We start from the raw sequence: 144,179 nt of genomic DNA on the forward strand, positions 1-144,179 counted from the left end.
TTTAACTTCTCTGTCAAATCTGATTGATATCCTTGTTGAGTAGAGTAATCTTGGTTGTAGGTTTTTCCCTTTCATCACTTTAAATTTGTTCTTCCAGTCCCTTCTGGCTTGCAGAGCTTCTGCTGAAAGATCAGCTGTTAACCTTATGGCGATTCCCTTGTATGTTATTTGTTGTTTTCACTTGCAAATTTTAATATTTTTCTTTGTATTTATTTTTTGATAGTTTGATTAATATGTGTCTTGGCATGTTTCTGCTTGGATTTATCCTGTATGGGTCTCTGTGTGCTTCCTGGATTTGATTGACTATTTCCTTCCCCATATTAGGGAAGTTTTCAACTATAATCTCTTCAAATATTTTCTCAGTTTCTTTCTTTTTCTCTTCTTCTTCTGGGACCCCTATATTTCAAATATTGGTGCATTTAATGTTGTCCCAGATGTCTCTCAGACTTTCCTCAATTATTTTCATTATTTTTTCTTTATTCTGCTCTGCAGCAGTTATTTCCACTCTTTTGTCTTCCAGGTCACTTATCCTTTCTTCTGCCTCAGTTATTCTGCTATTGATTCCTTCTGGAGTATTTTTAATTTCATTTATTGTGTTGCTCATCATTGTTTGTTTGCTGTTCAGTTCTTCTAGGTCCTTGTTAAACCTTTCTTGTGTTTTCTCCATTCTATTTTCGAGATTTTGGATCATCTTTACTATTATTACTGTTGAATTCTTTTTCATGTAGACTGCTTAATTCCTCTTCTTTTGTTTGATCTGGTGGGTTTTTCCTTTGCTCCTTCATCTGCTGCATATTTCTCTGTTTTCTCATTTTGTCTAACTTTCTGTGTTTGGGGTGTCCTTTTTGCTGTCTGCAAGTTTGTATTTCCCGTTATTTTTGGTGTCAGCCTCCAGTGTATGAGGTTGGTTTAGTGTGTTGTGTAGGCTTCCTGGTGGAGGATACTTGTGCCTGTGTTCTGGTGGATGAGGCTGGGTCTTGTCTTTCTGGTGGGCAGCACTGCATCCAGCGGTGTGTTTTCAGGTGTCTGTGAACTCATTATGATCTTAGTCAGCCTCTCTTCTAATGTGTGGTGTTGTGTTCCTGTCCTGCTATTTGGCATGGGGTGTCCAGCTCTGAAGCTTGCTGGCCTTTGCTTGTAGCTGGGTCTTAGTGTTGAGACGACAATCTCTGGGAGAGATCTTTCCGTTTGATTTTACATGGGCCTGGTTTGTTTCTTGTGGTCCATAGTCATAGACTTGGACCCCCACCTCACAGGCTCAGGCCTGACATCCAGCCAGAGCACCAGTACTCTGCCAGCCACATGGTTCAGAAGAAAAGGAAGAGACAAAAATAAGCAAAAAGAAATACAAAGACAAAAATGAAAACAAAAAAAAACGTGCAGACTGAACCCTAGGACAAATGGTAAAAGCAAACCTATACAGACATAATCACAAAAAGAAGCATACACATACACACTGACAAAAAGAGAAAAGAGAAAAAAAACGAACAACAAAACAATATATAAATATATATAAAGGAAGAGAGCAACCAAACCAATAAACAAATCCACCAATGATAATAAACACTAAATACTAAACTAAGATAAACATAAAACCAGAGTCAAATTAGACGCAGAAAGCACACACCAAGTCTGCAGTTGCTCTCAAAGTCCACCGCTTCAATTTTGGGAACATTTGTTGTCTATTCATGTATTCTTCAGTTGCAGCCTTTATCAAGTTGATTGTGGGGATTTTACCTCCTGCTCCTGAGGCTGCACGGAGAAATTTCCCTTTTTCTTCTTTGTTCGCACATCTCCTGGGGTTCAGCTTTGGTTTTGGCCCTGCCTCTGAGTGTAGGCTACCCTCAGGAGCCTGTTCCCTTCCCAGAGAGGAGGGGGTTAAAGCAGCGGCTGATTCAGGCTCTTTTGCTCACTCAGTCTGGGGGTAGGTAGGCGTATGGTAGTCATAATTGGAATGTGAGGTGAGCCTGAGGCGGCATCTTGCAACAGCCTGAGGCATGCTGTGTGTTGTCCCAGGGTACTTGTCCCTGAATCACGGGACCCTGGCAGTGGCTTGCTTCACAGACTCCTGGGGGTGTCAATAGTGACCTGTCATTGCACACAGGATTCTTGCTGGCAGTGGCAGCATTGTTCACTGTTCATGCCCATCTCTGGGGTCCAAGGTGATAGCCATGGCTCATGCCTTTCTCTGGAGCTCACTTAGGCAGTGCTCTGCCTTCTGTGGGCCCACAAGTAAGGCATCCCCTCTCTTTGTGCCCCCCAAAATAAAGGTGTCTTGCCTCTCTGGAAGGTCCAGATATTTTCCTGGACTCCCTCCCAGCTAGCCGTGACACACTAGCCCCCTTCAGGCTGTGTTCCCACAGCCCACACCAGTCCTCTTCCTGGGGTCTGACCTCTGAAGCCCAAGCCTCAGCTCTCAGCCCCCACCATCCCGTTGGGGGAGCAGAAAGCCTCTCAGGCTGGTGAGTGCTGGTCAGCACTGATCCTTTGTTTGGAATCTCACTGATTTGCCCTCTGCACTCTCGTTGCTATGCTCTCCTACATGGCTCTGAAGCCTCCCCCTTACCCACGCCCCGTCTTGACCAGTGAAGGGGTTTCCTAGTATGTGGAAACATTTCCTCCTTCACAGCTCCCTCCCAGAGGTGCAGGTCCTGTCCCTATTCTTTTGCCCCTGTTTTTTTTCTTTTTTCTTTTGTTCTACCCAGGTACGTGGGGAGTTTCTCACCTTTTGGGAAGTCTGAAGTCTTCTACCAGCATTCAGTAGGTGTTCTGTAGGAGTTGTTCCACATGTAGATGTATTTTTGATGTATTTATGGGGAGGAAGGTGATCTCCACGCCTTACTCCTCCACCATCTTGAAAGTCTCTACAAATAGACTTTTGAGGACCTAAATTTCTTCCTGCATTGCTTAGGCCATTATTCTCAATGATACTGTTGTTAGCCTGGGTCAGCTGGTGGTAGTGTTATCTTAGATGACAAAGTATATATATGACCAATTACTGTTGCTAATCAGAGCCCCACAGACAGTGGGATGCTCACACTGATGCATGAAGTCATCGACCATATCTGAAAATATTTCTATGGCAGTTTCACAGAGACAACAACCTAGTCACCTGGTGATGCCTCGTGGTATAGTGAAACATGCATCAGGTTTGAGATCAGTCAGAGCTAGGTTACAATCCTGGCTCTACCAAAAAATAGCTGTGTGACATAGAGTCTCAGTGTGCTAATCATTAAAAATTACCTATTTAATATGGGTCATATGTATACAGATTAAATGAAATAATATAGTTAACTTAATAGTTAACATTCATTGAGTGTGCACAATGTGCCAGGAATTGTTTTAAGTAATTTATGGATGCTCTTTTTAAATCTTTGCTATAATCCTATAACATAGTATTATTAGTTGAATTGTGTCTCCCCTTCCAAACTTCATATGTTGAAGTCCCAACCCCCAGTATAGCAGATGTAATTTCTTAAGATAAGGTCATTAGGGTGGACCCTAATCTGATGTGACTAGTGTCCTTATAAACAGGGAAATTTGGATACAGAGATGTGTGTAACGGGAAGATGATGTGAAAAGACATAGAAAGAAATCACCCATTTACAAACTAAGGAGAGAGACCTGGAATAGATAATTCCTTCACAGCCTACAGAGGGAACCAACCCTGCTAACATCTTGATTTTGGACTCCCAGCCTCCAGAATTGTTAGACAATAAATTTATGTTATTTAAGCCAACAGTTGTGGCACTTTGTTATGTCAGCCATAACAAACTACTATACATAGGTACTACTGTTAGACTCATTTTACAGAGGAAGAAACAGAGGCACAGAGAGATTAAGTAACTTACTCACGTCATAGAGCCAGGAGTGGAACTCAGGCAGTCTAACGCCAAAGTTTACCCTCTTAACTACTATTTTATACTGCCTTCCATGCACAAGTACATTTCAAATACCAGTTTCATATTTGACACATAACAGGTACTCAACACATGTCCTTGGCCTTCCAATTTAGAAATATAACTATTGCTAAGTTATATGCTATAGGACAGAGGTAGGTGGCCAGTTTGATCAGTAGACTATGAGTCTCTTGCACACAATGAGCAAATCTTAATTCACTGTGGAGTCTCCAGAGTCTATGAAATAAGATGTATCACATATTAAGCGCTCAATAATTATTTGCTCTTCTTGTTCTTATCAAGAGAACGTAACTAACAAATTGAGACTACCACTATTACATTGGTGATATGTATGCTAAATGACCAAGTCCTCATTGTTTTAGAGATGACTAATTCAATAAGAGTTCGTTGGAGGATTCAAGAGAAGTTGTTTTGAAAAAAGAAAGAAAAAATTGGCTGCAAACTAAACAAATCTCCCCTAATTAAATGCAAAATGTTGCTAGAAGAGAACCCCAAGTAGAAGCTCTGAAAAAACACTTTTATATAAAGTAGAACAATAACTGAAGTCTGCAGAAACAATCAGTGTTCTATAAGGTTTAGATCCTCTACAGTGAGCATGCAACTCCTCAGAAACCCACATGTCCAATATCTTACTTGGCATTGCCACAAAGCACCTCAAACTCAACACATCCAAAACTAAATTCATTCTCTTCCCTCCCTAAACATGGTTCTTTTACATTGTTCCTCATTGAATGACTTCACTATCCAGTTGCTCAAGTTAGAATTCTAAGAATCATCTTGGACATTTCCCTCTCCCTCACCTCCAATATTAAATCCCTTACCAAATTCTGTTGATAGGACCTCCTAAGTTTCTCTAAATCAGTATGAGTCTCTGCATCTTCACTGCCTTTACCTAAGGTATAATCTAAGCTATGATCTAAATTATAATAATTTATTGCTGAACTCCTGCACCTCCTAACTTGTTTCCCTTAATTTACCACAGCCCCCTCCAATCTGATCTCCACACTACAGCCAAAGACACATTTCAAAATACATATCTGATTATGTTGCTCCTCTGCTAAAAATATTTAGTGGCTCTTTGGAGAAAAACAAAACTGTTTAGGATCTCTATGAACTCCTGTATAGTCTGGCCCCTTCCTGTATCTCCAGCCTCAATGTGTACTACTCTCACTCACTTTCCTCCAACCTCTCTGGCTTCTTGGGTTTTTGGACATATATAAAACACTATATTTAAGACCCTAATGCTGCCAGGCCTTTGCCCATGATATTTCTTCTTCCTGTGTATTCCCTCTTGACCTAGTTAGTGTTTACTCAACCTCAGGTAAGCTTTCTCTGATCTTCCTTGATACCTCAAATCTCTCTCCCATAGCAAATAGTATGTGCCAAACAAATATGAACTTGTGCACAATGGTTTTCACAATGGTAGTGAATGTATGTGTTGCCTATTTGAAGAGCATAACTAATAGCAAAAATTAGTACATGATGATTTTCTGTCTTGGAGGCATACTCAATGGTAGTAAGCCGCATCCTGGCAATGATTTCATATGTAGAATGCCCATTAGAAACCAGAACATCTCCACTACAACACTGGTGCTGTGGAAAAGTTTATTATTGGGAGTGTTTTCCTGATAGAATCCAGTAGAACTAAATTAAAGGCTAATTGCTCCAGGTTCTAACTAACTGGGGTTGTAGAATCCAGGATTCTTCCATGTCTTCTTCAGTTGTACCTTTAAAAGGCTGATGATATTCGATGGACCCAAGAGTTAGAACAAAAAGTATTATGGAGGGAATTTCTGTCCCTCCCAGTAGCCTAGTAGACTCTACTTCTGGAGATTTTACTGAACTTTCTGAACAGAGGAAATTATGCCTTTGAGATAAGAAAACAACAGTGGAGTTAACAGATATTCTGACAGGCAGAATATTGAAAGGAAGAAGTAAATTAGGATTGGTAATATGGAGAGAGATGAATGAGAAAGGGACAGTACACTGAAGAAGGATGGATGGTGGGTAGGAGGTCCTAGCTTATAGGTCCCTGGCTGTAGCTGGGGTCACTTGCTGCAGACCAGGTGGGAGTGAAATCACTGCTAGCGATGTAATTGGCAGACTCCCAACAATCAGTTGGGTCTGAAATAAGACTACTGATCATCCATTGCAGCAGTTGTCCTAGTAAGAAGCAGAATCATCTGACTCGCATCACATACCAACGGCAGTAAGGAAAACCAGTACCAGTGCCTGTATCTGTACAGAGAGGATCCAAAGGGAACCTGTTTCTAGGGGGCAGGGATGAAGAACCTTGATGCTTTGATTTAAATTAATTTAGAACTCTGTAAGTGTCTGAGGTACCAGATAGTGTGCAAACTCTCCTCTGCTAAAAACAGAAGTAGTGAGGTGATATACCTAGGCTAGAGTTCTGGGACCTGAACCCAGATTTTGGGTTAGAGTGATGGAAAGCAAAGTGTCCTGCTCAGTAGAAGATATATTTTGGGGTCTGATGAAAACAATCCTTTTTCTGGTTCAAAACATGTTCTGTGGTAAGAACTCATAAGTAAGTTGGCTGTGTCCTATATACAAAGCTAGCAATAAACATACTGCCAATGTCTCATCTTAAAACCAATAATCTTTCCCTTTTATTACAAGCAGATCATCATTCTACCTGAGCAAAATGCTCTGAAGATCAAAAAGACTCATAATGTTTTAGTAACATAATCAAACTAGAATGTAAAAGTTAATCTAACATATGTTTACTGATACACATAATTGCTATTTAGTCTCACTGTAATTAGGCATAAATAGTAAGGAAAGTTGAAAGGCCAAGGAAATTTTTAATTCTTTTAATTTAACCCTAGATAAATTGGGGGGGGAGGGGGAATCTCCTCTCCAGAAGCTCTCTATACAGGTTTGCAGAAATGTAAAAGGGTTTGTGAGGATAAGGTTAAGCTTTCACTTTAACAGAGTAAATATGTGGGATTAGAGAATCTAGAGTCAGTTTAGGGAAGGGGGTCTACATGGGGCCAGACCTCACAGCAGTCAGAGGAAACTGGTTTACTTCTTTTTGTTGAAATTCTCAGAATATTTTTAAATGAAATATCAGAAATGTCTGCAAAATTGTGGTATGTTTTAAATTATCACGTTAAACAAAATGACATTTTAATAAGCATGCATAACTCAATGTTATTCACAAGATTTTTAAAATTTTTTATATATAAATATTGAAAATAGTGTATCACAGGAGGTGTGGTCCAATCATGGGCTCCACCTTTGAATTTATATGATGAATCTTTCAATGTTGCAATTTGGCAATAAAGGCAAATTTGAGATTTGATGTCTTTAGGGAATGTGAAGCCTTGGCCAAGTGATTTTTTTTAGGCTCTGCCTGTGATAGGCTATTGAAGGAATCTAAAGCTGTTTGGAGACCTCTCTGAAGAATGAGTATCATCAAACACAAATGGTGAGTGGCCAGTTATTACAGCTTCTCCCACAGGAGGAATGTGTCTGCCAGGAGTTCTGTGCAGACAGACAGATGATTAATATTGAGTGGCTCTAAGCCCCAGGTATTAGCAACTGGGGAATGGGCCATTGCTAAAGCTACCAGACTCATTTTTTTCTCAGACTAAAAATAACCTCCAAAAAATATGATCCTTAGCTATCATAAGGCTAGAATCCATGGATATCCAGGTTTAAACCAATGCTAGAGATGCCCACTGACCTCCAGCCTCTCTCCAGTACTTCTCCTTCTCCCATTTACATTGCTGTCTTCCCCATCCACCCAATTCAAAATGGGTGAATTAAAAAGCCTGAGACTGAACATTGGGAAACAGTAGAGGTTAAGCACACACACGCACACTCTGGCATGTACTTGGCTATAAGACTGGGATATTAACTCTGAGCATGCTTGCATGGATTAAATAAAGCCAGTATTGGGCTTATCACAGTGCTCCACCAATGTTAGATGATGATGATGATGATGATCATGATTTAGTCTCTCCAGTTGTGTTCTTCAGAGCCACCTTTGTCTTCAGCTACCTTTTTCATCAGTGGTCCTTCAGCTCCTACCCAGGGCAAAATGAGAATCTCAGTGATGTAGTGAGGAGTAAATGAGGTAATGACTAAAAAAGTGCTTAGCAGTGCAGTAGGTACTCAGAATATGGTGGTCATTATTATTAGCTGCTTCTATAAAATGGGAAAAAATTCATTAACTATAGAAAGCATTCTTTGTTCTGAAAATCAACAAAAAGTGCTTCCTATGGATCAGTCAACTGTTGATTTCTAACACCTGTAGAGCAATATGGGATAGCAGGGTATATGTTCCCATTACCCTAATGAGCAAAACTCAGACCATTAGTTTTCCAAGTACGGTCCCCAGAATAGCAGCATCAGCATAACCTGGGAACTTGCTAGAAATGAAAATTCTTAGGTCTCACCCACAACCTACTAAATCAGAAACCCTGGGGGTGGAGCCCTGCAATCTGTTTTTAACAAAATATCCAGGTGATTCTAATGCACACTCAAATGTGAGAATCATGATATACTGGAGTTTTAAATGCTGTCACAAAATCTTGATTCTGTGCAAGGCACTTTTTCACAAATACTGTTCATTTCTGATACTCTAAAATGAGAACAATAATATTGGCTGGAATTGTCCGGACTAATTTTAAAGCAAATTCATAATGCAAAAATAATTCCACAACAAATGACCTTTTTGGTCACCATGGAATAGTGTCTCCTGCTTCATTCCTACTGGGGTCATTAGATGAGACTTCCCTGTTCAAAACTTGTGCAGGTTTAAAACAGGTTCTTACTCATATCTCTAGAACCTATTTCTGAGGATACTGAGGCTTGTCCCATGTTCTTTGGATCCAGATAAAATCAGGATAACTAAAAGGGGTGATATGATATGTGATCTTGGCAAAGTTACTTAAGTTCTCTCTGCCTTAATTTCCTCATCTGTAAAATAAGGATAATGGCACTTATAGGATTGTTGCAGGAATTAAATGTCTTTCTACCGGTAAAGTGTTTGGAAGAGTGACTATACACCATTCATATGTGTTGTTATTATTATTATTACAGCAATGTAGACTAATTTCAGCCCTAAGCTCTTTACCCAATTATTATGAATGGGAAACACCTACTCCAATTTACCCTACCCCCCACTACTATGACCCCTTGCCATCCAGGCACATTAAGGACCTTTATAGAGGAGAGGAGTCAAAGATGAACACTTAGCAAAAAAAAAAAAAGATGAGGATATTATTCAGATAGCTTGTCAGTGAGGTAACTAATATTCATTGAGCATCTATTCTCTTCCAAGCAGGAAACAGATGTTTACTTCTCTATTCTCTTTACATCTGAGGGTAAAATTGACCTGGATTCTGCCTTTACAAAAAAGTAAGTCTAGGGACTTCCCTGGTGGTCCAGTGGTCAAGACTCTGCGCTCCCAATGCAGGGGACATGGGTTTGATCCCTGGTCGGAGAACTAAGGTCCTTCATGCTGTATGGCATGGCCAAAAAAACCCCAAAAGAGGTCTAGTGGGAGAGACAGGTAAAGAAAAAGTAATCACACAAATGCACAACATACCCAATTAAAAATTGTGGTTATTGCTACTAAGGAAAATTGTTCTGCCAAATGTATAAGGGGGAAGGGACATTCAACCAGAATTCCTGTACTTTGGCTTGCAAAGCATTGGCCAGAGCAGGTGGCAAGTCCTGGTTGAGGAGATGAGGCTAGGAAAAATGTATGAAACATTTATGAAGGCCTTTCTTGTAGGTCACACTAAAAGGTTTTAGCTTTTATCTTGAGGGCAATAAGATACCTTTGAGAAATTTCTGATTTTGGAATAATCGATCCTAGCTTCAGTGCATGAGAGCAAAAGTAGAGACAGGGAGACTAATTAGGAGTTTATTTTGATAAGCTAGGTAAGAAATGATGTGAGTGGTTCCTATTACTAGTATTACATATACGTGCTACTTGAGTATCCTTTCTTTAAGCTGATGTGATTCAGGCAAGTGAGGGTCATGATAAGATGCTGATTTACAAACAATTCATCTGAGTTGTTTTATTCTAATTATAGAAATAGTACAAATTTGTTATAGAAAATTTAGGAAACAAAGTATAAAAAAGGAAACAAACTTCCCATAATCCTTCAACTACCTACAACTTTAATTCGACATCCAACTCAAATATTTTTTTCCAATTATAAAAGCAATACATGCTCATTATAGAAAAATTAAAAAAAAACAAAATTGTCTTATAATTCTACTGCTATCCTTTTTTAATACTAAAATGTGTTTATTTCTGTGGTAAAAATGTGTGGCATGTATGTTGAACAAAAATGAAATGATAGTGTAAGTGTACTTTTGTGTCCTATTTTTACATTTAACATTACTATACAAATGTTTTCCATGGTCACTGAGAATATTTGAAAACCTTAAATTTGAATAACTCTGTCGTCATATGCATGCACTATAATTTAGCTACCCAACATCTTGTTGTGAACATTCAGATTCTTTCCAACTTTTCATTGTTATATTTAAATCTGGGATGAGCTTCCTTTGTCCACATCTCTGCTTTTCTGGTAATAGAGATATACTCATCCTTGCACTTGCTTACCTGGTAAACAATATGGGGAAGTACGTTGGTCTCTGTGAGACAGCATCTCTAGCCTGGGAGTTCTGATCATTTTGCTGTAACCAACCAAGAAAACAGGTTGTTGAAAGTATGGAAACCATATTATACAGGGGATGGATTAAGCAATCAGGGATGTTTATGGGAGGGAAAAGAAGGTGAGACATTTCAGGGACCATGACATGGAAGAAGGAGTAGACTTGCTCTTTGTTTTTCCATGGGTCAGTCCCAGGATGCACAGGTAGAAATTTCAAAAAGCATATTTAGTTCAACATAATAATAGCAAAATTTTGTATAGTGCTTAGTCTGTGCCAAGTTCTGTTCTAAGCATGTTATATGTATATGTATTAAATTACATAATCCTCTCACTATCCTATGAGATAGGTACTATTATTATTCCTATCTTACAGATGAGGACACCAAGGCCCAGATATGTTAAATAACTTGTTCAGGGTCACACAGCTAGCAAGTGGTAAAATCAAAATTTACACTGAGACATGTGGCTCTAAATTATTCAATTCCACCAACTTTTATTGAGTACTTGTTATATGACAAGTACTGAGCAAAGAGCTAAAAATATAAAGATAATTGAACTACTGATGATTGAACTCCTAACCTCAAGGAAATGACAGTCAAATGAATGAAACTGCCATATAAAAAGATAGGCATACTATAATGTGGTGAGTCTTATGAAAGAATTATGTCAGCGTGCTCTAAGGGCTAGAAGAGACCCCCTTAGCCCAAACTGGAGGTTCAAGGAAAACTTGCTGTAGAAGTGTGTTCAAAAACATATAAGGTTTCATCCAAACTCAGTGGAAAACTTACATATTATATTAGCAATTCTGTCATGGGTATAGGAGGAGGAGGAGGCAGGATTGCTATACATTTTTTTATTTGAGGGTTAGACCCTCCTTTAAACCAAAGTGTCTAATAAAGGAGCTCCTGAATTGGGAAGATAATTGGGTTCAATCATTGTTTGCTAAAGTTCAGTTATTTACATTTCACCTTCATGATTTAGACCATATCTGAGTATTAGCTGTACTGTTATTTACTTAGTATGCTTCCTTAAATAAACTGACTTATTTTACTAAAAAAATTGCATCAAAAATAGCACTACCATAAGTAGAAAGCCAGTCTAACTCCCCATAAATAGAAGACAACCATTAAAATACATGCGTACTATTAGAAAATAGTTAACTCTATACTGCCTAAGATAATCTTTCATACCACTAGGGGTATGCCTAAGACATGTTGAAAAATGCTGAATGAAATTATCTCTTCAGGCCCTTCCTACAACAACATTCTGTGCTTGGGTGACTAACTCTTGCCTCTAGTGTATGGCTCCAGTGTTTTATTTTCATCATATTTGTGTATATTTTTCCACCTGTGCTTCACATAGTCCTGATCATTTCAGCTATGTGTTTATACCATGTAAACAGGTGTAGTTGCCTATATCCCCATGACATACTATAGATTCACTTCCCAGATCAAACCATTTATCTCACTTTATGAAGTGAACTACCACTGCTAATCTGCCTGCCTTACACTTTTAAATTCACTATTAGCCTGACCTGAAAAGGTAATGTCCTGTCATTGTGGCTTAATGGTAGGCTGCTACAACTATATTTGTGGTATTGACTTGGGAGGAAAGAGCTACCACAATACAGGGCCATTTGGACAAACAAAGAGCAGAGGAAGGAAAGAATAAAGGTGCAATACCTCAATAGGTATGTTAATAGAAAGGTTTTAAGAAAGCACTGAAGACATCCTCCCCATCTTCTTTCTTCTCTCCCTCTTACTTTCTCAGGGAAATGATACGACCACAATAGGCTGTAGGGTGAAAGCCATTCTCCCACTGGTTTGGGGGACACTGGTAGATGGACACAGCCCATCTGTTAAGTAAGTGGGAGCTACTTGTGGTAATGCAAGGATGATAATCATGAGTCTGCTTTGCGGGGGAGGGCTGCAGGGCCCTGGTGCCCCTTTGAATCCAGCTCATTAATAAAGAAGTTCCTGTTTTAGTTATACATTTCCTTAGACAATCTTGTTTATTTATTTGTTTAATATGAAAGCAAGAATGCAAGCCTTTTTCTTGTATACTCAGTAGAATCCTTCCCTGACTCAGGAATATACATTTTTGGGACCAGGCCAAGGATGTTATTCCTTTCCTGCAGATGAGGCTGAGGATCCCAGTTTTTCTGCTTTGGCTTGGTTGTTGATTATAAAGCCTCTTCCCTCCTCCAATTTATAGGTGTGGTAGCATCTAGGGTCTAAATAGTGTGAAAAGTCCATACACACACACACACACACACACACACACACACACCCACACACACACATACTCACCCCTAGTCAAGCTCTGCTCATAAAGTTAGCAGCCTGAGGTACAACTAAACTTGTGGATGGTAGCAGGCCTGCTAGAGCTTGGCTAGGATGGTGCTCTTCCAAGAGAATTTCAAAGCCTGGTCACCTGCTCCTGGACCACTGGCCATTCCTAAGGTGAATTTAGTCATACCTCTGAATCTCTCAAGCAAGCAGTTTAGTATTAATTTTTATAAGTTATTCATATATACAAGTATGGGAGTTATGGGAAACATGGAGGCATGTTCCCAATATCTGTGTCCAGAAAGGGACACAATCTAAAGCTAGTAGATTTAAGAGCTGCCATTGCCAAGAATAATAGTTATCCTATCTTGAGTGCTTTCTTTTTGTGAGGTACTGTGTTTTGTAGGCTATAATCTCATTGGGGGCAGATCCAGGACTTGTGGGGCCTGAAGCTTATACAACTTTGGGGATCCTCTTTAAGAAAAACACAGTTTGATCACTCTCAGTGTCTTGGAAAGGGGCCATTCAAATGAAGGGCCTCGAAGCTCAAACTTCATTAATTTCACTGTAAAGCCACCTCTGCAACTTTTTAAATCTTTTGACAATTCTGAGAAGTACTAGCAGTATACCTTTAAAAGAAATAGGTGAGGAAACTGACTTTTAGAGAAGTGAGGTCACTTGCCCAAGGTTGTACAGTTTGTAAGCTAAGTCATTGTTTTTCTCCAACAATCTCTTTCCAGGCTTTCTCTTCTCAGCTAACTGAATTTCCTTCTCTAAAATATCCTTATCCTTTGCTGGCAGAACTTAGCACTGTCTTCTGGCATGTGTGAGGAACTTAACACTTGTTCAACATTAGCAGAGGGGCGAAAGGTCTCCTTCTAGCTGAGCTCACAGGGGGAATATTCCCTCTGGGGAACTGCAGAACAAGAAGAAAGTGGGTGAGGAGGGCAATATTTTTCCTCTTAGATCTGAGCTATGTGCTACCTTCAGCTACACTTTTTTTTTTCCGTGAACAACAGTGACTTAAGAATGCAGGTTTTTCTGTTTATATACAACTTGACTTCCCCAGACCAGCTCTACCCTGTTGGGCCCCTATCTCCCCATGCTCTCCCCTCCCTTCCTCACTTCACCCTATTCTGCCCCATCTTCCTCTCAGCCCCAGCTCCCCAAGACTTCTCTTTTGTTGTTGTTCTACTGGGAGCGGGGAGGGTGGAGTCCTCTTACTGAGGCTTTTCCTCCCCTCCCTCCAGCCCTCACACTGGGCTCCACCCTACTAGTTTGTCAGCTGGCTTTCAAGAAAAGGAGGAGAAGAGGCAGGAGGATGAAGAGGAGGAAGAGGGAAAGGGAAAAACAGCGTTTCTTGGGCCCTGACACCTGGGGTATCTGCATATTTCTTAGCTGTTGTTCATTGGTTCCCTACTTAATTTAACTCTTACATCCCTCATCTGACTCTGGTTATAAAGAGGAAAGTACAGGCTTCTACTTCAAGCAGGCAGTCTCCTTAAGCCTTCGGGTTTGATGGAAGGCATTGAAGGTATTGCAGGTCGCTGTTTGATTTATTTCTTAAGGAAGCTAATACAAAGGAGAGTCTGCGTTGCTTCCTGGAAGGAGAGGGAAACTGATCTCAATTTCTACTTCTCCATACGTGTTCCCCCATACCCTTGCCTGTGACTTACATGGCCACTTGCTGATTATTGATGTGTCAAGAGGCAAAGAATATAAAGAAAAGTCCTGCCTTTGTAATTAGCTGTGATATATAAAACCTACATATATATATATATACTCAATAAGTGTATATATGTATACACATATGGCTTAGAACAGTTTGGCACATAGTTAATGGTCAATAACTATTATTATTGTTAATAATAATACCTGGCACTCAGGTTACAGAGATGATAACATCTTGTGCCTAACTTCAGGGACTTTATATTCTAGTATGGGCAAGCAATTATATCAACAAATATGTGCCCTGAGGTAGAGAAGGGCACAGAGGAAGCGATGGGTAGTTCTGCCTGAAGGAATTAAGTCAGGAGGGGAGATGATCTTGAATTAGTCCTTTCAAGGAGGTAGACAGAGAACTTAGGCCATTTGAGAAAGAGAAAGAAAAGTGAGCCAAAGGATAGAGAATGGAAATAACCTGGCATTCTCAGGGATTTGTAATACAGGTAAGGCCCAGGAAATCAGCAAAAGCTCTGCTGCCTGAGAGGTAGGCAGGGTCCAGATCACAGCAGATTAAAGGATGAGTTCCAGGGTATTGCCTTGGATGTTGGGGTACATGGTGATGTCATTCAGGTGAACTACAGGAGGAATAACCGAGTTTGGGGTGGAATAAGAAAACAGACGATTAGAGACATTCTGGCAGCAATATCAAGCGAGTGGGCATATATGTGTTGGGAAGTACTGGGCTGTGAACCTCAGTTTTCTTATTTTTAAAAGGGGGCTTGGGAATTCCCTGGTGGCCAAAAAAATAAAGGAGGGGCTTGGAGAATATAATAGCACCTATTCTCCAGGGTTGTTATCCGGAATAAATGAGAAATGATGAATGTAAAAACACCTGGCCTAGTGACTTGCCCATATTGGGTGCTGAATACACAGTAGCTATTATTATTTCTCCTGTCTCTCTGCTCCCTCCTTCTCTCTGCTTTGTTTCTTCTCTCCCTCTTTCCTCCTCTTTAAAAGAACTGTGGTAGCAAAGAGGCACTGAAAAAGGCCTGTGGTTGCCTGTGACTTCCTGGCCTCCTATCAAATCATTTAGAGAGGGACTTTCAAGCAAGTGCAAAGAAATCCTGGAAATGTGGCTGATTTGCTATGGATTCAGCTCCACAGGGATCTTCCACAATGCCTGGAAGAGAGGCCATCTCAGGGGTTTGAGGACTCTATTCTTAGAGGTCTGGTATTTGGGAGACTAAAAAGAATCTTTCTGTATTCACAGTTCCTTCATCTCCTCCTTCTTCCCTTATCTCTTGCTAGAAAATACCCCCAGTTCCATTCTCCTTTGCTCTTAGTCTCCTCCCTGAGAAGATACTGTGACTTCGTTGTCCTTGCTAGTGTCACATTGTTACCATGGAGAGCTAGGACTGTAAATATTTTTCAGTTGCCAGCTTTCTTGCTTTTCCCCTTCCCTATTCCTCCCTTCCTATACAGCCCCCACCCCCAATTCCCGCATCCCTTTCACCCTCCCTCAGCTTAACACGCAAATGGATAGGTGACCAAACGGTGTGCTTGCAAGCCTCTTTGAGAATAAGGAACTGAACTTGATTGAGTCGTACCTGCTGCTTCTGGAGACTGCCGCCAGGGACAAGACCAGAGCTCTCCACACTGGGCCCCGCCCCACCCCCTCCCTTCTCCCTCCTTGGTCTCAGCAGCCCCCTTCTCCACCTCCTTTCACTATCCTCTAGTGTCCGCCTGTCCCTTTTAAGTAACTCCACCCTCAGGATAGTCACACCCTTTCTCTGGGTCTAGCCGGGCAGGAGGCAAGTCACCCCACCCACTCGGGTTGCCCAGCTAGCACTGTCGGTCCTGACCCTCATGAACGTGAGGTCCCCAGTGGGGCAGCTAGGTGCACCCAAGAAACCTCGCTCTAGAGTACCCGCACAAGTTCTTGACATTTTTTGCTGAAGCCCCTGTCCTAGACTGGGGTGCCCCTATGAGTTTCCACCAATCGTAGGCATTTGCCCCTCCCTTCTTTCTTTTTAGGAAGGCTTTGGGGTGTGCAGCGGCACCAACGGCAGTAAAGTTTTGTGGTATATTCTCCTGGGTTCCTGTCTTGAAGGAGTCCTCCGCCTTAACTTTGTATTCAGGTAGTGCTTTGGGGTTTGGGTTGGTTTTCTTAGCTCTTAGCCCCGGCACTCTCCTCAAGGGTGTGTGGAGTTCAGAGGATGGGTGGAGAGTGGGTTTGGCCGGAACTGAATTGGTAGAGGTGAAAGGGGAACGGAGGATCCTCAACCTTGGCCACTTGGGCCCAGCGAACCCACTTTATTTTTAGCCGAGGAAAAGAGCTAAAAGAGCATTGCAGCAAGGGGAAGATTCTTTTTAGGAAGTCGGTTTTGCTGGCTCCCCAATTTGGGGGTGGATGCTTGAGAGCTTTGTTTCCCTTGTTTCGAGGGTGGTCCAGCTGGGTCTGAATCGACTCTGTGGGCTCTGGCCCTCCTCCTCATTTCCAGCCAGGAGAAAAAGAGGAGGTGGGGGGTCGAGAAAGAGAAGGCAAGAGCGAGCCGCCTGGCGCGCTGTCAGACAGGGGCGGGTGTGAGGGAAACAGCTGTCTTGCGATCAAGAGTATGAGCCTCTCAGAGGACCGCATGAGCTCCGGACACTTCAGGAGTCCCCAGCTAGTGACATGGGCGGTAAGTGACTCCCGAATTAGAACCCACCCACTCCCATCTCCTCCCTCTAGGTTTTATCCCCCATCCCACCCCCAGTCCTCACTTCTATAGGTTTTAGTAGAGGGAGTGCGGCGGGGGAGGTGGGGAGAGAAGGGTACAAACATTATGTGGAATCAAATGAAACTCAAGGGAAAATGACTTTGCTAAAGGGCTGAGCAAAGAGGAGTTCGGAACGGGAGGAGTACTTTGGGGAGCCTTGTAGGAGAAATGAAGAGGGGCACGAATGGATGGATTTGTTTAATTTAATCCGCCCTGGTTTGGCGCTTTCATTTTTCCTTCAGGGGTAAGTTTTGTCTTTGACTTAACCCCACACAGCCAAAGTTGCTACCAGAGAGAACGGAATTCGGAAGGCCAACGTTCCAAGGTAACCCCCTTAAATAGTAGCAGGTACCTAGATATGCTTCTAAAAGGAAGGAGAAGAGCAGGGGTTAAGGTTTGAGCCGAGGCTATTGAACGGCGAGGCCCTGAAGGCAGCCGCCGGGGAGGAGCTGCTTTGGGCGTGCCGGCTCTTTAAGGAGGGGCTGGGCATGGTTGGAGGAGAAAGCATAGGCCCTGCCCTGGCTCTTTAAAACGTGGCTAAGGCGGTTGGTTCGTCTGTGTAGGTGGAAGATTGGGCCGAATTGCTGGGATTGCTGGAGAGTATAGATTTGCAATGGTCACTTAGAAGAGCTGCCTTTTTGTGGGCTTTTTATGTTTAACTCTAAGAATTTGGGGAAAAATAAATCACAAAATAAATAAAACTTATTCTTTGGAAAGATAAATACAAACAGATGGTCAAGGGAATGATCCTTTATTTCCTTTTGTTCTGTCTACGTTGTAAAGAAAAGCGTTTATTAAGCAGCAGTCTGATGGTACTCAATGTGATAATAACTAGGCAAAGAGAATAATCTCCAAATTTGGATTTGAAGCTGATGGAGACTATGATGGTTGGGGTAACAGGCAGATCTGCTTTGAAATCCTAATGCCACCACTTACTGGCCGTGTGACCCTGGGCATTGCTTTTCTCCACTAGAGAATGTGGATTAATAAAGATATTTGGGTAGATTAAATACCTTAGTGTATGTGACGGAGGCTGCCACTCCATGTATATCTTAGTTTCACTTCCTTTTCCTACTCAGTTTGAGACTCTTTCTTTGGAGCACTGCTGATAGAATTAGTGTTTTGCTGTCCTTAAAACACCTTCCAGGCGGTGAAAGGAGACCTTGGAATATTGAATTAGCTTGCCCAAAGTCTGGAGCTAGAACATAGGTTTTGTTTGCTACTGATTTAACATTGTTCCCACTGGACTTTAGCACCTCTGAGAGAAAGGGACACTAGCCTGCCTTTCCCCTCATTCTTTGGACAACTTAACTAGGATGATATAACCAACAGGACCTTTGGACAACAGAAATCAGTGACTTACAAATGACCTCATCCCATTCTTCAGATTTTTTCGGGGGGACCCTTATATATGAAGGTTGTTCATTTTTGGTGACTGTTGGGAACACAGAGAATGGGCTGGGAACAGTGTCTTCAGGTTGGCTTGGGGGGCATACAGGCAGAAAACATAGGAAGGGAAGAAATATAAACTCAAAAGTAAAAGTGATAGGTGAATCTAGTCCATCCTCAAGACCAGACTAGTTAATGGCTCTATTTTCAGAGCTCTGGGGAGCCATAGGTACCTCTCATTAGGGCTTTCAGGATACATTGGAAAGAAAATTGGGGAAAAAACATGAACTAGATTACTACCACCATTTCTTCAACTCCCCCCAACCCATATCATCCTAGTATATGCATTTCTGTAATGGGGTCCTTGTTGGTTCAGTTAATTGAATTCCAATAACCAATTCACCAAGCCTAGTCTAGTCATCTTTCATCTCTCCGGATTGTGTGTATCTGGTGGTGAGGGAGATCAACCTTTTCTCATTCTGGCAGGGGCATTATTATCATGTGACACATTTATATATTTGCCCTTGCCTTGAGTCAGTTCTAGTTTATTGTCCCACACTGATGAAGAATAAGATTGCCTTTGGATATATAATTAATTTAGCAAATATATGTTGGCATGCTGTGTCAGGCACTGATAAACTTGTTAAAAACTCACTTCCTATTCCTCCATCTTAAATGACTTCTTTTTACTCACCCCCTCATTTAAACCTCAATCTTCCTTCAAGTCCTATTTTAGTCCTTAGCTCCCACATAAAGCTGTCCTTATCTCCTCAGCTATTCCTTAGAAATTGTACATCACTCTCTGTTCTGCTCAGTGGATACTTATAAATGAACTGCTTTGTAATGTACTTGTTTTTTATGATTTTTTCCTTAAAACAGTATTTATAATATTCCTCTCATTATTAATCCCAAATCAAATGCCATTTGTATGAAAATTTACCTGATCCTTGCATATAGAAATAAACTCTTCTGAGTTTCCGTATCACTTTACCCACATTATCTGGAACCTACACAACTCTCTTCCCTGTATTTTGGTCATTTCTGTACATATCTAAGCCCTTAGCCCCTTTCTAGACAGAAAGGTGCTTGAGGATATTACTATGATTGTATCTTAAAAGTACTTACCCAATTAACTTTCCCATGTAAACACGGAGTACATATATTATAGATGATCTTCTAAGATTTGGCTCCAAAATATCATGTTTTTGTCAGTGAAGGAAAACTTGATTGGGATGATTGACCTAGATGATCATCTAGTACAGTTGTCATCTCATTACTAAGTAGAGTGTGAATGAATAACATTGTCATATCAGGTTCATTGGTTTATCCAAAGATGATGTGAAACCTTGTTTGGTGTACTTTCTGATTATCATATAATAATGTGTTCAATTCAGGTTGTATACCTGAAGTTGGGTTTTTGTTGTATTTATTGTCCCCAACTCAGCTTTATCATCTAGCCTCAGTTTTCTCACATCTAAAATAATACAGTAATTTGTAATTATAAGTAATGTAAGTAAAACATTGGACTCTGTACCTAACTTCTAATACATATTTCTTAAGTGGAGGGTCTCATCATTTTGTTACTTAGAGTAGTTTATTTTATTTAAATGTTGTTTGGTTTTTGGAAAAAAGGAAGGTAATTCAGTGAGACAGGAAGCTGGATTTAAAAGTCTGTAACAAGCTTGATGCTTTGTATAAAAAATTAAAGATATCTGTGTACTTAGATAAAATAGATGTAATGTGGGTAAAGCAAACTCTGGAAGTATTAAACACTTTAAATTAAGGAGCTATAACCTAACTCTAGAGCCAAATCCAGGTATTTGATACCAATCCAGGTATCAAATCACTAGCATTTTGATATTTTGTTGTAACCTCAAACTCATCATTTCTAAAATAGAACCCATCATTATCACTAGACTCTTCTTCCCCCACCTCTCATTCAAGACTTCTCCTTTTCATTTACCTAGTCCCGCAATTTACCATCATCATAATCTTGGTGAAGTCATTTAAATTCTGAACTTGAGTTTTCTCATCTTTGCACTGAGGATAATAGTAGAAACTACCTCATAGGGTTGCAGTAAGGAATAAATGTGCTAATTTTGTAAAGCACTTAGAAGAATGCATGATAGTGTAGTAAGAAATGGGGAAACATAGTTGTTGTGGTTCCCATATTCCATGCTCAAAATGCTGGCATCAACTCTCTTCCTCAGTTTCCCTGTCTACTTGGTTGCCAAGGGCTATGTTTTTCTTTCTCTTTGTATCTGGCATCAGTTCCTTTCTTTTTATTCTAACTACCACCACTTTAATTTAGTCCAGAGGTACAACAAATTAGCCTACAGACCAAATATAGCCTACACATGTGTTTTTTTCCCCCTAAATTGATAAAACTTTCATTTTAAAATGAATTTTAAATTAATAATGCATTATACATCCCTTAAAATTTGAAATATACAAAGTGATATACAATGAAGAGTCTCCCTCCTAGTCTTGTCCCCTAGTTGCCTCAGGCAACTAAAGTTATCTGTTTATTAGAAATTCTTCCACAGACATTTTATGCATATCAAACAAATGAGTATTTCCCCCTTTCCTTTTCTACACGGATAGTGACACACTCTGCATATTGTTCTACACCTTGCTTTGTCTACTTAAAAATATACTTTTGAGACCTTTCCATATCTGTATGTAAAGAAATATCTCATTCTCTTGTGTGACTGCATAGTTTCTCACTATATGGATGAGCCACAATTTATTTAAACAGTTTTCTATTGAATGCCATTTAAGATATTTACAAACTTTTGCAGTGTTTTTGTAATAACAATAAAAACTTTATAAGTATGTGTGTGTATTAGTCTGCTAGGGCTGCCATAACAAAACACTATATAGATTGGGTGGCTTAAACTACAGAAATTTATTTTCTTACAGTTCTGTGGGCTGGAAGTCAAAGATCAGGGTACCAGCATGATCAGGTTCTGGTGAGGGCCCTCTTCCTGGCTTTCAGATGGCTGCCTTCTCCCTGTGTGCTCATATGACCTCTTCTTTGTGCTCCTGGAGAAAGAGAGTGAGCTCCCTGATGTCTCTTCTTATAAGGACACTAATCCCATTGGAGGAGGACCCTACCCTTATGACCTCATTTAACCTTAATTACTTCCATAAAAGCCTTATCTCCAAATACAGTCACACTGGGGATTGGGAGTTCAACATATGAATTTTGGGAGGGACACAATTCAGTCTGTAGCAGTATGTCAATTTGCCCAGACCCACACTTTTAAAAAATGGTTGATTGCCAACATTTAAAAAAATCATACTTTGAAGGGTGTTGCTGACCTGCGCTTCAGAGGGGAAAATTATTTCCACCTGGAGTATACCTAAATGTTAGATTGGCCTCAGATTGACAGAATTGTCAATTTATTAATGAAGCATGGCTTGTTTTGAACAAGACAAGCTGGGTCAAGCATTTGAAGATGCTTTTGAAGTACTGAGGCAACATTCAACTGGTGATCTTCAGTACTCCTCAGATTACAAAAATTACCTGGCTTTCATCAACCACTGTTCTCATGTCAGAGGAAATTCCAACAGCTATGGTGTGCTGCCCACAGAGGAACCGGTCTACAATTAGAGAACAGTAATAAACAGTGCTGCGGACCTCTATTTTAAAGGAAATATTCATCATTTTCTGGAGAACATCCCTGAAAACCAGCTGGTGCAACCTACTCTTCTCCAGCAAAAGGGAGGAAAAGGCAGGAAGAAGCTCCGACTGTTTGAATACCTTCATGAATCCCTGTGTAATCCTGAGATGGGTCTTGTGTTCAATGGATATCAAACCAAAGGCATCTTTCAGTTTGTATCAAAAAACAAAGAAAAACTTGCCCAACTTTGGGGGAAAAGAAAAGGCAACCAGAAGACCATGACTTACCAGAAAATGGCCAGAACACTGAGGAATTATGGAAGAACTGGGGAAGTCATCAGAATCCGTAGAAAGTTAGCTTACCAATTCAGTGAGGCCATTCTCCAAAGACTGTCTCCATCTTATTTCTTGGAAGAAGAGATCTTCTACTCACGGTATGTTCAACCTGATCAAGGATACCTCAGTTTAAATAACTGGAATGCATATTATAATTATACACACTCCACTTACCATGATCTAAATCACCCTGATTGCTAAATATACTCTTATATATAAAAATTTTCTGGCATCAGAAATCTCTACAAGTTTTAGGATTTTTCTCTGAAAGCAAATTCTGAAAAACAAAACAAAAACCCAAACTTAATTATTGCTATCTTTTATGAAGTAGCATATAATCTATACTAACTTGGTGAAAAATTTTGCCAGTGAACAACTTTAAAATGATCAAGTCCCATTTGAAAATATAGACTAAATGTCCTTCCTTTTACTATTGTCTATGTAATACTTCCTTCTAGATTAATAATGCTAGTGGAGATGCTTTGATTTACATATTGATTTAAACATTATTTTCCTGTCATACACTCAGATAAAAAAAAATCATTCTAACATGTATCCAACAGCTTTAGCAACAAAACAAAAAATGATTGCCTGTGATAGTGTTCCTGCTAAATTACATTCATGGCTTTAAAAATTTCAGTGACTAAAACTAGAACTACTATATGATCCAGCAATTCCACTCCTGGGTATACATCCAAAGAAAATGAAAACACTAACTTGAAAAGATATATGCACCCCAATGTTCACAGCTGCATTATTTATTTATTTATTTATTTGGCCACACTGCACAGCTTGCAGGATCTCAGTTCCCGACCAGGGATTGAACCCAGGCCTCTGCAGTGAAAGCACAGAATCCTAACCACTAGACTACCAGGGTACTCCCATAGCAGCATTATTTATAACAGCCAAGATATGGAAGCGACCTAAGTGTCCACCAACAGATGAATGGATAAAGAAGATGTGGTATATATACACAATGGAGTACTATGAAACCATAAAAAAGAGTGAAATTTTGTCATTTGCAACAACCTGGATGGACCTGGAGGGTATTATGCTTAGTGAAATAAGTCAGGGAGAGAAAGGCAAATACTGTATATTATCATTTATATGTGGAATCTAAAAATTGAAACAAATGAATATAACAAAACAGAAACAGACTTAAAGATATAGAGAACAAATTAGTTACCAGTAGGGAGAAGGAATGAGGGAGGGGGCAAGATAGGGGTGGAGGATTAAAAGGTACAGACTACTATGTATAAAATAAATAAGATACAAATATGTAATGTACAGCACAGGGAATATAGCCAATATTTTATAATAGCTTTGAGTAGAGTATAATCTAGAAAAATATTGAATCACTACACCTAAAACTAATATAATACTGTACATCTGAAACTAATATTGTAAATCAACTATATTTCTATAAAATAAATAAATAAAGATTTAAAAGTAAAAACTTTAAAAAAATTAAAAATCATACTTTACTTAAAACTCTAGAATTCCAGCTTCTCTTAAATAATCAGAAGATACCAACCCGTATGCCCTCTTGTCAACAATTGCCTGGAGTTGGTGAACTGCTTCCTCCTTTCCCTTTTAGACAGGACATGTATTCTCAGTTCATCATATTTCCTATCTGGCCTCAGTGATCTTAACCTGCCTGACCCCTCTAGGTATTGAGTTTGTGACACCTATGTAAGCTCTTACCATGATACACATAAAGTATTCCAATAGCTTCTAGTTCTACCTTGGTTCTTTTGCCTTCTCTATTCTGTAGACCACTGCCTGAATATGTTCTCTAAAACACATTTTAAAAAGTATGCCACTTTCCTTTGCTCCACAATCATTTACTGGGTGCCTACAAAGTTCCAGGCATTATGCTAGAAGCTGGGGTTAGAGTAGTGAACAATTTAGATGGGACCCTTGCCTTCACAGAGTGTATAGTCTACTCTTCCTCTCATCTGGATTTCCTTTCTGTCTCTTCTTGACCAATCTTAGTTCCTCAAGGCTGACCTCACCACAAACCATTTCTCTGGAATTTTTTCTGACTATTCTACTTTCAGTTATCTCCTCTTGTAATTAGTGTTCCTAGCTTCAAATCATAATTAAGCACTTTAGCATCTATTATCTTGTAATATTTGGTTATTGTTTTATTCATAGTTATGTCTCACTACATAGACTTGGGAGCTCAGATCTCTACAGGGCCCAATAAAATGACAGAAGCATGTCCTGTATAAAGGGGGCAGCCATTTATCAACTCCAGGTAATTTTTCTCTTGTGCCAATGTAGATTCCATGTTGTAAGATCTCTCAACTTTTTCAGAAAAGCAAGAAATGGAATTTTTAAAAAAATATTTATTTATTTATTTGGCTGTGTCGGGTCTTAGTTGTGGCATGCGGGATCTTTCGTTGTGGTGTGCAGGCTCTTCGTTGTGGTGTGTGGGCTTCTCTAGAGTTGTGGCACATGGGGTCAGTAGTTGTAGCGTGCAGGCTCCAGAGCATAAGGGCTCAGTAGCTGTGGCACGTGGGCTCTCTAGTTGTGGCGCACGGGCTCTAGAGCCTGTGGGCTTAGTTGCCCCGAGGCATGTGGGATCTTAGTTCCCTGACCAGGAATCTTACCTATGTCCCCTGCATTGGAAGGTAGATTCTTAACCACTCGTCCACCAGGGAAGTCCTAAGAAATGGAGTATTTTAAAAAAGGAATCTCCTTTTAAAGGAGAATGTAAAAAAAGAGAAAAGAATATATATATATATAAAGAATATAGATATTATATATATATATATATAACTGAATCAGTTTGCTGTACACCTGAAACTAACACAACATTGTAAATCAACTATATTTCAATAAAAAATTAAAAATAAATAAATAAATATGGGGTGAGGGAAAATAAAATATTATCAGCTAATTTGATTTTATTTTTTAACAACGCAGTGGGAACAAGGCCAGCATCTGCAGTGGGCTGACAATTTTCTCTATCTGACCTACACTGCAAAACTCCCGGAATGTAGAGACCAGGTGGAAGCTTGGTACTATCTGCTCCCCCTCTCGTATATATACACAGTATCTACTACAGCGTTAGCTATTTAGTAAGTTATCTATAAAGCCTTGGTTATCATCAGTAAGTTCCTCTTTAAGTCAACTGTAATCTCCAATAATAATATAGCAGTTCTGTTTTCTCCTAATACCTAACATGTGCCTTTGAAGGCAATTATCAGGACAGCCTTCCTTTCCCTTACTTCCTTTTTTCCAAATGTAACCATCTAAATTTCTTGACCTAGCTCCATTTTTTTTTCATTTTAAAAAATTTATCATTTATTTCTCTAGAGTTTCTTTCATTCTTTTCTGCAATTCTCTTCCATTTCATTTCCCTTGAAATACAAACACAAGGTACAATAGCCTCAGAAAGGTCTTCACAATGCTTAACTTTTATTTATTTGGGGCTGATTATTCCAGCTCTGTTGTCTCTTTCTGTGTTGTCAATGATTTAGCTGTTTCATCTTCAATTAGAATAAGGATGTGTGATGTGATTCTATTCATTTTCTTTTTTAAAAAACTAGTTCTGATAAATATGTACAATATAGCCCCTCCAGTTTTTTGTAGCGAGACCCTAGAATCAATGTGGAGCCTTTAAAATAACAATAATGATTATTGTTATTGGTACGTTCATTTACATGACCTCTGTGGGTCCTATAAATTGAGATGGCCCAGGACTCTTATAGGACTTGGTGTTCTTGAGCCAGGTAGCTCAGGCAGTGAGTGGAGAGACCATTCAAAAGAGAAAGTCTCTACCCTTAAGCACTGTACTAAGCATGGGCAAAGACCCCTGTGTTGTACATTCTTTTTGGTTGCTGCAGTGGCACCATGTTTAATTTGTTGGAGGAGACTGTTGCATGAAACAGTATAAAGTAATGAAGTGGATTGGATGAGATTTTACATGATGGTGTAGAGCAGTGAGCTTGTATTGCTGTGGCTTTTTGCCCTTTTTCTAAACCAATGCCTCAGTGCCAAGCTGGAGCTCTGTATTCCTAGAGGTTTTGTCTGATGATTAACATCACAGTTAGTGGGAATCTTTTAATATTCTTTTCAGATGTTCAATAGTAGAGCATACTGCTAATGTATAAAAAATCTCCATTATTATTTTCAAAATCATCAAACTATTTCAAAGTTCAGGATAGTAGCAATTACTTTAAGGGAGAAAAAGAGTGTTGCTATCAGACATCATCCCTGGATTCAGATCCCTGTAATTTACCAGCTATGTGACCTTGAGATTACTTAATTTCTCTGAGTCTGTATTTCTTCATGTGCATAATGGAATCAACAGTAGTACCTACCTCACAGAGATTGTGAAAATTAAATATGTCCCTTTGGAAATGCCATAGGAATGAAATGATATCTGGGATTTGCCTAAAAGTAGCCATTGAGGTGGAGGAGAGAGTTGGGAGTACAAATGAAACAAGATTTTTCATGAGCTGATAATCACTGAAACTGGGAATAGGTGGGAACAGGTACATGGGATTCATCTTTACTTTTGTACGCATTTGTGATCATACAAAATAAAAAGGTTTTTTTTAATGCTGTAGGAGTGAACTCAATTTCGCCTAATGGTTTGTGGAGAACTTAATTGTCTTTCTTGATATCAGCTTCACAGATTAAACAGAAACTTGGAAAACTATAGCTCTCTCATCTATGTCCTCTGTCGTATATCATAGAGTGTTATGGAAGAGATCTGAAAAGGGCTAAGTAGTTTACTCAAAATGACACTCCTAGATAACAGTGAACTAGAACCCAGGTCTCCAGCTCCTAGGTAAAAGATTTTTCCATTGTTCATGCTGCTTTCTTTAACTATAGCACTTTTAACATAAGTTCTATCAGTTTCTTGCATGTAAGATTATTTTTAAAAAATAAATTTACCTGTTTGATGGAGGACAAGGGAACTAGTTCTAGAAATCTGAGGTTAATTTATACAATACTTTTAAATCTGTCTTTCAGTTGATCCTCTCAATGATCCTGTGAGGTTCACAGTGATCTTATGAGTAAGAATTATTTCTACTTTCTGTATTAAGTGATGGGACTTGTCCAGTTATTCAACAATTTGGTCATTAAACTAGAACTAAAACTCAGGCCTGGAGTTCATTGAACCTTGAATCCACTAGTTTTAGACATTTATAATAATTCTCTTTAGCTTTCATCTTTTCCAGAATCAAGAACCTTAATCTCTAGCACATTCCAGAGTGATTTTTCTTTCATGCATATTTGGGTTTCTCTGTGGAAAAGAAAATGGAGCTTAACATCAGCATCTGGGGGGAATGAAAGTGGCTGAAAGCACTGGAAGGCTTGCAGGTGATCCTGTAGAACATGAACTCATGTGAGAATGGAGATAAACATATAAAAATTCATAAGATTAGATATTGTTATTGTGAGTGGTTTGGATCTTTAAAATGTGACTGTATGTATTGTACATATTTTTATGTACTTTAGTTTTGGATTTTCTGACAAAAGTATTCCTAAAAATTTATATGGAGATTTCACATTTACACCTTATAAAGAAATTTTATATGTGTTATCACAATGGTCTTCATAACAACCCTCTGAGGGGTAGGGTCAAGCTGATGTATCTCTATTTTGCAGATGAGAAAACTGAGGCATGGAAAAGTCAAATGGTTTGCCCAAAGTCATACAACTCTTTTCTGGTGTTTCTTATCACCTTATCTTTTTATTACCTCACATTACTTCACTGCTTCAAGCTTAGCTGGCTATTGTAGTAATGATGATATACTGTTTCTTTCTTTCACATGGTATATGATGTCAGTCTTCAGTTTTTTTGTGGTAATATGTTCTTTCCTCTTAAATTCATGTTGTTTTTTTAAACATTTCAGTTGCCCCTACTTTCTTTAATCTCACTCAGGAAAGCTGAGAAAACAAGCTGCAGACATTTCTTGTCTTGGAGCCACTTCTGAGTACCTGCTCTGGTGGTGATTCCTATACTTTGGACTAAGTACCTCAGACACCCTCCAGATTTTATGTATGTTGAGACTCTTGAATAGAAAACTCATAGTGAGCTACCTGCTGAGATGCCACAAGTGGAGGTTCTTTGAGTTTGGGTTTTCCAGTCGTTCCTATGGTGATAGGTATGACCCTGTTTGGAAGAAATGAGAGAAAATGGAGGATCTTGCAATCTCCTTTTATTAAGTTTTTTTTTTTCTAGCAACGGTATACCCCCCATTATGTAACCTTCAAGCAGAGGTTGGGAGATCTCACTGGCACCCAGGTCATGGAGCATTATAGCTTCATTATAGCTCTAGACTGCTGAGGTTCATATCTCAGTTCTACCATTTACTAGCTGGGTGATTCGGGGATAAGCTACCTCATCTCTCTGTCTCAGGTTCCTCATTTTAAAAATGGGGAAATAATGTGCCCACTCCTAAAATTATGAGGATTAAATGAGCTAATGTAAGTATTTGTTCTTTTAGTAGCACTGTACCTAACACATAGTAAGTACTCAGTGTCTGTTGGTAATTATTGTTCTTTTATCACCATTCTATTGTTAATGTCATGCTCAGAGTAGCCTCAATCTTGAAGGTTTTCCCAGAGACCCATTGTAAAACTCTCTATTCCCCTGGAAGTTATATAATTAAACTGTCTGAAAATATATGTGTATCTACTTGTCCTTTAGTTAACTTTTTCTAATATAAAAGACATAAGAAATACTCTTTTAAAAATACCTATAGGGCTTCCCTGGTGGCGCAGTGGTTGGGAGTCCGCCTGCCGATGCAGGGGACGCGGGTTCGTGCCCCGGTCCGGGAGGATCCCACATGCTGCGGGGCGGCTGGGCCGGTGAGCCATGGCTGCTGGGCCTGTGCGTCCGGAGCCCATGCTCCACGGCGGGAGAGGCCATGACGGTGAGAGGCCCGCGCACCGCAAAAAAAATTTTTAAAAAAAAGTAAATAAAATAAAAACCCCTATAATCTCAAAACCCTAAAACATTGATTTTCAATTTTCAAGCAGTTTCAGAATTTCTTATGGGTCAGAGGCTGAAAGTGAACGCTTTCTCAAGATCTTCCAAAATAATTGACTTGTTGTCCTTAAACTTGTTTTTCTTTTAGCGAGCAGTTTTCTAGAAAGAAGGTGCTCACCAGATTTGGGATATTAGAAAGTAGTTAGGGAGCACTTTAATTTGAGTTAAAGGATAAGATTTCCGGTTCTGACTCCATCACTGCTAAAATATGTGACCTTGGTCCTCCAAATTCATTATCTGTAAAATGGGAATGATATATGAAAGCTGTCTATTTCCCTACTGTAAAGCTATGTAGATGCACATGAGGAATTATTATTTGTATTGTCAAAATGCGCTGTCTTGTTAAGTACTAAGTACCTTCATAGGTCAGTGTCAAGATTCCCAAAGCTTTGCTTTCTTTTGTATTGATAGTTGTAGGCTCCAGTGACTCTGCTTTGCTTCCCTCCTTATAGGCTTAACTTCTCACTTCATCCCTAGACACTTTTTTCCTCCTCAGTGCTAACCAAAGAGTGGGTTATGTTCTTACTAGTCAGTCACCTGCTCCTATCCCTTAGAGGCACTGTTCACTTTCATAAAACAAGCAGATCAGTGTGGAAAACAGTGGGTAATAAAATAAACTTCGAACATGACAAAGGTAGTATAATTTTATGAAATGTCTATGGTCATGGTCCCTGGAGCATCGTTTGTGAGGTTCTACATATATGAGACGTTGACCTGCTGTGGATAGAGCTCAGTTCTCCTTGCTCTCGCCTCCTTTATTTCTTCCTCCAATACTCCCTTTCTTAGAAGAAGGACCAGAAAGTCCAGCTTCTAGACCTTTTTTTGGTTTTTTTTTGGCGATGCCACTCAGCATGTGGGATCTTAGTTTCCCAACCAGGAATTGAACCCCGTGGCCCCACCACCACCACCGCCCTGCAATGGAAGCATGGAGGCTTAACCACTGGACTGCCAGGAAAGTCCAAGAAAGTCCAGCTTCTAGACACAAAGGCTTGAAGAGCCAATTCAAGCAGAATAATGGTTATTATCTCAAGTAGGTAACTTGCATTTCTGAAGCTCTCCTGCCTGTGCGATTCACATCTCAGTGGCCCAAGACATACCCTAACCCCCTTTGGGCATTTCCTGACCAATTATCTCACAGCTTCTGAGCAGCTGTCTAGTCTCAGACACTTAGAATAGCAACTCCAACTCTAGAGAAAAGTGAAAGGTTTATAAAGCACTTAAAAAAAATAACTGAGCTTTCTTTAACTGTTCTGTAAGCCTTAATTTCTTTCTGTTTTACATTTTGTCTGGCAAAATATTAAAGTAAACATTTTTTTAAAAAGAGAAGCTTATACACCTTCCTGATAGCTTTCCCTTTACTCATTTTTACCAACATTTAAAATGTTATCCTGGGTTATCTAATGGCTATTCCAATTGGCTGTTCTATGGAGAGTACATTAACAAGAAATGGCTGAGACATTCCTGACATTGTCAGCTATCCTCCTTGTGCCATTTGAGTAAAATATTTGTGATATGGGTGGGAGAAGAAGTATTTTTCAGAATCCTTGATTATTGGTATTAAATAATATTAATATTATTTTATATTATAATATTTTGTCATTAAATAACCATTCTTATTCCCATGATCATTCATTCACCGGACATTAGCACATTGTATGGAGGAAGTACTCTGCTAAAAGAAAGGGATACAGAGAAGAACAAGACGAGGTAACTATTGTGGGGCTCACCTTATGGTAAGGGAAACAGACAACGCCTTTGTGCCAGGTACTGTTTTAAACATTTGAACACATATTAAATTGATAAATCCTATGAGCTGGTACTATTATTATTCCCATTTTACAGTTGAGGGAACAAAGGAAAACTTTCCCAAAGTCTTATTGTTAAGAAGTTGCAGAACCAGGATATGACCCTAGGCAATGTGATGTACGGACTAGAAGGGGAAGTGACTGGGAGATGAAGGTCTAGGTTTAAGAGATATTTCTGAAGTAGAATTTATGCTGCTGATAACCAATTGGCTGGAGATGGAGAGAGAAGGGTCAAAGGTGACTGACCCTCAGTCACTGAGACTGAGAATGTGTTGATAGTGGTGCTAAACAATTTAGATTGTAAATATAGGAGGTGGAGAAGGTTTGTAAGCATGTTGAGTATAAACAACCTGTCTGATTCCTAGGAGCTATTCTTCTGGGCCAGAGAGAAAGAGAGATTCTGGCCATCAACAATAATAATTGTGGTGATGATAACAATAGCTAATTATGTTGAAAACTTTTTATATGCCAAGAACTATTTTAAGTGAGTTTACATGTACTAATCCATAGAATCCTCACATCAGCCCTATTAAATCAGTGTCATTTCCTCTACCTTTAGGCAGGTAGAGAAATTGAGGTTCACAGGGGCTAAACATCTTGTCAAAGTCACTCTGCTTCCTCAACCCTGTTGTTTCATAATCCATAGGAATTGAGGAAGACCAGATAGGAGAGGGCTCTTGTAAGTTGTCCTGGCTAGAAATAACAAGGCTTAGTTGAACCCACGTCCCCTGCATTGGAAGGTGGATTCTTAACCACTGAACCACCACCAGGGAAGTCCCCTCCCCTCCTTCTTAAAATCAGAAAAGGCTGCCCTCTCTGGCATCTCATACTTCACAGTTAATTACACCTCAAACATCTCTCATACATAACCTCTCTAATTTTCTTTTATTCTTTCCCACTCTTGTCCAACTCCTGTACTTGAGAAAACACACTTCATTCTCCTTTTCTGTCACTCATCAAAATCTTTCAGAAATGTATTGAACACCTACATGTGCCAGACACTCTCCTAAGCCCTTGAAATACATCACTGAAACAAAAATTAAAGATGAAAATCTCTGACTTCAAAGAGCTTAGAGTCTAATGGAAATTAGAGTTTTCTGCATCTGACTTCTAGTGTGCTTATTCCTTACTATGCTTCTTCCTTCATTAACCCCAACCCCTACTCCTAAAGAGGCTTCATAGAAGCCTTAGGACTCTGCAGAGAACAATTTTAAATCTTTTAATTTTAAGTAGAGGCTTAGAAAACAAACTGCCTTGACAAAGATTATAAGATATAATTCCTGGGCATCTAACTCCCAGGTCAGTGCTCTCTGCTGTACTTGCTGACTCTCCATGTCTGGTTGACCCAGATCTAAAACTGATAACAATGTGCCTAGTATAACCTCTGACACATAGTAATATGCATAAATATTTAGTGAATGATGAATGTATATGTGAGCAGTTCTATTCATATACTTAGATCAAAGAAAAGAAATTGTGTTTTGAGATAAAATTGGAGATATTTTAGAGTGTCAGAATTCTCCAGACTCTTTGATAGTGGCTCACAAATTTTCCTCATAATCCCAAGAGAAGATTCATTGTGTGTTACTGCCTATCTAATAATCTAATTAGAACTGGTTTCCTCAATTCCTGACAGTTAATAAATAAAGGAATTATTTATAGGTTTATCTTTTACTTTTTGTGTGACTGTATTATAATTTGTATCCTTGCAGGTTGTTCATTTGCTGTGTTTTAACTGCATTAGGTCTTAAAAAGGATATTGTGAAGTGACCTGTAAAATGAACATTTCTATGGGTAAATGTAGTTGACATCCAAAACAATTAACTGATTTATGGACTGTCTTTTGAAATGCAACCAAGTCATAAATGAGGAAACTAATTGTAATTGACTTGGAGGCACTTAGTGTGATCTGAAATCTGACCAATCAAGTCAAAAGCAAGCTATGAATTCATCTTTCTTACCCTATGTTTTCATCTCTGATGAATGCAGATAAATCAAAGGAAATCTGGTTGAAGAGGCGCTGGTAGGTACTAATGATGGAAATGATTGTAATGGTATAGGGCAGCTGAATGAAGCCACCAAGTGTTTACTTTCATAAGAGGAAAAAGTAAACACTTGGTGGCTTCAATCAACTGCTCTACGCCATCACAATCATTTCTTTAACTTGGGATTTCTGGTTTTCTTTAACTAACAGTAATCTTTTGATGTTCCAACTACCTGCCCTTTGTTGCAAAGCTCCTATACATCCTAGCTCCCCCCTCACCTCCTCAGAGCAGTTCTCTCAGGGTTACTTGAGATGCTGCCTCCTGGGCTTGAAGTCCTAAAATTTCCTGCCAAATAAAACATAAATCTCAACTTTTAGGTTGTGAGTATTTTTTTAGTTGACTATATATATATATATATATATATATATAGAGAGAGAGAGAGAGAGAGAGAGAGAGAGAGAACTTAATCCCTGTGCTGTACACCTGAAACTAACATGACATTGTAAATGAACTATACTTCAATTTAAAAAACCCTATAAAAACAAAATAAAAAAGAGGAAAATTTATCTAAGAAGGAAATTAAAAATTGCTTATATTATCCCCACTTGGCTTGTATGTTTAAGAGAAATAGGAAGATAAAATGCTTCTTTAGAGAGATTCGGCGCTGATGTGTAAGCAAGTTCATTCGGGTAAATATCCACACAGGAGCATGGAACTCTTTAGAATGAGAACTAGGCCAGGAAGTGGAGGATTCTGGAAACTATGTAGCTATGATGATATTCCTGTGAAGATAGTGCTAGTTGGAGATGTTGGAAGAAACAGATTCATGTGCATACAGGATGTGAGGGGAGGAGGCAGCTAGTATTGTTGGGGACCAGTCAGAGCTATCTTGGTGAGTAGAATATGTAAATTAGAGTGTTGTCCAAATACTGACTTCTCAGTATCTATTAAGTCCTGAAAAATAATGTTCATAGAATACAAACAGGAGTAACCAGGGGTAAATGGCATACTGTATGCATATAGTGGGTTAGATTTTATTTTTAAATTGTCTTTCCCTTGATTCTTTTCCAGATATGGATCAACTCATAAACAACTTGGAGGTCCAACTTAATTCAGAAGGTGGCTCAAAGCATATATTCAAACAGGTCAGTTATCAAGAAAATGAGATACTAATATTGAGCCATAATAGTGTTGAGTATCTGGTAATTGTCATAGAGCTGAAGCTCATTTTTCTTTCTAACAACATGTTGGGAGCTGAGAAGGGGTGAATGAAGGGAGGTTTCCAGGAGGTACCTGGATGCCTGGGTTTCTGGTTCAAATAGGGAGTAAATCTGGCGTAAAAGTAACATAGCCTTTGGAATCAAGGTTATAGGGACAAGATTAGACACTTCGTAGACAACAGCAGTCATTTATCTAGCACTAGTCCATATTTTGGGCACTCTGAAGACTAAATGCAATGTCTTATTTAATCCTCACAATAACTGTTGGATAGTGTGTTAGTCAGGGATCTCCAGATAAACAGAACCACCAGAATGTGTATTTCTCAATTTCTCTCTATCTATAGATATACATAAAATATGTATGTATCTATATCTATCTACTCTATCTATATCTATCTGTCTCTATATATAATTAATATATATATTATATATAAATATATAACTTTACATATAAAATAAAAATATATCTATATCTATAGAGCTACCCAAATATATCTATATCTATCTACCTATTTATAGAGAAAGAATTTTTAAATATTTATTTTATTGAAGTATAGTTGATTTACAATGTTGTATTAATTTCTACTGTACAGCAAAGAGATTCAGATATACATATATATACACATTCTTTTTCATATTCTTTTCCATTATGGTTTATCACAGGATACTGAATATAGTTCCCTGTGCTATACAGTCTTTTTTGTTTATTCCTTCTATATATAATAGTTTCCATCTGCTAATCCCAAACTCCCAATCCATCCCTCCCCCACCCTCTCCCCCTTAGCAACCACAAGTCTGTTCTCTATGTCCCGGATATATGCCCAGGAGTGGGATTGCAGGATCATATAGCAACTCTATTTTTAGTTTTTTTGAGGAACCTCCATACTGTTTTCCATAGTGACTGCATCAGTTTACACTCCCACCAACAATGTAGGAGCATTCCCTTTTCTGCACACCCCAGAGAGAGAAAGATTTTAAGAAATTGGCTCACATGATTATCGAATCCTAGTGTATCCAGAATCGGATGGGGTAGGCTGCCAAGCTGGAGAGCCATAGAAGATTTACAGTTCTAGTCCAAAGGCAGACTGCTGGAAGAATTTGTTCTTCCTTGGAGATCAGTCTTTGTTTATTGAAGCCTTCAAGTGATTGGATGAGGCCAACCCACATTATGGAGGGTAATCTGCTTTAGTCAAAATTCAATGATTTAAACATTAATCTCACCCAAAAAAAACTTCTTCACAGAAACATTCAGAATAATGTTTGACCAAATATCTGGGCACCTGGCCCAGCCAAGTTGACACATAAAATTAACCATCACGGATACGTATTCTTAATGTTCCCATTTTACAGATAAGAAAGTTGTGACCTTGGGCATTCCCGAACAAGGATTCAAAACGGATTGCCTGGTTTTTACAGCTAACCACTCTGTGTTAGATGTGGAAGTCCCATCTTGCTCAGGGTTGAGTTCTAATGTCATTGCATAAGTGAAAACCAAATACAGTCAAAATTATCCTTGAAAATCCTTTAAATTGCCTGTAAAATTGAGCATACAGTTTTGTGTATCCAGTACTGATCTGTTTCTTTACTTAAGTCACCAGATAAAGTATCTGGCTGACAATTAAGAGTCATATTTTAGAAAAAAAATATGTTTTTAATCATTAAATGCTTTGCCTTTGGTGTACAACTGAATTTGTTTGTTACATGTGCATATGGATGAGATGCCCTTATACTCTTTTAATGACATTAAATCCAATGTAATGTCTTATTTACCTTACTTGTAGCTGTTGCCATTTAGGAACTATTAGCACATCAAAAGTTGCTAATTATTGCAAAACTTCTGCTTGTTGCTGGTGCTTTGTTATAGTAAATACTAAGAGGAAGCTGAGTATAAGTGTTAGTTAAAAATTGATTAAACTTGTAATAAAAAAATTCAGGGAAATGTTGTCAAGCATGCATAGCTATCTTATTTTGAAATCTCAGTACACCTAAATACAATTCAAAAAGTGTTTTTCCATGCGTTAAGTAGAGTAAGGTTCCAAAATTTGAGGTCACTTTGAAATTGGTGCAATGTATAGAAAATTCTGGATAGTAGATGATCTAAGCATTTTTTTGTTTGTTCATTTCTTGCCATTTCCAAGATATCTTGTTTTTAGTAAAGCTAGGGTTCTTGTGGTACATGGCCACAAAACACTAACCATGTCCCAGGCCCAGAGCTTGTGTTCTATAACAGTGCAATGCTGGCAACATCTTAGTGGGCAGAAGCCTCCTAGTTTGGTTCATTACATGATTTGTTTATGTCATGAGGTAGGATTGGTGGATGGGTGTCTAGCTCAGTACACACATCCTGCTCTCACTTCTTTGAATTCCTACATCACCATACCATATAATGAATGAGTACTTGCTTGTCACCTGTCCTTTGTTTATGGTTTATGATTATTTCCCAGAAGTAGGATTTCTTGGAAAAAGTGTATGAGCAGATCTAAGGTTCATACTGTATCATACATATCTTCCCCCCTCCAACTTAATATTGTTAACATTTTGGCACATATTCTCACATAGTTGTATATATTCTCTCTCTTTCTCTGCCTCTCTCTGTGTGATTCTCTCCCTCTCTCTCTCTCTTTCTCACTTATTACCTTTGAAAGTAACTTACATCAAGAAACTTCAAGCCTAAATAATTCATCATGCATCACATACAAATAATGACATTCTCCTACATAATTACATCAACACTAATACACCCAGGAAAATTAACAATGTTTCTATAATATTACCTAATTGGGTCATTCATTTCTCAATGGTTCTCAGTGACACCTTTTCCCAAACCATTCTTTCTTTCTGGAATGTGTTTCAGTCAGCCTGTTTAATTTACCAAATCCCACACTTTCCGTAGGACCCAAATTCTAATTTCTTCTCTTCCATAAAGAACTTTAATTGATAACCCCAGCTCTCACTAATCTCTAGTGCCCTGAACTCCTGGAATGCTAAATTATCTGTATCAGTCACTCATGTGGCTCTGCTTGCTACTTTTTTTCTAATTGTCAACAGCTTCATGTAAATATCTCATTTTTAAAAAATTAAAAATAAAGTCTTGTGATGATGGCAGAAGAAGAGTAATGACTGAAGCCTTATTGTGGACAGGGTTTTTGTTAAGAATTGTTAGACCACAGGGCAGACTTGGTCTACAGAAGGACAACTCATGATGGTTTGCTGAAGCAGGACCCTGCAAGATCTTATTTCATCAAGGCAATAAGAATAGCCTATATGTTCTTCAAGTTCTATACTTTCATCAGTCAGTTTCCATTTTGGATTTTCCTGAATAATATATTTGTCAATATAATGAATAACTGTGGATTGAGTACTAGCTAATCACAAGGCCTTGAACTCATGACATTATTCTCGGCAACACTCAAGGTCTAGGAGATGGCCTCTATTTAGCAAAAGATAGTAAGTTTGCCAAAGTAATATCCATTTTATATTTAACATTCAGAACTTCAGCTTCCTTAGGTTTCTGGGACTAAAGCAGAGTCCAGAAACTCCCTGAAAATTTAACTAGATCTTTCCTTAATGTATACTGGCAGACTGTTTATTTCTATATCTGCACCCTTAGGTTTCTGGGACTAAAGCAGAGTCCAGAAACTCCCTGAAAATTTAACTAGATCTTTCCTTAATGTATACTGGCAGACAGTTTATTTCTATATCTGCACCCACAGTCTACATACTTCTAGAGAAACGATATTATACCTAACCTCTTCTTTTGTTTTTGTTTTGTTTTGTTTTGTTTTCTTGGCCATGCCCCACTGCTTGCTGGATCTTAGTTCCCTGACCAGGGATTGAAGCCAGGCCATGGCAATGAAAGCCCCGAGTCCTAAACACTGGAACACCAGGGAATTCCCAACCTAACCTCTTCTTATGCTTTCTGTTGTAACTCTATTTCTCAGTGTTATCAGGATAATCTCTGTTATCTCAGATATTCCTGGGATTCTGCCTCTTTAATCTGGGAAGGGAGCTAGTTAGGTGAAGGGACAGGTAGGAAATATGGGAAAAATAGGAGCTTAAGTTGATATTAGGGATTCAGAGGAGAAGGAATTTTTAAGTTCAGCACAGCCATTCTTGACAACTTCTCCACATCCTCCCCCTCCCCACCAACACAATTCTACTGCTCACCTTACCTGGATGGAGTGAATCCAACCGTGAGGGATGGATTACATTAGAAGTATGTCAAACAGTGGGACAAATCACAGAAGACATGTCTTAGAGGGGCAGATTGAAGCAATATGTGGACCACAAACAAGGCGTGAGTTGGGATGAGGTCCTGTAAATCGAGAAACCAAAAATACCATAGAATAGCAGAGGGAGAAATCAGATGGCTGTCTGGCTAAATTCTGCGAGTAAAATGTGGATACTTCTTGGTGCCTTTATTCATGCTCAGCATGCTCGGAGGGTATTTTAAAGAAAGTCAGAACAAGACAACACTGCCTATTCTTGCCCCTCATCATTCTCTGAGTTAAGGCCCATATTATCTTTCACCTAAAATTTAAAAATCATAACCATAATATCATTTGATAATGATATTATGGATAATGATATTATGGATTGAGTCCTTTAAAAATTACCAATAATTCTTTAATATCATCCAATATGCAGTTAATATTCAAATTTATCCATTTGTCTCATAAATGTCTTACCAAGATTTTTCCTCATGATTCCATTTTGACCTTTAAAATCCTGTCTTATTCCTTCTTGAATCTATCCTTCATTAAGGAGCTAGTTAAATATCACAGAAATAGCTCTGCGCATGTCACTCCCCTCCTCAAAACAATTATCTTTTATCTCACCCAGCCTTTCCTTGAAATTCACTTTCTCTCATATTCCACAATTCCTGAACATCTCTCATAATTCAGAACTCCCACACCTCAAGTATAATCCTGATAGAGAATGGAGTCTTGTTTGTTTACTGGCTAAGTAGCACTACTATCTCCAAAGCCATCTTCAAGGTCCAGATATTGCTTGGCAATGGCAGTAAACAGTCCACAATATCCTTGACCTTTTTTTTTTAAAATTGAAGTATAGTTGAATTATAATTTTATATAAGTTTCAGGTGTACAGCATAGTGATTCAGCATTTTTACATATTATACTCCATTAGAAGTTATTACAAGATAATAGCTATAATTCCCTGTGCTATACAATATATCCCCGTTGCTTATCTATTTTATACATAGTAGTTTTTATCCCTTAATCCCCTACCCCTAATTTGTCTACTCCCCTTTGGTAGCCACTAGTTGGTTTTCTATATCTGTGAATCTGTTTCTGTTTTGCCTATACATTTGATAGTATTATTATTATTATTATTTTGGCTGTGCCATGCAGCATGCAAGATCTTAGTTCCCCGACCAGCGATTGAACCTGCAGTGAAAGCACTGAGTACTAACCACCGGAGCACCAGGGAATCCCCTGTATTATATATTAGATTCCATATATAAGTGATATCATACAGTATCTTTCTGTCTGACTTCTTTCACTAAGCATAATATTCTCCAGGACCATCCAAGTTGCTGCAAAAGGCAGAATTTCATTTTTATGGCTGAGTAATATTCCATTGTGTGTATGTGTGTGTATGTATGCATATACATACAGCAGGTTCATATATATATATATATATATATATATATATATATATATATATATATATATATACCACATCTTTATCTATTCGTCTATTGATGGACATGGGTTGCTTCCATATTTGACAGTTATGAATAGTGCTGCTGTGAACATTGGGGTGCATGTATCTTTTTGAATTAGTGTTTTTGTTGTTGTTGTTGTTGTTTTTCCAAATGCATACCCTGGAGTGGAAATGCTGAAGCATATGATAGTTGTATTTTTAATTTTTTGAGGAATCTCCATACTGTTTTCCATAGTGGCTACAACAATTGATATTCCCAACAGTGTAGGAGGGTTCCTTTTTCTCCACATCCTCTCCAACATTTGTTATTTGTAGACTTTTTGATGATAGTCATTCTGACAGGTGTGAGGTGATATCTCATTGTTGTGTTGATCTGCATTTCTCTGCTAATTAACAATGTTGAACATCTTCTCATGTGCCTGTTGGCCATCTGTATGTCTTCTTTGGACAATGTCTATTCAAGTCTTCTACCCAATTTTTTTTTAACTTTTAAATTTTTATTTTATTTTTTATACAGCAGGTTCTTATTTGTTATCCATTTCATACACAACAGTGAACACATGTCAATCCCAATCTCCCAATTCATGACAGCACCACCACCCCACCCGCCGCTTTCCCCCTTGGTGTCCATATGATTGTTCTGTACATCTGTGTCTCAATTTCTGCCCTTAAAACCAGTTCATCTATACCATTATTCTAGGTTCCAAATATATGCGTTAATATACGATATTTGTTTTTCTCTTTCTGATATACTTCACTGTGTATGACAGTCTCTAGATTCATCCATGTCTCTACAAATGACCCAATTTCTTTCCTTTTCATGGCTGAGTAATATTCCCTTGTATATATGTACCACAACTTCTTTTTTTTTTTTTAATTTTTATTTATTTATTTTTTTATTAGTTTCTGCTTTATAACAAAGTGAATCAGTCATACATACACATCTGTTCCCACATCCCTTCCCTATTGCGTCTCCCTCCCTCCCACCCTCCCCATCCCACCCCTCCAGGCGGTCACAAAGCACCGAGCTGATCTCCCTGTGCTCTGCGGCTGCTTCCCACTATCTATATACCTTACGTTTGGTAGTGTATATATGTCCATGCCTCTCTTTCGCTTTGTCACAGCTTACCCTTCACCCTCCCCATATCCTCAAGTCCATTCTCAAGTAGGTCTGTGTCTTTATTCCCGTATTACCCCTAGGTTCTTCATGACATTTTTTTTTTTTAAATTCCATATATATGTGTTAGCATACGGTATTTGTCTTTCTCTTTCTGACTTACTTCACTCTGTATGACAGACTCTAGGTCTATCCACCTCATTACAAATAGCTCAGTTTCATTCCTTTTTATGGCTGAGTAATATTCCATTGTATATATGTGCCACATCTTCTTTATCCATTCATCCGATGATGGACACTTAGGTTGTTTCCAGCTCCAGGCTATTGTGAATAGAGCTGCAATGAACATTTTGGTACATGTCTCTTTTTGAATTATGGTTTTCTCAGGGTATATGCCTAGTAGTGGGATTGCTGGGTCATATGGTAGTTCTATTTTTAGTTTTTTAAGGAACCTCCATACTGTTCTCCATAGTGGCTGTACCAATTCACATTCCCACCAGCAGTGCAAGAGTGTTCCCTTTTCTCCACACCCTCTCCAGCATTTATTGTTTCTAGATTTCTTGATGATGGCCATTCTGACTGGTGTGAGATGATATCTCATTGTAGTTTTGATTTGCATTTCTCTAATGATTAATGATGTTGAGCATTCTTTCATGTGTTTGTTGGCAGTCTGTATATCTTCTTTGGAGAAATGCCTATTTAAGTCTTCTGCCCATTTTTGGATTGGGTTGTTTGTTTTTTTGCTATTGAGCTGCATGAGCTGTTTATAAATTTTGGAGATTAATCCTTTGTCAGTTGCTTCATTTGCAAATATTTTCTCCCATTCTGAGGGTTGTCTTTTGGTCTTGTTTATGGTTTCCTTTGCTGTGCAAAAGCTTTGAAGTTTCATTAGGTCCCATTTGTTTATCTTTGTTTTTAATTCCATTTCTCTAGGAGGTGGGTCCAAAAGGATCTTGCTGTGATTTATGTCATAGAGTGTTTTACCTATGTTTTCCTCTAAGAGTTTGATAGTTTCTGGCCTTACATTTAGGTCTTTAATCCATTTTGAGCTTATTTTTGTGTATGGTGTTAGGGAATGATCTAATCTCATACTTTTACATGTCCCTGTCCAGTTTTCCCAGCACCACTTATTGAAGAGGCTGTCCTTTCTCCACTGTGCATTCCTGCCTCCTTTATCAAAGATAAGTTGGCCATATGTGTGTGGGTTTATCTCTGGGCTTTCTATCCTGATCCACTGATCTATCTTTCTGTTTTTATGCCAGTACCACACTGTCTTAATTACTGTAGCTTTGTAGTATAGTCTGAAGTCAGGGAGCCTGATTCCTCCAGCTCCGTTTTTCGTTCTCAAGATTGCTTTGGCTATTTGGGGTCTTTTGTTTTTCCAAACAAATTTTGAAATTTTTTGTTCTAGTTCTGTGAAAAATGCCAGTGGTGGTTTGATAGGGATTGCATTGAATCTGTAGATTGCTTTGGGTAGTAGAGTCATTTTCACAATATTGATTCTTCCAATCCAGGAGCATGGTATATCTCTCCATCTATCTGTATCCTCTTTAATTTCTTTCATCAGTGTCTTATAATTTTCTGCATAAAGGTCTTTTGTCTCCTTAGGTAGGTTTATTCCTAGATATTTTATTCTTTTTGTTGCAATGGTAAATGGGAGTGTTTTCTTGATTTCATTTTCAGATTTTTCATCATTAGTGTACAGGAATGCCAGAGATTTCTGTGCATTAATTTTGTATCCTGCTACTTTACCAAATTCATTGATTAGCTCTAGTAGTTTGTCGGTAGCATCTTTAGGATTCTCTATGTATAGTATCATGTCATCTGCAAACAGTGACAGCTTTACTTCTTCTTTTCCAATTTGGATTCCTTTTATTTCCTTTTCTTCTCTGATTGCTGTGGCTAAAACTTCCAAAACTAGGTTGAATAAGAGTGGTGAGAGTGGGCAGCCTTGTCTTGTTCCTGATCTTAGTGGAAATGGTTTCAGTTTTTCACCGTTGAGGACAATGTTGGCTGTGGGTTTGTCATATATGGCCTTTATTATGTTGAGGAAAGTTCCCTCTATGCCTACTTTCTGCATGGTTTTTATCATAAATGGGTGTTGAATTTTGTCGAAAGCTTTCTCTGCATCTATTGAGATGATCATATGGTTTTTCTCCTTCAACTTGTTAATATGGTGTATCACATTGATTGATTTGCGTATATTGAAGAATCCTTGCATTCCTGGAATAAACCCCACTTGATCATGGTGTATGATCCTTTTAATGTGCTGTTGGATTCTGTTTGCTAGTATTTTGTTGAGGATTTTTGCACCTATGTTCATCAGTGATATTGGCCTGTAGATTTCTTTCTTTGTGACATCCTTGTCTGGTTTTGATATCAAGGTGATGGTGGCTTCGTAGAATGAGTTTGGGAGTGTTCCTTCCTCTGATATTGTTTGGAATAGTTTGAGAAGGATGGGTGTTAGCTCTTCTCTAAATGTTTGATAGAATTCGCCTGTGAAGCCATCTGGTCCTGGGCTTTTGTTTGATGGAAGATTTTTAATCACAGTTTCAATTTCAGTGCTTGTGATTGGTCTATTCATATTTTCTATTTCTTCCTGAGTCAGTCTTGGTAGGTTGTGCATTTCTAAGAATTTGTCCATTTCTTCCAGGTTGTCCATTTTATTGGCATAGAGTTGCTTATAGTAATCTCTCATGATCTTTTGTATTTCTGCAGTGTCAGTTGTTACTTCTCCTTTTTCATTTCTAATTCTATTGATTTGAGTCTTCTCCCTTCTTTTCTTGATGAGTCTGGCTAATGGTTTGTCAATTTTGTTTATCTTCTCAAAGAACCAGCTTTTAGTTTGGTTGATCTTTGCTATTGTTTCCTTCATTTCTTTTTCATTTATTTCTGATCTGATCTTTATGATTTCTTTCCTTCTGCTAACTTTGGGGGTTTTTTGTTCTTCTTTCTCTAAATGCTTTAGGTGCAGGGTCAGGTTGTTTACTCGAAATGTTTCCTGTTTCTTAAGGTGGGATTGTATTGCTATAAACTTCCCCCTTAGAACTGCTTTTGCTGCGTCCCATAGGTTTTGGGTCGTCGTGTCTCCATTGTCATTTGTTTCTAGGTATTTTTTAATTTCCTCTTTGATTTCTTCAGTGATCACTTCGTTATTGAGTAGTGTATTGTTTAGCCTCCATGTGTTTGTATTTTTTACAGATCTTTTCCTATAATTGATGTCTAGTCTCATAGCATTGTGGTCGGAAAAGATACTTGATACAATTTCAATTTTCTTAAATTTACCAAGGCTTGATTTGTGACCCAAGGTATGATCTATCCTGGAGAATGTTCCATGAGCACTTGAGAAAAATGTGTATTCGGTTGTTTTTGGATGGAATGTCCTAAAATATCAACTAAGTCCATCTTGTTTAATGTATCATTTAAAGCTTGTGTTTCCTTATTTATTTTCATTTTGGATGATCTGTCCATTGGTGAAAGTGGGGTGTTAAAGTCCCCTACTCTGATTGTGTTACTGTCGATTTCCCCTTTTATGGCTGTTAGTATTTGCCTTATGTATTGAGGTGCTCCTATGTTGGGTGCATAAATATTTACAATTGTTATATCTTCTTTTTGGATCGATCCCTTTATCGTTATGTAGTGTCCTTCTTTGTCTCTTCTAATAGTCTTTATTTTAAAGTCTATTTTGTCTGATATAAGAATTGCTACTCCAGCTTTCTTTTGATTTCCATTTGCATGGAATATCTTTTTCCATCCCCTTACTTTCAATCTGTATGTGTCTCTAGGTCTGAAGTGGGTCTCTTTTAGACAGCATATATATGGGTCTTGTTTTTGTATCCATTCAGCCACTCTGTGTCTTTTGGTGGGAGCATTTAGTCCATTTACATTTAAGGTAATTATTGATATGTATGTTTCTATTCCCATTTCCTTAATTGCTTTGGGTTCGTTATTGTAGGTCTCTTCCTTCTGTTGTGTTTCTTGCCTAGAGAAGTTCCTTTAGCATTTGTTGTAAAGCTGGTTTGGTGGTGCTGAACTCTCTCAGCTTTTGCTTGTCTGTAAACGTTTTAATTTCTCCATCAAATCTGAATGAGATCCTTGCTGGGTAGAGTAATCTTGGTTGCAGGTTTCTCTCCTTCATCACTTTAATTATGTCCTGCCACTCCCTTCTGGCTTGTAGAGTTTCTGCTGAGAGATCAGCTCTTATCCTGATGGGGATTCCCTTGTGTGTTATTTGTTGTTTTTCCCTTGCTGCTTTTAATATGATTTCTTTGTATTTAATTTTTGACAGTTTGATTAATATGTGTCTTGGCGTATTTCTCCTTGGATTTATTCTGTATGGGACTCTCTGTGCCTCCTGGACTTCATTAACTATTTCCTTTCCCATATTAGGGAAGTTTTCAACTATAATCTCTTCAAATATTTTCTCAGTCCCTTTCTTTTTCTCTTCTTCTTCTGGAACCCCTATAATTCGAATGTTGGTGCGTTTAATGTTGTCCCAGAGGTCTCTGAGACTGTCCTCTATTCTTTTCATTCTTTTTTCTTTATTTTGCTCTGCATCAGTTATTTCCACTATTTTATCTTCCACCTCACTTATCCGTTCTTCTGCCTCAGTTATTCTGCTATTGATCCCATCTAGAGTATTTTTCATTTCATTTATTGTGTTTTTAATCGATGCTTGATTCATCTTTAGTTCTTCTAGGTCCTTGTTAACTGTTTCTTGCATTTTGTCTATCTTATTTCCAAGATTTTGGATCATCTTTACTATCATTATTCTGAATTCTTTTTCAGGTAGACTGCCTATTACCTCTTCATTTGTTAGGTCTGGTAGGTTTTTATCTTGCTCCTTCACCTGCTGTGTGTTTTTCTGCTTTCTCATTTTGCTTATGTTACTGTGTTTGGGGTCTCCTTTTTGCAGGCTGCAGATTCGTAGTTCCCGTTGTTTTTGGTATCTGTCCCCCGTGGCTAAGGTTGTTTCAGTAGGTTGTGTAGGCTTCCTGGTGGGGGGGACTAATGCCTGTGTTCTGGTGGTTGAGGCTCGATCTTGTCTTTCTGGTGGACAGGTCCACGTCTGGTGGTGTGTTTTGGGGTGCCTGTGGCCTTATTATGTTTTTAGGTAGTCTCTCTGCTAATGGGTGGGGTTGTGTTCCTGCCTTGCTAGTTGCTTGGCATAGGGTGACCAGCACTGTAGTTTGCTGGTCGTTGACTGAAGCTGGGTGCTGGTGTTGAGGTGGAGATCCCTGGGAGATTTTCGCTGCTTGATATTATGTGGAGCTGGGAGGTCTCTTGTGGACCCGTGTCCTGAGGTTGGCTCCCCCACTTCAGAGGCACAGCACTGACTCCTGGCTGCAGCACCACGATCCTTTCATCCACCCGGCTCAGGATAACAGTGAGAAAAAGTAGAAAGAAAGAATTAGTAGAAGAAAGAAAGAGAGAGGGAAAGAAAGGAAGAAGGGAGGAAAGGAAGGAAGAAAGAAAGAAAGGAGGGAGGGAGGGAGGGAGGATGGAAAGAAGGAAAGAAAGGAGGGAGGGAGGGAGGAATGAAAGGAAAAGGAAGAGTGAATGGAAGAAGGGAGGGAGGGAGGGAAGAAGGGAAGAAAGAAAGAAAGACAGGAGGGAGGGAGGGAGGAAGGAAAGAAAAAGAAAGTGGAAAGAAGAAGGGTGGGAGGGAGGGAGGGAGGAAAGAAAAAGAAAGAAGGAAAGGAGGAGCGGAGGGAGGGAGGGAGGAAGGGAAGGTAGGAAAAAAAGAAAGAGCAGGTAAAGTAAAATAGAATAAAGTATGAAATATAGTAGCGTTATTAAAATTAAAAAGTAATTATTGAAAAAAAAAACACGGACCGATAGAACCCTGGGACATATGGTGGAAGCAAAGCTATACAGAGAGAATCTTACACAGAAGATTACACATACACATTCACAAAAAGAGAGCAGGGGGAAAAATCAAAAATCTTGCTCTCCAAGTCCACCTCCTCGATTTGGGATAATTCGTTGTAAAAAGAGGAAAAGGGCGAGAAGTCTGAAATCTTGCTAAGTCCACCTCCTTAATTTGGGATAATTCGTTGTAAAAAGGGGGGAAAGTCTTAAATCTTGTCCTCAAAGTCCACTTCCTCAATTTGGGATGATTCGCTGTCCATTCATACACTCCACAGACGCAGGGCACATCAAATGGACCGTGGAGCTTTAATCCACTGCCTCCGAGGCTACACAGAGAGATTTCCCTGTCTCTGCTCTCACAACTCCCGGGTCTCAGCCTTGGACCTGGCCCCGCCTCTGCGCGTAGGTCGCCGGAGGGCGTCCGTTCTTCGCTCAGACAGGACGGGTTTAAAGGAGCTGCTGATTCGGGGGCTCTGGCTCACTCAGGCAGAGGGGAGGGAGGGGAATGCCCTCTCCTCGCGCACCAGGCAACAAAAGGGAAAAAAATCTCTTGCCTCTCCGGTAGCTCCAGACCCTTTCCCCGGACTCCCTCCGGGCTAGCACTAACCCCTTCAGGCTCTCTTCCTGCCGCCAGCCCCAGTCCTCTCCCTGCGCTCCGACTGAAAGCCGATACCCGAGCCTCAGCTCCCAGCCCCGCCCGCCCCGTGGGCCGAGCAGACAAGCCTCTCGGGCTGGTGTGTGCCTAAGGGCACCGATCCTCTGTGCCGAAATCTCTCCGCTTTGCCCTCCGCACCCCTGTTGCTGTGCTCTCCTCCGCTACTCCGAAGCTTTCCCCCTCCGCCACCCGCAGTCTCCGCCCGCGAAGGGGCTTGTAGTGTGTAGAAACCTTCCCTCCTTCACGGCTCCCTCCCACTGGTGCAGGTCCCGTCCATATCCTATTGTCTCTGTTTATTCTTTTTTTCTTTTGACCTACCCAGGTATGTGGGGAGTTTCTTGCCTTTTGGGGGGTCTGAGGTCTTCTGTCAGCGTTCAGTAGGTGTTCTGTTGGAGTTGTTCCACGTGTAGATGAACTTCTGATGTATCTGTGGGGAGGAAGGTGATCTCCGCGTCTTACTCTTCCGCCATCTTCCTCTTCCGCCACCACAACTTCTTTATCCATTCATCTGTCAATGCGCATGTAGGTTGCTTCCATGACCTGCCTATTGTAAATAGTGCTACAATGAACATTGGGGTGCATGTGACTTTTTGAATTATGGTTTTCTCAGGGTATATGTCCAGTACTGGGATTGCTAGGTCATAAGGTAATTCTATTTTTAGGTTTTTAAGGAACCTCCATAATGTTCTCCATAGTGGCTGTATCAATTTACATTCCTACCAACAGTGCAAGAGGGTTCCCTTTTCTCCACAGCGTCTCCAGCATTTGTTGTTTGTAGATTTTCTCATGATGCTCATTCTAACTAGCGTGAGGTGATACCTCGTTGTAGTTTTCATTTGCATTTCTGTAATAATTAGTGATGTTGAGCAGCTCTTCATGTGCTTCTTGGCCATCTATGTCTTCTTTGGAGAAAAGTCTATTTAGGTCTTCTGCCCATTTTTGGATTGGATTCTTTGTTTTTCTTAATATTGAGCTTCATGAGCTGTTCATATATTTTGGAGATTAATCCTTTGTCTGTTGATTCATTGGCAAATATTTTCTCCCATTCTAAGGGCTGTCTTTTCATCTTGTTTGTAGTTTCCTTTGCTTTGCAACAGATTTTAAGTTTCATTAGGTCCCATTTGTTTATGTTTGGTTGTATTTCCATTACTCTAGGACATGGATCAAAAAAGATCTTGCTGTTATTTATGTCAAAGAGTGTTCTTCCTATGTTTTCCTCTAAGAGTTTTATAGTGTCCGGTCTTACATTTAGGTCTGTAATCCATTTTGAGTTAATTTTTGTGTATGGTGTTAGGGAGTGTTCTAATTTCATTCTTTTACATGTAGCTGTCCAGTTTTCCTAGCATCACTTATTGAAGAGACTGTCTTTTCTCCATTGTATATCTTTTCCTCCTTTGTCATAGATTAGTTGACTATAGGTGCATGGGTTTATCTCTGGGCTTTCTATCCTGTTCCATTGATATATGTTTCTGCTTTTTTGTCAGTACCATATTGTCTTGATTACTGTAGCTTTGTAGTATAGTCTGAAGTCAGGGAGTCTGATTCTTCCAGCTCCGTTTTTTTTCCCTCAAGACTGCTTTGGCTCTTCTTGGTCTATTGTGTCTCCATAAATACTTTAAGTTTTTTGTTCTAGTTCTATAAAAAATGCCATTGGTAATTTGATAGGGATTGCATGGAATCTATAGATTGCTTTGTGTAGTATAGTCATTTTCACATTATTGATTCTTCCAATCCAAGAGTATGGTATATCATTCCATCTCTTTGTATCATCTTTAATTTCTTTCATCAGTGTCTTATAGTTTTCTGCATACAGGTCTTTTGTCTCCCTAGGTAGGTTTATTCTTAGGTATTTTACTCTTTTTGTTGCAATTGTAAATGGGAGTGTTTCCTTAATTTCTCTTTCAGATTTTTCACCATTAATGTATAACAATGCAAGACACTTCTCTTCCTTAATTTTGTATCCTGAAACTTTACCAAATTCATTGATTATTTCTATTAGTTTTCTGGTGGCATCTTTAGGATTCTCTATGTATAGTATCATGTCATCTGCAAAGAGTGACAGTTTTACTTCTTCTTTTCCAATTGGTATTTGTTTTATTTCTTTTTCTTCTCTGATTGCTGTGGCTAGGACTTCCAAAACTGTGTTGAATAATAGTGGTGAGAGTGGACATCCTTGTCTTATTCCTGACTTTAGAGGAAATGCTTTCAGATTTTCACCTTTGAGGATGATCTTTGCTGTGGGTTTGTCGTATATGGCCTTTATTATGTAGAGGTAATTTTCCTCTATGCCCACTTTCTGGAGAGTTTTTATCATAAATGGCTGTTGAATTTTGTCAAAAGCTTTTTCTGCATCTATTGAGATAATCATATGTTTTTTCTTCTTCAGTTTGTTAATATGGTGTATCACATTGATTAATTTGTGTATATTGAAGAATCCTTGCATCCCTTGGATAAATCTCACTTGATCATGGTGTATCATCCTTTTAATGTGCTGTTGTATTCTGTTTGCTAGCATTTTGTTGAGGATAATTGCATGTACATTCATCAGTGATATTGGTCTGTAATTTTCTTTTTTTGTAGTATCTTTGTCTGGTTTTGGTATCAGGGTGATGGTGGCTTCATAGAATCAGTTTGGGGGTGTTCCTTCATCTGCAATTTTTGGGACTAGTTTGAGAAGGAGGGGTGTTAGGCCTCCTCTAAATGATAGAATTCACCTGTGAAGCCATCTAGTCCTGGAGTTTTGTTTGTTGGAAGATTTTTAATCACAGGTTCAATTTCATTATTTGTCATTGGTCTATTCATATTTTCTATTTCTTCCTTGTTCAGTCTTAGAAGGTTATACCTTTCTAAGAATTTGTCCATTTATTCCTGGTTGTCCATTTTATTAGCATAGATTTACTTGTAGTAGTCTCTTAGGATGCTTTGTATTTCTGTGGTGTCTGTTGTAACTTCTCGTATTTCCATTTCTAATTTTATTGATTTGAGGCCTCTTCCTGTTTTTCTTGATGAATCTGACTAATGGCTTATCAATTTGGTTTATCTTCTCAAAGAACCAGCTTTTAGTTTTATTGATCTTTGTTATTGTTTTCTTTGTTTCTATTTCATTTATTTCTGCTCTGATCCTTATGATTTCTTTCCTTCTGCTAACTTTGGGTTTTGTTTGTTCTTCTTTCTCTAATTCCTTTAGGTTTAAGTTTAGGTTGTTTATTTGAGATTTTTCTTGTTTCTTGAGGTAGGCTTGCATTGCTATAAACTTCCCTCTTATAACTGCTTTTGCTGCATCCCATAGGTTTTGGATCGTCGTGATTCTGTTTCCAGTTGTCTCTAGGTATTTTTTGATTTCCTCTTTGATTTCTTCAGTGATCTCTTGGTTATTTAGTAACGTATTGATTAGCCTCCATGTGTTTGTGTTTTTTACATTTTTGTTTTTGTTTTTGTTTTTCCTGTAACTGATTTCTAATCTCATAGCGTTGTGGTCAGAAAAAATGCTTGATATGATTTCAATTTTCTTAAATTTACCATGGCTTAATTTGTAACCCAGATGTTTATCCTGGAGAATGTTCCATGCACACTTGAGAAGAAAATGTAATCTGATGTTTTTGGATGGAATGTACTATAAATATCAACTAAATCTGTCAGGTCTATGTGTCATTTAAAGCTTATGTTTCCTTATTAATTTTCTGTTTGGATGATCTGTCCATTGGTGTTAGTGAGGTGTTAAAGTCACCCACTATTATTGTGTTATTGTTGATATCCTCTTTTATAGCTGTTAGCAGTTGCCTTATGTATTGATGTGCTCCTATATTGGGTGCATATATATTTATAATTGTTATATCTTCTTGGATTGCTCCCTTGATGATTATGTAGTGTCCTTCCTTTTCTCTTGTAACATTCTTTACTTTAAATTCTATTTTGTCTGATATGATAATTGCTACTCCTGTCTTCCGTTGATATTTCCATGGAATATCTTTTTCTATCCCCTCACTTTCAGTCTGTATGTGTCCCTAGGTCTGAAGTGGGTCTCTGCTAGAGAGCATATATATGGGTCTTGTTTTTGTATCCATTCAACTAGCCTGTGTCTTTTGGTTGGAGCATTTAATCCATTCACGTTTAAGGTAATTATTGATATGTATGTTCCTATTACCATTTTCTTAATTGTTTTGTGTTTGTTTTTTGTAGGTCCTTTTCTTCTCTTGTTTTTCCCACTTAGAGAAGTTCCTTTAGCATTTGTTGTAGAGCTGGTTTGGTGGTGCTGAATTCTCTTAGTTTTTGCTTGTCTGTAAAGCTTTTGATTTCTGCATCAAATCTGAATGAAATCCCTGCCAGGTAGAGTAATCTTGATTGTAGGTTCTTCCCTTTCATCATTTTAAATATGTCATGCCATTCCCTCTGGCTTGGAGAGTTTCCTCTGAGAAATCAGCTGCTAACCTTATGGGAATTCCCTTGTATGTTAACCTTATGGGAGTTCCCTTGTATGTTGTCATTTTTCCCTTGCTGCTTTCAATATTTTTTCTTTGTCTTTAATTTTTTGCCAATTTGATTACTATGTGTCTCAGCCTGTTTCTCCTTGGGTTTATCCTGTATGGGACTCTGTGCACTTCCTGAACTTGGGTGCCTATTTCCTTCCCATATTAGGGAAGTTTTCGACTATAATCTCTTCAAATATTTTCTCAGTTCCTTCTCTCTCTCTTCTCCTCTGGGACCCCTATAATGCAAATGTTGTTGCATTTTATATTGTCCCAGAAGTCTCTTAGGCTGTCTTCATTTCTTTTCGTTCTTTTTTCTTTATTCTGTCCCACAGCAGTGAATTCCACCATTCTCTCTTCCAGGTCAATTATCCGTTCTTCTGCCTCAGTTATCCTGCTATTGATTCCTTCTAGTGTATTTTTCATTTCAGTTATTGCATTTGTCATCTCTGCTTGTTCTTTAATTCTTCTAGTTCTTTGTTAAACATTTCTTGCATGTTCTCTATCTTTGCCTCCATTCTTTTTCCACAGTCCTGGATCATCTTCTCTTTCATTATTCTGAATTCTTTTTCTGGAAGGTTGCCTATCTCCACTTCATTGAGTTGTTTTTCTGGGGTTTTATATTGTTCCTTCATCTGGTACATAGTCCTCTGCCTTTTCATTTTGTCTATCTTTCTATGAATGTGGTTTTTGTTCCACAGGCTGCAGGACTGTGTTCTTTTTGCTTCCACTGTCTGTTCTCTGGTGGATGAGGCTATCTAAGAGGCTTGTGCAAGTTTCCTGATGGAAGGGACTGGTGGTGGGTAGAACTGGCTGTTGCTCTGGTAGGCAGAGCTCAGTAAAACGTTATTCTACTTGTCTGCTGATGGGTGGGGCTGGGTTCCCTCTCTGTCGGTTGTTTGGCCTGAGGCGACCCAACACTGGAGCCTACCCGGACTCTTTGTTCGGGCTAATGGCGGACTCTGTGAAGGCTCACACCAAGGAGTATTTCCCAGAAATTCTGCTGCCAGTGTCCTTGTCCTCACGGTGAGACACAGCCACCCTCTGCCTCTGCAGGAGACCCTCCAACACCAGCAGGCAGGTCTGGTTCTGTCTCCCATGGGGTCACTGCTCCCTCGTTTGGGTCCCAACACACACACCACCCTGTGTGTGCCCTCCAAGAGTGGAGTCTCTCTTTCCCCCAGTCCTGTCGAAGTCCTGCAATCAAATCCCGCTAGCCTTCAAAGTCTGATTCTCTAAGAAGTCCTCCTCCTCTTGCCAGACCCCCAGGTTGGGAAGCCTTACATGGGGCTCAGAACCTCCACTCCAGTGGGTGGACTTCTGTGGTATAAATGTTCTCTGGTTTGTTAGTCACCCATCCAGCAACTATGGGATTTGATTTTATTGTGATTGTGCCCCTCCTACCATCTCACTGGGGCTTCTCCTTTGTCTTTGGATGTGGGGTATCTTTTTTGGTGAGTTCCAGTGTCTTCCTGTTGATGATTGTTCCCTTCTACCCATTTTTTAATTGGAAATATCATTGATCGTTGAATTCATGGAACTCAGAAAAATTGTAATTAGGTTGAGGTTTTATATTATTTTATATATTACCTGTAAAGTGATCATTTAATTAGTATTTACTTTTTAGCCATGCTGCATGTGGGATCTTAGTTCCCCGACCAGGAATCAAACCTGCACCCCCTGTATTGGAAGCACAGAGTCTTAACCACTGGACCACCAGGGAAGTTCCTTAATTAGTATTTTTAAATTTAAAAGTTGCACAGTTAGATTTTGCATTTAATACAACTGACTGTACTGCATCATTATTCCCTAAGCATATTGTTTGTTGTTATGTCTCTGTAGATGGAAATTTTTTTTTTACCTTTCTCTTCTTACAGAACTTCTATTAATTCTCTAAGACTCATCTGAAATATCACTTTCTCCTTGAAACCTTCCCTGATCTTCTAGACAGAATGAATCATTCCCTTTTCTTTTTCTAAAATTCCTTGCTTGTATATCTGCTGCTTCACTTATTATGTTATGACTTATAAGCAACTCATATTATTCTATCATTGTAGTTGGTATATTAGTATGTACTTCGTGGCTATACCTTATTCATTTGTGCCCTCACTGAGCTTAACACAGTACTAATAGTGGATACTCAGATGTGTTGATTCTAATTAATCTTGCAGAATTATTATAAAGTTTAAATGAAATAATTTGTATCAATTGCCTTATACAGTGCCTGATGCTGGTACTCAATAAAGTTTCCCTCTTTTTTCCTCTTTACCCTTGTTTTACTTTTTCCTCTTGCCTCATTTTTCTCGACTCCCTGTATATTCTGTCCATGACAACAGAATAGAGATTTTTTTCTTTCATTGCTCACATCTCTCTTCTTCAGGGTACTAACACTCACTGTTTGCATCTCTCATTTGTTTATGTATTTATTTTAGGTCACTGGCCCTGTTAAAATTAGAGATTCCCTTAAGGCAGCAGACAGAGGTAATATGACATCTCCACCACTCCTGGATGCCAACCCCATGGAGAACCCAGCACTGTTAAATGACATCAAGATTGAGCCCCCAGAAGAACTTCTGGCTAATGATTTCAACCTGCCCCAGGTGGAACCAGTTGACCTCTCCTTTCACAAGCCAAAGTCTCCTCTTCAGCCTGCCAGTATGCTGCAAGCTCCAATACGTCCTCCCAAGCCACAGTCTGCTTCCCAGACTCTTGTAGTATCCACTTCAACATCAGACACAGGCACTTCAGCAAACATCCCTACTGTTCTGACTCCAGGCTCTATCCTGGCCTCCTCTCAGGGCACTGGTGGTCAGCAGATCTTACATGTGATTCACACCATCCCCTCAGTCAATCTGCCAAATAAGATGGGTAGCCTGAAGGCCATCCCAGTGATGGTGCAATCGCTGCCCATGGTGTATACTACTTTGCCTGCAGACGGGAGCCCTGCAGCCATTACAGTCCCACTCATTGGAGGAGATGGCAAAAATGCTGGATCAGGTGAGCATCAATCTGCCCCTTTGATGGACCTTACCTTCCTTCATCTATTCCCTTTTTGAATACCCTATCTCCTATTTCGTTTCCAATTATTCTTGCATGCAGCTTTAAGAGAAATTTTTCATAAATACTGTTTTTATCATGTCTCTTCAATGCTTACAAATGTACAAAGAATCTTTTTCATTTAGCCCATGTTTCTCAAACTGGAGTATACATATCTTTGCGTGAAACACTATATATCTTCCTGGAACCTCTCTATTATTTGACAGTAAGTAATTTAAAACATTTTATATTTTTAAAGTATGGTTTTATTAAAGAGAAAAATATAATATTTGAATAATATTTTAAAACATGACCTTCAAAAATAGTTTTAAGCTACTAAAGCAACTACACTGGGACTTTCCAGGAGGATGTGTTTAGTTTTCTATGCCATTAGGAATGCTTTGGTAGAAAAGTTGAGAATGTTTCTAGCCCTATATACATAGCCAGCCTTATCTCTCAGCCTCTCCCAGCACTGTACCTTTTCTCTTCCCTACAGGTAAAATAGTTTTCTTTGAAATTTTGCCATCTTGCCTGTGTTCCACCTCATCTGGCATCTATCACATTCCATGTTACTTTTTTACATGCCTGTATCACAAATTTATGGGCATTCTTCCCAATTGAATTGTAAATTTCTCGAGGACAAGACTCCATCTTATTTTTCTTTGTGCATCTCCAGAGAGCACAGTGGTAGATAGTAGTTGTCTTGTAACAAATAATGTGATGAACAAACTTGAAATTGTTTCCAGGAGAGAGTTCATATGCTGTAATCTTACTTTTTACTTATTTTTAAAAGACGTTCAGAATTCAGAAAGCTATGTTTATCTCCCTTTCACCACTATCCCCCAGCTACCCAGTTCCCCTCCTAGAGACATATCTAGTTTGTAATGGAGAATGATGGAAGAAAATTATATGGCTTCTTGAAGTGGTTCAAGATATTTATCTTCACAGCATCTGTAGAATTACAAGCAGTTTTGGATGTGCAACTTTAGCAAGGATGTTGGGAAATTGGAGTATAATCAGAGGAGAAAGATTAAGATGGTAAGAGGACTAAAACCCATGTCAGAAAGGAGATGATAAATGTTTAGCATGAATTAAAAATACCAAAGGGGAGATATGCGGGTGGAAATGACTAGGAACCAGATTTCAGCTCAGTGTAAAAAAAAACTTCCTAAGAGTTTTCTACCTTTGAAATTCAATGCCATGCCTTGTGATCTTTCCCTCACTAAATGTAGGAGAATGACATACTAAGCATCAAGTTGCTGAGACTGCGCCGGGTTCTTTTGAATAAAAATGCCGTTATCGATTAGTGGTTAATTGTGGTAATTATAAGTATTCATAACAATCTTGTTTTTGAGATCCCCTGAGGGGGTTATTTAAAATACAATTATCAATTTTAATATAGGGAGAGAGCCAAACAAAACAGAAAATGGGAAAATAAAATTCTTTGTGTGAGAATTTGCTGATATCAAGGCAGTGGTAACACCAAGGGATGGTTTGATGGGCTTTGAATTCCCCCCCCCCCACCATAATATCCATCAGTCCATCAGAACCATTTTAAATAAACGGAATAAATTTTAAAGTGTTCAATGTAGTTTCAAGCTAAGACCATTAGCACAGTGGTCTCCAAATGGTATGTTTACACCTTGGTGGGGGACAAAGGGGGTATTGCACAAAGTATTTGGAGCACAAAAAGAAAGCATCAAAACTTCTATTTGTATTGTCTCACCCTTTACATGTTATTTTGTTTATTTTTTATATTGCACACAACATTTTAGGATGCTAGTACATTTATATCATAAACACACACATATGCATGCAGAGACACAGACACAGCTATATGCTTAAAACGTTTTAGTGAATGATACACAATGTATGGAGGTGACTGCGCTAGACAAATACTCCCCATCCCCAACTTTATTGCCACCCTTAAGTTTCTTCTATATAGAAACTTTGAAGCTTTCACTAGATCTAGGAGATGTCTGACCATCTGACTGAGTTTTGTTAGGCGTCAGAAACACCATTGGTTGACAATAAATATTTAAGGGCTTCTGCCAACATAGGTGGAAGGGGAGGACGTTAACATGTATCAAGTACCTACTAGACATTCATTATGTGTCTCATCTCATTCTGTGTTTCCATTAAGGAACACAAAAGGCAAAGGGGATGTTCTCATCTCTAGCATGAGCCTAGGCATTGATCTGAGGACAGCCAGCGAACTATTTAGAGTTTGATTCAACAAATACGAATTGAACCTGACTTTTCAACAGACACTGTCTTTGGTCCTCGAGATAGGGAGTTGAATCATACCCAGACCTTATCCTAGAGAAACCCACTATCTTATCTTACTCACTATCCTAGAGAAGCTCATTCTAGTGAGAGTGCTCCACACTACCCTTCCCTCAAAGGAATTTCTTTATCCTGCTCTGCTAAAATTTTAAATGCTCTTCTCATCCTTCCATATAAATGTACTTCTTCCATCTTTGCTTTTTCTTTATTTCTCTACCTTGCTGATACTTTTCATTGTGGGCCAAACTGGGAATCCTGAAAATGATTAGAGGCTCATATATTTGTAGCCCACACTGCTCCTTTTCTTTGCTTTTAGTTAAAGTTGACCCCACCTCCATGTCTCCACTGGAGATCCCAAGTGACAGTGAGGAGAGTACAATTGAGAGTGGATCCTCAGCCTTACAGGGTTTTCAGGTACAAGAGTAAGTACTTTTATCTTTACTTCAAGTCTGTCTCTGTGTGTGTGTCTGTGGTAAAAGTGGAACAAATTCTCAGACACAATAGTAAGAATTTGAGGACAACAAAATATAGGTAAACTGCCTTTTCAGTGAAGGTATGAGCTTGTATGCACACATGTGCATGGACATGGATGTTATGACACAGTAATGTTTTAATTTTAGATCATCAGTTTTTACCCTTGGAAAATTTACAAATTTCCTATAAAGTACAGTTGCATTCTCTTTCTCTCTGTAAGTTTAAAGCAACCTTATCATTGGTTTGTGTTTTAGCAACCATGTTGGATGAAAAATACATTTCTTTAAACCTAAGAATGAAGCTTATTAGAGTGAAATGCTCATACTGCTTGGGAACAGAAACCACCCAAAGAAACATTACCACCTTGTGGGACCTGCATTTACTGAGCAGAATGGCTTAGTTGAGGGAATTGCTTGAGCTATTTCAATTACTGGGGGGGATGGTATTAAATTTGCATAAATTAAATGCATGTATCCGGTGATCCCATTATATGTAAGTCCATTTATTTAGCCTCCACTTTAAAATCACTATTTGGCCTTATCTCTCTTTCTTTGCTCAGACCAGCAGCAATGAGCCAAATACAGGGAGAAGAGTCCCTTGACTTGAAGAGAAGACGGATTCACCAGTGTGACTTTGCGGGATGCAGCAAAGTGTACACCAAAAGCTCTCACCTGAAAGCCCACCGAAGAATCCATACAGGTCTGCCCACTTCCACCCTACCCCCAACACACACACACACACATACACACACACAGTCTCTGAGTGACAGGAAGAGAAGAAAGTCTTGAAACAAAGGTTGATCTATTTATACTCATCGGCACAGGTTCCATTCATGGCTTTTACCCCTATGTCTTGTTTCTACTCTATGGTATCTTTCATGAAACCAGCCTAAGAAAACACTAAACCTGGTGTCTTCTGAATAGTTATCATTCCCATTGAGCACCTGTAGGTCTTCCTGATTGGGAAGTCATAACATTTATAAAAAGATTAAGGCAGATAAGACTCCCTCCCTTGCTACCAGAGCCCCACAAGTTTTATTGAGTATTGAAAAGTACAGTGAAATTAAAGCAGGCTTTTGGAGCTCAGCATCATTTACCAACCTATAACATATCTTTGTTCTCATTAGAAATGAAAGGTGGACATTAGAAAGAATAAGTAAAGCAGACCTGGGGGCTGAGGGCGGGGGTTGGGGGAGTGAGCAAATTGCCCCATCTGAAGGAGAACTATCACTCAACTCCAAATAAGTATTACCAAATCTCCCAAATTAAAAAGAATCATGATTTTTATGTGAAACATCCTAGATTTTGAATGTTGGCATGTAATTAAGCAAATTTTATAACACCACAGATTCAAAGAAACCTGCCTATGGGCCAGAAATAGCTTTTCAGTCATCAGTTTGTACCCTCTCCTTGAAGACTCCTCATCCCCATTCATCTCCAGCTCAGAAGTGAGATTTGGACACCCTGGACTAGGAAGGGGAACTCTTTTCTTGTAAACATATACTGTATTAGAGTTTGTATAGAACCCAGCCTTGGTATGCAACCTGGGTATACTTTTTTTCTATTACTGGTATTCCACAGGTTCTTTGGAACTAAGAGAGCTGAAGAAATGCCTGCTTTATTGCACTCTAAAGATTGGGGTTCATTGCGAGGGGTTCCAGAGAGTGATATCCTTGTCTCTGGTAGATATTCTCAGCAGAGAGCCATGAGGCTCTAGATTATCTGGATACCACCTCTAGTATGCAATGCAGCCCTTCATCTCTTTTGAGCTTACAATCATGCAAAGCAGAAAGTACAGATACAACAATTTCCATTTAACATACAGTTAAGCCCCAGTTTTTAATAACAGCATCACCCATTCACATAACGACTGATTCTTAACATTCTCTGTGCCCCCAGTTATGTGTTTCTAAACTTCTATTATTTCTCTCTTCAAATAGCTCATTTATTGAGGATGTAAACATAATAGCCAAGAGCATACACTGTGAAACTACATTGCCTGAATTTGACATCCCAGTCTATCACTCATTAGCTGAAAGTTACTTCACCTTTCTTTGCCTCAGTTTCCTTATCTGGGAATATTAATAGTTCAAACACTTAGAATACTGTCTGACATATAGTAAACTCTCAATAAATGTGAGCTATTATTTGTATCCTTTCAATTCCAGTCTCACTTCCACACAGTTAGGCTTTCTGTCTTAATTTATACTTTTTCTCCTACAACTTTATAGTTGAAAATTAAAATTGTTCATATTTAAGATATAAAAATGGGTGATTTGATATGTATACATTCTGAAATATTCACCACAAACAAACTGATTAACCCGTCCATCACCTCACAAAGTTACCTTGTGTGTATGTGTGTGTTTCTCGTGAGAACACCTAAGATATATACTCTTAGTAAATTTCAAGTATACAATATTGTTAACTACAGTCACATTGTTGTACATTAGATTTCTAGGACTTATTTATCTTGCAGAACTGAAATTTGTACCCCAGACCAACATTTCCCCATATCCCCACCTCAAACCCTGGTTAGCAAGATTCTATACTCTGTTTCAATGAGTTTGACATTTTAAAAAAAATTATAGTTGATTTACAATACATATTAAGTTCTGGTGTACAACATACTGATCCAATATTTCTTATAGATTATACTCCACTTAAAGTTATTATAAAATATTAACTATATTCACTGTCAAAAAAATAAAATATGTATATATATATATATATATATATATGTATATGATTTTACACTTTATTTGACATACTGTTTGAAGATATTTTCTCCCATTCAGTAGGTTGCCTTTTCATTTTGTAGATGGTTTCCTTGGCTGTGCAAAAGCTGCTAAGTTTAATTAGGTCCCATCGATTTATTTTTGTTTTGTTTCCTTTGCCTGCGGAGACAGATCCAAAAAAAGTATTGCTACAAATTATGTCAAAGAGTGTCCCCCTTATGCTTTCTTCTAGACGTTTTATGGTTTATGGTATTAAATTTAGGTCTTTAATATATTTTGATTTTATTTTTATATGGTGTTAGAAAATGCTTTATTTCATTCTTATATATGTAGCTGTCCAGTTTTCCCAGCACCACTTACTGAAGAGACTGTCTTTTCCTCATTGTACATTTTTGTGCCCTTTGTCATGGATTAATTGACTATATGTATATGGGTTAATTTCTGGGCTCTCTGTTCTGTTCCACTGATCTATGTGTCTGTTTTTGTGCCAGTACCAATCTGTTTGGATTACTGTAGCTTTGTAGTACAGTCTAAAGTCAGGTAGCATGACAATTTCAGTTTCGTTCTTTTTTTTTTTTTTTGATGATTGCTTTTGCTATTCAGGGTCTTTTGTTGTTCCATATAAATTTTAGGATTACTAGTTCTAGATCGGTGAAAAATGTCATGGGTATTTGGATAGGGATTGCATTAAATCTGTAGATTGCTTTGGGTGGTATGAATATTTTAACAATATTAATTCTTCAAATCCAAGAACATGGAATATATTTCCATTTTGTGTATTATTTTCAAATTTCTTTATCAATGTTTTATAGTTTTAGAGTATAGGTCTTTCATCTCCTTGATTAAGTTTATTCCTAGGTATTTTATTCTTTTTGATGTGATTGTAAATGGGATGGTTTCCTTAATTTATATTTCTTCTAGTTCATTATTAGTGTATAGAAAATCTAAAGATTTCTGTATATTAATCTTGTATCCTGTAACTTTACTGAAATCATTTATCAGTTCTAATAGCTTTTTGGTATACACCTCAGGTTTTCTATGTCATCTGCAAATAGTGACAGTTTTACTTCCTCCCTTCCAATTTGGATGCCTTTTACTTCTTTTTCTTGTTTAACTTCTCTAACATGAATTTCCAATACTATGTTGATCAAAAATGGCAATAATGGGCATGCTAATCTTGTTCTTTGTATTAGAGCAGAAGTCCCAACCCCCGGGCCACTGACTGGTACTGGTCTGTGGCCTGTTAGGAACCAAGCTGCACAACAGGAGGCAAGCAGTGGGCAAGCAAGTGAAGCTTCATCTGTATTTACAGTTGCTCCCCATCACTAGCATTACTGCCTGAGCTCCTTCTCCTGGCATATCAGTGGTGGCCTTAGGGTCTCATAGGAGCACGAAACCTACTGTGAACTGTGCATACGAGGGATCTAGGTTGCACACTCCTTATGATAATCTATGCCTGGTTATCTGAGATGGAGCTGAGGCAATGATGCTAGGGAGCTCGGGAGTGGCTTCAAATACAGATTATCATTAGCAGAATGGTTTGACTGCACAGAGACCATAATAAATCAATTGCTTGCAGACTCATATCAAAACCCTATCAATGAGTGGCAAGTGTAAACAAACTCAGGGCTCCTACTGATTCTGCGTTATGGTGAGTTGTGTAATTATTTCATTATATATTACAATGTTATAATAATAGAAATAAAGTGCACAATAAATGTAATGCACTTGAATCATCCCAAAAACATCTGCACCACCCCAGTCCATGGAAAAACTGTCTTCTATGAAACTGCCCTGGTGCCCAAAAGGTTGGGGACCACTGTATTAGAGAAAAAGCTTTCATCTTTTCATCATTGAGTATGATGTTAACTGTAGGCTTGCCTTTATTATGGTGAGGTATATTCCCTCTATGCTCACTTTTTGAGAGTTTTTATTATAAATAGATGCTGATTTTGTCAAGTGCTTCTTCAGTGCTTATTCAGATGATCTCATGATTTTTATTCTTCTTTTTGTTAATTGGTTTTGATTGATTTGCACATATTGAACCATTCTTGCAACCCTGGAATAAGTCCCACTTCATCATACATCCTTTTTATGTGCTGTTGGATTCGGTTTGCTAATATTTTGTTCAGGAGTTTTACATCTATATTCATCAGAGATATTGGTGCATAATTTTCATTTTATAGTTTCTTTTTCTGGTTTTGATATCAGGGTAGTGGTGGCCTCGTATAATGAATTTGGGAATATTCCATCCTCTAAAAAATCTTTGTATGGTTTCAGAAGAATAGGTATTAACTCTATTTTTTTTTAATTTATTTTACTTATTTTATTTTTGGCTGCATTGGGTCTTCAGTAATTGCGTGCAGGTTTTCTCTAGTTGCAGCGAGCAGGGGCTACTCTTCATTGTGGTGCATGGGCTTCTCACAGCAGTGGCTTCTCTTGTTGCAGAGTATGGGCTCTAGGCACATGGGCTTCAGTAGCTGCAACACATGGGCTTAGGAGTGGTGGCTCGTGGGCTCTAGAGTGCAGGGTGAGTAGTTGTGGTGCATGGGATTAGTTGCTCTGTGGCATGTGGGATCTTCCCGCACCAGGGTTCGAACCCATGTCCCCTACATTGGCAGGCAGATTCTTAACCACTGTACTGCCAGAGAAACTCTAACTCTTCTTTAAATGTTTGGTAGAATTTCCCTTTGAATCCAACAGACGATGAAGTTTTGTTTGCTGGGAATTTTTTTTTGTTTGTATTTTAGGTAACAAATTTAATTTCACTACGAGTGATCAGTCTGACTAGGTTCTGTATTGCTTTCTACTTCAGGTTTGGAAGGTTGTATGTTCCTACAAATTTGTCAATTTCTTCTACATTTTCCATTTTGTTGACATATAACTGTTGATAGTTTTCTCTCTCTCTTTTTTTTTACATCTTAATTGGAGTATAATGGCTTTACAATGGTGTGTTAGTTTCTCCTTTATAACAAAGTGAAACAGTTATACATATACATATGTTCCCATATCTCTTCCCTTTTGTGTCTCCCTTGCTCCCACCCTCCATATTCCACCCTTCTAGGTGGTCACAAAGCACCGAGCTGATCTCCCTGTGCTATGAGGCTGCTTCCCAATAGCTATCTATTTTACGTTTGGTAGTGTATATATGTCCATGCCAATCTCTCGCTTTATCACAGCTTACCCTTCCCCTCCCCATATCCTCAAGTCCTTTCTCTAGTAGTCCTGGGTCTTTATTCCTGGCTTACCCCTAGGTTCTACATGACATTTTTTTCCCGTAAATTCCATATATATGTGGTAACATATGGTATTTGTCTTTCTCTTTCTCACTTACTTCACTGTGTATGACAAACCCTAGGTCCATCTACCTCATTAAAAATAGCTCAATTTCATTTCTTTTTATGGCTGAGCAATATTCCATTGTATATGTGTGCCACATCTTCTTTATCCATTCATCCGATGATGGACACTTAGGTTGTTTCCATCTCTGGGCTATTGTAAATAGAGCTGCAATGTACATTTTGGTACATGACTCTTTTAAATTATGGTTTTCTCAGGGTATATGCCCAGTAGTGGGATTGCTGAGCCATACGGTAGTTCTATTTGTATATTTTTTAGGAACCTCCATACTGTTCTCTATAGTGGCTATACCAACTCACATTCCCACCAGCAGTGCAAGAGTGTTCCCTTTTCTCCACACCCTCTCCAGCATTTATTGTTTCTAGATTTCTTGATGATGGCCATTCTGACTGGTGTGAGATGCTATCTCATTGTAGTTTTGATTTGCATTTCTCTAATGATTAATGATGTTGAGCATTCTTTCATGTGTTTGTTGGCAGTCTGTATATCTTCTTTGGAGAAATGTCTATTTAGGTCTTCTGCCCATTTTTGGATTGGATTGTTTGGTTTTATTTTTTTGTGTTATTGAGCTGCATGAGCTGCTTATAAATTTGGAGAGTAATCCTTTTTCAGTTGCTACATTTGCAAATATTTTCTCCCATTCTGATGGTTGTCTTTTGGTCTTGATTACGGTTTCCTTTACTGTAGAAAAGCTTTGAAGTTTCATTAGGTCCCATGTGTTTATTTTTGTTTTTATTTCCATTTCTCTAGGAGGTGGGTCAGAAAGGATCTTGCTGTGATTTATGTCATAGAGCATTCTGCCTATGTTTTCCTCTAAGAGTTTGATAGTTTCTGGCCTTACGTTTAGGTCTTTAAACGATTTTGAGCTTATTTTTTTGTATGGTGTTAGGGAGTGATCTAATCTCATACTTTTACATGTCCCTGTCCAGTTTTCCCAGCACCACTTATTGAAGAGGCTGTCCTTTCTCCACTGTACATTCCTGCCTCCTTTATCAAAGATAAGGTGACCACATATGCGTGGGTTTATCTCTGGGCTTTCTATCCTGTTCCATTGATCTATATTTCCGTTTTTGTGCCAGTACCATACTGTCTTGATTACTGTAGCTTTTTTTTTTTTTTTTTTTTTTGCTGTACGCGGTACTGTAGCTTTGTAATAGAGTCCAAGTCAGGGAGCCTGATTCCTCCACCTCCGTTTTGCATTCTCAAGATTGCTTTGGCTATTCGTGGCCTTTTGTGTTTCCATACAAATTGTGAAAATTTTTGTTCTAGTTCTGTGAAAAATGCCAGTGGGAGTTTGATAGGGATTGAAGTGAATCTGTAGATCACTTTGGGTAGTAGGATCATTTTCACAATTTTGATTCTTCCAATTCAAGAACATGGTATATCTCTCCATCTACTTGTATTATCTTTAATTTCTTTCATCAGTGCCTTATAATTTTCTGCACACAGGTCTTTTATGTCCTAATGTAGGTTTATTCCTAGATATTTTATTCTTTGTGTTTCAATGCTAAATGGGAGTGTTTTCTTGATTTCACTTTCAGATTTTTCATCATTAGTGTACAGGAATGCCAGAGATTTCTGTGCAATAATTTTGTATCCTGCTACTTTACAAATTCATTGATTAGCTCTAGTAGTTTTCTGGTAGCATCTTTAGGATTCTCTATGTAGAGTAACATGTCATCTGCAAACAGTGACAGCTTAACTTCTTCTTTTCTGATTTGGATGCCTTTCATTTCCTTTTCTTCTCTGATTGCTGTGGATAAAACTTCCATACCTATGTTGAAGAATAGTGGTGAGAGTGGGCAACCTTGTCTTGTTTCTGATCTTAGTGGAAATGCTTTCAGTTTTTCACCATTGAGGATGATGTTGGCTGTCGGTTTGTCATATATGGCCTTTAATATGTTGCTGAAACTTCCATCTATGACTACTTTCTGTAGGGTTTTTATCATAAATGGGTGTTGAATTTTGTCGAAAGCTTTCTCTGCATCCATTGAGATGATCATATGTTTTTTCTCCTTCAATTTGTTAATATAGTGTATCACATTGATTAATTTGCATATATTGAAGAATCCTTGCATTCCTGGAATAAACCCCACATGATCATGTTGTATGATGCTTTTAATGTGCTGTTGGATTCTGTTTGCTTTTATTTTGTTGAGGATTTTTGCATCTATGTTCATCAGTGACATTGGCCTGTAGTTTTCTTTCTTTGTGACATCCTTGTCTGGTTTTGATATCAGGGTGATGGTGGCATCGTAGAATGAGTTTGGGAGTGTTCCTCCCTCTGCTATATTTTGGAAGAGTTTGAGAAGGATAGGTGTTAGCTCTTCTGTATTTATTTCATAGAATTCTCCTGTGAAACCTTCTGGAACTGGGTTTTGGTTTGTTGGAAGATTTTTTTTTTTTTTTTTTTTTTTTTTTTTTTTTTTTTTTTTTTTTTTGCTGTACGTGGGCCTCTCACTGTTGTGGCCTCTCCCATTGCGGAGCACAGGCTCCGGACGCCAGGCTCAACGGCCATGGCTCACGGGCCCAACCGCTCCGCGGCATGTGGGATCTTCCCAGACCGGGGCATGAACCCGTGTCCCCTGCATCGGCAGGCGGACTCTCAACCACTGCGCCACCAGGGAAGCCCCTGTTGGAAGATTTTTAATCACAGTTTTAATTTCAGTGCTTGTGATTGGTCTGTTCATATTTTCTATTTCTTCCTGATTCAGTCTTGGCAGGTTGGGCATTTCTAAGAATTTGTCCATTTCTTCCAGGTTGTCCATTTTATTGGCATAGAGTTGCTTGTAGTAATCTCTCATGATCTTTTGTATTTCTGCAGTGTCACTTGTTACTTCTCCTTTTTCATTTCTAATTCTATTGATGTGGTTCTCCTCCTTTTTTTTCTTGATGAGTCTGGCTAATGTTTTATCAATTTTGTTTATCTTCTCAAAGAACCATCTTTTAGTTTTATTGATCTTTTCTATCATTTCTTTTTCATTTATTTCTGATCTGATTTTTATGATTTCTTTCCTTCTACTTACTTTGGGGTTTTTTGTTAGTCTTTCTCTAATTGCTTTAGGTGCAAGGATAGGTTCTTTACTCTAGATGTTTCCTGTTTCTTAAGGTGGGATTGTATTGCTATAGCCTTCCCTCTTAGAACAGCTTTTACTGCATCCCATAGGTTTTCAGTCGTCGTTTCTTCATTGTGATTTGTTTCCAAGTATTTTTTTTATTTCCTCTTAGATTTCTTCAGTGATCACTTCGTTATTAAGTACTGTATTTTTTAGCCTCCATGTGTTTGTCTTTTTTATTTTTATTTATTTTATTTTATTGTTTTATTAGTTTCTGGTTTATAACAAAGTGAATCAGTCATACATGTACATCTGTTCAAACATCCCTTCCCTCCTGTGTCTCCCTCCCACCCTCCCTATCCCACCCCTCCAGGCGGTCACAAAGCACCGAGCTGATCTCCCTGTGCTCTGCGGCTGCTTCCCACTATCTATCTACCTTACGTTTGGTAGTGTATATATGTCCATGCCTCTCTTTTGCTTTGTCACAGCTTACCCTTGCCCCTCCCCATGTCCTCAAGTCCATTCTCAAGTAGGTCTGTGTCTTTATTCCCGATTTACCCTAGGTTCTTCATGATATTTTATAAAAAATTCCATATGTATGTGTTAGCATACAGTATTTGTCTTTCTCTTTCTGACTTACTTCACTCTGTATGACAGATTCTAGGTCTATCCACCTCATTACAAATAGCTCAGTTTCGTTTCTTTTTATGGCTGAGTAATATTCCATTGTATATATGTGCCACATCTTCTTTATCCATTCATCCGATGATGGACACTTAGCTTGTTTCCATCTCCAGGCTATTGTGAATAGAGCTGCAATGAACATTTTGGTACATGTCTCTTTTTGAATTATGGTTTTATTATGGTATAGGCACAGTAGTGGGATTGCTGGGTCATATGGTAGTTCTAATTTTAGTTTTTTAAGGAACCTCCATACTGTTCTCCATAGTGGCTGTACCAATTCACATTCCCACCAGCAGTGCAAGAGTGTTCCCTTTTCTCCACACCCTCTCCAGCATTTATTGTTTCTAGATTTCTTGATGATGGCCATTCTGACTGGTGTGAGATGATATCTCATTGTAGTTTTGATTTGCATTTCTCTAATGATTAATGACGTTGAGCATTCTTTCATGTGTTTGTTGGCAGTCTGTATACCTTCTTTGGAGAAATGCCTATTTAAGTCTTCTGCCCATTTTTGGATTTGGTTGTTTGTTTTTTTGCTATTGAGCTACATGAGCTGCTAATACCTTTTGGAGATTAATCCTTTGTCAGTTGCTTCATTAGCAAATATTTTCTCCCATTCTGAGGGTTGTGTTTTGGTCTTCTTTATGGTTTCCTTTGCTGTGCAAAAGCTTTGAAATTTCATTAGGTCCCATTTGTGTATCTTTGTTTTTATTTCCATTTCTCTAGGAGGTGGGTCCAAAAGGATCTTGCTGTGATTTATGTCATAGAGTGTTCTGCCTATGTTTTCCTCTAAGAGTTTGATAGTTTCTGGCCTTACATTTAGGTCTTTAATCCATTTTGAGCTTCTTTTTGTGTATGGTGTTAGGGAATGACCTAATCTCATACTTTTACATGTCCCTGTCCAGTTTTCCCAGCACCACTTATTGAAGAGGCTGTCCTTTCTCCACTGTACATTCCTGACTCCTTTATCAAAGATGAGGTGACCATATGTGTGTGGGTTTATCTCTGGGCTTTCTATCCTGTTCCATTGATCTATCTTTCTGTTTTTGTGCCAGTACCACACTGTCTTGATTACTGTAGCTTCGTAGTATAGTCTGAAGTTAGGGAGCCTGATTCCTCCAGCTCCTTTTTTTGTTCTCAAAATTGCTTTGGCTATTCGGGGTCTTTTGTTTTTCCAAACAAATTTTGAAATTTTTTTATCTAGTTCTGTGAAAAATGCCATTGGTAGTTTGATAGGGATTGCATTGAATCTGTAGATTGCTTTGGGTAGTAGAGTCATTTTCACAATATTGATTCTTCCAATCCAGGAGCATGGTATATCTCTCCATCTATTTGTATCATCTTTAATTTCTTTCATCAGTGTCTTATAATTTTCTGCATACAGGTCTTTTGTCTCCTTAGGTAGGTTTATTCCTTGATATTTTATTCTTTTTGTTGCAATGGTAAATGAGAGTGTTTTCTTGATTTCATTTTCAGATTTTTCATCATTAGTGTACAGGAATGCCAGAGATTTCTGTGCATTAATTTTGTATCCTGCTACTTTACCAAATTCATTGATTAGCTCTAGTAATTTTCTGGTAGCATCTTTAGGATTCTCTATTTATAGTATCATGTCATCTGCAAACAGTGACAGCTTTACTTCTACTTTTCCAATTTGGATTCCTTTTATTTCCTTTTCTTCTCTGATTGCTGTGGCTAAAACTTCCAAAACTAGGTTGAATAAGAGTGGTGAGAGTGGGCAGCCTCGTCTTGTTCCTGATCTTAGTCGAAATGCTTTCAGTTTTTCACCATTGAGGACAATGTTGGCTGTGGGTTTGTCATATATGGCCTTTATTTTGTTGAGGAAAGTTCCCTCTATGCCTACTTTCTGCAGGGTTTTTTATCATAAATGGGTGTTGAATTTTGTCGAAAGCTCTCTCTGCATCTATTGAGATGATCATATGGTTTTTCTCCTTCAATTTCTTAATATGGTGTATCACATTGATTGATTTGTGTATATTGAAGAATCCTTGCATTCCTGGAATAAACCCCACTTGATCATGGTGTACGATCCTTTTAATGTGCTGTTGGATTCTGTTTGCTAGTATTTTGTTTAGGATTTTTGCATCTATGTTCATCAGTGTTATTGGCCTGTAGTTTTCTTTCTTTGTGACATCCTTGTCTGGTTTTGGTATCAAGGTGATGGTGGCCTCGTAGAATGAGTTTGGGAGTATTCCTTCCTCTGAAATTATTTGGAAGTGTTTGAGAAGGATGGGTGTTAGCTCTTCTCTAAATGTTTGATAGAATTCACCTTTGAAGCCATCTGGTCCTGGGCTTTTGTTCGTTGGAAGATTTTTTATCACAGTTTCAATTTTAGTGCTTGTGATTGGTCTGTTCATATTTTCTATTTCTTCCTGATTCAGTCTTGGCATGTTGTGCATTTCTATGAATTTGTCCATTTCTTCCAGGTTGTCCATTTTTTTGGCATAGAGTTTTCTGTAGTAATCTCTCATGATCTTTTGTATTTCTGCAGTGTCAGTTGTTACTTCTCCTTTTTCATTTCGAATTCTATTGATTTGCGTCTTCTCCCTTTTTTTCCTGATGAGTCTGGCTAATGGTTTGTCAATTTTGTTTATCTTCTCAAAGAACCATCTTTTAGTTTTATTGATCTTTGCTATCATTTCCTTCATTTCTTTTTCATTTATTTCTGGTCTGATCTTTATGATTTCTTTCCTTCTGCTAACTTTGGGGTTTTTTTGTTCTTCTTTCTCTAATTGCTTTAAGTGCAGGGTCAGGTTGTTTACTCGAGATGTTTCCTGTTTCTTAAGGTGGGATTGTATTGCTATAAACTTCCCACTTAGAACTGCTTTTGCTGCGTCCCATAGGTTTTGTGTCTTCGTGTCTCCATTGTCATTTGTTTCTAGGTATTTTTTTATTTCCTCTTTGATTTCTTCCATGATCACTTCTTTATTGAGTAGTGTATTGTTTAGCCTCCATGTGTTTGTATTTTTTACAGATCTTTTCCTTTAATTGATATCTAGTCTCATAGCGGTGTTGCTGGAAAAGATACTTGATACAATTTCAATTTTCTTAAATTTACCAAGGCTTGATTTGGGACCCAAGATATGTTCTATTTTGGAGAATGTTCCATGAGCACTTGAAAAAAATGTGTATTCTGTTGTTTTTGGATAGAATTCCTATAAATCTCAATTAAGTCCATCTTGTTTAATGTATCATTTAAAGCTTGTGTTTCCTTATTTATTTACATTTTGGGTGATATGTCCATTGGTGAAAGTGGGGTGTTAAAGTCCCCATCTATGAATGTGTTACTGTTGATTTCCCCTTTTATGGCTGTTAGTATTTGCCTTATGTATTGAGGTGCTCCTATGTTGGGTGCATAAATATTTACAATTGTTATATCTTCTTCTTGGTTCGATCCCTTGATCATTATGTAGTATCCTTATTTTTCTCTTCTAATTGTGTTTATTTTAAATTCTATTTTGTCTGCTATGAGTATTTCTACTCCAGCTTTCTTTTGGTTTCCATTAGCATGGAATATATTTTGCATTCCCCTTATTTTCAGTCTGTATGTGTCTCTAGGTATGAAGAGGGTCTCTTGTAGACAGCCTATATATGGGTCTTTTGTTTTTTGTATCCATTCAGCCAATCTGTGTCTTTTGATGGGAGCATTTAGTCGTTTTACATTTAAGGTAAGTATCGACATTTATGGTCCTATTCCAATTTTCTTAATTGTTTTGTTTTCGTTATTGTAGGTCTTTTCCTTCTCTTGTGTTTCTTGCCTAGGGAAGTTCCTTTAGCATTTGTTGTAAAGCTGCTTTGGTGGTGCTGAACTCTCTCAGTTTTTGCTTGTCTGTAAATGTTTTAATTTCTCCATCAAATCTGAATGAGATCCTTGCTGGGTAGAGGAACCTTGGTTGCTGATTTTTCTCCTTCATCACTTTAAATATGACCTGCCAGTCCCTTCTGGCTTGCCGAGTTTCTGCTGAAAGACCAGCTGTTAACCTTATGGGGATTTCCTTGTGTGTTATTTCTTGTTTTTCCCTTCCTGCTTTTAATATGTTTTCTTTGTATTTAATTTTAGACACTTTGATTAATATGTATCTTGGCATATTTCTTGTTGGATTTATCCTGTATGGCACTCTCTGTGCTTCCTGGAGTTGATTATCTGTTTCCTTTCCCATATTAGGGAAGTTTTCAACTATAATCTCTTCAAATATTTTCTCAGTCCCGTTCTTTTTCTCTTCTTCTTCTGGAACCCCTATAAATTGAATGTTATTGCCTTTATTGTTGTCCCAAAGGTCTCTGAGACTGTCCTCAGTTCTTTTCATTCTTTTTTTCTTTATTCTGCTCTGAAGTAGTTATTTCTACTCTTTTATCTTCCATGTCACTTATCTGTTCTTCTGCATTAGTTATTCTGCTATTGATCCCTTCTAGAGTATATTTAACTTAATTTATTGTGTTGTTCATCATTGCTTGTTTCCTCTTTAGTTCTTCTAGGTCCTTGTTAAATGTTTGTTGCATTTTCTCTATTCTATTTCCAAGATTTTGGATCATCTTTACTATCATTATTCTAAATTCTTTTTCAGGTAGACTGCCTATTTTCTCTTCATTTGTTGTGCCTGGTGGCTTTTTATCTTGTTCCTTCATCTGCTGTGTTTTTCTATCTTCTTATTTTGCTTATCTTCCTGTGTTTAGTGTCTCCTTCTTGCAGGCTGTAGGTTCGTAGTTCCCATTGTTTTTGGTGTCTCTCCCCAGTGGCTAAAGTTGGTTCAGTGGGTTGTGTAGGCTTCATGGTGGTGGGGACTAGTGCCTGTGTTCTGGTGGATGAGTTTGGATCTTGTCTTTCTGGTGGGCAGATCCATGTCTGTTTGTGTGTTTTAGGGTGTCTGTAGACTTATCATGATTTTAGGCAGCCTCTCTGCTCATGGGTGGGGTTGTGTTCCTTCTTGCTAGTTGTTTGGCATAGGGTGTTCAGCACTGTAGCTTGCTGGTCATTGAGTGTAGCTGGGTGCTGGTGTTGAGATGGAGATCTCTGGGGGATGTTCGCCATTTGATATTATATGGAGCTGGGAGGTCTCTTGTGGACCAGTGTCCTTAAGTTGGCTCTCCCACCTCAGAGGCACAGCACTGACTCTTGGCTGCAGCACCAAGAGCCTTTCATCGACATGGCTCAGAATAAAAGGGAGGAAATTTAGAAAAAAGAAAGAAGAAATGAAGGAAAGAAAGAAAGAAAGAGAGAAAAAGAGAAAGAAAGAAAGAAAGAAAGAAAGATAGAAAGAGAGATAGAAAGAAAGAAAGTAGGGAGGGAGTGAGGGTGTGAGGGTGGAAGGAAGGAAGGAACGAAAGAAGATAAAATAAAATAAAATAAAGTAAGATAATATAAAGTAACATTATTAAAATAAAAATAATTATTAAGAAAAAAATTTCAAAAAAATAAAAAAAATAGAAAAAGAAAACGGACGGATAGAACCCTAGGACAAATGGTGGAAGCAAATCTATACAGACAAAATCTCACACCGAAGCATACACATACACACTCACAAAAAGAGGAAAAGGGGAAAAAATAATAAACCTTGCTCTCAAAGTCCACCTCCTCATTTTGGGATGATTCACTGTCTATTCATGTATTCCACAGATGCAGGGTACATCAAGTTGATTTTGGAGCTTTAATCCGCTGCTTCTAAGGCTGCTGGGAGCGATGTCCCTTTCTCTTTGCTGTTCACACAGCTCCCGGGGCGCAGCTTTCGATTTGGCCCTGCCTCTGCATGCAGGTCACCGGAGGGCGTCTGTTTTTCACTCAGACAGGATGGGGTTAAAGGAGCAGCTGTTTCGGGGACTCTGGCTCACTCTGGCCAGAGGGATGGAGGGGTGCGGAGTGTGGGGCGAGCCTGCGGCAGCAGAGGCCTACGTGACGTTGCACCTGCCTGAGGCGCACCGTGCATTCTCCCAGGGAAGTTGTCCCTGGATCCCAGGACCCTGGCAGTGGCGGGCTGCACAGGCTCCCCGGAACAGGGTTGTGAATAGTGACCTGTGTTCTCCCACAGGCTTCTTGGTGGTGGCAGCAGCAGCCTTAACGGCTCTTGCCCGTCTCTAAAGTCCACGCTTTTAGCCGTGGCTCGCGCCCGTCTCTGGAGCTCTTTTAAGCAGCACTCTTAATCCACTCTCCTTGTGCACCAGGAAACAAAGAGGGAAGAAAAAGTTTCTTCCCTCTTGGGCAGGTCCAGACTTTTCCCCAGATTCCCTCCCAGATAGCCGTGGTGCACTAACCCCTGCAGTCCGTGTTCACACTGCCATTCCCAGTCCTCACCCTGCACTCCGACCGAAGCCTGAGCCTCAGCTCCCAGCCCCGCCTGCACTGGCGTGTGAACAGACAAGCCTCTCGGGCTGGTGAGTGCTGGTCGGCACTGATCCTCTGTGCGGGAATCTCTCCGCTTTGCCCTCTGTACCCCTGTTGCTGTGCTCTCCTCTGCGGCTCTGAAGCTTTCTCCCTCCCCCAACCACTGTCTCTGCCCGTGAAGGGGTTTCCTAGTGTTTGGAACCCTTTCCTCCTTCACAGCTCCCTCCCACTTGTGCAGGTCCTGTCCCTATCCTTTTGTCTCTGTTTATTCTTTTTTCTTTTGCCCTACCCAGGTACTTGGGGCCTTTCTTGCCTTTTGGGAGGTCTGAGGTCTTCTGCCAGCGTTCAGTACGTGTCCTGTAGGAGTTGTTCCATGTGTAGATGTATTTCTGGTGTATCTGTGGGGAGGAAGGTGGTCTCCGCATCTTACTCTTCCACCATCTTCCCCTCGTCCCCCGATAGTTTTCTCTTTTAATTTTTTGTACCTCTGTGTAATTCATTGTTATTTCCTCCTCTTTCATTTGTTTTGTTTATTTGTATCCTCTCTCTTTTTTTTTGATGAGCCTGCCTAAAGACATCAATTTTGTTCATCTTCTCAAAAAAACTAGGTCTTAGTTTCGTTGACCATTTCTATTGTTTTGTTTTTGTTTATGTTTTGTCTCCATGTTATTTATTTCCTCGCTGATCTTTATGATTTCCTTTCTTCTGCTGACTTTGTCCTTTCTTTGTTCATCTTTTTCTAATTCTTTTAGATGGAAGTTTAGATTGGTTTTTTTGAGATTTTTCTTGTTTCTTCTGGTAGGCTTGTCTTGACAAAACTTCCCTCTTAGAACTGCTTTTGCTGCATCCCATAGATTTTGAAAAGTTGTGTTTCCATTTTCACTTACCTGGAGGTATTTTCTGATTTCCTCCTTGATTTCTTCATTGAACCATTGGTTTTTTTAGAAGTCTGTTGTTTGGTCTCCATGTGTTTGTGCTTTTCCCATTTTTCTTCTTGTAATTGATTTCTAGTTTTATACTATTGTTGTTGGGGAAAAGTACATGATATTATTTCTATCCTCTTAAATTTATTGAGGCTTCTTTTGTGGCCTAGCATGTGATCTATCCTGGAGAATGTCCCATGTGCACTTGAAAAAATGTATATTTTGCTATTTTGTGATCAAATGTCCTATAGATATCTATTAAGTCCAACTGGACTATTGTGTCATTTAAGACCACTGTTGCCTTATTGATTTTCTGTACAAATGGTCTGTCAATTGCTATAAGTGGAGTGTTAAAGTCCCCTACTATTATTGAATTATTGTCATTTTGTTTTATGTATTTAGGTGCTCCCATATTGGGTTCTTATATGTTAACAAAATATCATCTTCTTGTATTGATTCCTTTGTCATTATATAATGCCTTTGTTTGTCTTTGGTTATGGCCTTTGTTTTAAAGTATATTTTGTCTTTGAGTATTGCTACCTCTACTTTAATATTTATTTCATTTGTATGAAATATCTTTTTCCAACCCCTCAGTTTCTGTCTGTGTGTGTGTTTAACTCTGAAGTGAGTCTCCTGTAAGCAGCATACTCGTGGGTCTTGTTTTGGTATTCAGTCACCATATTTTTTTGTTGGAGCATTTAGTCCATTGACATCTGAAGTAGTTATTGATAGGTATGTACTTATTCCCATCTTATTGCTTGTTTTCTCTTTGTTTTTGTAGTTCTTCTCTGTTCATTTCTTCTTCTGTTTTTCTTCCCTTGTGGTTTGATGATTTTTTTAAGTAATATTATTGTATTCCCTTATTTTTATTTTTTGGGTCTCTACCATAGGTTTTTGATTTGTGGTTAACATGGGGTTCATATATGTTGATCTATAACTATATCTACTCTTTTAAACTCATAGTCATTTAAGTTCAAACACATTCTAAAAAATCCACATTTTTTACTTCCCTCCCCAACATTTCAATTTTTTTGAAGTCATATTTTACATCTTCATGTTTATCTCTTAACTGTTTATGTAGTTATAGTTGCTTTTATAATTTGTTGTCTTTTTTTAACTTTATACTGTCTTACTTAATTTGTTGATCTTCAATCCTTACTATATATTTGTCTTTCCTGGTGGGATTTTCCCTTTACAATAGATTCTTACTTCTTTTCCACTTAGAGAAGACCCTTTAATATTTATTTTATGGTAGGTTTAGTATTGATGAACTCTTTTAGTTTTTTCTTGTCTGAGAAGTTCTTTGTCTCTCTGATTCTGAACGATAATCTTGCTGGGTAGAGTATCATAGGTTGCAGGGTTTTTTTCCCTTTCAACCCTTTGAATATATTATACCACTCCCTTCTTGCCTACAAAGTTTCTGCAGAGAAATTAGCTGATAGTCTTATGGATGTTCCCTTGTATATGACTTTGTTTTTCTATTGATTCCTGTATAATTTTGTCTTTAACTTTTATTGTTTGTACAAATATGGTATATCTTGGTGTAGATCTGTTTGGGTTAATCTAGTTTGGTACCCTCTGTTCTTCCTGTACTTGTACATCTGTTTCCATCTTTAAGTTTGGGAAGTTTTCAGCCATAATTTACTCAAATACATCTTCAATCCCCTTCTCTCTCCCTTCTTCTGAGACCCCTATAATGTGAACATTGGTAAGCTTAATGTTATCCCAGATATCTTATACTGCTTTTATTTTTTAATTTGTTTTTCTTTTTGCTGTTCTGATTGGGTGATTTCCATTATTCTACCTTCCAGATCACTTATGTGTTCTTATGTATCACTTAATTTGCTATTCATTCCTTCTAGTGTGTTTTTTATTTCACTTATTTAATTCTTCATTTCTGAATGGGGCTTTTTAAATGTTTTCTACCTGTTAAAATTTTTACTGTGTTCATCTATAATCTTCCCTAATTTACTTAACGTTTTTGTTACCAATGCTTTGAATTCTTTATTTGTCAAATTGTTTATTTCTGTTTCATTATTCATTTTTTTCAGGTATATTCTCTTGCTCTTTTGATTGAGAGCAGTTCCTCTGCCTTTTCATTTTGCTTAACTTTCTCTGTCTCTATTAATTTAGGTGAAACAGTTACCTATTAATTTCTTGAAGGGGTGCTCTTATGTGGGAGTGCCCTGTACAGAATGTGTGTGCCCAATGCCTTTGCTTGAAGAGCTGGATTTGATGTGGATGCAAGTCATTTCTTTCCCCAGGGTGTGCTGGCAGCTATCACTTTGGTGGGGCTGGAGATGGAGAAGCTAGAGATGGATTTGGGTGTGAGGTGGAACTTCCCCTCTGCTCAGTAGCCATCATGGCCCTATCAGGGGTGGGGTCTGATCCTATGTTGCTGGAGCAGAAGCCCTGAGGGTAAGGCCCGAGCTGTCTCTGTTTAAGTGTGTGTTTTCCCTTCTCCCAGGATTGGGGTCCTTGCCCCAGAGGGGCAGAGTGCTGAAGCAATGTGACTCTGTGCAAGCTCTAGGCTCGGGTCAGCTACAGACAGAGGTTGAAGCTATCTCCATTTTACTGCCTGTGGAGGAACCCACAATTGTTTGCCTTGCTTGGCTCAGACACAGCAGTGGATGGAAGTTCCCTTTGTCCCTCACAGCTGATTTAGACCCCAGCTTCTGCTGCACCCACCCAGTTGTGGAATCATAAGGCAGGGCAGGTGGGAGTCCTGTGGGGATTCTCAGCATATACAGGGCATGAGCTGTGGTAGAGTGGCCACTGTCAGAGTTTTGGGCTACATCTGATGCACTGCTTGAGTAAGCACTAACAATAGCTACCACCACTCTACACAGGCTCTCCTCTGGGAATCAGTATCCTCTGCATTCTACAGCCAAGTCTTTTTCCTGGTCATGGCAACCCTAGATCCAGTGCAGCGCTGTGACAAGAAGTGAGCAGGCCAAAGCATTTGCTGGGCTCAGGCTGGGATGCATGCAGAGAAGGCCATGGAAACCTGGCAACCATTACATCAGTCTTCTTTCCATCCTGCCTCAGAGGCAAGCCAACATACACACGTGCTTATCACCAGTGAAGTCCAGGCTTCCTACAGCCCTCCTGTTCGTCCAATCATTCCTCCAACCAACCAAGTGAGCTCATCTCCTCTGCTCAGGAGTCCGGGACTTGGGTACCCAATCTGTGACTCTCATGGCTCATTTCCAAGGGCTGGTGTCTGCCTGTGCATTCTCCCCTTCCTTCTGAGGCCCCTCCCAGGGGCACAGATCTTGATCCAATCACTTTTCTTTCCCTCCTACCACACTACATGTGGATTTTTCTAACAGCCTTGGTTGTATAGGAGGCTTTCTGCCAGTTTTCAGCTAGCTTTCCGTGTGGCTTGTTCCATGTATAGTTGAATTTTTTCTGTGTTCATGGGGAAGATGAGCTCAATGTCCTCTTACTCCTCCATCTTGATCAATCCCCCTCTTGCTGCATTTAGAATTCTCTCTTTGTGTTTAATCTTTGCCATTTTCATTATGAAATGTCTTGGTATGAGTCTCTTTGCATTCATCTTGTTTAGGAATCTCTGTGCTTTCTGTACCTGGATATCTGTTTCCTTCTTCACATTTGGGAAGTTTTTAGCTGCAATTTCATCAAATTCATTTTTGACACTTTCTCTCTCTTTTCCCCTTCTGAAAGCCCTATAATGTGAATGTTAGAACATTTGATATTGTCTCAAAGGTCCCTTAAACTACCTTAATTTTTTAAAATTGTTTTTCTTTTTGCTGTCCTGATTGGGTGATTTCCATTATTCTACCTTGCAGATCACTTACACATTTTTCTATATCACCTAGTCTGCTGTTATTTTTTTCTAGTGAATTTTTAATTTCAGTTATTATATTCTTCAGTACTGACTGTTTTTTTAAAATATTTTCTAGTCTCTAGTGAAATTCTAATGTGTTCAACTGTTCTTTTCACAAGTTCACTTAGCATTTTATTAATAATGCTTTGAATACTACTTCTGATAATTTATTTATTTTTTTAAATAAATCAGTGTGTACATGTCATCCCAAACTCCTTAACTATCTTCCCTGCTACCTTTCCCCCTTGACAACCAAAAGTTCATTCTCTAAATCTGTGAGTCTGTTCCTGTTTTGTAAATAAGTTCATTTGTATCATTTTTTTGATTCTGCATATAAGTGATGTAATATAATATTTGTCTTACTCTGACTTACTTCACTTAGTGTGATAATCTCCAGGTCCATCCATGTTGCTACAAATGACGTTATTTTATTATTTTTAATGGCTGAGTAATATTCCATTGCATATATGTACCACATCTTCTTTATCCAGTCCTCTTTTGAAAGACATTTAGGTTGCTTCCATGTCATGGCTATTGTGAATACTGCTTCAATGAATATTGGGGTGCATGTATATTTTGAATTATGGTATTTTCTAGGTATATGCCCAGGAGTGGGATTGCTGGGTCATATGGTAGTTTTATTTTTAGTTTTTTAAAGAATCTCCATACTGTTCTCATAGTGGCTGTACCAATTTACATTCCCACCAAGAGTGTAGGAGGCTTATCTTTTCTCCACATCCTCTCCAGCATTTATTGTTTGTAGATTTTTTGATGATGGCCATTCTGAATGGTGTGAGTTGATACCTCATTATAGTTTTGATTTGCATTTCTCTAATAATTCCTGATGTTGAGCATCTTTTTTATGTGCATTTTGGCCACTTGTATATCTTCTTTAGAGAAATGTCTATTTAGATGTTCTGCCCATTTTTTGTTTGGGTTATTTATTTTTTTGATATTGAGCTCTATGACCTGTTTGTATATTTTGGTGGTTAATATCTTGTCAGTTGTTTCATTTACAAATATTTTCTCCCATTCTGTGGGTTGTCTTTTCAATTTTCTTAAAGTTTCCTTTGCTATGCAAAAGTCTTTATGTTAAATTAGATCCCATTTGTTTATTTTTCTTTTTAATTTCATTACTCTAAGAGGTAGATGAAAAAACTTCATGCTGCAATTTATGTCAAAGAGTGTTCTGCCTATGTTTTCCTCTAAGACTTTTATAGTGTCCAGCCTTACATTCAGGTCTTTAATCCATTTTGAGTTTATTTTTCTGTATGGTGTTATGGAGCGTTCTAATTTCATTCTTTTACATGTAGCTGTCCAGTTTTCACAGCACCATTTATTGAAGAGACTGTCTTCTCTTCATTGATTTTTCTTGCCTCCTTTGTTATAGATTATGTGACCATAGGTTCATGGGTTTATCTCTTGGCTTTATATCTTATTCCCTTGATCTATATTACTGTTTTTACACCAATACCATACTGTCGTGATTACTGTAGCTTTGTAGTATAGTCTGAAGACTGGGAGCCAGATTCCTCCAGATCTGTTTTTCTTTCTCAAGATTGCTTTGGCTATTTGTACTCTTTTGTGTTGCCATACAAACTGTAATTTTTTTTCTAATTCTGTGAAAAATGCCTTTGGTAATTTACAAGGAATTGCACTGAATCTGTAGATTGTTTTGAGTAGTATAGTCATTTTAACAATATTGACTCTTCCAATCCAAGAATATCTTATATATCTCCATCTGTTTGTGCCATCTTTGATTTCTTTCATCAGTATCTCATAGTTTTCTGAGGACAGGGCTTTTGTCTCCTTAGGTAGGTTTATTCCTAGGTATTTTATTCTTTTTGCTGTAACGGTAAATGGGATTGTTTTCTTAATTTCTCTTTTTGATCTTTCATTGTTAGTGTATAGGGATGCAAGAGATTTTTGTGTATCAATTTTGTAACCTGCAACTTTACCAAATTCATTGATTAGCTCTAAAAGTTTTCTGGTGGCATCTTTAGGATTTTCCATGTATAGTATCATGTCATCTGCAAACAGTGACATTTTTACTTCTTTTCCAGTTTGGATTCCTTCTATTTATTTTTCTTCTCTGATTTCCATAGTTAGGACTTTAAAAACTATGATGAATAATAATGGTGAGAGTGGACATCCTTGTCTTGTTCTTGATCTTAGAGGAAATGCTTTCAGTTTTTCGCCAATGAGAATGATGTTTGCTATGGGTTTGTCACATATGGCCCTTATTATGTTGAGATAGGTTCCCTCTATGCTCACTTTCTGGAGAGTTTTTATCGTAAATCATTGTTGAATTTTGTCAAAAGTTTTTCCTGAATCTATTGAGATGATCATATGGGTTTTATTCATCAGTTTGTTACTATGGTGTATCACATTGATTGTTTTGCATATATTGAAGAATCCTTGCATCTCTGGGATAAATCCCACTTGATCAGGGTGTATGATTCTTTTAATGTGTTGTTGGATTCTGTTTGCTTGTATTTTTTTGAGGATTTTTGCGTCTATGTTCATCAGTGATACTGGCCTGTAATTTTCTTTTATTGTGATATCTTTGTCTGGTTTTGGTATCAGGTTAATATTGGCCCGATAGAAAGAGTTGGGAATGTTCCTTCCTCTGCAATTTTTGGAAGAGTTTGGGAAGGCTAAGTGTTTCTTCTCTAAATGTTTGATAGAATTCACCTGTAAAGCCATCTGGTCCTGGACTTCAGTTTGTTGGAAGATTTTTAATCACAGTTTCAATTTCATTACTTGTGGTTGGTCTGTTCATACTTCCTATTTCTTCCTGGTTCAGTCTTCGAAGGTTTTACCTTTCTAAGAATCTGTCCATTTCTTTCAGGTTTTCCATTTTATAGGCATATAGTTGCTAGTAGTCGTATGTTATGATCCTTTGTATTACTGTGGTGCCAGTTGTAACTTATCTCTTTTTATTTCCAGTTTCATTGGTTTAAATTCTCTCCCTTTTTTTCTTGGTGAGTCTGGATAAAGTTTTATCAATTTTGTTTATCTTCTCCAAGAACTAACTTTTAGTTTCATTGATCTTTGCTATTTTCTTTCTCTCTATTTCATTTATTTCTGCGCTGATCTTTATAATTTCTTTCCTTCTAAGTTTGAGTTTCTTTTGCTCTTCTTTCTCTAGTTGCTTTAGGTGTAAGGTCAGATTGTTTATTTGCGATTTTTCTTGTTTCTTGAGGTAGGATTGTATCGCTATTAACTTCCCTCTTAGAACTGCTTTTGCTGCATCCTATATTTTTTGGGACATCATGTTTCCATTGTCATTTGTTTCCAGGTATTTTTGATTTCCTCTTTGATTTCTTCAGTGATCTACTTGTTATTTAGTAGCATATTGTTTAGCCTCCATGTGTTTGTGTTTTTACAGTTTTTTTTCCTGTAATTGATTTTTAATCTCATACCATTGTGGTTGGAAAAGATGTTTGGTATCACTTCAATTTTCTTAAATTTACCAAGGCTTCATTTGTGACCCAAGGTGTGGTCTATCCTGCAGAATGTTACACATGCACTTGAGAAGAAAGTGTATTCTACTGCTTTTGGATGAAATGTCCTATAAATATCAATTAAGTCTATCTGGTCTAATGTGTCATTTAAGGCATGAGTTTCTTGGTTAATTTTCTGGCTGCATAATCTGTCCATTGGTGTAAGTAGCATGTTAAATCCCCCCACTATTATTGTGTTACTGTTGATTTCCCTTTCTGTGGTTGTTAGTATTTGCTTTATGTATTGATATTATGCTATGTTGGGTGCATAAATATATACAAATATTATATCTTCTCCTTGGATTGATTCCTTGATCATTATGTAGTGTCCTTCCTTGTCTCTTGCAACAACCTTTTTTTAAAGTCTATTTTGTCTGATATGGGTATTGCTACCCCAGCTTTCTTTTGGTTTCCATTTGCCTGGAATATCTTTTTCCATCCACTCACTTTCAGTCTGTATGTGTCGCTAGGTCTGATGTGGGTCTCTTGCATACATATAACCAGAAAACTTTTAGAGCTAATCAATGAATTTGGTAAAGTTGCAGGTTACAAAATTGATACACAAAAATCTCTTGCATACATACATATACAGCATACATATAACTCTTGTTTTTGTATCCATTCAGCCAGTCTATGTCTATTTGTTGGAGCATTTAATTTATTTACATTTAAGGTAATTATCAATATGTATGTTCCTATTGCCATTTTCCTAATTGTTTGGGGTTTGCTTTTGCAGGTCTTTTTTTTCTTCCCTTCCTCATTTGTTCTATTCTCTTGTCTTTCTTGCCTAGAGAGGTTCCTTTAGCAATTATTGTAAAGCTGCTTTGGTGGTGCTGAATCCTCTTAGCTTTTGCTTGTCTGTAAAGCTTTTGATTTCTCCATCGAATGTGAATGAGAGTCTTGCTCGTTAGAGTATACTTGGTTGTAGGTTTTTTTTTTTTATTGTGGTATGCGGGCCTCTCACTGTTGTGGCCTCTAGCGTTGCAGAGCACAGGCTCCAGACATGCAGGCTCAGCGGCCATGGCTCACGGGCCCAGCCACTCCACGACATGTGGGATCTTCCCAGACTGGGTCACGAACCTGTGTCCCCTGCATCAGCAGGCAGACTCTCAACCACTGCACCATAAGGGAAGCCCTGGTTGTAGGTTTTTTTAAAAATGCCATAAAGAAAAAAAAGAAAGACATCATAAATTATAAAGGGATCAATACAAGAGGATAATATTACACTTGTTAAATTTATGCACCTTATATTGGAGCACCTAAATATATAAAATAAATACTAAGGGACATAAAGGGAGAAAGGGATAGTAATACAACCATAGTAGGGGCCTTTAATAACCACTGACATCAATGGACAGATCATTTAGACAGAAAATTCAATAAGGCACCAGAGGTCCTAAATGACACAGTAGACCAGTTGAACTTAACTGATATCTACAAGACACAATATCCAAAGAACAAAACAAAGCAAAACATCAAAATACACATTCTTTTCAAGTGTATATGGAATGTTTTCTAAGGTAGACCATATACTAGGTAACAAAACAAACCTCATAAATTTAAGAGGATGGAGATAATTTCACACATCTTTTCTGACAACAGCAGTGTGAATCTAGAAATTAAACACAGAAAGAAAAACAGAAACAGAACAAAAACGAGGAAAATAAACATGCTACTAAAATAACCAATGGGTCAAAGATGAAAGCAAAGAAGAAATCAGAAAATACCTAAAGACAAACAAAAATGAAAACACAACCTTACAAAATTTATGGGATTCAGCAGAAGCAGTTCTAAGAGGCAAGTTGATAGCAATACAGGACTTCCTCAAGAAGCAGGAATAATCAAATAAACAACCTAACCTACCACCTAAAAGAATTTCAAAAAAGAAGAGCAAACAAAACCAATGGTCAGCAGAAGAAAAGAAATAATGAAGATTGGAGGGGAAATAAATAAAATAGATTTTTTTTTAATAATAGAAAAGGTCAATAAAACTAGGAGCTGGGCTTCCCTGGTGGCGCAGTGGTTGGGAGTCCGCCTGCCGATGCAGGGGATACGGGTTCATGCCCCGGTCTGGGAGGATCCCACGTGCCATGGAGCGGCTGGGCCCGTGAGCCATGGCCACTGAGCCTGCGTGTCCGGAGCCTGTGCTCTGTGGCGGGAGAGGCCACGGCAGTGAGAGGCCCGTGTACCGCAAAAAAAAAAAAAAAAAAAAAAAAAAAGGAAAAAACCAAGAGCTGTTTTTGGGGATTTTTTTTTGTTTGTTTTTTAAGATAAACAAAATCAACAAATTCTAGCCAGGCTCACCAAGAAGAAAAGAGAGAGGACCCAAATAAATAAAATAAGGAATGAAAGAGGAGAAATATCTGATAACACAGATATAAAAAAAATTACCAGAGAATACTATGAAAAGTTATGTACCAAAAAGGTGGACAACCTGGAGGAAATGGACAAGTTTCTAGAAACATACAGCTTGCCAAAAGTGATTCAAGAAGAAAGAGATACTTTGAACAGACTAATCACTAAAAGTGGAATAGAATTTGTAATTTTAAAAACTTCCTTCAAACAAAAGTCCAGGAACAGATGACTTCACTGGGGAATTCTATCAAACGTACAAAGAAGAGATTATACCTATCCCTCTGAAACCATTCCAAAAATATTTAAGAAGATGGAACACTCCCAAATTCATTCTATGAAGCCACCATCACCCTGATACCAAAACCAGACACTACAAAAAAAGAAAAAGAAAAAGAAAATTACAGGCCAATGTCTTTGATGAATATTCAGGCAAAAATCCTTAACAAAATACTAGCAAACCAAATCCAACAATGCCTAAAAAGGATCATGCACCATAATCAAGTTGGATTCATTCCAGATGATTCAACATTTGCAAATCAATCAGTGTGGTACACCACATTAAAAAAAGGAAAGACAAAAACCACATGATCATCTCAATAGAGGCAGAGAAAACATGTGACAAAATTCAACATCCATTCATGATAAAAACTCACAAAAGTGGGTATAGGGAGAATGTTTCTCAACATATTAAAAACCATTTATAACAAACTCATAGCCAATGTAATACTCAATGGTGAAAAACTGAAAGCCTTCAAGCTAAATTCAGGAATAAGACAAGGACGCCGACTCTCACCAATTCTATTCAACACAGTATTGGAATTTCTAGCCACCACAATCAGACAAGCAAAAGAAATAAAAAGTATCTAACTTGGAAAAGAAGAGGTAAAACTGTCACTATTTGCAGATGAAATGATCGTCTATATATAGAGAGAACCCTATAGTCTCCACACAAAAACTATTAGAACTAACAAATGAATTAAGAAAGTTAGCAGGATACAAGATTAATATACAGAAATCTATTGCATTTCTTTACACTGACAATGAAAGAATACCATTTAAAGTCACATCAAAAAACTTTAGGAATAATCTAAACCTAGGACGTGAAAATTATAAAACATTCATAAAGGAAATTGAAGAGGATTCAAAGAAATGGAAAGATATCTCATGCTCTTAGATTAGAAGAATTAATATTGTTAAAATGACCATACTACCCAAAGCAATCTACAGATTTAATGCAATCTTTCTCAGAGTACCCATGTCATTTTTCACAGAACTAGAGCAAATAATCCTAAAATTTGTATGGAACTACAGAAAAACAGAATTGGCACAGCAATCCTGAGGAAAATGAATAGAGCTGGAGGCATAGCCCTTCCAGAATTCAGACTATACTAAAAAGCTACAGGAATCCAAACATTGTGGTATTGTCACAAAAACATACATATAGCTCAGTGCAACAGAATAGAGAGCCCAGAAATAAACCCACACACCTATGGTCAATTAATCTATGACAAAGGAGGCAAGAAGGAACAATGGAGAAAAGACAGTCTCTTCAACAAGTGATGTTGGGAAAGTTGGACAGTTTAATGTAAATCAATGAAATTAGAGCACTGCCTCACACCATATACAAAAATAAACTCAAAATGGTTTAAAGACCTAAATATAAGACATGACACCATACAACTCCTAGAGGAGAACATAGGTAAAACATTCTTAGACATAAATCATAGGAACATTTTCTTAGGTCAGTCTCCCAATGCAAAAGGAAAAACAGCAAAAATAGGTTGGACCTAATTAAACTTAAATTCTTTTGCACAGCAATGAAAATCATAAAGAAAATGAAAAGACAACCTATGGAATTGAAGAAAATATTTGCAAATGATGCAACCAACAATGGGTTAATTTCCAAAATACACAAACAGCTCATACAACTCAATATCAAAAGAACAAACAACCCAATCGAGAAATGGGCAGAAGACTTAAACAGACATTTCTCCAAAGAGGACATACAGATGGCCATCAGGGACATGAAAAGATGTTCAACATTGCTAATTATTAGAGAAATGCAAATCAAAACCACAATGAGGTATCATCTCACACTGGTCAAAATGGTTATCATCAAAATCTACAAATAATAAATGGAGAGGGTGTGGAGGAAATGGGAACCCTCTTATATTGTTGGTGGGAATGTAAATTGGTGCAGCCACTGTCGAAAACAGTATGGAGATTCCTTTAAAAACTAAAAGTAAAGCTACTGTATGATCCAGCAATCCCATTCCTGGTTATATATCCAGAAAATATAAAAACTCTGATTTGAAAAGATATGTGCACCCCATGTTCATAGCAGCACTATTTACAATAGCCAAGACATGGAAAAAAAAACAGTTACCCATCAACAGAGTATTGGTTTGAGAAGATGTGGTATATATATAATGGAATATTACTCAGCCATAAAAAAGAATGAAATATTGCCATTTGCAGCAACATGGATGGACCTAGAGAATATTATCACTTACATGTGGAATCTAAAAAGTAATACAAAAGAATCTCTATACAAAATAGAAACAGACTCATAGACATAGAAAACAAACTTATGTTTACCAAAGGGGAAAGGATTACGGGAGGGATAATTTAGACTTACGGGATTAACAGATACAAACTACTATACTTAAAATAGATAAGAAACAAGGATATATTGCATAGTATAAGGAGTTATATTCAGTATCTTGTAATAACTTGTAACGGAAAATAATCTGGTAAGAAATATGCATGTATAAATATAACTTCAAATATATGTGTGTATATATATATTTTTACAATGTTGTATTAGTTTCAGGTGTACAGTGAAATGATTCACTTCATTTTGCTCTACACCTGAAACTAACACAACATTGTAAATCAATTATACTTCAATAAAGGAAAGAAGCTTCCCCCTATGTTTACTTCTGTAATTTTATGGTTTCTGGTTTTACATTTTAGATGTTAATCCATTTTGAGTTTATTTTTGTATATGATATGAGATAAGGGTCCAATTTCATTCTTCTGTATGTGGATATCCAGTTTTTCCAACACCATTAATCAAAGACATTCTTCTCCCATTGTTTGTTATAGACACGATGTTGAAGATCAATTGACTGTAGATGCATGTATTTCTATCTGAGCTCTCTATTCCATTGGTCTATATCTCTATTTTTATGTCAGTACATTACTATTTTGATTACTGTAGCTTTGTAATATATTTTGAAATCAGGACTTGGAATGCCTCCAACCTTATTCTTTTTTATCAAAATTGCTTTGGCTATTCAGGGTCTTCTGCAGTTCCACATGAACTTTAGAATTCTCTTTTCTATTACTGTAAAGAACACCATTGGGGTTTTGATAGGAGTCACATTGAATCTGTAGGTCATTTTGAGTTATGGATATTTTAATAATATTAATTTTACCAATCCATGAACACGTGATATCTTTCTAGATGGAAAGATGTGTGTACCTTCTTTAATTTCCTTCATCGTTGTTGTATGATTTTCTGTGTACAAGTCTCTAACCTCATTAGTTAAATTTATTCCTAACTATTTTATTATTTTTGTAGCTATTTTGAATTGTATTCTTTCCTTCATTTCTGTTTCAGATACTTTGTTGTTTGTGTTTAGAAACATGAATAATTTTTCTCTTTTGATTTTGTATATTGCAAGTTTACTGAATTTTTAATTAATTCTAAATCCTTTAATTAGATCAGTTTTTGTTTGTTTAAAATTTGGTGTTGAAGTAAGTCAGAAAGAGAAAAACAAATACTGTATGCTAACACATATATATGGAATCTAAGAAAACAAACAAACAAAAAATGTCATGAAGAACCTAGGGGTAAGATGGGAATAAAGACACAGACCTATTAGAGAATGGACTTGAGGATATGGAGAGGGGGAAGGGTAAGCTGTGACAAAGTGAGAGAGTGGCATGGACATATAGACACTACCAAACATAAAATAGATAGCTAGTGGGAAGCAACCGCATAGCACAGGGAGATCAGGTCGGTGCTTTGTGACCACCTAGAGGGGTGGGATATGGAGAGTGGGAGGGAGGGAGATGCAAGAGGGAAGAGATATGGGAACATATGTATATGTATAACTGATTCACTTTGTTATAAAGCAGAAACTAACACATCATTGTAAAGTAATTATACTCCAATAAAGATGTTTTAAAAATTGGTGTTGTTTATATATATGACCATATCATCTGCAAATGAAGGTAACTTTTTTCTTCCTCCCTGTTTTGGGTGCCTTTCTTTTACTGAAGTGTAGTTGATTTACAATGTTGCATTAATTTCTGTTGTAGAGAAAAGTGATTCAGTTATACATACGTATACATTCTTTTTTATATTCTTTTCCATTATGGTTTATCACAGGATATTGAATATAGTTCCCTGTGCTATACAGTAGAACCTTGTTTATCTACTCTATATATAATAGTTTGCATCTGCTAACACTAAACTCCCAATCCATCCCTCCCCCATGCTCCCTCCCCTTTGGCCATAAGTCTGTTCTCTAAGTCGGTTAATGTATTTCTGTTTCACAGATATGTTCATTTGTGTCACATTTTAGATTCCACATATAAATGATATCATATGGTATTTGTCTTTCTCTTGCTTGCTTCACTTAGTATGATAATCTCCAGGTCCATCCATGTTGCTGCAAATGGCATTATTTCATTCTTTTTTATGGCTGAGTAATATTCCATTGTATATATGTACCACATCTTCTTTATCCATTCATCAGGCTATGGATATTTAGGTTGTTTCCATGTCTTGGCTATCATGAATAGTGCTGCTATGCAGAGAGGGGTTGCATGTATCTTTTTGAATTTTAGTTTTGTCCAGATATATGCCAAGGAATGGGATTGCTGGATCATATGGCAACTTTACTTTTAGTTTTTTAAGGAAACTCCATACTGTTTTCCATAGTGGCTGTACCAACTTACATTCCCACCAAGAGTGTAGGAGGGTTCCCTTTTCTCCACACCCTCTCCACCATTTGTTTTTTGTAGACTTTTTAATGATGGCCATTCTGACCAGTGTGAGGTGTTACCTCATTGTAGTTTTGATTTGCATTTCTCTAATAATTAGTGATGTTGAGCATCTTGGGTGCCTTTTATTTCCCTTTTTTGTATAATGCTCTGGCTACGAGTTCCAGTACTACGTTGAAAAGAAAGGGGAAGAGTCAGCTTCCTTACCTTGTGCTGGATCTTAGGACAAAAGCTTTTAGTTTTTTGCTACTGGTTGTGATGCTAGCTGTTGTGATGTATGTCTTGTGTTGAAGGAAGTTCTTATATATCTACTTTGTTGAGCATTTTAATTATGAATGGATATTGAACTATTTCAAGTGCTTTTACTCCATCTATTAAGATGATCATGCAGATATTTTCTTAAATTTGTTAATGTGTTTTATCACGTTCATTGATTTAAGTATATTGAACCATCCTTGCATCATCCCAGGGATAAGTCCAACTTGATCATGGTGTATAATCTTTTTTTTTTTTTTTTTTTTTTTTTTTTTTTCTGTACACGGGCCTCTCAATGTTATGGCCTCTCCCGTTGCGGAGCACAGGCTCCTGACGCACAGGCTCAGTGGCCATGACTCACAGGCCTAGCCGCTCCGCGGCACGTGGGTTTCTTTCGGACTGGGGCATAAACCTGCGTCCCGTGCATCGGCAGGCAGACTCCCAACCACTGCGCCACCAGGAAAGCCTTATAACCTTTTTTTTTTTTTTTTTTTTTTTTTTGCGGTACGCGGGCCTCTCACTGTCGTGGCCTCTCCCGTTGTGGAGCACAGGCTCCGGACGCGCAGGCTCAGCGGCCATGGCTCACAGGCTCAGCCGCTGCACGGCATGTGGGATCTTCCTGGACCAGGGCATGAACCCGTGTCCCCTGCATTGGCAGGCAGACTCTCAACCACTGCGCCACCAGGGAAGCCCCCTATAATCTTTGTAATGTACAGTTGAATTCAGTTTGCTAGGATTTTATTGAGGATTTTTGCATGTATATTCATCAAGGATATTGGCCTACTGTTTTCATATCTTGTGCTTTGTTTGGTTTTGTTATCAGGGTGATGTTCTTCTCATGGAATGAGTTTGGAAGTGTTCCCTTCTCTCCCATTTTTTGGAAGATTTAAGGAGAATTAGTATAAATTCTTTGAATGTTTTGTAGAATTCACTTGTGAAGACCTCTGGTCCTGGGGTTTTCTTTGTTCAGAGATTTTTGATTACTGATTCAATTTCCTTATTTTTATTGATCTAGTCAGGCTTACTATGTTTTAATTCAGTTTTTGTAGGTTATGTTTCTAGGAATTTATCCGTTTCTTATAAGTTATCTAGTTTGTTGGCATATAACTGTTTATAATTGTCCCTTATAATCCTTTTTATTTCTGGGGCATCCGTTGTAATGTCTCTTCTCTTATTTCTGATTTTGTTTACTTCAATCTTCTGTTACTTTTATTCTTGATTCCTTCATCAAATCAATAAATGATTTGAGTACCTGTGTGTGTCAGACAATAGATTACACCAGTAGCCTTATATTCATTGTAATCCATCTTGCATATCATGGCTAGATCATTTCAACTTTCAGATTTGATCAAGTCACTCTCGAGTTCAAAAATGTTTAGTGTTGCACACTCCCCCCACCCCCCAACCACTGCCTTCTGGCAGTGGTGTACCAAGAGGGACAGGGCAGTGGGAGCTGTCATAGCCCGAAGGAGTATCTTATCATTGGCTTACAACTGGAACATGATGATAACAAAGAGCAAGCATTTAGTTTATTTTGTTTTAAAATTCTTTATAATCAATGCGTCCCCCTTATTGCCTATATCTGAGGCAGACTACTCTCACTGCCCCCCTCTTTGGTATGTCACTACATTTCATGCTGAAATCCAAATTCTTTAGTCTGGCCTTTGTAATAGGGACCATCTCATGGAAATTCTGTAAACATTTTTGCAGAATTCAGGATGGCTGATCCCATGCCCCATGCATCAGTTATGGTACTTCCTACCAGCCCATGCCCCCAACTGACTGGGTTGCTTTTCACCTACTGTTCTACCCATCTAAACTTACCCATGTTTCAAGCTTAATGCCTTCACACTAGCCCACAGATTATTAAGCCTTGGAACTTATATCATACTTTGTCACATGGCTAATATGTACATTTTATATTATTAATTATTTTCCCTATGTATGTTTTGTTCTTCAATATCGATGATGTACTGATGAAGGTCATGAGTTGAGTTGTGCCACATGAAGTGCATTAGCACAAACAGGAGCCTGTTCAATGATAATAAAAGGTAACAGCTTTGGCAATAGGAAAAATTGGTCTCCTTGCTGAATTCTGTAATCTGTGTATTCTAGCAATGAGCTCTTATAACCACAGGGTGTCACTGCTTTACAAGTCAAATTTTCTTCATTTGATTGTAGAGAAGATAGAAGTAGGAGAAATTCGTGAGAGATTGCAACAAAATGTATAGCAGTGTTTGGAGATGTGGAGATGGAATAGAATTATATAGACCAAACTGAAAAATCCCATTTACACACTAAACACCATCTACAGTCTCATTCCCCTTTCCACTGGTAATTTGTTGTGTAGTCTTCCAGATCTTTTCTCTTTGTTTGGGGGTTGTGTGTGTGTGTGAGAGGGAGAGAGAGAGAAACAGAGAGACAGACACAGAGACACAGAGGTAGAGAAGTTTAGGGAACATAAATGGGATCCTACTCTGTGTGTGTGTATGTGTGTGGTGCATAGCCATTCAGTAGCATTTTCTTTTCATTTTATAACATTTCATTGGCCATCTTTTGTTCTCACTACATCCAACTCTATCTCATTCTTTTTAGCAGCTAATGCAGCAATTTCTGTGTATTGAAATGATCAGTAATTGGCATCTTTAATCCTCAAAATAGTTGCCTTGGTATTGTCCACAACTGTGAGTCAGAGTGAATTCCATTCTGTCGCCCATTGTTTGAAAGCTGTACAGTTAATTAGTAAGCACTTAGGAGGACTGATAAGTGTTGAGCAGTAAGTTGCAAAACAGTATATGCAAACCAGATTGCCACCAGAATTTAGAACAACATAAAATAAAATGCTCTGGAGTATTTATAAGGAGAAGAGAAGAAAGAGCCAAAGTAAGAAAGACCATTAAATTACCAATACATTTTGTACGGGTTGACTAAAACGTTCATTCGAGTTTTTCCGTAAGATGTTACAGAAAAACTTGAACGAACTTTTTGGCCAACCCAATACCTACATTATCTCTTATTTATGATTATAAGATTATACATGCTCATCGTAGAAGATAGGAAATAGAGAAACACATTAAAAAGAAAACAATCGTTACCCTAACCCCATAACTTAACCATAGTTAATATTTATTTTTTACTCATAGCTTCTTACATTTTTATGTTTAAATTTGTATTATAAGATACAGGTACATGATTTTTAAAACATTCCAACAATACAGGAAGGTGAAAAGTAAAAAGAGAGAGTTCTCTTCTCACCTGATTCTCATCTTCTCTTCTCATTCTCATCCTCACTTTCCAGATATTCACTCACTCTTAAAAATCTCTCATAATTTACATTTAAGTGTGTTGATATTGCCTTTATTCTGAGTATATAAATATGTGTTATGTGACATATACACCATTATAGAGTTATACTGTGTTAATGTTTTTTTTATATTACTTTTCTTTTTCATATAGTTTTCTACCCAAAGCATACATATTCCATATATAACCCAGGTGCAACCTGGGGGTACAGAGTAAGCATGTAACTATTTCAAAAAGTTTGACTTGGCACTTCTCCTCACCCCATTCCATGCCACTGAGTTTCTGATCTTTCACAGAAAAAGGCCTGTAGCCTTAGCTGAAGACCCATTCCAGTGAACCGCACATTCTTTCTGTGTGTATGGCTCTATTTTAGACTATTACTTTTGGGGAGCTATTAGAGGAGAAAATACAGTTACTATTGTGTGGTATAGTGGAAAATGTCAAAGATTTGGGTTTTGATCCCAGTTTTATCATTTATTGGCTGTGTTTAAAGGATAAAATGTTTCATACAACCTTGTGAGATATTTTTATCCCTCTTTAGAGATGAAAAAACAGAGATCCAGCCAGGGAGAAGTGAATTATTTAAGGTCACACAACTACTATGTACTAGAGCCAGGATTCAAGCAAAGGCCTGTTTGAGGCACAGCCTATGTGTTTTCCATTCAACCATCGTGGCTTCTCTTTGGGACTTCAGTAAAGGTGAAAGAGAACATGACTTTAAAGTGATTGCTTAATTTTTTGACGTTATAAAAGGTTATGTACTCTGTTATCTTTTCGGGATCCAAACGTCTCTTATCTGACTCCCTTTGTTTTGTCATATTCCTTTTTTTAGGAGAGAAGCCTTATAAATGCACCTGGGATGGCTGCTCCTGGAAATTCGCTCGCTCAGATGAGCTAACCCGCCATTTCCGCAAGCACACAGGCATCAAGCCTTTCCGGTGCACAGACTGCAATCGTAGCTTTTCTCGCTCTGACCACCTGTCTCTGCACCGCCGGCGCCATGACACCACGTGAGCGGCACAGACTGCACTAGAAGAGCTGCACTGGTCTCTTTCTTGTGTGTGTGTGTGTGTGTGTGTGTGTGTGTGTGTGTGCGCGCGCGCACGTGCGCGCAGTGGGATCATGACCATCTTTTCCTCTTTGACTCAGCTTGCCTCTGGGATGGGATTGGAACAGTTCACTGAGCCAGGCTGACGAAACTGGAGGAAAAGATAGCTGATCTTCCATAGGGACTCTTTATATTCCACCTTCATTTCTCCACTGACTAGTCACCAGTTTTTTCAACCTCCGCATGGGTTGAATTCCAGTGCGGCACCCATGGTTGCCCCCCTCCCGTCCCTGTTATGAGATAGGAAGTTTTTCCTACAATACGAAAACAGGAATCAAATTCAAGGCTGTGAACAAACATACGCTGCTTTTTGTTCTTATTTTCCTCTTGTTTTATAGAATTCTTATCATATTTCTGAATCAGTACATCAAAGTGGTTTGTAGTGTCCTAAATTGACTTTTTTCAAGTTCCTAGGCAGAAAAGAGCATAACATTGTAGTTGGCTGGTAAGATTTACAGGGATTTGGGTCCTGAGTATAGGGCACATTCTCAGTGAATAAGCTGAGTCCCATACCAAGCTCCAAGGTTTTGTAAAGCCAATTCTATTTGTTCTTACAGTTTGGTTTTCAGACAGTGCTGGTGCTTCTTGCTTCTTTAGTCCATCAAAGGGAATGAAAGGATCTTTTTGTCCTTCTCCTTTTCCTCCTCTTCTTCCTCCTCCTCCTTCAGGATTAAAGATTTTGCTGCACAATTACATTCTTTGTTTTCTTAAATTTGAACAAAAATTCAAAGCACACATCGACCTGCCAGTAGGGTAAAAAGTGTTCCAGGAGAGTAAGTTGGGCAGTGACAGGAACAAGTAGACCCAGGATGATCCTGAAAACAAATAGAGGAGGACTTTTTTTGGATAGGATATCAAAAGTGCTATAATCACAAGTCTCATTCAAATGGCAATCTGTTGAGACAATGTCTTGAGAGGCTACACTGTACTGTGTATTCTTCTGTTTACATAAAGCAACTGTTATGCGCATATTGCATGATGAGAAATGACACACTGGGACCATGTTATACTGAGGTGAGGGGTTGGAAGAAAAAAATGTGTTAAGTCCATGGCATTATTAGCATGCATTCCTATGTTTCAAATGGAACTATAAGAGGCTTTTAGTGAAAACTGACAAACAGAAAGCAATTCGATGTTCTGCAACTGCTATGAACATCTAAGCCATTTACTTTAGCCATTATAACATGTTGCATAATATACACATTTGCTTACCCAATCAGACTGTTTTATAATAGTCTCTGGGACATAAAACCCTCTGTTCCAGGCCCTGGACCTCAGATCTACCTCCACATGGCATATTTCCTCTCCTGGGGTCAGGGAGGGGAGGTTTGCATCACTTAATTGTGGACACAGCCTCTCTCCTGGAAAAGGTTGTCTTCATATGGTACCCTTTTTCCTTGGCAGATATTCAACCAGTCTCTCTTGAATACTTCAGGTCATTACTTCCCAAGGCCACCTAGTCTGACTAAATCATAGAATTCTAGCACCAAGAAAGGATCCTATTAGCTATCTAGTCCTACCCATCATTAATATTTTACAAATGAAACAAATACGGGTCAGATTCTTTTCCCAGATGTTTCCTTGAGGCCTTACAGACCTGCACACCCATTCTCCCAGGGATCACATTATTAAACCAAATTAAAGAAATATTTACATGATTGGTTGCAGTATTTGTCCAAGTTTATATGTTAGGCTTCAGAAAACTTTAGACCACTCACAAAATCATTTACAGTTGACTAAATGGTAAGTAAAATGTGCTTGTGGTCGTTGATATATAACATTAGGAACACAGGTTTTCTATTCTAACACTTTCTATAATATCTCAGGTTTGATTTACCTCATTTCAAGTTACAGTGTCTTTTCAGACCATAAACCCTCATAAATTTAAGGACTACCTGTATTTTTCAAAATGATATGTAGATTTTTACTATTTTTGCCTTGTTATTTTGATATAGGTTTTACCCTGACTTTTGGTGTGCAAGTTCCACACTGTAGACTAATTGTTAAAGCACTAGGAAATATCTAGGACCAATCTGTTAAAGGGGACATCTATGCAGGTGTAAGACAGGTTGTTAAAGGTGAATTACCATCATACATAAGTTAAGCTTATAATTGAGTAGTTGATATGGTATTTCACAGTAGAGTCTAAGGGCTTACCCATTTTCTCCAGAGTTTGGATTTGAGACTCCTTTTCCAGAGTTCATAACTGACCTGTGCCCATCAGGATCTTTTGCATTGGAGCATATGATCTATTTATAAATAAAGGCTATAAAACATAGTGTTGTACTAACTAGGATAATCAAATTAGAACTCCAAATATTGGTATCCCTGACATCTCTAAGCCTTTATTCAATTTTTTCCCTGCAATGTAATGAGGGGCTTTGTTAATGCTTTATTAATTGTCTATGGTCAGGAAACAATTCTAATCCTATTTTTATTGCCCTCTTCCCTCCAAATAATGATAAAATCTTTACAAATTATTTCCATATTCTTTAAGAAATATATCAACATTCATTAAGAGTATTTCATGGAGTACAGGTACTCGAATACAGTATAATACTGTACCACACCAAAAGCATGTAGAACTTTGCTAAATAGTGAGATGGAAAAGAACTGGCTTTCTTAGGTAACATTTGGAATTAATTGAATTTGCTGTGCTCACATCAGCTAACCACCATTATGTGGACAGTTGCCTAGGGCATGGAAAATTGCTTTGATCGATAGGGTTGAATAATATCTTGGAATTTATTGCAGTAGAATTCCTCCATTTGTAGATGATTGGCAATTGAACATTACTATTGATAATTATGATTGGAAAATTCAGGAAAAACTATGAAGAATATGAACTGCTGAGTACATTAGGTGGAGTGCATTATGGGCAAGACAGAAAAGTTTGTGAGAAAAAATTCTTAAATTCTTTTTAAATAAAATTTTTATTTTAACACAGTTTTAGATTTACAGAAAAATTCTGAAGATAGTACAGAGAGTATCCCTATATCTCAAACCCAGTTTTCCCTATTACTAAGATCTTTCATTAGATGTACATTTGATGCAATTAATGAAATAATGATACATTATTATTAATTAAAGTCCAAACTTTATTCAGATTTTCTTAGTTTTTACCTAATATCCTTTTTTTTTTCCAGCATCCTGTTCAGGATACCACATCACATTTAGTAGTCATATCTCCTTAGGCTTCTCTTGGTTGTGACAATTTCTCAGACTTTCCTTGTTTCCTATGACCTTGGCAGTTTCGAGGGGTCCCTCAATTAATATCTGTCTGATGTTTTTCTCATGATTAAACTGAGCTTATGGGTTTGGGGGAGGAAGACCACAGAGGTGAACTGCCATTTTCATCACATCATATTAACATGACTTATACCCTTGATGTTAATCTTGATCACCTGGCTGAGATGGTGTTTGTCAGGTTTCTCCTCTATATTCCACCCCACCTTCCATACTGTACTCTTTGGAAGGAAATCACTATGTGCAGCCCACACTTAAGAAGTGGTTAGCTATGCACTACATGCCTGAGGGTGAGTATCTACATAAATTATTTGGAATTCTGCGTGGTAGAGTTGTCTTTTCTCCCTCATTTATTTATTTATGCAATAATTTTCTTGTATCAGTATGGACTCATGGATATTTACATGGATATGTACTTTGGGTTATAGTCCAATGCAACTTATTTTGTTACTCAGATTGTTCCAGCTTTTGTCATTGGGCACTCTTTTGGGTTGGTTTCCATGTTCTTTTGACATACCCCCATCTTTTTTTTAGCACACCTTTATTTTCCAGCACTACAAGATGCTGCAAACTCATCTTGTATATTTTTTTTGCCGAATCCTGTAATCAACCATTTCTTTAAGGAGTCCTGGTTTCTTTTAATGGAGAATTGTATTAGAAACGAAGATCTGGGCATTAGGTATGCTTGTTGCTTCTTGTATTTTTGCTTCTAGGTCATCTCAACTGACAGAGCAAGGAAATATATGTGTGTACACTAACCCATGTATATCTATACATACATATCTACAAATATTTCTGTATGTAATCATCCGTATCTTTATTAAGCTAAACATGAGTTTATACTGATGTCTCCTACTCCAATCCCTTACCACATGGATCATCTTATCCTAGCCTTTTGCCTTTGTTCACTCTAACCTTCCACTCCAAAAGTGAGAAACCTGGCTCCCACACGTTGCCACTTACTTACTTAATTGTTCAGTTCCAGAGTACCTGTATAGTGGTATCTGAATTGTTAGCCTTTACACCTGTGGGAACACCTAGAGCACAGTACTTATGTACATGATAGTAACAGTTTTAGAACTCTAACAGCTCTTTGAAACAAAGTGATCTGCAAAATTCAGGAGTTAGAGATTTCTATGACCTGAGTTCCAGGAACTTGGGGTGTATCCTACCCTCAAAAGGTTTTCCGAAGATCAAAACCATTGGGAATTGATCTAATCATTAATAAGCCAAGGGAAATTATTGATCCTCCCTAGTGTGTTGATACCTATATAGAAATAGGTACACTGAAGAAAGTAGGTGTGCCCAATTTAAAGAAACACTTAGTTAGCACTGTCTTTTCTCACTGGTAAATATGGCTCTCTGACAATAGAGGTGCTACCCTAAGTTACCTCTCTTCCATATTTTCCCATCTCTCACTTTATTGACCTTAGGCAAGTCACATAGCCTCTCTGTGCCTCAGTTAACCCATCTGTAAAATGGGGATCCAAATACCTACCTCACAGGATTGTTGTGAGGATTCTCAATAATGGATGTTGGCAAAACTGACAAGTGATCCTTAAATGAACAACAAAATATTATGATTACCATTATGATGATAATTATAGTACTCTATATTTACCCTAGAAAAAGGAGAGGATTAGGTTTCCTGGATGATAAAGAGCTAAATTTGAGTAAGTAACAAGGATAATTGAAGAGTGGTCACTGGAAGTAATATTATCTCTTCCTCTCACTTTCCCTACATTCTCTTCATTGCTAGCTATAAGATTCTCATCTGTTTCTATACTCAAAGCATATTAGTGTCTAAAGGAATAAGTAGGCAAAATCCATTGCTGTAAAAGCGGTATTCTTCCCCTTTCCTCACTCTGCCTGGACCACATTACATGTCCCCTTGTCAGAAGCACAGAGGCAATCTCCCACAGCCCTTCAAACTTTGGCCAGTCCAGCTTCACCAGTTACATTGTCTTTCCACACTTATTATATTCTGAACAGTATAGGTCGAAGGGAAGTGGGGTGGGGTGGTTGGGGTGGGAGTGGGATGGAAGAGAATAGAACTTATACTAGTGACAGGATATTTCTTTGATTCTCAAATACTGGTTTTACCTCCCATTTCTTTTTCTGGTGGTGGGTTGGGGACAGGGGGAGAGACACTATTTTGTTTATTGAGAAACTCTCCTTCCTTTCCAGTAGATGTTTCCCAGGATCAGCATAAGTAGTTGTTTTGGACATTATAACTATGTTGTATGCAGTGCTGTTTTCATTGTATTTCTGAATAAAAAGAGGAAGAGAATCCCTAGTGCTGTCCATCCTTGTTTTTTGACAGGCGGACACAGCGGGAAAACAGTGCCAGAAACTGACTGTTCATTTTTGTGTTGGGGAAAGGAGCCTGCAGTGAAATGATTGTTTTTTGTCATTGTTTGTTTAAAGAAGTTATAGAACAGTATATTAAGCTTTAGTATTTATAACTCATGTCTCTGCCTTGTTATTTCAGTACTTTAGAACAGCACCCTGTTTTTTCTCTATTTTATACTAGTTCTTGCTCCAGCGACATGGCTGTGAGACTAAGATTGTGAGCAATCTCTCATATTCAAGCCTGTTAGGTCCCTGGAGATACTCAAAAACTGCCTCAGTTAGCATGGTCACTTAGAGACTACTATGTTCTCGCTCAATGGGACTTTTCCTCTGTGGCATCCAGGCAGGGTGTATGTTTGGGAACTAAGCAATCTTGTTACGTTTGATTATTGTACTTTTATTAATAAAAAATATTTTAAACTTCAGAATCCACGGCTGTTATCTCGAATTTGTCTTCATTTACGTTTCCACAGTATCGCATGGCACCAGTAAATCATTCTCGTTTTCTTTCCCTTAACTGGGTAAAATTTTGGTGAAACTACTTTATACTAGCATGGGGCAAGAAAGGAAGCTGGGCTGTCTTAAACACAATAATTTCTCTAAGTACATGAGGCCCTCCCCATTCTTGGAAATCTACTCAGCATGTCCCTGAATGGGACTGCATGGAGACTGTGCTCCTTTTACATATTTCTTACAGAGAATCAACCTGTATGATACAGGCTCAGCTGGTAAGGTTTCCCTGCCCATCTCTGTTCCCTTCACCATCTTGTTTGTTTTTTTCCTGAGAAGGAATTCAAGACAGTAGGGTATTGGGACAGCTTTAAACTTCAAAGCTACCTCAGTACAAATACCACCCCTGGGTGGGGATCTGGGAAGCTTTGGGAAACTTCATCTCTCAGAGAGATGCTGGGGAGAAAGGTAAAAGGGAGGAAATCCTGTGAGAGATTAAGACCAAGAGCTAGAAGAACAGATTGAAGAGTAACTGCTCTTGGAGCTGACAGAAAGGGATTATTACTACAAATTATATAAAACAAGGAATCTCAAGCTTTATAAGTCTCTCCAAATTTTTTTTACTCATTTATTTATTCTGAGAGTCATTTTCATCTCTTTGGGTTAAAAGCCTCATCAACTCGATGCTACAAATACACTGACTGAAAAACTACCAATAATCCAGGCTTTTTGCTGGTTGTTATGGACATAAATAAAACACACATGCTCTCAAGAAATTCACTCCTTAAGAGGGGATACCAGCATGAAAAAAAAAAACACAGTAATGTCTTAAGTCTCATAATAGATATATGTTCCATATTACTGAAAATTAAAAACATTTAAACAGTAAAAGATAACATAAAAAGTTAAGGCAGCCACATATAACACAAGATTTATGTCTAGCACATATATAAAAATCATACAAATAATTTAAAAATGCAACATGAATAAAAAATTAACAATTCACAGATGGATTTTATATAGCCAATAAACCTATAAAAAATGTTCGACCTCACTACTAATCATGGAAATTCAATTCAAAAAGAACAAAATAGTGTCATCTGCAGCAATATGAATGGACCTAGAGACTGTCATGCTGAGTGAAGTAAGTTAGAGAAAAACAAATATGACATCGCTTACATGTGGAATCTAAAAAAAGTGGTACAAATGAACTTATTCATAAACAGAAATAGAGTCACATATGTAGAAAACAAACTTATGGTTACCAGGGGGGAAAGGGGGGGAGGGATAAATTGGGAGATTGGGATTGACACATACACACTACTATATATAAAATAGATAACAAATAAGGACCTACTGTATAGCACAGGGAACACTTCTCAATACTCTGTAATGACCTATATGGGAAAATAATCTTAAAAAGGGTGTATATATGTATATGTATAAGTGATTCACTTAGCTGTACAGCAGAAACTAACACAATATTTTAAATACACTATACTCCAATAAAAATTTAAAAATAAATAATAAAAAGTAAAATGAGAACAATTTTCCACTCATTTGACTGGAAAATATTTACAAGTTTCATAAGAACAAGTGTTGGCAAAATATATGGAAATGTGTAATTATTATACACCACCGGCTGAAGATAAAAAATGGTAGTCATACTGGAGGAAACTTTTTCTTTGTTTATTATAACAAAAAAGACCAAATACTCTATGTCCCAGAAATTTCACTTTTGAGTGTCTAAATAGAGGTTGGTGCATATACAATAAAGATGTTTATTTCAGCATTGATTATAATCATGAAAAATTATAAATAACATAAACGTCTATCAAAAGGGGAATGACAGTAAGCTATGATATAAGTTATACTGTGGAACATAATGCAGCAGTCAATGGGAATGGGGTAGATCCATATTAACCTGTATGGAAAGATCTTAAAATCATATTGTTTTGGAAGGATCCACACCAACCAGATTACTGTGCCTTTGTATTAAGAGAAATGAAGAACCTCAGCTTGAGGGTTTAAAATAAATCTGTAAGAATTCAGGAGGGAAACATCTTGTAGGGCTGTCAGAGAATATGGTCAAAGGAACAGTGAACACAAAGGCACTTCTCTTCTGAAATATGTTATAAAAAATACACAGGAGTTACTTGGGACAGTTAATATGTATATTCATATTTGAACACTTACAATTACATTACCCTGATTCATTTATCAGATTAGCTACAGTCACTGGGCAGAGAGTGAGTGGGGATAGAAGAGAATGGGACCAGATATATTTTTAGAAGAATGAGTAGGTCAGCAAGGGTTAAGGTGCATATCCTGGTGAAACCACAGCAAGTAACTATTGCATCTTGGACAAGGGATCATAAGAAGCCAGAATAGCTAAGAATGAGAGACCCAGAATACAGGCTTTTTGCACTTTTCAAGAGGTGAGGGGTGAAATGAGAACTGACCTGAAGGTTTGGCTCCTCATGCAGACTATCTGGATCTGTTGCTATAATCTTATTTGTAGATGGGATATTTTCCCTCAACATTTTCTTCAAATTATATTTTCTTTTCCCTTCCCCCAGCTATATTCAGATAAAATTGGCAAATAATATTGTGTAAGTTTAAGGTATACAATGTGATGGTTTGATACACATATATTGTGAAATTTTTACCACAATAACGTTACTTAACATGTCATTCACCTAACATAATTACCGTTTTGTTGTTGTTATAGTGAGAATATTAAAGTCCTACTCTCATAGCAACTCTCAAGTATACAATACAGTATTGTTAACTATACTCACCATGCTATTTATTAGGTCCCCAGAATCTGTTCATCTTATAACTGAAAGTTTATAATCTTAGACCAACATCTTTGTATTTTGCTCATGACTCAGACCTTGGCAAACACAATTCTACTCTCTGTTTCTATGTATTTAATGTTTTTAGATTTCACGTATAAGTAAGAATATAGAATATGTGTCTTTGACTTATTTCACTTAACAATATGGCCAAAAGGTCCAACCATGTTGTTGCAAATGACAGGATTTCCTTCTTGTTGATGGCTGAATAATATTCAACCATATATATGTGTGTGTGTGTGTGTGTGTGTGTGTATATATATATATATATATATATATATATATAACATTTTTATTATCCATTCATCTGTTGAAGGAAACTTACTTAGGTTATTTCTATGTCTTGGCTATTGTGAATAATGCTGAATTGAATATGGAAAAACACATACCTCTTCAAGAGAGTGAATTCACCTCTTTCAGAAGTGGGATTTCTTCTACAGATTCAATGCAATCCCTATCAAATTACCAGTGGCATTTTTTACAGAACTAGAATAAAAAAATCTTAAAATTTGTATGGAGACACAAAAGGCCCTGAATAGCCAAAGCAGTCTTGAGGGAGAAAAACGGAGCTGGAGGAATGGACTCCCTGATTCAGACTATACTACAAAGCTACAGTCATCAAGACAATATGGTACTGGAAAAAAAACAGAAATATAGATCAATGGAACAAGATAGAAAGCCCAGAGATAAACCAACACACCCATAGTCAACTAATCTTGACAAAGGAGGCAAGGATATACAATGGAGAAAAGAGAGCCTCTTCAATAAGTGGTGCTGGGAAAACTGGACGGCTACATGTAAAAGAATGAAATGAGAACACTCCCTAACACCATATACAAAAATGAACTCAAAATGGATTAAAGACCTAAATGTAAGACCAGACACCATAAAATTCTTAGAGGAAAACATAGGAAGAGCACTCTTTGACATAAATTACAGCAAGATCTTTTTTGATCCACCTTCTAGAGTAATGGAAATAAAAACAAAAATAAACAAATGGGACCTAATGAAACTTAAAAGCTTTTGCAAAGCAAAAGAAACCACAAACAAGATGAAAAGGCAACCCTCAGAAAGGGAAAAAAGAATATTTGCTAATGAATCAACAGACAAAGGGTTAATCTCCAAAATATATAAACAGCTCATGCAGCTCAATATTAAAAAAATAACAACCTAATCAAAAAATGGGCAGAAGACCTAAATAAACATTTCTCCAAAGAGGACATACAGATGACTGAGAAGCACATGAAAAGCTGCTCAACGTCACTAATTACTAGAGAAATGCAAATCAAAACTACAGTGGTGTATCACCTCACACCAGTTAGAATGGGCATCATCAGAAAATTTACAAACAACAAATTTTGGAGAGGGTGTGGAAAAAAGGGAATGCTCTTGCACTGTTGGTGGGAATGTAAATTGTTACAGCCAGTATGGAGAACAGTATGGAGGTTCCTTCAAAAACTAAAAATAGAATTACCATATGACCCAGCAATTCCACTACTGAGCATATACCCAGAAAAAAACATAATTCAAAAAGACATATGCACTGCAATGTTCATTGCAGCACTATTTTAAATAGGCAGGTCATGGAAACAACCTAAATGCCCATCAACAGACAAATGGATTAAGAAGATATGGTACATATATATAATGGAATATTACTCAACCATAAAAAGGAATGAAATTGGGTCATTTGTAGAGACATGGATTAATCTAGAGACTGTCATACAGAGTGAAGTATGTCAGAAAGAGAAAAACAAAATATCATAAATTAACACATATATGTAGAACCTAGAAAAATGATACAGATGAACTGGTTTGCAGGGCAGAAACTGAGACACAGATGTAAAGAACAAACGTATGGACCCCAAGGGGGGAAAGTAGTGGTGGTAGGGGTGGTGTGATGAATTGGGAGAATGGAATTTACATATATATATATTATATATATATAATATATATAATATATATATATATATATACTAATATGTATAAAACTGATAACTAAAAAGAACATGCAGTATAAAAAATTAATTAAATAAAATTCAAAAAAAAAGAAGTGGGATTGCTGGATCATATGGTAATTCTATTTTAAATTTTAAAGAAAACTCCATATTATTTTCCAGGAGGATTTACCAATTTGCATTCCCATCAACAGTGTACCATGGTTATGTTTTATCCACATCCACACCAGCATTTGTTATTTCTTGACTTCTTGATAATAGCCACTCTAAGAGGTGAGAAGTGATCATGGTTAGATTTGCATTTCCCAGATGATTAGTGATGTTGAGCACATTTTTACATACTTGTTGGCCACTTGTATGTTTCTTTGGGAAAATGTCTACTCAAGTCCTCTGCCAACCTTTAACTGGATTTTTGTTTGTTTTTGCTTTTCACATTGTAGGATTATTTTTTCTGTTTCTGTGAAAAATGACATTGGAATTTTGATAGGGATTACATAGATTCTATAGATGGCTTCAGGTGATACAGACAGTTTAACAATATTAATTATTCTGATCCATGTACACAGAATAACTTTCTATACATTTGTGTTTTCTTCAATGTATTTCATCAAAATCTTGTAATTGTTATTGTACAGATCTTTCACTTCCTTTGTTAAATTTATTCCCAAGTATTTTATTATTTTCAGTGCTATTGTAAATAGATGTTTAAATTTCTTTTTCAGCTATTTCACTGTTAATGTATAGAAACACAATTAATTTCTGCATGTTGATTTCATATACTGCAACTGTATTGAATTCATTGATTAGTTCCAACAGTTTTTTGTTACATCTTAAGAATATTCTATATATCATATAATCTTCAACAATTTTACTTCTTCCTTTCCAATTTAGATAATTATTATTTATTTATCTTGACTGATTTGTTCTAGCTAGGATTTCCTGTAATATGTTGAATAGAAGCAGGTATAGTGAGCACCCTTGTCTTGTTTCTCATCATAGAGGAAACCTTTCAACATTTCACTGTTGAGTATACTGTTATCTGTGGCCTTGTCAGATATGGCCTTTATGATTTTGAGGTATATTCTTTCTATACCCAATTTGTTGAGGAATTTATCACGAAAGGATCTTGTACTTTGTCAAAATCTTTTTCTGCACTCATTGAGATGACCATATTTTTGTCTTTCATTTTATTAATGTGGTGTATCATATCTGTTGATTTTTGTATATTGAACAAATCATTGCATCTCAGATATAAAGCACACTTTTTCATAATGTAAGATCCTTATAATAAGGTATTGAATTTTGTTTGCCAGTATTTCGTTGATAATTTTGCATATAATTTAACCAGAGATATTGTTTTCTTGTAATATCCTTATATGACCATGGTATCATTGTAGTGCTGGGCTTGTAAAATGAGTTTGAGAGTGTTCCTTCCTCTTCTATTTTTTGGAAGAGCTTGAAAAGGGTTGACATTAATTCTTATTTAGGTGATTGGTAAAATTTACCCATGAAGCCATCTGGTCCTGGGCTTTTCTTTGTTGGGAAGATTTTGATTACTGATTCAATATCCTTAACTTGTTATTGCTGTGTTTAGATTTTCTACTTCTTCATGATTCACAATTGGTAGGTCGTATGTTTCTCAGGATTTATCCATTTATTCTAATTTGTCCAATTTGTTGGCATATAATTGTTCATAGTGGTCTCATTATCCTTTTATTTATATTTTTAGAATGCTCAAAAATTTTATTTCCTTTATTCTTTCCTAGCTTTCTATCTTTATTTCCTTTGTTCTTTCCATCCTTCCTTTCCTTCCTTCTTTTGTTCCATTCTTCCTTCCTTTCTATAATTTTTTCTTTCCTTCCTTCTTTTTATTTATTGAGATATAATTGGCATACAGAACTGTATAAGTTTAAGACATACAGCATAATGCAGTTGACTTAAATGTATTGTGAAATTATTTCCAAAAAAATAATTAAATCCATTATCATATATAGATAGAAAAAAAGAAAAAAAAAGGTTTTTTTCTTATAATGGGACCTCTTAGGATCAACACCCTTAAAATTTTTCAAATATACCACACAGCACTATTACCTACAGTCATCATGTTGTACATTGTATCCCTAGTATTATCTTATAAGTGGATATTTGTTTGTTTTGACTGCCTTCATCCAATTCCCCCACACCTTAGGCCCCAACTCTGGTAAACTGGTAACCACAAATCTGATCTCTTTTTCTGTGAGTTTGGTTTCTCATTCCAGGGGAATTCCCTGATGTACAGTGTTTAAGACTCCATGCTTTCACTGACAAGGGCATGGGTACAATACCTGGTTGGGAAACTAAAATCCCACAAGCTGTGCCAAGCGGCCAAAAATAAAATAAATAGCGTTAAAAAAAAGATTCCATATATAAGTGAGATAATAGAGTATTTGTCTTTCTCTGTCTGACTTATTTCATTTAACATAGTGCCCTCAAGTTCCATCTATGTTATTGCAAATGGCAGAATTTCCCTCTTTTATTTAAGTAAAGTTGATTTACAATATTATATTAGTATCAAGTGTACAACAGAGAAGAATTTCCTTTATAATAGCATTCTGTTATAATAGAAAAAATGCTCAACAAGGCTAATTACTATAGAAATGCAAATCAAAACAAAGAGATATCACCTCACAACTGTCAGAATGACTATCATCAAAAAGCCTACAAATAACAAATATTGGGAGGACTTCCGGGGAAGATGGTGGAAGAGTAAGATGCGGAGATCACCTTCCTCCCCACAGATACACCTGAAATACAGCTACACGTGGAACAACTCCTACAAAACACCTACTGAACGCTGGCAGAAGACCCCAGACCTCCCAAAAGGCAAGAAACTCCCCACGTACCTGGGTAGGGCAAAGTGGAGAGATTCCCGGACAGAGGATCGGTGCCAACCGGCACTCACCAGCCCGAGAGGCTTGTCTGCTCTCCCACCGGGGTGGGCGGTGCTGGATGCTGAGGCTCGGGCTTCGGTCAGAGCGCAGGGAGAGGACTGGGGCTGGCGGCGAGAACTCAGCCTGAAGGGGGCTAATGTGCCACAGCTAGCTGGGAGGGCGTCTGGGAAAACTCTGGAGCTGCCGAAGAGGCAAGAGACTTTTTCTTCCCTCTTGGTTTCCTGGTGCACGAGGAGAGGGGATTAAGAGCGCTGCTTAAAGGAGCTCCACAGACGGGTGCAAGCCGTGGCTGAAAGCGCGGAGCACAGAGACGGGCGTGGGATGCTGGGGCTGCTGCTGCCGCAGCCAAGAGGCCTATGTGCGAGCGCAGGTCACTGTCCACGCCGCCCTTCTGGGAGCCTGTGCAGCCCGTCACTGCCGGGGTCCCGGGATCCAGGGACGGCTTCCCTGGGAGAATGCATGGCGTGCCTCGGGCTGGTGCAATGTCACGCTGGCCTCTGCTGTTGCAGGCTTGCCCTGCACTCTGTGCCACTCCCTCCACCCCCCCCGGCCTGAGTGAGCCAGAGTCCCCGAAGAGGCTGCTCCTTTAACCCTGTCCTGTCTGAGCGAAAAAGAGACGCCCTCCAGCGACCTACACACAGAGGCGGGGCCAAATCCAAAGCTGAGACCCGGGAGCTGTGAGAATAAAGAAGAGAAAGGGAAATCTCTCCCAGCAGCCTCAAAAGCAGCGGATTAAAGCTCCACAATCAACTAGATGTACCCTGCATCTGTGGAATACATGAATAGACAACAAATCATCCCAAATTGAGGAGCCAGGAGTCAGTGCTGTGCCTCAGAGGTGGGAGAGCCAACTTCAGGACACTGGTCCACAAGAAACCTCCCAGCTCCACATAATATCAAATGGTGAAAATCTTCCAGAGATCTCCATCTCAACACCAGCACCCAGCTTCACTCAACGACCAGCAAGCTACAGTGCAGGACACCCTATGACAAACAACTAGCAAGAAAGCAACACAACGCCACCCATTAGCAAAGAGGCTGCCTAAAATCATAAAAAGTCCACAGACACCCCAAAACACACCACCAGACGTGGAATTGCCCACCAGAAAGACAAGATCCAGCCTCATCTACCAGAACACAGGCACTAGTCCCCTCCACCTGGAAGCCTACACAAGTCACTAAACCAACCTTAGCCACTGGGGACAGACACCAAAAACAATGGGAACTACGAACATGCAGCCTGCAAAAAGGAGACCCCAAACACAGTAACATAAGCAAAATGAGAAGACAGAAAAACACACAGCAGGTGAAGGAGCAAGATAAAAACCTACCAGACCTAACAAATGAAGAGTTAATAGGCAGTCTACCTGAAAAAGAATTCAGAATAATGATAGTAAAGCTGATCCAAGATTCTATTTCCAAGATCCAAAATCTTGGAAATAGAATAGACAAAATGAAAGAAACAGTTAACAAGGACCTAGAAGAACTAAAGATGAATCAATCATCAATGAAAAACACAAGAAATGAAATGAAAAATACTCTAGATGGGATCAATAGCAGAATAACTGAGGCAGAAGAACGGATAAGTGAGGTGGAAGATAAAATAGTGGAAATGACTGATGCAGAGCAAAATAAAGAAAAAAGAATGAAAAGAACAGAGGACAGTCTCAGAGACCTCTGGGACAACATTAAATGCACCAACATTCGAATTAGAGGGGTTCCAGAAGAAGAAGAGAAAAAGAAAGGGACTGAGAAAATATTTGAAGAGATTATAGTTGAAAACTTCCCTAATATGGGAAAGGAAATAGTTAATCAAGTCCAGGAGGCACAGAGAGTCCCATACAGAATAAATCCAAGGAGAAATACGCCAAGACACATATTAATCAAACTGTCAAAAATTAAACACAAAGAAATCATATTAAAAGCAGCAAGGGAAAAACAACAAATAACACACAAGGGAATCCCCATCAGGTTAACAGCTGATCTCTCAGCAGAAACTCTACAAGCCAGAAGGGAGTGGCAGGACATAATTAAAGTGATGAAGGAGAGAAACCTGCAACCAAGATTACTCTACCCAGCAAGGACCTCATTCAGATTTGATGGAGAAATTAAAACCTTTACAGACAAGCAAAAGCTCAGAGAGTTCAGCACCACCAAACCAGCTTTACAACAAATGCTAAAGGAACTTCTCTAGGCAAGAAACACAACAGAAGGAAAAGACCTACAATAACGAAGCCAAAGCAATTAAGGAAATGGGAATAGGAACATACATATCAATAATTACCTTAAATGTAAATGGCCTAAATGCTCCCACCAAAAGACACAGAGTGGCTGAATGGATACAAAAACAAGACCCATATATATGCTGTCTACAAGAGACCCACTTCAGACCTAGAGACACATAAAGACTGAAACTAAGGGGATGGAAAAAGATATTCCATGCAAATGGAAATCAAAAGAAAGCTGGAGTAGCAATTCTTATATCAGACAAAATAGACTTTAAAATAAAGACTATTAGAAGAGACAAAGAAGGACACTACAAAATGATAAAGGGATCGATCCAAGAAGAAGATATAACAGTTGTAAATATTTATACACCCAACATAGGAGCACCTCAATACATACGGCAAATACTAACAGCCATAAAAGGGGAAATCGACAGTAACACACTCATAGTAGGGACTTTAACACCCCACTTTCACCAATGGACAGATCATCCAAAATGAAAATAAATAAGGAAACACAAGCTTTAAATGATACATTAAACAAGATGGACTTAATTGATATTTATAGGACATTCCATCCAAAAACAACAGAATAAACATTTTTCTCAAGTGCTCATGGAACATTCTCCAGGATAGATCATATCTTGGGTCATAAATCAAGCCTTGGTAAATTTAAGAAAATTGAAATTGTATCAAGTATCTTTTCTGACCACAATATTATGAGACTACATATCAATTACAGGAAAAGAGCTGTAAAAAATACAAACACATGGAGGCTAAACAATACAGTACTTAATAACGAAGTGATCACTGAAGAAATCAAAGAGGAAATTTAAAAATACCTAGAAACAAATGACAATGGAGAATGACAACCCAAAACCTATGGGATGCAGCAAAAGCAGTTCTAAGAGGGAAGTTTATAGCAATACAATCCTACCTGAAGAAACAGGAAACCTCTCGAATAAACAACCTAACCTTGCACCTAAAGCAATTAGAGAAAGAAGAACAAAAACATCCCAAAGTTAGCAGAAGGAAAGAAATCATAAAAATCAGATCAGAAATAAATGAAAAAGAAATGAAGGAAGCCATAGCAAAGATCAATAAAACTAAAAGCTGGTTCTTTGAGAAGATAAACAAAATTGATAAGCCATTAGACAGACTCATCAAGAAAAAAAGGGAGAAGACACAAATCAATAGAATTAGAAATGAAAAAAGAGAAGTAACAACTGACACTGCAGAAATACAAAAGATCATGAGAGATTACTACAAGCAACTATGCCAATAAAAAGGACAACCTGGAATAAATGGACAAATTCTTAGAAATGCACAACCTGCCAAGACTGAATCAGGAAGAAATAGAAAATATGAACAGACCAATCACAAGCACTGAAATTGAAACTGTGATAAAAAGTCTTCCAACAAACAAAAGACCAGGACCAGATGGCTTCACAGGCGAATTCTATCAAACATCTAGACAAGAGCTAACAACTATCCTTCTCAAACTCTTCCAAAATATAGCAGAGGGAGGAAAACTCCCAAACTCATTCTACAAGGCCACCATCACCTTGATACCAAAACCAGGCAAGGATGTCACAAAGAAAGAAAACTACAGGCCAATATCACTGATGAACATAGATGCAAAACTCCTCAACAAAATACTGGCAAACGGTATCCAACAGCACACTAAAACGATCAGACACCATGATCAAGTGGGGTTTATTCCAGGAATGCAAGGATTCTTCAATATATGCAAATCTGTCAACATGATACACCATATTAACAAATTGAAGGATATAAACCACATGATCATCTCAATAGATGCAGAGAAAGCTTTCGACAAAATTCAACACCCATTTATGATAAAAAACCCCTCCAGAAAGTAGGCATAGAGGGAAATTTCCTCAACATAATAAAGGCCATATATGACAAACACACAGGCAACATCGTCCTCATTGGTGAAAAACTGAAACCATTTCCACTAAGATCAGGAACAAGACAAGGTTGCACACTCTCACCACTCTTATTCAACATAGTTTTGGAAGATTTAGCCACAGCAATCAGAGAAGAAAAGGAAATAAAAGGAATCCAAATTGGAAAAGAAGAAGTAAAGCTGTCACTGTTTGCAGATGACATGATACTATACATAGAGAATCCTAAAGATGCTACGAGAAAACTACTAGAGCTAATCAATGAATTTGGTAAAGTAGCGGGATACAAAATTAATGCACAGAAATTTCTGGCATTCCTGTATACTAATGATGAAAAATCTGAAAGTGAAATCAAGGAAACACTCTCATTTACCATTGCAACAAAAAGAATAAAATATCTAGGAATAAACCTACCTAAGGAGACAAAAGACCTGTATGCAGAAAATTATATGACACTGATGAAAGAAATTAAAGATGATACAAATAGTTGGAGAGATGTACCATGTTCTTGGATTGGAAAAATCAACATTGTGAAAATGACTCTACTACCCAAAGCAATCTACAGATTCAATGCAATTCCTATCAAACTACCACTGGCATTTTTCACAGAACTAAAACAAAAAATTTCACAATGTGTATGGAAACACAAAAGACCCTGAATAGCCAAAGCAATCTTGAGAACGAAAAACGGAGCTGGAGGAATCAGGCTCCCTGACTTCAGACTACACTACAAAGCTACAGTAATCAAGACAGTATGGTACTGGCACAAAAACAGAAATATAGATCAATGGAACAGGATAGAAAGCCCAGAGATAAACCCACACACATATGGTCACCTTATCTTTGATAAAGGAGGCAGGAATGTACCGTGGAGAAAGGACCGTCTCTTCAATAAGTGGTGCTGGGAAAACTGGACAGGGACATTTAAAAGTATGAGATTAGATCACTCCCTAACGCCATACAGAAAAATAAGCTCAAAATGGATTAAAGACCTAAATGTAAGGCCAGAAACTACCAAACTCTTAGAGGAAAACATAGGCAGAACACTCTATGACATAAATCACAGCAAGATCCTTTTTGACCCACCTCCTAGAGAAATGGAAATAAAGACAAAAATGAACACCTGGGACCTAATGAAACTTCAAAGCTTTTGCACAGCAAAGGAAACCATAAACAAGACCAAAAGACAACCCTCAGAATGGGAGAAAATCTTTGCAAATGAAGCAACTAACAAAGGATTAATCTCCAAAATTTATAAGCAGCTCATGCAGCTCAATAACAAAAGAACAAAGAACCCAATCCAAAAATGGTCAGAAGACCTAAATAGGCATTTCTCCAAAGAAGATATACAGACTGCCAAAAAACACATGAAAGTATGCTCAACATCTTTACTCATTAGAGAAATGCAAATCAAAACTACAATGAGATATCATCTCACACCTGTCAGAATGGCCATCATCAAAAAATCTAGAAACAATAAATGCTGGAGAGGGTGTGGAAAAAAGGGAACACTCTTGCACTGCTGGTGGGAATGTGAATTGGTACAGCCACTATGGAGAACAGTATGGAGGTTCCTTAAAAATCTAAAAATAGAACTACCATATGACCCAGTAATCCCACTACTGGGCATATACCCTGAGAAAACCATAATTCAAAAAGAGTCATGTACCAAAATGTTCATAGCAGCCCTATTTACAATAGCCCAGAGATGGAAACGACCTAAGTGTCCATCATCGGATGAATGGATAAAGAAGATGTGGCACATATATACAATGGAGTATTACTCAGCCATAAAAAGAAACGAAATTGAGCTATTTGTAATGAGGTGGATGGACCTAGAGTCTGTCATACAGAGTGAAGTAAGTCAGAAAGAGAAAGACAAATACTGTATGCTAACACATATATATGGAATTTAAGAAAAAAATGTCATGAAGAACATAGGGGTAAGACAGGAATAAAGACACAGACCTACTTGAGAATGGACTTGAGGATATGGGGAGGGGGAAGGGTAAGCTGTGACAAAGCGAAAGAGCGGCATGGACATATATACACTACCAAATGTAAGGTAGATAGCCAGTGGGAAGCAGCTGCATAGCACAGGGAGATCAACTTGGTGCTTTGTGACCGCCTGGAGGGGTGGTATAGGCAGGGTGGGAGGGAGACACAAAAGGGAGGGTATATGGGAACATATGTATATGTATAACTGATTTAATTTGTTATAAAGCAAAAAAAAATAAAAAATATAAAATATTTAAAAATCAAATATTGAAGAGGATGTGGAGAAAACTGAACCCTCATACACTCTTGATAGGAATGTAAATTGCTGCAACCATTGTCGAAAACAGTACAGAGGTTTCTCAAAAAACTAAAAATAGAACTACCATACGACCCAACAATTCTACTCCTGGGTATATATCCAAAACACATAAACACTAATTTGAAAAGATACATGCATGCCAATGTTTATAGCAACACTATTTAAAATAACCAAGACATGAAATCAACTCAAGTGCCCAATGACCCAGGTCACTAGTGATCAGCACCAGCACTGAAACACCCTGGCCCTGTACTCAGCCATCCCAGGATATAGCCCCACTCACCAATGGGCCGACACCAGCCCTTGAACACTTGTACTTCACAGCCAGCTTCCCTGGGAGGCAGCCATCTCCACAAGTTGGCCAGAACCAGCCCTAAGTCCCCAAAGACACCACACCTAGCAACCCCAGGACCCAGCTCTGCCAACAGGTAGGTTAGGACCAGTCCTGGAACTCTTAAAGTCCTGGCCCCACTCACTAATCAGCAGGCACCATCCCCAGGAACCCCCATGTGTCACACTGAACCATGACAGGATATGGTCCAACCCATGAGTGGGCTAGAACCAGACTCAGGAATGCTAAGGCTGCAGATTCAGCCTTGCCAGGATGCAACCTTGCCCACCAGCAACTAGCAGCATCTGCAAGAGACAGGGCCTGGCAGGCAACAGGCCAAGGAACAGCCCCACGTACAAGCATGCCCACAGTAGTCAGGCCCTCCACAACAGAAGGGCCAACTCAGCCAACATAGGGGACATGCCAAGATCATATAGCTCTGGCCACATGCAGAGAATGTGCTTCTGGGCCCCATAGGACCTCTCTTACATAATGCCACTTTTCTAAGATTGGGAAATGTAACTGACCTACAAATACATACAAATAAACACAGAAAATTAAGCAAGATGAGATGACAAAGGAATATGTTCCAAGTGAGTTAGTAAGATAAAACACCAGAAGAAGAACTAAGAAAACAGGAGATAAGGAGTCTACCTGATAAAGAGTTCAAGATAATGATCATTAAGATGCTCAGTGAACTTGGGAGAAAATGGATGAGCACAGTGGGACGTTTAACAAAGAGTTAGAAAATATAAAGAAGAAAAAAACAGCTGAAGAATACAATAACTGAAATTTGAAATTCACTAGAAGAAATCAACAGTAGATTAGAAGTTACAGAGCAATGGATCAGCAAACTGGAAGACTGAGTGGTGGAAATAACCCAAGCTTTACAGCCATAAAAAAGGATTTAAAAAATGAGAAAAGTTTAAGAGACCTATGGGACAATAATAAACATACTAACAAACATCTGCTTTATAGGGATCCCAGGAGGAGAAGAAAGACAAAAGAGGAAGAAAACCTAGTTGAAGAAATAATAGCTAAAAATTTCCCTAAGCTGGGAAAAGAAACAAATATCCAAGTCCAATAAGCACAAAGAGTCTCAAAAATGATCAACCCAAAGAAGGCCACAGAAAAACACATTGTAATTAAAATAGCAAAGTTTAAAGACAAAATATTAAAAGCATCAAGGGTAAAGCAACTAGTTACAAGAAGGAAATATTTAGACTGTCAGCTGACTTTTCAACAGAAAATTTACAGGACAGATTAGAGTGGCACAATACATTACACAGGATGAAAGGGAAAAACCTACAAACAATCATTAGAGAAATGCAAATCAAAACTACAATGAGATATCATCTCACACCAGTCAGAATGGCCATCGTCAAAAAATCTAGAAACAATAAATGCTGGAGAGGGTGTGGAGAAAAGGGAACACTCTTGCACTGCTGGTGGGAATGTGAATTGGTACAGCCACTATGGAGAACAGTATGGAGGTTCCTTAGAGAACTACAAATAGAACTACCATATGACCCAGCAAACCCACTACTGGGCATATACCCTGAGAAAACCATAATTCAAAAAGAGACATGTACCAAAATGTTCATTGCAGCTCTATTCACAATAGCCCGGAGATGGAAACAACCTAAGTGTCCATCATCGGATGAATGGATAAAGAAGATGTGGCACATATATACAATGGAATATTACTCAGCCATAAAAAGAAACGAAACTGAGCTATTTGTAATGAGGTGGATAGACCTAGAGTCTGTCATACAGAGTGAAGTAAGTCAGAAAGAGAAATACAAATACTGTATGCTAACACATATATATGGAATTTAAAAAAAATGTCATGAAGAACCTAGGGGTAAAACAGGAATAAAGACACAGACCTACTTGAGAATGGACTTGAAGATATGGGGAGGGGGGAGGGTAAGCTGTGACAAAGTGAAAGAGAGGCATGGACATATATACAGTACCAAACATAAGGTAGATAGATAGTGGGAAGCAGCCGCATAGCACAGGGAGATCAGCTCGTGCTTTGTGACCGCCTGGAGGGGTGGAATAGGGAGGGTGGGAGGGAGGGAGACGCAAGAGGGAAGGGATGTGGGAGCAGATGTATATGTATGACTGATTCACTTTGTTATAAAGCAGAAACTAATAAAAAAATAAAGCACTACTTATTATAAAAAAAGAATACACTACATGGCAAGGCTATCATTCAAATTTGAAGGTGAGACAAAGAGTGTTACAGACAAGCAAAAGCTAAAAGAGATCATCACCACTAAACTGGCTTTATAAAAAAAATATTAAAAGGACTTCTCTAAGTGGAAAAGAAAAGATCACAGGTAGAAATATAAAAATTACAAAAGGAAAAACCTCACTGACACAGGCAAATATATAGTAAAGTTAGTAGATCAACCACTTATAAAGCTAGGAGGAATGTTAAAATACAAAAGTAGTAAAAGCAGGGAGTTTCCTGGTGGCCTAGTGTTTAGGATTCCAGGCTTTCACTGCCAGGGCCCAGGTTCAATCCCTGGTTGGGGAACTGAGATCCCCCAAGCCACATGACACAGCCATAAACAAACAAACAAACATAAATAAAAACATGATTCTCAGAAGCATCTATAACCACAATAAGTAGTTAAGGGATATTTAAGGGATACACAAAACAAAAATAATTAAAATGAAATATCAAAAACGTAAAAGTGGGAATAAAAAGTCAGGGCTGTTAGAATGGATTTGACTTCATACATCATCAATTTAAAATAATCATATATATATATATTATTTACTATATATAAACTGCAGGGTAACAACAAACAAAAAATTTATAATTTATACACAAATAAAAAAGAGAAAGGAATCCATACATAACACTAAAGGTATTCATCAAATCACAAGGGAAGAGAGAAAAAGAAAAGAAAGGAACAAAAAGAACTACTAAACAACATGAAAACAATTAAACTGGCAACAAATACATACCAGATAATAATTACTTTAAATGTAAGTAGACTAAATGCTCTGATCAAAAGCACAGAGTGACAGAAAGGATTCAAAACAAGACCTACATATATATATATATATATATACATCTATACCATATATAGAACAGTGCATCCAAAAGCAGAAAAATCCATATTCTTTTTTTTTTTTTTGCGGTACGTGGGCCTCTCACTGTTGTTGCCTCTCCCGTTGCAGAGCACAGGCTCCGGATGCACAGGCTCAGCAGCCATGGCTCACGGGCCCAGCCGCTCCACGGCATGTGGGATCTTCCCGGGCCAGGGCATGAACCCCTGTCCCCTGCATCAGCAGGCGGACTCTCAACCACTGCGCCACCAGGGAAGCCCCATATTCTTTTCAAGTGCACATGGAATACTCTCCAGGATCACATGTTACGGCACAAAATAAGTCTCAAAGCTAATAAGATTGAAATCATATCAAGCATCTTTTCCAACCACAACGATAGGAGACTAGAAATCAACTATAAAAAAAACCCTGCAAAAACACAAACACAAAAAAAGCTGAACAGTATGCTACTAAACAACCAACAGGTCACTGAAGAAATGGAAGAGAAAATACAAAATTATATGGAGACACATAAAAATGGAGCTACAATGGTTAAAAGTCTATGAGACATAACTAAGTCAATTCTAAGACGTTTATAGTGATACAAGTCTACCTCAGCAAACAAGAATGTAATCAAAAGAGCAACATAACATTATGCTTAAAGAAACTAGAAAAAGAACAAACAAAACCCAAAATTGGTCGAAGGAAAGAGATAATAAATATCAAAACAGAAATAAATAAAATAGGGACTAAAAAAATAGAAAATATCTGCAAAACTAAGAGCTGGTTATCTGAAAAGATAAACAAATTGAGAAACTTTAGTCAGATTCATCAAGAAAATAAAAGAGGTTACATATAAATAAAATCACAAATGAAAAAGGATAAGGTACAACCAACCCAATAGAAATACAAATGATCATAAGCAATTACTAAGAACAAGTATATGCCAATAATATGGTCAACCTAAGAAAAATGGATAAATTCCTGGAAATGTTCACTTTCCCAAGAATGAATCAAGAAGAAATAGAAAATATGAACAAAAGAATTGCAAGTAATGAAATTGAATCAATAATTTAAAAAATAAACTCCCAAACAAGCAAAAGTCTAGGACCAGACAATGTCACAGTTTAAATCTACTAAACACTGAAGGAAGAATTAACACCTATCCTTCTCAAACTATACCAAAAATTTGAAGAAATAGCCCTTCAGCACTCATTCTGTGAGGTCAGCATGACCCTGATATCAAAATGAGAGAAAGACACCACACCCACAAAATAAATTACAGGATTACATCACTGATGAACATAGATGCAACATTTCTCAACAAAATATTGGCAAACAGAATTCAACAGTACATTTAAAGGATTGTAAACTGTAATCAAGAGAGATTTATCCTAGGGATGTGAGAATGATTGCATATCCAAAATCAGTCAATAATGATACACCACATTAAGAAATTGAAAAATAAAAATCAAATGATAAGCTCAGTAATTACCATTATTGAATTTATAAAATTCAAAACCTATTGATGATAAAAAATCTCTCAGCAAATGGGTATAGAGGAAACATACATGAACATAATAAAGAACATATATGACAAACATACAGCCAACATCATCCTCAATGGTGAAAAGCTGAAAGCATGTCGTTGAAGATCAGGAAAAAGACAAGGATGCCCATTCTCACCACTTTTATTCAACTTAGTATTGGAAGCTCTAGCTACAGAAATCAGAAAAGAAAAAGAAATCCAAAGTGGAAAAAAGCAGTAAAACAGTCACTGTTTTCCAATGACATGATACTGTATATAGAAAATCTTAAAGACACTACCAAAAAACTATTAGAAATCATCATTGAATTCAGAAAAGTTGCAGGATACAAAACTAATATACAGAAATCTCTTGTGTTTCTATATACTAACAATGACCTAACAGAAGAAGACATTGAGAAAACAATCTCATTTATATTCACATCAAAAATTAAAAAAAAAATGTTGAGGAACAAATTTAATGAGGTAAAAGACCTGTACTCGAAAAACTGTAAGACATTGATGAATAAAAAAATAGAAGACAAAAATGAATGGAAAGATAGACCATGCTCACAGATTAGAAAAATAATATTGTTAAAATAACCTTACTGAGGAGAGATCAAGATGGCAGAGTAGAAGACGTGGAGCTCACTTTCCACTACAAACAAATCAAAAATACATCTACATGTGGAACATTTCTCACTGAAAGCTAACTGGAAACTGTCAAAAGTACTCCTGTACAACCAAGGCTGTAAGAAAGTTACAAACATAGTCAGGTAGGATGGGAAGAAAAGCATTGAGTTGGGACCTGCGCCCCTGGGAAGGGACTCAGAGGAAAAAAGAGATCACACAGGTGGACACTCATTCTGGGGAGTGAGTGGATCAAGCCACAGACTGGGGGTCCCAGTCCTGGGGTCCTAAATGTAGAACATCGCAACCCTTGTCTACTTGGAGAATCACTGGGACAAAGAAAACAGCTGGAGAAGCCTAGACACCACTCATGAGGGTTGTTTGGTTTCTGGCTTGCCTCCAGGCAGGGTAGTAAGAGGTCTTCCCTAGGGATTTCCACATTGCTTTTCTCCCCATGCCCTAGCCCCACTCACTACATGCCACAACTTGGCACTGGACCTAGGGCAGCCAGGACTTGGGAATATTCTTGACCTAGGGATGTAGAAATGGCCCAAGGGCCTGGGGCATAGCCCAGGTGGGAAGGTGATGGCTTCGGTTGGCACTTACTCAAGCAACACCCCAGAAGCAGTCCAGATTTCTGATGGCAGTGAGGATGCCAGAATTTCCCTGACAATCTCACTACATTTCTGAGCACTAGCCAATCAAATGCTCCAACCGTACTCACTCCACACCACTGCTAGCATTACATCTGGGGCAGCCATGAAAGGGAAAATATGTAGCTATGGGCTGCAAGTGAGAGGAGCTGCAGACCCCTACAGTCAAAGCATTGGACCTCAGTAGGTACGTGAACCACACTTGCTTCAGTACTCCCCTCCTTTGGAACAAACTTCCCAGTGAAAGGAGAAGGAAAAACACTCAATTAAACAAAAAAGAGTCAGCTCGAGCCTGACTCCAGGGCTTCCGCTCCAGCAACTTGGGAGCAGACACAGCCCCTGACAGGGCAATGATGGCCGATGAGCAGAGAGGAAGACCTTCCCCACCTCCTAAGTAGGCTCTAGCTCGTCCATTATCAATCGCACCACATGCCAAGTTGATAGCTGCTAGCACCCCCTGAGGAAAGACGTGACTATCATTCAGGTCAAATCCAGCCCTGTAACCAAAGGTTTTGGACACCCACACCCTATCTGGGCACTTCCACATAAGACCACCACTTCAAGAGTACAATAAGTAACTGTTTAATGTAAATTCATATAGACAGAGAAAGTTAAGTAACATGAAAAGGCAGAGGAACTACTCAATTGAAAGAGCAAGAGAAAAACCCTGAAAAAGTGAATACAGAGAAATTGACAATATACCAGATAAAGAATTCAAAACATTGGTAATAAAAATGCTAACTTTACTAATAAGGGGTTAATTTCCAAAATATAAGAAACAGCTCGTATGACTCAATATCAGAAAACAAACAAATAAACAAACAAAACAAAATAACACAATCAAAAAATAAGAGGAAGACCTAAATAGACATTTCCCCAAAGAAGAAACACAGATGACCAACAGGCACATGAAAAAATGCTCAACATCGTTAATTATTAGAGGAATGCAAATCAAAACCAAAATGAGGTACCACCTCACACCAGTCAGGATGGATATCATCAAAAATTCTACAAATAATCAATGCTGGAGAAGTTGTGGAGAAAAGGGGACCCTCCTACACTGTCTTGTGGGGATGTAAATTGGTGTAACCACCATGAAAAAGAGTATGGAGGTTCCTTTAAAAGCAAAAATATACCTGCCATGTCATCCAGTAATCTTACTCCTGAGCATATATCTGGAAAAGACAAAAACTCTAATTTGAAAAGATGCATTCACCCTCATATTCAGAAGAGCCTATTTACAATAGCCAAGACATGGAAGCAACCTAAGTGTCCATAAACAGGTGAATGGCTTAAGATATATATAACTATAGCTTCAGCTATACATAGCTATGGCCCAGTATAACTATATTTGCTGTCATTTGCAGCAACATGGATGGACCTAGAGAATATTATACTTAGTGAAGTAAGTCAGACAGAGAAAGACAAATATTATATCACTTATATGTGGAACCTCAAAAATAATACAAATGAGTCTATTTACAAAACAGAAACAGACTCACAGACATAGAAAACAAATTTATGGTTACCAAAGGAGAGAGGAGGGATAAATTAGGAGTATGAGATTAACATATACACACTACTACATATAATATAGATGAGCAATAAGAATTTACTGTATAACACAAGGAACATTATTCAGTATTGTGTAATAACTATTAAGGAAAATAATCATATATATATATATATGTGTGTGTGTGTGTGTGTGTGTCTGAATCACTTTGCTGTACACCTGAAACAAACACAATATTGTAAATCAATTATACTTCAATAAAAAATAAATACAAATTTAAAACTTTTTAAATGTTAACAGAATTAGGGAAGTGAATTCACCTAAACACAGATCTTTTTAACAAGAAAAAAGAAAATAAAAAAATACTCAATCAAAAATAGATAATTCAGGGCTTCCCTGGTGGCACAGTGGTTGAGAGTCCACCTGCCAATACAGGGGACACGGGTTCGAGCCCTGGTCTGGGAAGATCCCACATGCCGCGGAGCAACTGGGCCCGTGAGCCACAACTACTGAGCCTGTGCATCTGGAGCCTGTGCTCCGCAATGAGAGGCCACAACAGTGAGAGGCCTGCACACCACAATGAAGAGTGGCCCCCGCTCGCTGCAACTAGAGAAAGCCCTCGCACAAAAAGGAAGACCCAACACAGCCAAAAATAAATAAATAAATTTGAAAAAAAAAGAAGGTAGGGCAGGGGGTCCCCCAGAGGAAGAGAACCAGATATAACCTTTAAAAAATATATAATTCAATATCTGAGATTAAAAAAAATACACCAGAAAGGAGTGGCTTAATATATTCAAAGTGCTGAAATGAAAAACCTGCAAACCATGATACACGGCAACATTATCATTTAGAATAGAAATAAAGAACATCTCAAATGAACAAAAACTAAATAATTCAGCAATATTAAACCTACACTAAAATTCAGCAATACTAAACCTACACTAAAAACAAAGTCTAACAGTATTCTCTAAATGGAAAATAAGTAAGGATCTATAGGAATAAGAAAAGCCCACTAGGAAAGGAAAATGTATAGTAAGAATTTAAGCTCACTTAAATACCAGCACATAGATTAATAGATAAAAAATTGTAAAACCAATTATAACTACAATGAATGGTAAACTGATAAGCATAAAGGTGTAAAATATGACAGCAAAAACACAAAATTGGTGGGAGAAGAGTAAAAAAGTTGAATATCTTGTGTTTGAGCTTAAGTGACTATCAGTTTAAATCAAGTAGATATAATGATGGGTGAACATATATGAACCCCATGGTAACCACTAATCAAAAACCTACAATAGATATGAGAGAGAGAGCGAGAGAGAGAGAGAGAGAGCGATTCAAGCATACTACTAAAGAAAAAGATCAAACCACAGTGGTAGAACCAAAAACAGGAAGAAATGAAGAGAGAAGAACTACAAAAACAACTGGAACACAAGTAGTGAAACAGGACTAAGTACACACCTATCAATAGTTACTTTAAATATCAATGCAGTGAATTCTCCAATCAAAAGACATAGGGTGGCTCACTGGGTAAAAAAAAAAATACTTTTCAACATGCTGCCTACATGAGATTCATTTTGGGGCTAAAGACACACAGTATGAAAGTGAAGGGATATAAAATATTTCATGCAAATGGAAATGACAAGAAAGTGGGGGGAGCAATATTCTAATTAGATAAATTAATTTTTTAAATAATATGTGTGGTTCTATTAAAGGGATGGAACACATTTAACATTCAAATTCCTCACTTTAAAAACAGAAATAGAGAGGAGCTTCAAGATGGTGGAAGAGTAAGACGTGGAGATCACCTTCCTCCCCACAAATACATCAGAAATACATCTACATGTGGAACAACTCCTACAGAACACCTACTGAACGCTGGCAGAAGACCTCAGATCTCCCAAAGGCAAGAAATTCCCCACGTACCTGGGTAGGGCAAAAGAAAAAAGAAAAAAACAGAGACAAAACAATAGGGACAGGACCTGCAACTAGGGGAGGGAGCTGTGAAGGAGGAAAGGTTTCCACACACTGGGAAGACCCTTCACAGGAGGAGACTGTGGGTGGCGGAGGGGGAAAGCTTTGGAGCCATGGAGGAGAGCACAGCAACAGGGGTGCAGAGGGCAGAGCAGAGAGATTCACGCAGAGGGGATCGGTGGTGACCAGAACTCACCAGCCCGAGAGGCTTGTCTGCTCACCCGTCAGGACAGGTGGGGGCTGGGAGCTGAGGCTCGGGCTTTGGAGGTCAGATCACAGGGAGAGGACTGGGGTTGGCTGCATGAACACAGGCTGAAGGGGGCTAGTGTGCCACAGCTAGCCAGGAGGGAGTCAGGGTAAAAGACTGGAGCTGCTGAAGAGACAAGAGACTTTTTCTTGCCTCTTTGTTTCCTGGTGCACGAGGAGAGGGGATTAAAGGAGCTCCAGAGATGGGCGCAAGCTGCGGCTATCAGGGCAGACCACAGAGTCGGGCATGAGATGCTAAGGCTGCTGCTGCAGCCACCAAGAAACCTGTGTGCGAGCACAGGTCACTATCCACACCTCCCATCCCAGGAGTCTGTGCAGCCCGCCACTACCAGGGTCCCCTGATCCAGGGACAAATTATGTGGGAGAACACACGGCATGCCTCAGGCTGGTGCAACGTCATGCCAGCCACTACTTCCGTGGGCTCGCCACACATTTCATACCCCTCACTTCCCCGAGGCTGAGTGAGCCAGAGCCACTGAATCACATGCTACTTTAACCCCGTCCTGTCTGGGAGGGGAACAGACACCCTCAGGCAACCAACATGCAGAGGCAGGGGCCAATCCAAGGTGAACCCCAGGAGCTGTGCAAACAAAGAAGTGAAAGGGAAACCTCTCCCAGCAGCCTAGGGGGAGGGGAGTATATCTCCACAATCATCTTGATGTGCACTGCATCTGTGGAATACCTGAATACACAACGAAACATCCCAAATTGAGGAGGTGGAATTAGGGAGAAACGATTATATATATATATATATATATATATATATATATATATATATATATACACACACACATATATATATATATATAATTTTCCCTTTTTCTGTTTTTTTGAATGTGTATGTGTATGCTTCTGAGGGTGATTTTGTCTGTATAGCTTTGCTTTTACCATTTGTCCTATGGTTCTGGCTGTCCATTTCTGTTTGTTTGTTTTTAGTATAATTTTTAGTGCTTGTTATCATTGGTGGATTTGTTTTTTGATTTGGTTGCTATCTTTCGTTCTTTCTTTCTATTTTAATAATCTTTTTTTCATTTTAATAAATTTATTTTATTTTTAAATTTATCTTCTTTCTTTCTTTCATTTTTTCTCCCTTGTTTTCTGAGCCGTGTGGATGACAGGCTCTTGCTGCTCCAGCCAGGCATCAGGGCTATGCCTCTGAAGTGGGAGGACCAACCTCAGGACATTGGTCCACAAGAGTTCTCCCAGCTACCTGTAATTTCAAAAGGCAAAAATCTCCCAGAGATCTAGATCTCAATGGCAAGACCCAGCTCCACTCAATGACCAGCAAGCTACAGTGCTGGACACCCTATGCCAAACAAATAGAAAGACAGGAACACAACCCCACCCATTAGCGGAGAGGCTGCCTAAAATCATAATAAGGCAAAAGACACCCCAAAGCACACCACAAGTCATGAACCTGCCCAACAGAAAGAAAAGATCCAGCCTCATCCTCCAAAACACAGGCACTAGTCCCCTCCACCAGGAAGCATACACAACACACTGAACCAACCTTAGCCACTGGGGGCAGACACCACAAACAAAGGGATCTACCAACCTGCAGCATGCGAATAGGAGACACCAAACACATTAAGTTAAGCAAAATGAGAAGACAAAGAAACACAGCAGATGAAGGAGCAAGATAAAAACCCACCAGACGTAACAAATGAAAAGGAAATAGGCAGTCTACCTGAAAAACAATTCAGAATAATGAGAGTAAAGATGATCCAAAATCTTGGAAATAAAATGTAGAAAATACAAGAAACTTTTAACAAGGATCTAGAAGAACTAAAGAGCAAACAAACAGTGATGAACAACACAATAAATGAAATTAAAAACTCTCTGGAATGAATGAATAGCAGAAGAACTGAGACAGAAGAAAGGATAAGTGACCCAGAAGATAAGATAGTAGAAATAATTACTACAGAGCAGAATAAAGAAAAAAAGAAAGTAGGGGGACAAGGGGAAGATGGCGGAAGAGTAAGACGCGGAGATCACCTTCCTCCCAACAGATACACCAGAAAAACATCTACACGTGGAACAACTCCTACAGAAGACCTACTGAACGCTGGCAGAAGACCTCACACCTCCCAAAAGGCAAGAAAGTCCACACGTACCTAGGTAGGGCAAAAGAAAAAAGAATAAACAGAGACTAAAGGATAGGGACAGGGCCTGCACCAGTGGGAGGGAGCCGTGAAGGAGGAAAGGTTTCCACACACTAGGAAGTCCTTTCATGGGCGGAGACTGCAGGTGGCGGAGGGGGAAAGCTTCGGCGTAGTGGAGGAGAGCACAGCAACAGTGGTGCGGAGGGCAAAGCGGAGAGATTCCCACACAGAGGATCAGTGCCGACCGGCACTCACCAGCCCGAGAGGCTTACCTGCTCGGCCGCCGGGGCAGGCGGGGCTGGGAGCTGAGGCTCGGGCTTCTGTCAGAGTGCAGGGAGAGGACTGGGGTTGGCGGCCTGAACACAGCCAGAAGGGGTTAGTGCATCACGGCTGGCCGGGAGGGAGTGCAGGAAAAAGTCTGCACCTGCCAAAGAGGAAAGAGACATTTTCTTCCCTATTTGTTTCCTGGTGTGTGAGGAGAGGAGATTAAGAGCGCTGCTTAAAGGAGCTCCAGAGACGGGCGCAAGCCACGGCTAAAAGCGCAGACCCCAGAGACGGGTGTGGGACTCTGGGGCTACTGCTGCCACAGCCAAGAGGCCTGTGTGCGAGCGCAGGTCACTGTCCATGCCCCCTTTCTGGGGAGCCTGTGCAGCCCGCCACTGCCAGGGTCCCGGGATCAAGGGACAGCTTCCCCGGGAGAGCGCACGGAGCGCCTCAGGTTGGTGCAACGTCACGCCGACCTCTACCACTGTAGGCTCGCCCCGCACTCCGTAACCCTCCTTCCCCCCGGACTGAGTGAGCCAGAGTACCGGAAGCGGCTGTTCCTTTCACCCAGTCCTGTCTGAGCGAAGAAAAGATGCCCTCCAGAGATCTACATGCAGAGGCGGGGCCAAATCCAAAGCTGAGACCCTGGAGCTAAGAGAATAAAGAAGAGAAAGGGAAATCTCTCACAGCAGCCTCAGAAGCAGCGGATTAAAGCTCCAAAATCAACTTGATGTACCCTGCATCTGTGGAATAAATGAATAGGCAAAGAATCATCCCAAACTGAGGAGGTGGACTTTGAGAACAAGATTTATGATTATTCCCCTTTTCCTCTTTTTCTGAATGTATATGTGTATGCTTCTGTGTGAGATATTGTCTGTATAGCTTTGCTTCCACCATTTATCCCAGGGTTCTATCCATCTGTTTTTTTTTTTTTTTGGTGTTGCTGTTTTTTGTTTTTTGTTTTTTAATATTTTTCTTAATAATTATTTTTATTTTTATAACTTTATTATATTTTATCATACTTTATTCAATTTTACGTTATCTTCTCTCTTTCTTTTTTCCTACCTTCCCTCCTTCCTCCCTCCCTCCTTGCATTCTTTTGTTTCTTCTTTCTTTTCTTTCTTTCATTCATTCTTTCTTTCTTTCTTTCTTTCTTTCTACTTCTACTAATTCTCTCTTTCTACTTTTTCTCACTTTTATTCTGAGCCGTGTGGATGAAAGGCTCTTGGTGCTGCAGACAAGAGTCAGTGCTGTGCCTCTGAGGTGGGAGAGCCAACTTCAGGACACTGGTCGACAAGAGACCTCCGAGCTCCTCATAATATCAAATGGCGGAAATCTCCCTGAGATCTCCATCTCAACACCAGCACCCAGCTTCACTCAAAAACCAGCAAGCTACAGTGCTGGACACCCTATGCCAAAAAACTAGCAAAACACGAACACAACCCCACCCATTAGCAGACAGGCTGCCTAAAATCATAATAAGTCCATAGACAAGCCAAAACACACCACCAGACATGGAGCTGCCCACCAGAAAGACAAGATCAAGCCTCATCCACCAGAACACAGACAATGGTCCCCTCCACCAGGAAGCCTACCCAACCCACTGAACCAACATTAGTCACTGGGGACAGACATAAAAAAAAAAGCGGAAATATGAACCTGCAGCCTGCAAAAAGGAGACCCCAAACACAGTAAAATAAGGAAAATGAGAAGACAGAAAAGCACACAACAGATGAAGGAGCAAATAAAAACCCACCAAACCTAACAAATGAAGAGGAAATAGGCAGTCTACGTGGAAAAAAATCAGAATAATGATAGTAAAGATGATACAAAATCTTGGAAATACAATACACAAAATGCAAGAAACATTTAACAAGGACTTAGAAAAACAAAAGATAAATCAAGCAAAGATGAGCAATGCAATAAATGAAATTAAAAATACTTTAGATGGGATCAACAGCAGAATAACTGAGGCAGAAGAATGGAGAAGTGACCTGGAAGAAAAAATAGTGCAAATAACTGCTGCAGAGCAGAATAAAGAAAAAAGAATGAAAGGAACTGAGGACAGTCTCAGAACCCTCTGGGACAACATTAAACGCACCAACATTCGAATTATAGGGGTCCTAGAAGAAGATGAGAAAAAGAAAGGGACTGAAAAAATATTTGAAGAGATTAGAGTTGAAAACTTCCCTAATTTGTGAAAGGAAATAGATAATCAAGTCCAAGAAGCATAGAGAGTCCCATACAGGATAAATCCAAGGAGAAATATGCCAAGACACATTTTAATCAAACTGTCAAAAATTAAACACAAAAAAAACATATTAAAAGCAGCAACGGAAAAACAACAAATAACACACAAGGGAATCCACATAAGGTTAGCAGGTGATCTTTCAGCAGAAACTCTGCAAGCCAGAAGGGACTGGCAGGACATATTTAAAGTGATGAAGTAGAAAAACCTGTGACCAAGATTACTCTACCCAGCAAGGATCTCATTCAGATTTGATGGAGAAATTCAAAACTTTATGGACAAGCAAAAGCTGAGAGAGTTTAGCACCACCAAACCAGCTTTACAACAAATGCTAAAGGAACTTCTCTAGGCAAGAAACACAACAGAAGGAAAAGACCTACAATAACGAACCCAAAGCAATTAAGGAAATGGGAATAGGAACATACATATCGATAATTACCTTAAATGTAAATGGCCTAAATGCTCCCACCAAAAGACACAGATTAGCTGAATGGATACAAGAACAAGACCCACACATATGCCGTCTACAAGAGACCCAATTCAGACCTAGAGACACATACAGACTGAAAGTAAGGGAATGGAAATAGTTATTCCATGCAAATGGAAATCAAAAGAAAGCTGGAGTGGCAATTCTCATATCAGACAAAATAGACTTTCAAATAAAGACTATCAGAAGAGACAAAGAAGGACACTACATAATGATCAAGGGATCGATCCAAGAAGAAGATATAACAATTTTAAATATTTATGCACCCAACATAGGAACACCTCAAAACATAAGGCAAATACTAACAGACATAAAAGGGGAAATCAACAGTAATACACTCATTGTATGGGACTTTAACACTCCACTTTCACCAATGGACAGATCATCCAAAATGAAAGTAAATAAGGAAACACAACCTTTAAATGATACATTAAACAACATGGACTTAATTGATATTTATAGGACATTCCATCAAAAAACAACAGAATACACATTTTTCTCAAGTGCTCATGGAACATTCTCCAGGATAGGTCATACCTTGGGTCACAAATCAAGCCTTGGGGAATTTAAGAAAATTGAAATTGTTTCCAGTATCTTTTCCGACCACAATGCTATGAGACTAGATATCAATTACAGGAAAAGATCTGTAAAAACTACAAACACATGGAGGCTAAACAATACACTACTTAATAACGAAGTGATCACGGAAAAATTCAAAGAGGAAATAAAAAAATACCTAGAAAAAAAAATGACTATGGAGACACGACGACACAGAACCTGTGGCATGCAGCAAAAGCAGTTCTAAGATGGAACTTTATACCAATACAATCCCACCTTAGGAAACAGGAAACATCTCGAGTAAACAACCTGACCTTGCACCTAAAGCAATTAGAGAAAGAAGAACAAAAAAACACCAAAGTTAGCAGAAGGAAAGAAGTCATAAAAATCAGATCAGAAATAAATGAATAAGAAATGAATGAAATGAGAGCAAAGATCAATAAAACTAAAAGCTAGTTCTTTGAGAAGATAAACATAATTCATAAACCACTAGCCAGACTCATCAAGAAAAAAAGGGAGAAGACGTAAATAAATGGAATTAGAAATGAAAAAGGATAAGTAACAACTGACAATGCAGAAATACAAAGGATCATGAGAGATTACTACAAGCAACTCTATGCCAACATAATGGACAACCTGGAATAAATGGACAGATTCTTAGAAATACACAACCTGCCAAGACTGAATGAGGAAAAAATAGAAAATATGAACAGACCAGTCAGAAGCACTGAAATTGAAAGTGTGATTAAAAATCTTCCAACAAACAAAATCCCAGGACCTGATGGCTTCACAGGCGAATCCTCTCAAACATTTAGAGAAGAGCTAACACCTATCCTTCTCAAACTCTTCCAAAATAGAGCAGAGGGAGGAACACTCCCAAACTCATTCTACGAGGCCACCATCACCTTGTTACCAAAACCAGACAAGGATGTCACAAAGAAAGAAAACTGCAGGCCAATATCACTGATGAACATAGATGCAAAAATCCTCAACAAAATACTAGCAAACAGAATCCAACAGCACATTAAAAGGATCATACACCATGATCAAGTGGGGTTTATTCCAGGAATGCAAGGATTCTCAATATATGCAAATCAATCAACGTGATTCACCATATTATCAAATTGAAGGAGAAAAAACATACGATCATCTCAATAGATGTAGAGAAAGCTTTTGAGAAAATTCAAAACCCATTTATGATAAAAACCCCTCCAGAAAGTAGGCATAGAGGGAACTTTCCTCAACATAATAAAGGCCATATATGACAAACCCACAGCCAACATCATCCTCAATGTTGAAAATCTGAAACCATTTCCACTAAGATCAGGAACAAGAGAAGTTTGCACACTCTCAAAACTCTTATTCAACATAATTTTGGAAGTTTTAGCCACAGCAATCAGAGAAGAAAAGTAAATAAAAGGAATCCAAATCGGAAAAGAAGTAAATCTGTCACTGTTTGCAGATGTCATGATACTATACACAGAGAACTGTAAAGATGCTACCAGAAAACTACTAGAGCTAATCAATGAATTTGGTAAAGTAGAAGGACACAAAATTAATGCACAGAAATCTCTGGCATTCCTGTACCCTAATGATGAAAAATCTGAAACTGAAATCAAGAAAACACACCCATTTACCATTGCAACAAAAAGAATAAAAATATATAGGAATAAACCTACCTAAGGAGACAAAAGACCTGTATGCAGAAAATTATAAGACACTGATGAAAGAAATTAAGGATGATACAAATAGGTGGAGAGATATACCATGTTCTGGATTGGAAGAATCAGCATTGTGAAAATGTATCTACTATCCGATGCAATCTACAGATTCAATGGAATCACTATCAAACTACCACTTGCATTTTTCACAGAACCAGAATAAAAAACTTCACAATATGTATGGAAACACAAAAGACCCCGAATAGCCAAAGCATTCTTGAGAACGAAAAACATAGCTGAACGAATCAGGGTCCCTGAATTCAGAATATACTACAAAGCTACAGTAATCAAGACTGTATGGTACTGGCACAAAAACGGAGAGCTAGATCAATGGAACAGAATAGAAAGCTCAGAGGTAAACCCACGCACATATGGTCACCTTATCTTTGATAAAGGAGGCAGGAATATACAGTGGAGAAAGGACAGCCTCTTCAGTAAGTGGTGCTGGGAAAACTGGACAGGGACATGTAAAAGTATGAGATTAGATCACTCCCTAACACCATACACAAAAATAAGCTCAAAATGGATTAAAGACCTAAACATAAGGCCAGAAAGTATCAAACTCTTAGAGGAAAACATAGGCAGAATACTCTATGACATAAGTCACAGCAAGATCTTTTTTGACCCACCTCCTAGAGAAAAGGAAATAAAAACAAAAATAAACAAATGGGACCCAATGTAACTTCAAAGCTTTTTCACAGCAAAGGAAACCATAAACAAGACCAAAAGACAACCCTCAGAATGGGAGAAAATATTTGCTAATGAAGCAACTGACAAAGGATTAATCTCCAAAATTTATAAGCAGCTCATGCAGCTCAATAGCAAAAAAACAAACAATCCAATCCAAAAATGGTCAGAAGACCTAAATAGACATTTCTCCAAAGAAGATATACAGACTGCCAACAAACACATGAAATAATGCTTAACATCATTAATCATTAGAGAAATGCAAATCAAAACTACAATGAGATATCATCTCACACCAGTATGAATGGCCATCATCAAAAAATATAGAAAAAATAAATGCTGGAGAGAGTGTGGAGAAAAGGGAACACTCTTGCACTGCTGGTGGAAATGTGAATTGGTACTACCACTATGAAGAACAGTATGGAGGTTCCTGAAAAAGCTACAAATAGAACTACCATATGACCCAGCAATCCCACTACTGGGCATATACCCTGAGAAAACCATAATTCATAAAGAGTCATGTACCAAAATGTTCATTGCAGCTCTATTTACAATAGCCCAGAGATGGAAACAATCTAAGTGTCCATCATTGGATGAATGGATAAAGAAGTTGTGGCACATATATACAATGGAATATTACTCAGCCATAAAAAGGAAACGAAATTGAGCTATTTGTAATTAGGTGGATAGAACTAGAGTCTGTCATACAGAGTGAAGTAAGTCAGAAAGAGAAAGTCAAGTACCATATGCTAACACATATAAATGGAATTTAAGAAAAAAAAATGTCTTGAAGAACCTAGGGTTAAAACAGGAATAAAGACACAGACCTACTTGAGAATGGACTTGAGGATATGGGGAGGGAGAAGGGTAAGATTTGACAAAGCGAGAGAGAGGCATGGACATATATACACTACCAAACTTAAGGTAGATTGCTAGTGCGAAGCAGCCGCATAGCACAGGGAGATCAGCTTGGTGCTTTGTGACCGCCTGCAGGGGTGGGATAGGGAGGGTGGGAGGGAGAGAGATGCAAGAGTGAAGGGATATGGGAACAGATGTGTATGTATAAATAATTCACTTTGTTATAAAGCAGAAACTAATACACCATTGTGAAGCAATTATACTCCAATAAAGTTGTAAAAAAAAAAGAAAAAGAAAGAAGAATGAAAAGAAATGAGGACATTCTCAGAGACCTCTGGGTCAACATTAAATGCACCAACATTCGAATTCTAGGCTTCCCAGAAGAAGAAGAGAAATTGAAAGTGGATGAGAAAATATTTGAAAAGATTATCATTAAAAACTTCCATATTATGGGAAAGGAAATCGTTAATCAAGTCCAGGAAGCACAGAGAGTCCCATACAGGATAAATCGAAGGAGAAACATGTCAAGACATATATTAATCAAACAATTAAAAATTAAATAGAAAGAAAACATACTAAAAGCCACAAGGAAAAGACAACAAATAATATACAAGGGAATCCCCATAAGATTAACAGCTGATCATTCAGCAGAAATTCTGCATGCTTGAAGGGAATGGCAAGATATACTTAAAGTGATGAAAGGGAAACACCTACTACAAAGATTACTCTGTCCAGGAACGATTGCATTTGGATTTCACAAAGAAATTAAAACCTTTACAGACAAGGGAAATCTAAGAGAATTCAGCACCACCAAACCAGCTTTACAACAAATGCTAAAGGAACTTCCCTAGGCAGGAAACACAAGATGAAAGAAAGATCTAAAATCAAAAAACCCAAAACAATTAGGAAAATGGTAATAGGAGCATACATATTGATAATTACCTTAAATGTAAATGGAATAAATGCGATCACCAAAAGACATACACTGGCTGAATGGATACAAAAATGAGACCCATATATATGCTGTCTAAAAGGGACCCACTTCAGACATACCAACAGATACAGACTGAAAGTGAAGGGATGGAAAAAGATATTCCATGCAAATGGTAATCAAAAGAAAACTGGAGTACCAATTCTCTTATCAGACAAAATAGACTTTAAAACAAAGACTATTACAAGAGAAAAAGAAGGACACTACATAATGATCAATCGATCACTCCAAGAAGAACATATAACAATTGTAAATATTTATGCAACCAATATAGGAGCACCTCAATACATAAGGCAAGTTCTATCAGCCATAATAGTGGAAATTGACCAAAACACAATCAGAGTAGGGACTTTAACACCCCACTTTCACCAATGGACAAATCATCCAAAATGAAAATAAATAAGGAAACACAAGCTTTAAATAAAACATGAAACAAGATGGGTTTAATTGATATTTATAGGAAATTCCATCCAAAAACAACAGAATACAGTTTCTTCTAATGTGCTCTAGGAACATTCTCCAGGATAGATCATATCTTGGTTCACAAATCAAGCCTTCATAAATTTAAGAAAATTGAAATCATATCAATTATCTTTTCCGACCACAGTGCTATGAGACTACATATCAATTACAGGAAAAAATCTGGAAAAATACAAACACAGAGAAGCTAAACCATACACTAAGTAATAAACAAGACATCTCTGAAGAAACCAAACATGAAATTTAAAAATACCTAGAAACAAATGGCAATGAAAACAGGATGACTCAAAACCTATGGGATTCAGCAAAAGCAGTTCTAAGAGGGAAGTTTATAGCAATAAAATCCTACTTTAAGAAATAAGAAACATCTCAAATGAACAACCTAACATTACACTTAAAGCAGAGAAAGAAGAAGAAAAAAACCCCAAGGTTAGCAGAAGGAAAGAAATCATAAAGATCAGAAAAGAAATGAATGGAAAAGAAGTGAAGGAAACAAAAGCAAAGATCAATAAAGCTAAAAGCTGGGTCTTTGAGAAGACCAACAAAATTGTTAAACCATTAGCCAGACTCATCAAGAAAAAAAGGGAGAAGACTCAAATCAATAGAATTAGAAATGAAAAAGGAGAAGTAACAACTGACACAGCAGAAATACAAACGATCATGAGAAATTAATACAGGCAGCTATATGCCAATTAAATGGACAACCTGGAAGAAATGGACAACTTCTTAGAAATCCACAACATTCAGAGGCTGAAATAAAAAATATAAACAGACAAATCACAAGCACTAAAATTGAAACTGTGATTAAAAATCTTCCAACAAAAAAGCCCAGGACAAGACTGACTCACATGTGAATTCTTTCAAGCATTTATATAAGAGCTAACACTTATCCTTCTCAAACTCTTCCAAAATATAATAGAGAGAGGAACACTCCAAAACGCACTCATCGAGGCCACCATCACCCTGGTACCAAACCCAAACAAAGATGTCACAAAGAAAGAAAACTGCAGGCGAATATCACTGATGAACATAGATGCAAAAATCCTCAACAAAATACTAGCAAACAGAATCCAACAGCACATTAAAAGGCTCATACACAATGATCAAGTGGGGTTTATCCCAGTTATGGGAGTATTCTTCAATATATGCAAATCAATCAATGTGATACACCATATTAAAAAATTGAAGGAGAAAAATCATATGATGATCTCAATAGATGCAGAGAAATATTTAGACAAAATTCAAAACCCATTTATTATAAAAACACTCCAGAAAGTAGGCATAGAGGGAACATTCCTCAACATAAGAAAGACCATATATGAAAAACCACAGCCAACATCATACTCAATGGTGAAAAAATGAAAACATTTCCACAAGGATCAGGAACAAGACAATGTTGCCCACTCGCACCACTATTATTCAGCATAGTTTTGGAAGTTTTAGCCACAATAATCAGAGAAGAAAAAGAAATAAAATGAATCAAAATTGGAAAAAAAGTAAAGCTGTCACGGTTTGCAGATGACATGATACTATACACAGAGAATCCTAAAGATGCTACCAGAAAACTACTAGAGCTAATCAATGAATTTGATAAGGTAGCAGGATACAAAATTAATGCACAGAAATCTCTGGCATTCCTATACACTAATGATGAAAAATCTGAAAGTGAAATTAAGAAAACACTCCCATTTACAATTGCAACAAAAAGAATAAAATATCTAGGAATAAACCTACCTAAGGAGACCAAAGACGTTTATCCAGAAAATTATAAGACACTGATGAAAGGAATTAAAGATGATACAAATAGATGGAGAGATATACCATGTTCTTGGATTGGAAGAATCAACATTGTGAAAATGACCCTATGACCCAAAGCAGTCTACAGATTCAATGCAATCTGTATCAAACTAACCCTGGCCTTTTTCACAGAACTAGAACAAAAAATTTCACAATTTGTATGGAAACACAAAAGACCCTGAATAGCCAAAGCAATCTTGAGAATGAAAAATGGAGCTGGAGGAATCAGGCTCCCGGGCTTCAGATGATACTAAAAAGCTACAGTAATCAAGACAGTATGATACTGGCACAAAAACTGAAATATAGATCAATGGAACAGCATAGAAAGCCCAGAGATAAACCCAGACACATATGTTCTCCTTATCTTTTATAAAAGAGTCAAGAATATACAGTGGAGAAAAGACCGCTTCTTCAATAATTGGTGCTGGGGAAACTGGACAGCTACATGTAAAAGAATCAATTAGAACACTCCCTAACACCATACACAAAAATAAACTCAAAATGGATTAAAGACCTAAATGTATGGCCACACACTATAAAACTCTTAGAGGAAAACATAAGCAAAACGCTCTATGACATAAATCACGGCAAGATCCTTTTGGACCCACCTCCTAGAGAAATGGAAATAAAAACAAAAATAGGTAAATGCGACCTAATGAAACATAAACCTTTTGCACAGTAAAGGAAACCATAAACAAGACAAAAAGACAACCCTCAGGATGGGAGAAAGTATTTGCAAATGAAGCAACTGACAAAAGATTAATCTCCAAAATTTGCAAGAAGTTCATGCAGTTCAATATCAAAAAAAAAAAATCCAATCCAAAAATGGGCTGCAGACCTAAATAGACACTTCTCCAAAGAAGATATACAGATTTCCAATAAAGACATGAAAGAATTCTCAGCATCATTAATTATTAGAGAAATGCAAATTAAAACTACATTGAGATATCATCTCACACCTCTCAGAATGGTCATCATCATAGAAACTACAAACAATAAATGCTGGAGAGGGTGTGGAGAAAAGAGAACCCTCTTGCACTGTTGTTGGGAATGTAATTTGATACAGCCACTACCAAGAACAGTATGGAGGTTCCATAAAAAATAATAATAGAACTACCATATGACCCAGCCATCCCACTACTGGGCATAAACCCTGAGAAAACCATAATTCAAAGAGTCATGTACCACAAAGTTCATTGCAGCTCTATTTACAATAGCCAGGATATGGAAGCAACCTAAGTGTCCATCAACAGATGAATGGATAAAGAAGATGTGGCACATATATACAATGGAATGTTACTCAGCCATAAAAAGAAACGAAATTAAGTCATTTTATGTGAGATGGATGGACATAGGGCCTTTCATGCAGAGTGAAGTAAGTCAGAAAGAGAAAAACAAATACTGTATGCTAACACATATATGTGGAATCTAAAAAAAAAAGATCATGAATACCTAGTGATAAGACAGGAATAAAGACGCAGACCTACTAGAGAATCAACTTGAGGATACGGGGAGGGGAATGGTAAGCTGGGACAAAGTGAGAGAGTGGAATGGACATATGTACACTGCCAAATATAAAATAGATAGCTAGTGGGAAGCAGCCGCATAACACAGGGAGATGAGTTCGGTTCTTTGTGACCCCTGAGAATGGTGGGATAGGGAGAGTGGGAGGGAGGGAGATGAAAGATGGAAGAGACATGGGGATATATGTATATGTATAACTGATTCAGTTCATTATAAGGCAGAAACTAACACACCATTTTAAAGCAATTATACTCCAATAAAGATGTTAAAGGACATTAAAACAGAAATAATAGTATCTATTTCATAGTACAGTTGTGAGTATTGAGCGAGATAAGGACTATAACAGGCTTAGCATAAGCAGGCCAATAGAAATAAAATACACTTTAAAACAAATGTTATAACAAAAGACAAAGAAAAACATTATATAATGATATATACATATACATATACATATATATCAAATACTAAGAGACATGAAGGGAGAAATTGAAAATAATACAATAATAATAGGGGACTTTAACACCCTAAATACATCAATGAACTGACGACCCAGGAAGAAAAATTAATAAGTCAACAGTGGTTTTAAATGACACAGTAGATCAATTGGTCTTAATATGTATCTACAGGACATTTCATACAGAAACAGGAGAATACACATTCTTTTCAAGGGCACATGGAATTTTCTCCAGGATAGATCACACATGAGGCCATAAAAGAAGTCTCAACAAAAAAGAACCAAAAGAAAATTATAGGCCAATAACTTTGATGAATTTACATGAAAAAGTCCTCAACAAAATATTAGCAAACTGGATCCAACAATATATGTAAAAGATCATACACTATGATAAAATTGGGTTTATTCCAGGGGTGCAAGGATGTTTCAGCATTTGCAAATAAATTAATGTGATACACCACATTAACAAAAGGAAGGATAAAATCACATGATAAACTCAATAGATGCAAAAAAAGAAATTGGCAAAAGTCATTATACATTCATAAAAAACTCATCAAACTGGGTATGGGGGGAATATATCTCAATATAATGAAGGCCAATTATGGCAAGCCCACAGCCAACATAATATTCCATGGTGGGGCTTCCCTGGTGGTGCAGTGGTTGAGAGTCCGCCTGCCAATGCAGGGAACATGGGTTCGTGCCCTGGTCCGGGAAGATCCCACATGCCGCGGAGCGGCTGGTCCCGTGAGCCATGGCCGCTGGGCCTGCGCGTCCGGAGCCTGTGCTCCGCAGCGGGAGAGACCACAACAGTGAGAGGCCCGCGTACCGCAAAACAAACAAACAAACAAACAAAAAAATATATTCCATGGTGAAAAGCTGAAAGTCTTTACTCTAAATTCAGGAATGATACAAGGATGCCCACCCTTGCCACCACTATTTAACATAGTATTGAAAGAACTAACCACAGCAATAAGGCAAGAAAAAGAAATGAAAAATGTCCAACTTGGAAGGAAAGAGGTAAAAATGTCACTATTGACAGATGATATACTTTATATAGAGAACCCTAAAGTCTCCATAGAAAACCTATTAGAAATAATAAATGAATTTGGCAAGATTGCAGGTTACAAGATTAATATACAGAATTCTGTTGCATTTCCATATACAAAAAATAAAATATAAGTAAGATAACGTAAAAAAAACCCCACAATACCATTTACAGTCACATCAAAAAGAATAAAATACCTTGTGATAAACATAACAAAGGAGGTGAAACACCCATACTCTGATAACTATAAAATATTGATGAAATCAATGGAGGATGATAAAAAAATGGAAAGTTATCCCATGCTCTTGGATTGGAAGAGTTAATGTTGGTAAAATGGCCCTACTACCCAAAACACTTGGGCATAAAATATTTTATTCCATCCCCTCACTTTCAGTGTGTGTGTGTCTTTAGCACTGAAGTGAGGGTCTTACAAGCAGCATATAGGTGGGTCTTGTTTTTGTACCTAATCAGCCACTCTGTTTTTTGTTGGAACTGTTAAGCTATTTACATTTAAAATTATTATTTATAGGTATGTTCTTATTACCACTTTGTGTTTTTTTGTTTGTTTTCTAGTTGTTTTGTAGCTATCTGTTCTTTTCTTCTGGTTTCTTCTGTTATGGTTTGATGATTTTCTTTAGTGGTATGCTTGTGTTCCTTCCTCTCTATTTTTTATGTACCTGTTTTAGCTTTTTTATTTGTGGTTACAAGGAGGCTTATATATGTTGAGCTATATCTATATTTACTTGTTTTAAACTGATAGTCATTTAAGTTCAATCACATCCTAAAAGATATACATATTTTACTTCCCTTTCCCTAGTTGTGTTTTTTAATAATTTTCTTTTTTGTAGATCTATTTATTTTTAATTGTTTATTTTTTGGCTGTGTTGGGTCATTGTTTCTGCTCACGGGCTTTCTCTAGTTGCAGCGAGCAGGGTATACTCTTTGTTGTGGTGTACATGCTTCTCATTGCAGTGGCTTCTCTTGCTGTGCACCATGGCTCTAGGCAAACGAGCCTCAGTTGTTGTGGCTCACCAGCCATACAGCGCAGGCTCAGTAGTTGTGGCACATGGGATTAGTTGATCTGCAGCATGTGGAATCTTCTCAGGCCAGAGATTGAATCTGTGTCCCCTGCATTGGCAGGCAGATTCTTAACCACTGCACCACAAGGGAAGTCCTCCCACATTGTGTTTTTGATGTCATATGTTACATCTTAATGTTTATTGTAGTGACAAGTAATTTTACAATTTTTGCCTTTTAATCTTAACACTAGATTATTTAATTGATTGATTCACAGCCTTTACTATATATTTGCCTTTACATGGGATTTATCCTTTCCTATAAATTCTTACTTCTTGTTGTAGCCTTTTCTTTTCCATTTAGAGAAGACCCTTTAACACTTATTTTAGGGTCAATTTAGTATTGAAGAAATCTGTTAATTTTTGCTTGCCTGAGATAACCTTGCTAGTTACAATCCTAGGTTGTAGATTTTTCCCTTTCAGCAGTTTAAATGTATTATGCCACTCCCTTGTAGTCTGCAGAATTTCTGCAAAATTGGCTGAGAGCTCTATGGGAATTCCCTTGTATGTGACCATTATTTTCTCATGCTGCCTTTAGAATTTTCTCTTTATCTTTAACTTTTGCATTTTAAATTATGCCATATCTTGGAATGAGTAGCTTTGATTTAATCTAGTTTGGGACCCTCTGCTTTCTTGAACCTAGATATCCATTTTCTGCTTCAGGTTTGGAAAGTTTTCATCCATAATTTCATCAAACACAATTTTTTAACGTTTTTATTGGAGTATAATTGCTTTACAATGGTGTGTTAGTTTCTGCTTTATAACAAAGTGAATCAATTATACATATACATATATCCCCCTATCTCTTCCCTGTTGCATCTCCCTCCCTCCCACCCTCCCTATCACACCCTTCTACTGGTCACAAAGCACCAAGGTGATCTCCCTCTGCTATAGAACTGCTTCCCAATAGCTATCCATTTTACATTTGGTAGTGTATATATGTCCATATATACACTACCATTCTCACACTTTGACCGAGCTTAACATTCTGCCTCCCTGTGTCCTCCAGTCCATTCTCTAGTAGGTCTGAGTCTTTATTCCCATCCTGTCCCTGGTTCTTCATAACCTTTCTTTTTTTTTATTTTTAGATTCCATATATATGTGTTAGGGTAAAGTATTTGTTTTTATCTTTCTGACTTACTTTATTCTGTATGATAGATGCTAGGTCCATCCACCTCATTAAAAATAACTCAATTTGGTTTCCTTTTATGACTGAGTAATATTCCATTGGATATATGTGACATATCTTCTTTATCCATTCATCTGTCGATGGACACTTAGATTGCTTCCATGTCCTGGCTATTGTAAATAGAGCTGCAATGAACATTCTGGTACATGACACGTTTTGAATTATGGTTTTCTCTGTGTATATGCCCAGAAGTGGGATTTCTGGGTCGTATGGTAGTTCTATTTGTAGTTTTTTAAGGAACCTCCATAATGTTCTCCATAGTGGTTGTATCAATTTATATTCCCTCAAGCAGTGCAAGAGGGTCCCCTTTTCTCCACACCCTCTCCAGCATTTATTGTTAGTAGATTTTTTCACGATATCCATTCTGACCGATGTGAGATGATATTGCATTGAACATTTCATTTGCATGTCTCTAATGATTAATGATGTTGAGCATTCTTTCATGTGTTGGTTGGCAATATATATATCTTCTTTGGAGAAAAGTCTGTTAGGTTTTCTGCCCATTTTGGGGTTGGGTTGTTTGTTTTTTTGATATTGAGCTTCATGAGCTACTTGTAAATTTGGAGATGAATCGCTTGTCAGGTGCTTCATTAACAAATATTTTCTCCCATTCTGAGGGTTGTCTTTTTCTCTTGTTTATGGATTCCTTTGCTGTGTAAAAGCTTTGAAGTTTCATTAGGTCCCACTTGTTTATTTTTGTTTTTATTTCCATTTCTCTAGGAGGTGGGTCAAAAAGATCTTGCTGTGATTTTTGTCATAGAGTATTCTGCCTATGCTTTCCTCTAAGAGTTTGATGCTGTCTGGCCTTACATTTAGGTATTTAATCCATTTTGAGTTTATTTTTGCGTATGGTGTTAGGGAATATTCTAATTTCATTCTTTTACCTATAGCTGTCCGATTTTCCCAGCACCACTTATTGAAGGGTCTGTCTTTTCTCCACTGTATATTCTTGCCTCCTTTATCAAAGATAAGGTGACCATAGGTAGCTGTGTTTATCTCTGGGCTTCATATCCTGTTCCATTGACCTAAATCTCTGTTTTTCTTCCAGTACCACACTGCGCTGATTACCATAGCTTTGTAGTATAGTCTGAAGTCTGGGAGCCTGATTCCTCCAGCTCTATTTCTCTTTCTCAAGATTGCTTTGGCTATTTGGGGTATTTTGTGTTTCCATACAAATTGTGAAATTTCTTTGTTCTAGTTCTGTGAAAAATGCCAGTGCTAGTTTGTATATGGATTGCATTGAATCTGTAGATTGTGTTGGGTAGTAGAGTCATTTTTACAAGGTTGATTCTTCCAATCGAAGAGCATGGTATATCTCTACTACTATTTGTAGCATCTTTAATTTCCTTCATCAGTGTCTTATCATTTTCTCCATACAGTTCTTTTGAATACTTAGGTAGGTTTATTCCTAGGTATTTTATTCTTTTTGTTGCAATGGAAAATGGGAGTGCTTTTTTTATTTTCACTTTCAGATTTTTCATCATTAGTGTATAGGAATGCAAGAGACTTCTGTGCATTAATTTTGTACCTTGCTACTTAACCAAATGCATTGATTAGCTCCAGCAGTTTTCTGTTAGAATCTTTAGGATTCTCTCTATATAGCATCATGTCATGTAGAAACAGTGACAGCTTTACTTCTTCTTTTCCAATTTGGATTCCTTTTATTTCTTTTTCTTCTCTGATTGCTGTGGCAAAAATTTCCAAAACTATGTTGAATAATAGTGGT

General features: G+C 38.0%; 1 protein-coding gene and 1 pseudogene across 2 annotated transcripts; both read left to right on the forward strand.

Moving 5' to 3' along the window:
* Positions 1 to 22,098: 22,098 nt before the first annotated feature.
* Positions 22,099 to 22,842, forward strand: LOC307069140 (transcription factor Spi-C-like; annotated as a pseudogene). The gene has a single exon. The product of its transcript is annotated as a transcription factor Spi-C-like (transcript).
* An 11,677-nt stretch (positions 22,843 to 34,519) lies between these two features.
* KLF8 (KLF transcription factor 8) lies at positions 34,520 to 115,390 on the forward strand (the record flags this gene model as incomplete). Its single annotated transcript, XM_079728008.1, is given in 8 exon segments — positions 34,520 to 34,591; positions 54,896 to 55,460; positions 58,102 to 58,207; positions 58,819 to 58,958; positions 94,474 to 94,651; positions 99,894 to 99,951; positions 99,956 to 100,008; positions 115,222 to 115,390. Coding segments are annotated over 8 exon segments (1,341 nt in total).
* Positions 115,391 to 144,179: the final 28,789 nt, after the last annotated feature.

This window comes from Hyperoodon ampullatus (genome assembly GCF_949752795.1).
Source record: "Hyperoodon ampullatus genome assembly, chromosome: X".
Taxonomy (NCBI): domain Eukaryota; kingdom Metazoa; phylum Chordata; class Mammalia; order Artiodactyla; family Ziphiidae; genus Hyperoodon; species Hyperoodon ampullatus.